Raw genomic sequence first — 144,179 nt, 5'->3', positions numbered from 1 at the left:
AAAACTTCAGAGAACTTCAAAGGATATAGTATTCTACAAGACAATTGGCTCAGATTCTTAAAATGTCAGTGTAACCTAAAAGAAAAGGAATGGAAATGTTCTAGATTAAAACAGACTACGGAGACAATGCAAAAAATGTAACTCATGAAGTTTGACTGAATACTGACTCAAGGGAAATGAACATTATAAAGACTATAAGTGGAATAGTTGCTAAATTGTGAATATGAAATGGATATTACACAATATTGTATAATTATTTTAAATGATTTTAGGTGTGAAAATAACATGGTTAGTGCATAGGAGAGTACTCTTAGTCATAGAGGGTGCACACTGAGATATTTAGGGGTGAGCTATCATGATTTGTCTAACCTAATTTTGAATAGTTCAGGAAAACAGAGAGGCAAAACAAATATGGGAAATAATAACAATTGTTGAATCTTTTCATTATAGTGATCATATAGTATTCATTTTACTATTTTTTATTACAAGTACCTGTGTTTTTGAAAAAATGGGAAAAATATCCATACCTCTAAAATCAATATCTGAATAATAAATTGTGCATTGTTAATCCATAAGTATGGACTCATGGAAACAGTTAGGACTGTAGTAATCAGTAAACTAATAACATTGTAAACCATGGGATGGATGAGGTAATTTAAGGAAAAATGATTGAGACTAAAACTGCTCATTCTTACATTCCTGACATTTATTTATTCCTGACATTTAGGAGAGGATGAGAAGTATCTCAGAAAAATCGGAGGAGAAGCAGAAAGTGAGTTAGAAGGACGTGGTGGTGGCATGTGAGACAAGAGAATAAAGTAAGGTCAAAGAACAGTAAAAGGAAATAAATTGTAGGATTTTGGAAAAGTATCCTACAAGTATAGCAGTTAAACATACAGTTAATAATTATCAACAAAATTATGAAGATCTTCTGATTTACTGGGTTTAGTTTAAAGCTTCAGAAGCTATGTGTTACACAAAATCTGCAAGTAATTCATATCTTCAGGGATATTCGGGAGGTGCTTTTTCTAAGACAAGATTTTTTGAAGTAGTGGATTTCTAAACCAGAAACAGCAATATAAAATAGAAACTGTTAGAAATATATGTTCTTGGTCCCAGCCCACTCAATCAAAGATTCCGGAAGTTGGGCCCAATAGTCTCCAGATCTGTGGAGATTATTATTATAAAATCTGTGCTTTTATAAGTCTGAGAGGCAATTTTCACGGATGCTGAAATTTGAGTAAAATTAGTCCAAGATTTTTCAATTAAAAAGTATAAAAAGGTAGAATTTCAATTAACTTTTACAGACAGGAATTATTTAAATGTGAAGCAAAAGAAAAATGTGCATGTCTGCAATAATTGGCCAGAATTCCAGATGCCAAATTAGAAAACACACTGATTAGATAAATCCCATTCATCCCAGCTCAGTTTAATCTTTACATTTTCCAAAGTACTAAATAACGTGTAGTTTGCATTACATTTCTTGCATATAGTCTGTATTCCATCTGCCTGCACTGCCCTCATACCAACTCTCAAACACACACACACACACACACACACACACACACACACACACACACACTTTGTGAAACCTGTGGTAGTGTGCTGTCCTTCGTCCCTAACAGCATCTAGAAGCAAACATTTTAATTGATAATGGCTCCATAAGCCTATGAGCTATTTCAGGGTTATGATATATCTTGTTCTCCAATGCCATCCTAGTACATAGCAGAAAGCCTAACACATAATGATGTTCAATACATCCATGACGAAAGAATGGAAACCACATAATTCAACAATAAAAAGTACGCTGACATGAATGATAATTGTTTTTCATATCCATTAATTCATGCTCTCCAATGATTTCTGCATAAACTGAGGACTTTTAATTAGATGGAAGCTAAGTAACAATAACTTTATGTATTTCCTCAGCTGTCTATTTACCAAGGAAGTGTATAGGTAGACTGAAAGCTTTCAGCCTTTGATTGAACCTCAGTCAAATATAGCATAGCTTACACAGACTAAGAAAATTATTTAAGGAAACTGCAAGCATCAGCTTATCAAAGTTTGCGTTGTCCCTTAATTACCAGGTTTCAGAGTCATGTGGTTGGCTCTGACTGGTGTCAAATAGTTTAGAGGCAGGAGAAAAGCTCATGCTACAGCAGTAGGACAAGGAAAGAGAGGATCAAATAAATATTCACTTTGTAAGTTGATCCCTTCTTATCTTTTCTGGGACCATTATTATATTTAAATAACAGGGATGGGTGTTGGTAGTGGGAGAGAGCTTGGAACGGAGAAGAGTTTTAGGGGTAACATGTTCGTTTTAGTGACTTGAAGGGACCAATTAATGACTCATTGATTCCAAAGAGAAAACTAAAATTTCTAGGACAGTAGGGCACCTTTCAAAATCTAATTTAAATTCATGTAGTTGAATTAATCTATTAAAGCAGTTTGTTCAGTTTGGAGAAGACTTGGAATCTTCACATTAAAGACTTGAATGACTTATATGGGAAGTGCCAGCTTTAAAATCTTATGCAATGATGAGACCAAACTCCTTGAATGACAGTGAACAAAGAGTAATGTACAAAATAGTTTGACCTTCCTATCCTATTACTTTCGCACATGTGTAAAGGATTTTTTTCCCCACTGACAAGGACTTCCTCCTTAACCAAACTTCAGTCAATCTCCTCCGACCCCTTTTTTGTTCTAGCCGTTCATTGTCCTTAGCCTGCTGAGTTTTGTTTCAGCAGTTATCCTTCTAGGCGAGTTTAGGAGAATCCCTGCTACCTTTGATTGTTTTTTCTGCCCCTCACACTTGCATCTAATCAAGTTCCTCTTAGTAATTTGCCATCCACTGATGCTTTCATGCTATAATTCTCTACACATCCCCCACTATCCCTGTGGTATTCAGTGTTGTGCATCTTCTATACTGAAGTCTCTCTCCTCCACAGCAGTAGCTCAAATAACCTGTCTTGCTGTGTTTTCACAGGTGTCCAGTGCAATTTCTCTTTATACCACTTATTTTGCTTTACACAATTTACTTTTTCTTTTTTAATCCACACAGATGAAATACCCTAGAAATATTTTATTTTAAATATCTGTTAATTTTAAGCTTTAAAGAGATTAATAAAATTGTTCCAGAATAAAGTTTAAGCAGGAAAGCATAGTTCCATGGTCCAGCTAGAGAGAATGAAGGGGTCTGTCAGTTACTCTCTCTAATTAATCTGGAAAGACATGGTGAAGAAAGTGCAGTAACAGGAGTCTTTTCAAGAGAGAGAAGAAAGACTGCATGAAATAGAGCAGATGGATACAGTGACTTAAAGTAACAGAACATTGCACATTGTTCTCTAAGATGGCCCCTACAGAAATGTCACAGTTACCCTGATCCAAAGCACGATTATCATTTGTAATTGGTTTTATGTATAAAAGAAAGTATTTTACTAATTCACCTCAACAGAAGAAATAAATTCAAAATTATTGATAAACTTGATTTTTAAATTGCTATGGCATAATTTTCAAATAAACTGAATAACTTGTATACCATGTTAAGGATAAAAAAATCTTTTAAATTGTTTGCTTTACAATAAATTTCTTATCCCTTTCTGTTTTCTATTCTATTTTGGTTCTTCATTAACATATTTAGCTTTTCTCTCTGTTCAGTTCTTTTTACTTTATAATTTTTCTTCTCAGTGCACCTGCCTCTCTACTTCCTTTTGTTAAAGAAAACTTCAAACCACAAAAGAAGCTGCGGAAATGCAAATGGATATAATGTTCCAGGCAGGTGTTTTTATTTATCCTTCTAACTGAATTGAACATCCGAGAAGGGGAAAATAAATACCATCTTGTATCCTGCATACAGTGAAGTTAGGTAATGTGTAATGTTATTTGTAATTTGAAAGAAATTGCCCAGCTATTTATGTAGAAAGTACTTTTGAAATTGTGGTAATTATGAAGCATGGGAGATTTCACTAACCAGTACTTCATTACATAAGGCAGATTTACTACAGTATATTTAAATAAATTGTCAGAAATGTATCTGTGTAGTCATACTTACCCTCATGAGATAATAATGATAACTGAAAATGTTTACATTAGTGTTGCTGTCTAATTTCTCTATAGTTAGATGTCAATCTTCAGAACGTTGTGCTAAAGAACTTGATGTATGTGAGGATATGGTTAAAGTATTAGAAATATTATATTTTTTAAATTATAAATTCAGATAATGTCAAAACTCATAAACACAAATCAAGATCAACTTCTATAATTAAAATTATTAAGAATTAGGACAAAAATGTCTTATAGTATATTTCTTCACATACTATTATATTCTCCCTTCTGTCAGTGCATGCTGACCTGTTTGGTTGACTTTTTGTCTATTCTCACCGCAAACATGGTACACTCTCTGAACAGTCATGGGCCTCCATTTCTATTCTTTCTTTATGTCTTATGCAGTCACCTTTATTTGTTTTATTGACCTAATTTACCATGCAATTGATTATTACTCCAGAATTTTAATCTCTGGCTCAAGCTTCTCCTTTCAGCTTTGATAATGTATATTCCATTTCATTCTTGATATATCCTCTCAGAAATTTTGCAAACATCTCATCTTAACATATTCAAAACAAAATGTTTTGATACAATGTTTTCCGATAATCCTCTTCCTCTTCTATGTTTCCTGTCTCAGAAAAAAGAAGGGCATTAACTATTGATGGGTACAAAGTAGATGGATACATCATAAGTATCTATTGAGGGGATGAATTAATGCATCGGATCTGATTCTTACTATATCCAAAAGCTAATTAACATGAAATCATTCCTAAAGAAAATGGTTTTATTGTTGCTAGGTAAGAGGAAAGAAACATATTTTCTAGAGTCAGGTTGGTTTTTAGTTTCTATTTGTCCACATAAAGTAAACTCCTATGAGATACATCATTTAAAATGTTGAAGAATATTTATACTCTTTCTGTATGGTTTAATGCTTGTGTCTAAATCTTCTGGTTGCAGCATAAAATTTTAGGGAATGTTGTATGTTAGAAAACACTGATGAGAAATGATTTCCTATTAAGCCTTAGTGGAAAACGTATAGGTTTAGAATCAAATTAATCTTGCTTTGAATTTGTATTCACATTAGTAACCTTGTTATTGTGGACAAGTAACTGTGCTTCTATACATCACTTTTCCTACTTCATAGATTGAAATAATAACTTCTATCTTATAGTTTAATTGGGAGATACCACAAACTTCAGTAAATAATTTTATAATATAAATATTATAATATTGCAATAAAATATAACAGAAGAGAGTATTTTTGGCAATGCAAATAGATGAACAACAACAACAACAATAATTTAAGGATAGAGAATCTCTAAGAATAACTGTCCTTTGCCATTAAAATTTGTTTCAAACTTTCTATTGACTTTACACTTTGAGTTACTAATGTAAATTGTGAAAATAATGTACCACATTCAACAGGACACTATTTATAAGAAGCACAACATAGAGTGAGTCAAAATAATTCTAAAACATTTTTTAAAGTCATAATGGAAAGTGGAAAAGCAGAGTGGCTCTCTACCTCCAGTGACTGAGTGAGCAGCAGGGCCTTAGATTTAAGATTTACTCATAGCACATTTCATAGTCTGCTCCTCCTCCAGAAACTTTCACCACGCAGATTGATTGAGAGACATGTAAATCATTTATGCAAACTACACAGGTAATCAGAATGTATCACACTAGTGTCACTGCACCCCTGCTGTTATGCTTAAGAAAAGAAAATCCTATAGACTCCAATGGACTGACTTACACAAAGTTTCTCTGTTAAGGAAAAAAAAAGACATTTTAAATTTTATTTTGAGTTTTTAATTGCTTTGCTTTTGTTTTAATTTTAATTTTAATTTATCAATCTCTCTCTCTCTTTCTCTATCTCTTTCCTCTCTCTTTCCCTCTCTGTAAACTTGCTATCTGTATGACCATTTTCCATGCAAAGTATTTAAAAAAATAGACTACATTTCAAAACTGTCATGACCAGAAATATTATCCAGGAGAACGGAGTGAGAGATTTCCTTTTTAAACAAAACAAAACCCTGTGGGCAGCCCCAGGTATGTAACCAATTATTTATCCACTTGTCCATATATCTTTTGTTATATAAATATTTTTCACAGTTTGAATATCTTTTAGGCTCACAAATATATTTTCAGCAGATCGTCAAATATCTGTTCCATTGAAAAAAGAGGTGATAGCTTCTTATAATAGGGACACTGCAGTCTCAGTGACTATGCAGGAACTACTTTGCAGTACAAAAAGAGAAAAGCAAAGATTGACACCAATTATTATGCCTTAGGTATAAAAAACTTCAGGACAATTTGGAGAGTGCATGCATAGAGTGTATCTGAGGTTTCACATTTTAGCCATGTGTGCTGTAAACTGAGCAGGAAGGCACCAAAAAGTGTTTACTTACACTCCTGGAGAAAAAAATCTTGTAACGAAAGGAGCAGAGAAAACAAGAAAGCATCATTGTGTCTGTTTCTTCAATCAATATAAGTGATTCCTTTTCATCTTGTTTGCACTCAAATCTTCTTTAAATCTAGTTGTCTAAAATCTGTACTAGTTCACACAGGCTCGGCCAGAGATAACGTTTTAGGTCGATATTTTCATGTACATTTTTTCTCTCATAGATTCTCCCTTTCTCTTTTCCCCCCAAGCCCCCCACCCACAACGTGCACACACACACACACACACACACACACACACACACACAACCTTAGGTACACAGTCACACAAAGATATTGGACATGCTGGCAAAATCTCATCTAGTTTTAATGACTACAGAGAAATTCAGCTTTAAAAGTATGACTATGAGGTCTTCAGAGTCCCCTGCATAGATTGGGCCCTACTTCTCATATTCTGCTCTAGTCATTTATTTTAATAGATTTGGGATTTTAAAAAATAATAATGACATCAATGGAGCATTTCTCAACAGCTTAATAGAATCACATTTCCTCCATTTCACTTTTTTAGCAAATAGCTTAGACCTCATACCCATTTCTTGGGTTTTACCTGTTACTCATCCTAAGATATGCAAATAATTCTTTCTCCAAAAGCGGCTTTTCTGATTATGCTGCATTGCCAAAGGCAAAATAAAAAGAAAGGGCTAAAGAAGTTAAAAGAAATTTAAACTAATTCTGGAAGTTTTGCTCAGGTTGAAGTTTTTCAGTTTTCTCAAATTATTGAGATAGCTTAATTCTTTTCTCATGGGGGAAATGATTCAAGGAAGAATATTCTTAAAGAACTTAACTTTGGAATCAAAAAGTCTGGTAATGAGTACCTTTCCTAGGTTTTGACTCCAGGTTATGGGCTGCTCTAAAGCCTCAAAGATGGAGTGGAGTGAAATGTCAAACTCAAGAAGATTTTCAAAATCTCTACTCCGTTGAATTTTACTTTTTTTTCTTGTGATATAAATATACATACTGTATAATTTGTCATTTAACCATTTTGAGTGCATAGTTCTGTGGAATTGAGTATATTTCCACTACTGTGCAATTATCACCAGCAGCCATTTTCAGAACTTTTTCATCTTCACAAAGTGAAACTCTGTACCTATTGAAAACTAAAACCCCATTCCATTCATCCCAGCCTCTGGCAACAGCCATTCTACTTTCTCTGTATATAAATTTCACTACTAGGTACCTTGTGTAAGTGAAGTGTGTCCTTCTGTGCCTGGCTTGTGTCTTTTCGTGCCTGGCTTATTTCATTTAGCACTTATTTCACTTAGCATAATGTTTTCAAGTTCCATCCACATTGTAGCACATGTCAAAATTTCTTTACTTTTAAGGCTGAATAATATTCCATTGTATGCGTATAGCCCAGTTTATTTCTCCTTTCATTTGCTCATGAATATTCATTTGATTTTTAATCTAATGTTGGAATTCTAAACTTGAAACCTTGCAAAATGTGTAGCCCTCCATTCTTCTACATGAGTTACATGCATATTGCATCAACTCTGAAGCATTTCTACCATTTAAAGGTCCAATGTTTGTAAGGATATAAGTAGATTACTAGAAATGCCTAGCTACCTTGATTTGTAATATGGATAATCAGAAATGTTATATACAAATCAATATGATTCACATGGCAGCAAATAATGTTTATTAAATAAAAACCTGCTTCTTAATATTATTTGGCAAATTATATTGACTTATCTCTCTTCCGCAGGGATTTCCAATTTCCATATTGCACCTACACTTACACACTCTATTAAACTGTGTAAAAATTTCTAATAGATGATATGAGCTGCCTCATGAGTCAATCCAGGAGAACGGAGCACGAGAGTGGATATAAGCTAGTCTGGTAATTTCAGACCAACCTTAATAATTTGCTTAGTCTTTTTAAATGATACTTTCCTTTTAATCATAATAATCATTATTAATTGTTATTATTTATTATAAATAATAATATGATTAATATTATTAATGGCTATCATGAAAAGACAAAAAATAAATGCTGGTGAGGTGTTGTAGAAAAGGGAATGCTTGCATACTTTTGGTGGGAATATAAATCAGTTCAGCCTCTGTGTAAAGCAGTTTGGAGGTTTTTTTATTTTTAATTTTTGTAGGTACATATTAGAGATATACATTTATAAGATGTATGGGATATTTTGATACAGGCCTACAATGTATAATAATTACATCAGGGTAAGTGTAACAATCAATCCCCTCAAATATTTATTCTTTGTGTTACATACAATGTAATTATGCTCTTTTAGTTACTTTAAAAAGTACAATTAAGTTATTATACACTATAGTCACCCTGTTGTGCCATCAAATACCAGCTCTTATTTATTCCTTCTGACTATTTTTTATACTCATTAACCATCTCAGCTCCAACCCCCAAAACCCCACCTCCACTCCCCTACCATACTTCAAAGCCTCTGGTAACCAACATTCTACTCTTTTTTCTTTTCTTTTCTTTTCTTTTATATTTTAAGTTCTGGGGTACATGTGCAGAATGTACACTTTTGTTACATAGGTATACATGTGCCATGGTGGTTTGCTGCACCCATCAACTCGTCACCTATATTAGGTATTTCTCCTAATGCTATCCCTCCCCTAGCACCCCATCCCCCTACAGGCCCTAGTGTGTGATGTTCCCCTCCCTGTGTCCATGTGTTCTCATTGTTCAACTCCCACTTATGAGTGAGAACATGCAGTGTTTGGTTTTCTGTTCTTGTGATAGTTTGCTGAAAATCATGGTTTTCAGCTTCATCCAAGTCCCTGAAAAGGACATGAACTCATCCTTTTTTATGGCTGCATAGTATTCCATGGTGTATATGTGCCTAATTTTCTTTATTCAGTTTGTGATTGGTGGACATTTGGGTTGGTTTCAAGTCTTTGCTATTGTGAATAGTGCCGCAATAAACATACATGTATCTGTGTCTTTATAGTAGAGTAACTTATAATCCCTTGGGTATATTACCCATTAATGGGATTGCTGGGTCAAATGGTATTTCCAGTTTTAGATCCTTGAGGAATCCCCACACTGTCTTCCACAATGGTTGAACTAATTTACACTCCCACCAACAGTGTAAAAGCGTTCCTATTTCTCCACATCCTCTCCAGCATCTGTCGTTTCCTGACTTTTTAATGATCAGCATTCTAACTGGCGTGAGACGGTATCTCACTGTGGTTTTGATTTGCATTCCTCTAATGACCAGTGATGACGAGCATTTTTTCATATGATTGTTGGCTGCATAAATGTCTTCTTTTGAAAAGTGCTAGTTCTTCTCCTTTGCCCACTTTTTGATAGGTTTTTTTTTTTTTGTAAATTTGTTTAAGTTATTCGTAGATTCTGGATATTAGCCCTTTGTCAGACGGATATATTGCAAATTATTTTTCCATTCGGTAGGTTGCTTGTTCATTCTGATGATAGTTTCTTTTGCTGTGCAGAAGCTCTTTAGTTTAATTCTATCCCATTTGTCAATTTTGGCTTTTATTTCCATTGCTTTTGTTGTTTTAGACATGAAGTCTTTGCACATGTCTATGTCCTGAATGGCATTGTTTAGGTTTTCTTCTAGGATTTTTATGGTTTAAGTATTATGTTTAAGTCTTTAATCCACCTTGAGTTGATTTTTGTATAAGATATAAGGAAGTGGTCCAGTTTCAGTTTTCTGCATATGGCTAGCCAGTTTTCCCAACACCATTTATTAAATAGGGAACCCTTTCCCCATTGCTTGTTTTTGTCAGGTTTATCAAAGATCAGATGGTTGCAGATGTGTGTCATTATTTCCGAGGCTTCTGTTTTGTTCCATTGATCTATATATCTGTTTTGGTACCAGCACCATGCCGTTTTGGTTGCTGTAGCCTTGTAGTATAGTCTGAGGTTAGCTAGCCTGATGCTTCCAGCTTTGTTCTTTTTGTTTAGGATTGTCTTGGCTATGCGGGCTCTTTTTTGGTTCCATATGAAGTTTAAAGTAGTTTTTTCTTCCAATTCTGTGATGAAAGTCAATGGTAGCTTGATGGGGATAGCATTGAATCTACTAATAACTTTGGGCAGTATGGCCATTTTCATGATATTTATTCTTCCTATCCATGAGCATGGAATGTTTTTCCATTTGTTTGTGTCCTCTCTTATTTCCTTGAACAGTGGTTTGTATTCAAATTGGAAGAGAGGAAGTCAAATTGTCTCTGTTTGCAGATGACATGATCGCATATTTAGAAAACCCCATCATCTCAGCCCCAAATCTCCTTTAGCTGATAAGCAACTTCAGCAACGTCTCAGGATACAAAATCAATGTGCAAAAATCACAAGCATTCCTATACACCAATAACAGACAGAGAGCCAAATAATGAGTGAACTCCCATTCCCAAATGCTACTAAGAGAATAAAATACCTAGGAATACAACTTACAAGGGATGTGAAGGAACTCTTCAGGGAGAACTACAAACCACCATTCTCTTCTTCATCTTCATCTGTTCAATTGTTTGAAATTTTCGCTCCCACAAATAAGTAAGACTATGCAAAATGTGTCTTTCTGTGCCTGGCTTATTTCTTTTAACATAATGGCTTCCAGTTTCATCCATGTTGTTGCAAATAACAGGATCTCACTTTTAATGGCTGAATAGTATTCCATTATGTACATGTACCACATTTTCGTTATCCATTTTTTTGTTGATGGACACTTAGGTTGCTTCCAAATCTTGACTATTGTGAGTAGTGTTGCAAAAAAAAAATGGAGTGCAGATACCTTTTGATAAAATGATTTCCTTTCTTTTTGGTGTATACCTGGTAGTGGGATTACTGGAGCTTATGGTAACTCTAATTTTAGTTTTTTGTGAAACTGCTGAACTGTTCTCCGTAGTGGTTTTATTAACTTATATTTCCACCAACTGTGTACATGTGTTTCCTTTTCTCCACATTCTCACCAGTATTTGTTATTGCCTGTTTTTTTTTTTTTTTGGAGAAAAGCCATTTTAACTGCTGTGAGATGATATCTCACTGTATGTTAATTTATATTTTTCTTATGATCAATGATGTTGAGGACATTGTCACTTATATGTCATCTTTTGAGAAATGTCAATCCAGATCCTTTTCTTATTTTTTAATCAGATTATTAGTTTTGTTTTCCTACAGAGTTGTTTGAGTTCCTTATATGTTCTGATTATTAATACCTTTTTAGATAAACAGTTTGCAAATATTTTCTCCCAATCTATGGGTTGTCTCTTCACTTTGTTGAATATTTCCTATGCTGTGCAGATGTTTATTACCTTGAGGCGATCCCATGTGTTCATTTCTGCTTTGATTGCCTGTGCTTGTGGAGTTTTATGCAAAAAATCTTCGTCCACTTCAATGTCCTGGAGAGTTTCCCCAATGTTTTCTCTTAGTAATTTCATAATTCGCGATTTTATATTTAAGTCTTTAACCCATTTTGATTTGGTTTTTGTATATATTAAGAGATAGGGATCTAGTTTCATTCTTCTGCATATGGATATCCATTTTTCCCAGGTCCATTTATTGAGGAGACTATGTTTTGCCCAGTGTATTTTCTTGGTGACTTTGTAAACAATGAGTTCACTGTAGGTTTGTGGATTTGTTTCTGGGTTCTCTATTTTTGTTCCATTGGTCTATGTGTCTATGTGTCTCTTTTTATGCCAGTATTCTGCTGTTTTAGTTACTATAGCTCTATAGTACAATATGAAATCAGATAATGTGATTTCCAGTTTTGTTCTTTTTGCTTAGAATAGCTTTGCTATTATTGGTCTTTTGTCATTCCATATGAATTCTAGAACATTTTTTATTTCTATGAAAAATGTCATTAGTATTTTGATAGAGATTACAATGAACTTATAGATTGCTTTGGGTATTATGCACATTTTAACCACATTGATGCTTCCAATCCATGAACATGGAATATCTTTCCATTTTCTTGTGTCTCCTCTTCAATTTCTTTCATCTGTGTTTCATAGTTTTCATTGAAGAGATCTTTCACTTCTTTGGTTAATTTCTAGGTATTTATTTTTATTTGTGGCTATTATAAATGGGATTACCTTTTTATTTCTTTTTCAGATTGTTAATTTTTGTAGATACATATAATATTATATATAATGTGTGTGTGTGTATATATATATATATATATATGACGTATGGGATATTTTGATACAGGCCTACAATGTATAATAATCACATTAGCGTAAATGAGGTACCCATCCTCTGAAGTATTTATTCTTTGTGTTACTGTTCGCATGTAGAAATACTACTCATTTTTGTATGCTGATCTTGTACTCTGCAACTTCATTGAATTTGTTTTATTAGTTCTAATAGTTCTTTTGGTGGCTTTTGGTGGAGTCTTTAGTATTTTCCCAATATAAGGTTATATAGTTATCATCTGGAATAAAAGGATAATTTGACTAATTTCTTTTAAAATTAGATGCCCTTGATTTATTTCTCTCATCTGATTTATCTGGCTAAAACTTTGAATATAATATTGAATAAGAGTGTTGAAAGTGGACATCCTTGTCATTTCCCAATATTAAAGGATAGGGTTTTAGTTTTTCCCCATTCAGTGTGATACTAGCTATGGGTCTGTCATATATGGTTTCTATTATGTTCAGTTATGTTCCTTCTATACTCAGTTTTTTTGCAGGTTTATATCATGAAAGTGTGTTGAATTTTATCAAATGCTTTTCAGCATCAATTTAAATCATCATGAGGTTTTGGCCCTTCATCCTGTTGATATGATATATAATATTGATTGATTTATGTATATTGAGCCATCTGTGTATTTCTGTGATAAATCCCATTTGGTCATGATGAATGATATTTTTAATGTACTGTTGAATTCAGCTTGCTAGTATTTTGTTAAAGGTATTTGCATCAACGTTTATCAGAGATATTGGCCTACTGTTTTCTCTTTTTATTGATGTGTCTTTGTCTTGTTTAGTATCACGGTAATACTGGCCTTGTAGAATGAGTTTGGAAGTATTTCCTCTGCTTGTCTTTTTTGAAATAGTTTGAGTGGGCTTGTTATTAGTTCTTTCTTAAGTGTTGGATAAAATTCAACAATAAAGCTATCGGGGCCTGGACTTTTCTTTACTGGGAGATGTTTTACTACAGCTTCAATTACATTACTTGTTATTTGTCTGTTCAGGTTGTGAATTTCCTCATGGCTCTATCTTGTTAGGTTTTAAGTGTCTATGAATGTATAGATTTCTTCCAGATTTTCCAAATTTGTGGCGTACAGTTGCTCATAATATCCTCTAACGAGCCTTAAAATTTCTGCAATATTGCTTATAATGTCTCCTTTTTTGTCTCTGATTTTATTGATTTTAGTTTTTTTCTCAGTGTGGCTAAAGGTTTGTCAGTTTTGTTCATATTTTCAAAACACCAATTTTTCATTTTGTTGGTCTTTTGTATTGTTTTCTTTATTTCAATTTCATTTATTTTTGCTCTGCTGTTTATTATTTATTGCCTTCTACTATTTTGGGGTTTGGTTTGCTCTTGCTTCTCTAATTCTTTAAGATGAATCATTAGGTTGTTTATTTGAATTTTTAAATTTTGTTTGTTGATGTAGGCATTTGTAGCTATAAACTTTCCTCTTGATACTGCTATATTTATACTATGAACTTTCCTCCTGTTACAAAACATATCCCATATGTTTTGATATGTTTCCTTAGCATTTGTTTCAAGAATGTTTTCGATTTCCTTCTCAGTCTCTTAATTGAACCACTGGTCATTTCACAGAAGAGTGTTTGATTTCCATGTATTTGTACAGTTTTCAAAATTCCTCTTATTGATTTCTAGTTTTATTCCATTGTGGTCAGAGAAGATACTGATATTTTAATTGTTTTGAATGTTTTCAGACTTGTTTTGTGGTTTAACATACAATCTATCCATGAGAAAGACTCGTATGCTAAGGAGAATAATGTGTATTCTGCAGCCGTTTGATAAAATGTTCTGTAAATATCCATTAGGTCCATTTGGCCTAAACTGCAGATTAAATCTGATGCTTTCTTGTTGATTTTTCTATCTGGATGATATGTCCAGTACTGAAAGTGGGATGTTGGAGTCTCCAGTTATTATTGTATTGCGGTATATCTCTGGATGGAATCAGCGTAGATGCCCATCAATAGTGGACTGGATACAGAAAATGCGGTACATATACACTATGGAATACCATGCAACTGATAGAAAGAATGAAATCAAGTCCTTGGCAGCAACATGGATGCAGCCAGAAGTCATTATCCTAAGTAACTTAAAGGAGGAACAGTAAACCCAATACCACATGTTCTCACTTATAAGTAGGAGCTAAATACTGGGTACGTAGAGACATAAAGATGAGAACAAGAGACTCTGGGAACTATTATAGGGGACACAGTAGGAGGGAGACAAAGGCTGAAAAACTATGTTTTGGATACTATGCTTATTTCCTGGGTGACAAGATTATTTGTACCCTAACCTCAGCATCATGCAATATACCTAGGTAACAAACCTGCACATGTACCCCCTGAATCTAAAATAAAAGTTGAAATTATTCCTAAAATCATGGGAAAATAAATAAATAGAATATTGTCTTTTGAGTTCAAATTGTACCTTTTGTATTTCCCTCTTTTCCGTTCTCTCCTTTCCAGATGTTGACAGAGTATCAAACAGCTGAAGCAATTCCTATGGCAGTAGGGAAGATTCTTTAGTGATCCAAATAGAAAAGTAGGCAAAGGAATCCAATTAACCTATTTATCAATCTTTAAGCTATAGAAAGGATATCAAGATACATACTGCTCTTTATTTGTTCATCCAAATTACTTAACTCTTCCATCCCACACTTTCTGGTTGGAAGAAATGTAAGGTTTTCGTTTCAGAAAATGATATAGTTTTATCAAAAATTATCCCCAGTACCATTTAAAGTAAGTTATATTAATATTAATAGGCTATTCAAATACATATAAAGGTAAGTATACACCAGACCAGGTAGTAACATGGAAACAAATCTGCGTGGTGACATATTTGCAAATTTTAAGGATAATGCTTATCTGACCCTATTAAGACTGTAACGTTGAAATTTTAAAAGCAAATAGATACAATCTGTGTTTAGACATTTTAAATTGCAGGAGTGAATTACAGAAGTAAAGTATTATAATACTCATATTTTTCTACAATCTAAACAAAGCACATAGCCTTTTTTATAAATTGCTATTTGTTACTAGAAAGTAAACATCCTGTATCTTAAAAATAAATAAAACAAAATCAGGCAAATTGTGATATATTTTGACACCTAAGATGCCTCTAACAGTTAATTATTTATTTAACCTAAGAAATTATATTTGGATAGATCTAACACTTCTCTGAGGATAAAAGCCATCATCATCCAACTAGGCTTCAGGATAAAGGAGATTTATGTTCTCAAATGTAATGAATTACATTAGAAAAATGGAGGAAAAAACTATAACCATACATTTTAAATGATTCTTGTCTTAAGAAGATACAATGATTAAACACAAAATTTTTTTTTTCAAAATCTTTCTAAACAAATAAAACCTTTTTGTAATTCAAGCCAAGACTACTTGTTTTATTTGAATTTTCCATTGCAGGCACCACAAGTGAAATCCAAAATGTATATAAAATATAGATAACTGGCAATCACCTTGAATTTTTCAAGTCAGATAACTATTTTTTTAATTTGATGGCATTTTTACTTAATTGTTCTGAGTACAGAAAACCCAATACCACATTTTCTCACTTATAAGTGGGAGCTAAACATTGCCCTTAAAGCAAACTAGATTTACTTAATTGGATTGAGTTGTATCTTTTTTTTTTTTTTGCTTTTGTTCAACACTTAATGTTTAAAGAATATTCTAAGCTACTCATGTAACTCATCTTCTAATTCATTTGTTAAAATGAATTTTATAAAGATGTGCTCCACACTGTACCTAGAGGCAGCTACAATGGACTTTTGCTGTATATAATCTTTAAAAGAAAGAGCTTCAAGCATATTGCTGATGGGATAACATTCCTATTATCACAAATGAGCAATACTGAATTAAAGAAGCCCTTCATTACAGACACTTTAAGAAAAAATGAACACACAAACAAACAAAACACATTCCCTTGCAGATATTTTAAAGGAAGAATATGCCAGCATTCAAATTTGTATGGTAGTATCCCACTTTTGCACTTTTCAGAAGAAAAAAAAGTCTAAAGGCTATGAAATTTATTTTTTCTTTAAGTGAAGCTTTCTGCTAGATAGAATTAACTTCAATTGAAATAAATACAGATTACAGAAGATATGTGGTAGCTCAAAACATAAAATTATTATGTGTTAGCTTGCCTTATTAAAATATATTGCTATAAATTAAAAATCTCCTCTGTGTTCCAAATTCATTCAATGAATACTTAATATCTGCTGAAATTAATAAGTTACCCTCCTTCTAAGTATTTTAAATCATTAGCCTATATCTGTCTGGTAACTTGAGTAGACACTGATGATACTACATGTTATGGTGGAATATGTAGGATTTGCCCAAGTGTAACAAGTATTGATTTTTTTAACCTGGGAAGTGCCTCAATATACACATTTACAAGTCCTAGTTGCAATCCCAAACCTGAGATGATCATGTATTAGAAAAGGGTTTAAATTGGAAAAAGGCAAAGAAAGAAAATTTGTCTTGGACAGCAGGTCATTAGGCAATACTAGGTAGGATATTAAAATAAATACAAAATGAATATAGATGTTGATTATTTTGTTTATTTATTTACAAATTTACCTGTTTCAGAAATACTCGTATGTGGTAACTTATTCAATAATCTCAGTTCTCACAAGTGAGTGAGTGGAAAGGTGAGAGCTTGTAGTTTGCAAGTCAATTTGTTGATGTTTTTCACCTCTTCAGAAGTGGCTGATCCTTGTAGATACAGCTTTTCCAACAGCTTTCTCAGGTAAAGGGCATTATTTTTAAATACACTTTGTGTGTTAGGCTTAGATGATTATTTCAGTGACGTCACGGCTACCCAGTGACATTTCCAGATAATCTTCTGCTCTCTTTTTCCAGTAGCTTTGTTCAAGTGCAACTCTTACATGATTTCTATCATCTACTCTTTCATGCTGTCAATTACTGATACCCCTTCATTAATTGAGGACACTAGAATATGATTCCATTTCTCTTTTTCTGTTCCTATATCTGTCATCCTTTGCCGATTTTGCACTAGTTTCTGGTTTCTCCATCTATAATAAGGGATTGCAGATTATTTTTAGCTTTCAATTTATGTTGAAGATTGAGGCATTGCTGGGACCTTGTTGACTGGTGTGCTATGTGGTAGTCCGGTCAGAAATGATATTCCCATTTTTTATAAAGAGATATTAATATTCCATACCTTTTCTTTGGGGCCTTTCTGTTTTCAGGCTAACAATCCCTCATTTGTGTGGGCTTAATTTATTTGTCTGTCAATATATTAGCAATCAAGTAGAGAAAATAAATCGGAAGTCCCAGCTTCCAACATGCAATTTTTATTTCATCTTATGAGTTTCACATCTGATCTGGGTTCCCTGAGCTTTCTTATTCAAGAAATTATCTGGATTTATCTTTCAGGAAACTGCTCCAAGTTTTCTTTCAGAGGATGGGGAGCTTTAATTATGTGTTTTCACAGGTTGCAAGACAGAAATCATCATTGTAATTATTTCACATTTAGATTTTTATTAAAATCTCTATTTCAGCCTTATGGGTCATCCCCATTTTCTGTGATAATTGGTTACTTCAGCCTTTTCTGGGACCTATGGGGTGAATTCACACACTTCTTACATCAGTACAGACCTGATGTTTTACTTCTTCTGCTCTTCCAGTTGGTGACTACTTCTTGGCTTTCCTTCTTTGAAATATTTTCTGTTGCCATTAACCAAGCCCCCTTTTATTCATGTGTGTTGACAGAAATTTTATTTATCCATTATTTATTTAGTGCATACTGGGAAATGAGAATGATATTTGTGAGCAGTCTGACATATTTGAGAATCTACTATGGTTGGTTTGCCAATGATTCAGTAAATATTTTATTTAAGAAAATATAATAGTTTTACTTTCCAGCATATTATATATACCACTTGAAAAGTCCAATTATCAGGAACAATTTATGAAAATATTGATGTATTTATAATGCCATTATTAATGGAAATTTTACCATATTAGTAATTCTTGGAATATTTAATATACAATTTAATTACATGTAAATTTTTAGAGTCTTTCTGCTATTGGTTGATAATTTTTCTAAAAATTAAGATGCATTTATTTTAATATCATTTTTCTGCTTCAAAAAGAAAATGTTTTCTATGAAATTAGAGGTATTTTATTCTTGTAAAATGTAATAAAGTTTATTTCTTCACCATTTATTTTATATTCACACCATTGTTGACAGTAAAAACAGCAGTTTTCAATTATTTTAAAGCACATTACAAATAAAAAGTGACATTTTAACCCCATGAGGAGAGAAAAAGCACTTTTACTTTGAATTATATTAATGAATAAATATTATTCGGTTTATCACTGACATAATGTAACTGGTAACTTAAATATCACTAATTAAGGATTAATTTGTTACTATAAAGCGTGACTCAGCTCTTATCCTTTAAAATATCCTCTATCAAATGAAGCATTAAGTCACATATTTGTCAATTCCAGACGATAAAGATGCCACTTGTACTGAAAAAAAACAAAAACTTTATTTTCCTGATCATCATTGTGCCATTGAATAAAATAAGCACCATCTGAAACCTAAGGCTACTTGCATATTTTACAAAGGATCTTATAAAGTACATTTTATTTATTCAAACAATCTCTAGGTTATTTTCTTATCACACACTTCTCATTAAAATAATTTAAATGTAAAGTGTACTACATAAAATATATTAGGATTATTGCATGTTAAATATTTACAAAACAAGAAAGTAAAATTTTCTAAATATATGTTCTTAAGGATTATACTTCTGTGTTTTTGTTCTCAGGTCCCCTTGACATTTAGCTCTAGGATCTATAATTTTATAGCCAAAAGCCAACCTTGGCAATGAATCAGGTTTAAAATCCAGCAGTCTTGAAAACAATTCCAAATGACAGCTTCATCAGAAAGAAAAGATCGAGATATGGTTTTGCTACAGCCATTGGGAACAAGAGACATGCAAGTTCTTTAGCCCAGAAGAGAGATAAAGCAACATATTTGCCATGGATTCTTTTAGTTTCCCTTAAGAAAGAATAACTACTCTAAGCTACCCCTTTCTGGTAAGTTTTTATGGGTAGAAGTACAAATAGACTATGTCCAAGAAAGGCCTGTGTAAAGTGACAGAAATTGAACTTATGTTACACTTAGGGCACTCTCATTCCTCACTTAGGGCACTTCAGTGAAAAACTGACAGGTGAGAGCATGTCTTCGTTAGGGTATAAAAATCCAATGTAATGACAAAAAAGAAACTCACAGTATTTTCCTTACTTCAAGGCAGAAATTTCTGAACGTGAAAGGACAAAATTTCTAGCTAAGACCTGGATTCATGACTATTCTCAGAGACTCTAAAATGTGACATAAATTTATTTTTTGCAGTGTCTAACGTAATGATTTACAGAGTTTCTAATAAAAGTTTAAGGAATGTAAACTATATACCCATAATTATTAATAATCTCCAAGATGTTTGTATAGATAGTAATCTAATTTTTAATAACATCAGGAAATTTAACAAAAGAATTGATATTCACTGAAAAAATTAACTAGGCTAACTGTCCTCTTAGGTTATAATTACAAGAGACAACCAGAGAGCATATATCTTCTAGGGAATTTATCCCATAGGTTTCATGGGCAGTGTGTGTGAGCAGGCAAGACAAATACTTAGTTGTGGATACAGGTAAGGAGGAGAGGCCAGAGAGGACAGAGTTAGATACAGATATAATTATGTAGATATACATAGATCGATATATTTTAGTCAAAATCTTGTGCCTTAGTTGAAAAGTATCCCAGGCCAATATAGTTAATCCATTGACGAAATCGATTTTCTGTCTAGTAGGAATTCATATAGTAGAAAACAGGACATTACTGTTCACATTTATATGAACCCAAACTGTTGATTCTCCACAGACCGTTTAAAAAAAGGTCAAATTTTTACCATAAATGATATTCATAACATTTTTATTTCTATGGCAAAACAGCTCCCTTAATTGGGAATGATTTTGTAAGTAAAGGGATTTCTTACTTGAGCATGTTAGCAAAGGTATCCTAAGAATTTATTATTTTTTATAAAATTTTAAAAAAATACAGGATAGAGATATTCATAATTTGCCTTAACAATAAATTGATGATAAAGACAATGCTATTATGATTAAATTCAATGAATATTTACCCATTTGCAATAAAAGCTAAAGTAAAACAAAGCCCTTAGAAGCATAATGACACATGTTTTCTGGAGATAATCAGGCATTATTTAAAGTCTAAATAATGAAATAGCAAAAGTAGAAATATTATTTAATTCTATAAATTTATGTTTTAAAAATAAACTTAAATCTTTTTATGTCCTTCATCTTAAACAAATGTGGTATAACTACAGTTGCATGGTAGTTTAAATTTTGGTCTACATGGTTTAAAGTGCAGCATGACCATAAAGAAAATTCCCACTAGCTGATGTGAAATTACCAAAATAACACTTCTTTCAAAATATATTTAGAATCATCACATGAAGCAACCTTCATATGTTGAAAAAGTAAATTACTCTCCTGCATGTTATTTAGCCTACTGCAGTGCAGTATTCAATAATTATATAATAAAACTAACTCTGTGTATGTATACACATGTACTTTTCCCAATTTCACAGATTACATTTAAAGTTAGATAAACATATGAATGACACATTTCTCTAACTGATTTTCTGGTAATATACAGCTTTGTGAATCAAAAAAGGTGACAGTTTTACAGTCAGATAATTTGCATATGAATGCATTATCTTTATTCAATTCCTATTGGTTCCTGTACATTTTTCTCTACATCTTTCTATATATTTATTCAAGCCTCTGGGGACCCAGCCTGAGGCAAAAGGAAGCCAGGTTTTTCTATCCTTCATTAAGCTCCTTATTTGTCAGTATTATTTCCTAAATTTGGCTCAGTCTTGGTCAGGTCTCTTACACTTAGTGAGGAACTCTGTGCCTACTTTCTCCATCTCTGAGGGAAAGAGGCGTTTCTACCATTGTTGGGGGAAACAATTCACAACACAGAAGGCAAAATCCCTGGGAAAAGGCCAAAGTGACTTTCAAAAGGCCAGCAGAAGTTTATTTTGCTCCTATTTCAAACTATAGGAAAATTAAGATGCAATTTGTATCGGAAAAATAAATTTAGGCCTTATGACAGCATTTAAAATATGACAGAACGATAAAACACTTTTGAGGATCCCGGACATTTTAATGTCCAGCACTTAGAAGCTGTGAATACATTATTTCTTTCTATTGTATTGGTTTACTCAATGATATGGAAAATAAAAGCAAAAAAAGGAAATAGCCTTATTTACTGTAGGGCAGCACTTTTGGTGCTCAGAACTGCCATCAATGACACCAACTTTCCTAAACTAATACTTTTGTACACTAGTAATTTTTCTATACCAGTAATTAATATGTGTAGAGGAAACACACTATAGAATTGGCAGAAGGCTCTAATTCTACATTATAAAATGTTAACTAACTAAATTCTCCCATAGGTTTATCCCGATTATTCGTATTCTGAAAAATATGTTTGGAGGTAATTGTAAGCATTTGGAGAGTGGCATGGATTTAACGGCCTGTGCGCCACATGGCTCTGGTTGCAGCCACGAGTTCACTGTGATTTCTATTCTGATCTGCGATCCCGTACATGCTATCTACAACCTAAGGAAAAGTGAATCCATTTCAGTTATTCCTAAAGCCTGAAATGTCAATGGGTGAAAAAAATTCAAGTTTAAATTAATATCAAGTGTTTTTCATTTTCTGAATATTACAGTGCTCATCCAAGGCACGTGCTTCTAATATCCTTTTCAAATACAACATTTATACAAAAGTTATGTATATTATTGCTATAATATTTTATATTTGCATAGAATATATTGCAAGCAGTAATTATCACAAATATCTAAGACTAACTTTTTGTATTAAAATTAGTTTGAATTGTATTTATTATGATTTTAAGTAAAAAAAAATTGAGGAAGGGAAAATATTGTTGAATGTCTGATATGTGCCTGACACTTGACATACATCAACTTATATAATCTTCACAACGGAATATTGAGCTGCGTATTATTATTTTTTCTTTTGCATATCAAAAAATAGAGGTTCATAGATATTAAGCAATATATCTGCACAGAGATTACATGGGGATCTTGGAATTCACAGCAATACCACTGTGTTACAACCACCATGTTGAACTGAGCTGGTTACACCATTTTCCTTACACAATCATGTTATTAAACCTTTCTTCTCTCAAGTGGCTGGGAATATTCCTGCAGAAGCTGGGAAATATTTTTCTTGGTTGAAATTAAAAGTCAATTTATTAGTTGTGAATTACTATGTTGGTCTAGACATTGTCATATTGATACTAAGACAGAAACATGAAGGGATTTTATTCAAATGATTTAGGGTTTGTTGAGAGCAGCCTCTAAATCTCAATGCATTTTTACATGATTGCCAATCTGAGGACTGGTCATGAAAATATGCATTTTATATACTGCTACTGTCGCTTCCTCTTTTGCCATTCTCCTTGAATATGTGTTCTTGTGCCTTTGGGGTCTCCTCTCTATGTGTTTTTCTCATCTAACACACTTTAACTCAATGCCTGCACTAAAGATTTTTAAGCTTTTCATAGACGGACTTCTCTGTCCTTCAACTGGGTTTACAGTGTATTTATTTCACATCACAGATATAATACAATCTTTACATTGAACTATGTTAAGTCTTTTTAGAAAATTTCTCTATCTAGTAATAAACTCTAATTTCAACTTTACCATACCAGCCTTATATACGACATGCTCACCTAAGGACTATGTTCTTTCTTCCATTTAATTTGGTGAGTTAAATGATTTCAGTCAGTTATTTTCTTTTTCCTTTGTTTGGTGATATCTGTGCCACTGAGAGTATCAGCAGGGAAGATGGTAGACTCCATAGGATAGCAAGAGAAAGTTTAGCAAAATAACTATTTATCAAGTGGTGAAGATAATTTATCAACTGATAAGGGAATGGGGAAGCAGGCAGGAACTAGCATCAGTGAGATGGAGAGCTGTTGCTAACCCTAGGCTGAAGGGGGAATGGGAAGCAATGGTGTTATCAAATCCTTGGAAGAGTTTTAACTGTAACCACCCAATGGGTTCTTGCCCACTGCTCAGATAGCACAAATTTATCAAGACGAGGGAATTGCAATAGAGAAAGAATTTAATACATGCAGAGCTGGCTAAATGGGAGATCAGAGTTTAATTTTTACTCAAATCTGCCTCGCTGAAAATTTGAAGGCTAGGGTGTTTTTTTGTTGTTTTTTTTTTTAACTTTTAAGTTCATGTGCAGGTTTGTTACACAAGAAGGGGTAACACTGACAGGGGTACATGTGCAGATTTGTTACACAGGTAAACTTGTGTCATGGGATTTCTTGTACAGATTATTTCATCATCCAGATATTAAGCCTAGTACCCTTTCATTATTTTTCCTGATTCTCACACTCCTTCCACCCTCCACCCTCCAATAGGACCCAGTCTGGGTTATTCCCCTCTACATGTCCATGTGTTCTCATCATTTAGCTCCAACTTATGAATAAGAACATGTGGTATTTGTTTTTCTCTTCCTGCATTAGGTTGCTAAGGAAGATGGCCTCCAGCCCCATCCGTGTCCCTGCAAAGGACATGATCTCATTCCTTTTTATGGCTGCATAGTATTCCATGGTATACATGTACCACATTTTCTTTATCCAGTCTATCACTGATAGACATTTAGGTTGATTCCATGTCTTTGCTACTGTGAATAGTGCAGCAGTGAACATACACATGCATATATCTTTATAATAAAATGATTTATATTGCTTTGGGTATATACCCAGTAATGGGATTGCTGGGTCAAATGGTATTTCTGTCTTGAGGTCTTTGAGGAATTGCCACACTGTCTTCCAGAGTGGTTGAACTAATTTAGGGTTTTAAAAATATAATTTGGCAGGCAGGGGCTAGGAAATGGATAATGCTGATTTGTTGGGTTGGGGATGCATTTATTGGGAGTTGAAGCTGTTCTCTTGTGCTGAGTCAAATCCCGCATGGGAACAACAAGACCATGTGAGCCAGTTTACTGGTCTGGGTGGTGCCATGTAGTTTTTTGCATGCAGGGTCTGAAAAAGACCTGAAACACCAATCTTATGTCTTACAATGGTAATGTTATTCATAGGAGCAAACAGTGAAGCTAGGAATCTTGTAGCCTCTGGTTGAATGACTGCTGAGCCATAATTTCTATTCTTGTGGCTAATCTGTTAGTTTTAAAAAGGAGGGGGAGTTTTACAAATCCCAAGCAAGGAGGGGATTTACTTCTGGGAGGGGCACTTATGATCTTTGTTTTAAAGTTAAACTATAAACTAAATTCCTCCCAAAGTTAGTTCAGCCTATGCCTAGGAAGGCCCAAGGGAAGGTTGAAGAGTAAAGGCAAGATGGAGGTTCTTAGGTTAAATCTCTCAGTATCATTATTTTCTCACTGTTATACTTTTTGCAAAGGTGGTTTCATAACTACAGAAGAGGAGAAACCCAAAAGGAACATTGGCAATGAAGGCTTGGAAGTCAACTTGAGAGTCATGTTCAAGCTCTCTGACATTTGGAAAATTGTTACTTTCCATTGGTTGAAGAAAGCTTGGAATCAGAGGGTAAAGAAACCCAGAACATGTTTTCTATAAATGTTGTCTCCCGTGATATAGATTATGACAATAAAAATGAGAATGTATATGGGGGGAAGAGGACATAAATATCGAATAACCAACAAATGCTCAAATGTGAACCTCCAACACAGACACTTCTCTTAATCCCAGGCTTCTGTATTTAATAGTTTACTTGATGTCTCCACTCAGATACAAAATAAGTGTGTTGTAAGAAATTCTAAGATGATCCCCAAGATTTCCAGTCCCCAGTGTATACACCATAAATAGTTCTCTCCCTATGACTGTTTAGGTACCTGTGAGCATAATAGAATGACTTCTCTCTTGATTAGGTTATGTTATGTTATCAAGGTGCTAGGGTAGTCACTTCATGATTATGTTACTTTATAGAAGATTCCTTGGTAGCTGACTAGGGGGAGTCTCCTGCTGGCCTTGAACAAAGAACTGTTATGTTATAGAGAGGAACACCTGCGTGGAACAACAGCATGTGGCCTACAGGAGCTGCGAACAATCTCTGATTAACAGCCAGCAAGAAAGCATGAACTCATTTCTCCAACTTCAAGGAACAGAATCCTGCCAACAACCTGGATAAACTTTTAAAAAGACACTGAGCTCCATATGAGACCTCAGTGTGGGTGGCTCCTTGATTTCTGCCCTGTGAGACCCTGAGCAGAGATTCCTGCTAAGTCAAGCCCGGACTTCTGACTTACCCAAACTGTGAGGTAATGAATGGTTGGTGTTCTAAGTTGTCAGCAATTTTTTACACAGCAATAAAAATGTAATAATATTTTACACATTGAAATTAAACTCCTGACCCTTCACCCCTCAATCTACTCTACCCCCAATTTTTCTAAGGAAATGGTAGCTACATATTTCAGCATACTCAGATTTCAAAACCTTTATTCATCTTTAATTTTACTCCATATTTTCTATCTTAAAAAAAGGTCATCTGTAAATTCCGTTGACTTTATCTTCAATGTTTGTCTAGAATTTCAACATTTCTTACCTCTTTGACCACTACCTGAGTTAATGCTTCCATCATTCTTTCTTTGGATTATTTTGATAACTTCCTTGCTGGTTTGACTGCTTGCATATCTGCCCGCTGTGATTTATTCTCTACAAAGTAGAATATTACTCATAAAATGTAAACTTAAAAACGTCACTGGAAGTCTTACAGTGGCTTCCAGTCTCATTCAGTTAAAAAAAAAAAAAAGAAAAAAGAAAAGTCCTTTAAATGGTCCATAGATATCAGAGCAATTCAGAATGGGATTCCTGGACCAAGGCTGGTCCAGAAACTGTTCTTTCCTGTCCATGCCACTTTCATAAACAAAATATGGTTGCTGTAGATATTTTCTTCTATCATATATTTGTTCTGCTTGTATTCATAAAAATTTAATTTTGTAATTGGACTCATATTTAAATGTTGTTTCCATTTTGTAAGTCTTCTGTGTTTGTTTTAAATTTGTGTTTGTAGTAAGCCATTTTAATTGTATTTTACAAGTTTCTGCTTAAGACAAAATATATAATAAAAACTTACCCTCTGTTTTACTACAGACAAAGTGAGAACCTCTCAGATTTTCTTTCCTACCACGCTGTGTTTTGCTTACTCTGCTCCAGGCTCTCTTGCTTCTGGCTGTTTCTCCCTCATCTCAAATCCATCCGCCTGAAATGTCCTTGTCCCAGATCCACTCAAGCCTTACCCTTTACCTTCAGTCAAGATGATACTCAAATCTCACCTTGCCAAAGAACATTTTAAAACCACCTTTCTTTTTATTGTTACTCTTTAAAAAAATAGCAATTCCTTCCCATTGGCAATCCCTATTTCCTTTATCTAACTATATATTTTCCAAGAGACAGTAAGGTATATTTATTGACATTATGTGTTTGAATGTGTGTGTATATATATATAGATATTTATATATGGGAATATCCCCTTGATACTATAATGACCACAAACGCAGTGACTTAAAATGATAGTTATTATAATGTGTTAATATGTTAGTATATTATATCAGTACTTTGGTTACAAATATTTTTGGTGGGCCTTTGCATTGTCTACTATAATATGTACATATAAATGAGATTATTATTTATTTTTCACCTAAAAGAGTATGAGTTTATTATAACTGGAAAATTGAATTATGAAGATCTGTAGAATTTTCTGGCATGTTTTATTAGTGTATAAAATTAGAGCAACCTGTATAAATGGTCACAGATTTGATGAAACTTATTTTACCTAGTTAACTATATATGTCTATGTCTATCTATATGTATATATTCCAAATAAAATGAATTACAAAAGCTTAAATGTAAGTAAACTCAAATGTACACATTTCTCTTGATTTATCACTGTACATTGATTCTAAACATTTATTTTAATTTTGCATATATATTTCATAATAAATAAGAGGTCAGCTAATAAGATAATTTAATATATTCTCAGATGTCTCATTATGTTCAGAGGATTAATTGGCTTCTAATTTTAAACCAATTATGTAGAAATAGTCCTTATGCTAACTAATCAATCTTAACTTTTATGATGATGTCAAAAATGAATAGCCACACAATAATTTCAAAGGCATGCTATAAGGTGTTGACATAGAGAGCTCACCTTCTTTTTTTGCACTGCTAGTAATTTACTCTCAAGAAGGATAAGCAGTTATATCATTACCAGATAGGTTAGTAGGTTACACCAGTCAAGCTAATTAATAATGTCTTCTTTTCACACAGTTACCTAAGTTATCACTATTTAGTTAGGCAAAAAAGGGAGAATTTTACTTAGTACCAACATATTTGAAATGTGTTTTTCTCTTTCTCTTGAAATCCCATCATTTAAGCGTCTTCTTTAAGTATTAAAACATTATTGCTATTGATAATTATTTGGAATTCTAATAAAATGCACACGGTACTGTGTAAGTAATCCCTGAAAAAATAATACCTCAAGCTTAATACAGGGAATCTTTAAGCATAGATTTCAGATATAGCCTCTGTACAGAGGAAAGGAGGAAGTTCATTCATTTGTTCAAAAAGGGCTGACACTGAGGAACAGCCATGAATCAAACAGACAAACACTTTGTTCTTATGAAGCGTATGCCTAACTGGGGGCATACACCATAAACAGGAAATAGGCCTTCTGCCAAGTGGGAGAGCTGCGCTGAAGAAAAGCAAATGAAGGCAAAGGAGCAGAAAGTGATGATGATAGGAGAGTTTCCTATTCTGTAAAAGGGAAAGTGAGATGCAAGCAGAGGTCACAAAGAAGAGATTCATAGGTTTGCGCAAATAGCTTCTCAGGCAAAAGAAGATAAAAGGGTGGTGGAAGAGTAATAAAGATAATTTTCCACAATCATGTTTTGCTCCTTGGAGAAGTACTTCTTTTATGAATAAGGACAGGGAGCTTTGTGGAGATACATAATGAGAATACTAGGATGAATTTTATGGAATATGTGCCCCATATCAAGTTGCAATGGGAATGACGATTTTGGGCAAAAATCAACCTCCACTGAGGAGCCGCTAAGACTAGCCTGAGGAAATTCAGAGAACTTGGGAACATTCTCAGAATGTTTTCCTAAGAGTACAGATGGGGGAACACAATAGCTGCATTAGTATAGGCCCAAACAGATCATAGGCCCCCTGTGGTAACCCTTGCCCTCTCTCTGAGGAATGCACCCCCAATTCTGGACAGGATTCTTGCTGACATACATTCCTTAAAAATGTTACTTAAAACAATTATTTTCTCCTTATGCCATGTCAGAAAGTCTAATTACTCATACCCAATCATTACCTTACTTAGCAAGCCAAGTTTGTTCAATCGGACTCATTCTCCTGTGATAGGTCATGCTACTTAGGACAAAGCTCTCTCAAATGTAATAAATATTTCACACTTAAGTCTTCTTAATTCTTCTAGATTTCCATTTGTCTTTTCTTTTTTCTGAAGAAAAAAACATAAAAATATCCAATAGAAAAATCCCCAGTTTGATGACTGACACATCTTTCATCCTGTCTCCCTCGTTTCGTATAAAACTCTTAGAGTTATATTAACTGTAACAGAATTAATTTTATCTTCAGACTACATTTCAATGTGCTCAGTAACTTGTCTGAAAACCAACAAATGTGTATTGACATGTCTTTAATGCATCATTCAATACACTTTGGTGGGTACATACTCTAAATCATGTATCATACAACAGTGCTTCTGAAGATTTTATTCTGCTTGACTCTGAACATTGAAAGTCAAACAAAATCTTTTGCCTGCCTGCTTTTGGGGTTGAAAGAAAAATGCGTAGACATTTAACATCTAGTGTGACATGTGGTTTTCAGTGTTACAAGAATTTGGACTTGAAGGCACACTTGGGTGTTGGTCATAGGATTCTGGACTTTAAATAGTTCTGGTATTGTGGACATCAATATTATTATTGAATGACAACTCTGAGGGTACTTGAGAAATGGGTGAAGGTATTTTGTATGTGGGAAAAAAGAGAGATGTGACTAAATGTGACAAATGGAGAAGGCACTGGAAAATAAAATTATTGACCCCAAGTCTTTGTCTCTCATTTATCTATATACTCTTTGCCAGAGTTTATCATTTCTCTCATTAGAAGACGGCACTTCCCTATCTTTGACTTTAGTGATAGTCATATAACTTTATTTGGCAGGTGTGTAATCAGTGGACTTTGACATAAATACAGACTTTGGAATAAGATGAACTCAAGGACATTCAATACGAACTGTACTCAAGAAATTTTTCTTCTCACTCAGCCAACCATACAATGTTAATATTAAAATACGTATACAGGCGGGCAGATCACGAGGTCAGGAGATCGAGACCATCGTGGCTAAAACGGTGAAACCCCGTCTCTACTAAAAATACAAAAAATTAGCTGGGCGTGGTGGCGGGCGCCTGTAGTCCCAGCTACTCGGGAAGCTGAAGCAGGAGAATGGCACAAACGCAGGAGGCAGAGCTTGCAGTGAGCCGAGATGGCACCACTGCACTCCAGCCTGGGTGACAGAGCAAGACTCTGTCTCAAAAAAAAAAATATATATATACACACACACACACACACACACGTACATAACATATGTAATATATGTTTACGTAATATGCCAATATGTTCTTTAAGTGGTGACTTGATGTCTATATGCAAGATTTGGCTTATCATCTTGAGCTTGTTTCATCACTTGGGAAGGACCGAGAGCTGCCCTCACCAGCCTGTTTGTCCAAGAAACATGACAGACATGTGGAGACCCGGACTCAAGCTGCAGGTTAGACTGACCTCAGACAAACCCAGCCAGAACGTGCCAACTGTACAGACTACACATGCATGAATGGGAGCAATCTATTCCTCTTTTTTTTTTAACCCCTAGAGTTTTGAGATGATGAATTAATCCCAATTATTGGGGTAATAAACTGATACAAACATACAGAAAGAATTTAAAACTGCGGAAATGCAGCAAATGCTTCTTTCTTTTTACTATACTAGATGATTTGCTTATGCAAAGTTATCTAATTACAACAATATGATGTAAATGGGAAAATGAAATATTCTCTGAGAATCATAACAATGAGTGAGACAAATTTGGATTCCTAGCTATTCTGTAAACTACATTTATCTTTCCCCTAAATATGTATCATATACATGTTATCTATAGATTATTTTATTCTTGAGTAACTGAGGTTTTAAAAAATATAAAGTGATTTTTATATAAATAATATTGCATGGTAGGGTAACGAAAAAAAATCTCTTGAGTGTACTTTTTTCCCATGTGACTTAGTCCAAAGGTCTTTTTTTGTCATCAAAGTCTTCAGTGAGTAACATTTACCCTTTAAGACACCATAGATAATTTTAGAAACCTGCTCATTTATTTAACTCAATTAAATATTTATTGAAATCTTACTATGTCTAAAATATTACATAAGGTTTATATTTATATATGTATTTATTTATTATTTATATTATGTATCATTCTGGTAAAGATTCTGAGGTATCTACCAGAGACACACCTACAGAAATACATTCAGAAAGTCAATGTGGGCCAGGCGCGGCAGCTCACACCTGTAATCCCAGTACTTTGGGAGGCTGAGGCTGGCGAATCACCTGAGGTCAGGAGTTCCAGACCAGGCTGGCCAACATGCGAAACCCCGTCTATACTAAAAATACAAAAATTAGCTGGGCATGGTGGCCCGCACCTCTAGTCCCCAGCTACTCAGTAGGCTGAGGCAGGAGAATTGCTTGAACCCGAACCCAGGAGGCAGAGGTTGCAGTGAGCCGAGATTGCACCACTACACTCCAGCCTGGGCAACAGAGCGAGACTGGCAAAAAAAAAAAAAAAAAAAAAAAAAAAAAAAAAAGTGTAAGCCATGTGATTAGTTTGTTAAACATGCATACCTTAAGTATTGTATCATTGAAATAACGCACACATTTGTCCTTGAGCTTCTTGCTGGCCAGAATGAAGATAATATTATGGAATGTTATATGGTTGACCATAAGATTCACAATATCTATCCATTTGATTGGAATAAACATGCCTTTTCTGGTATTAAAGAGTGATGAAGGCTTCTATTCCTGTTCCTTATAAATATTTCATCCTGCACCTACATGTAATTTTCTCCAAATTATTCTTACTACAAATGTAATGGTGATTTCTTATGCCTGAATGCTGTAATAACACTGAGTACAAATTCAAGGAATGATGCAAAAGTCATAGTCAATATATTTGATATTGCAAAAACACATTTGACTTAAATATGAGAAATCTTCATTTCTGGATATATCAAATTATAAAATTCAGTAAAGATGGACTGTGCAGATTTCAGACCATCATCCATGGATACCATTTTTCATGATTTTAATTTTATTGAATATTTACATGCAAAAATTTAATTGATGTTAATGCTTTGTGCAAATCTTAGTGAAGAAACTATGTATTGCTGATGTATTAATTAGGCACATATTTATTGAATATTATATTAAAGCCTTTTGAAAACAAATACTTGTCTTTTAATGTGCTGCCGTTATGGCACTAATGTGTGTATTTAGTTGCTTTTAGTCTGTTCTGGCTCATATAACAAGATACCATATACTGGACAGCTTTGAAACAACAGAAATTTATTTTTAACAGTTCTGGGGGCTGTGAAGTCCAGGATCAAGGTACAGACGGATTCAATGTCTGTTGAAAACCTGTTTCTTGGTTCATAGATGGTGTGTTCTCATTGCATCTATCACTTGGATGTTCAGATTTCAACATATGAAATTTTGGGGACAAACATTAAATCATAGCAGTTACTATAGTATTAAAGTACAAAATAATATTTTATGTTCAACCTAAGTACCCTGGCCACTTATCACAAACATTCACATTTATAATATATGCATTTCATGTGATAATTACTTTTCTTCCACACATATGCACTCACAAAATGTGTTTTTTTAATCTTTCAGAAGTATTTACTTTGTATATGTAACAAATATCAACAGCAAGAAAAATAATGACATCTTCCCATTTCTAGCATGTAGGCAAGTGTATGTGTTTAATTGTGTTTTTTAGCCCATCTACCAGAAACAGAGCCAGGCTGTTAGTCACGGAAGATTGCTTAATACCAGTTTTGTCCCCAGCAGGGTTCTCAAAAGACTGTGTTGCCAGGAAACACAGAGCCAAGAGTACCATGACAAGCACGGAATGAGTATAGTTGTTTTCAGTGGAACTCTCCACATCCTTAATTGCTCCAAGAAGTCAGTGTTACATGTTTGTCTATTCCCATCTCTGCAGACTTTGCTTGTTTTCTCTTTATCTTCATAGCAACATGATGTATTTTACTGCTCTACTGGGTATTCTATAATCAATTCTATTATTCTTGTCTTATACTTTTAATTCACACATTGCAGTCAATTAATCTGCATCCTACTAATATCTCTTAAAATAAAACTTTCCCTCACGTTGAATTTTGTTTTCTTTAATATTTTATATAGAGTGATTGTATACATTCTAAACTAATTTAAAGTTCTGAGTCTGAATAAACAGATCTCCCTTGACCAAAACTTATCTTCTGCGATCATTGAAATACTGTATAGTAGTGTCATCCACAGATTTATTTTGACAGCTAGAGTATATTTGCAGATGGTAGATTGTTGCCATTCCCTTTAAAATCTGGTTTTCTAATGATGATAATTAAGAATCGTTTTTCTAGCTTTAAATAGGGTGTATATAGTAACTTCAAGTTAGTCAAGAAGATGGATAGCAGAGAAAAGGTAAGAAGGACAAGCTGGTATCTATAAGACAGTGACAAAAAATATTACCCTGTAGCAATAATAATATCATGCTAACTGAGTTTTTTATTTAAAAAATTCTGACTCAGATGTATATTTGAGAATGAGAAAGTCTGTCTTTTTTTGTGTTCAAGTAAATAATTTATTAGAACGCTAAACCTTCAAAACTACTATTTCAACAACGTAAGCCACATTATATATTAGAAACTGTGCTATAAACATAGAACACTTTCAAAACTTTTTGTGACCTGATGATTATTGTACTTAAGAAAATTGAAGTTATAATGAAAAGTGCCATAATTAAACTTCAAAATGTTCATTTATTTTTCTCTACCACTATAAATTTTATACTAATATAATTAGATATAATAATAAATCTAAAAAACTTTTAGTGTCACAAATTAAAATTCAAATTTTATTAATAAATTATAGTTTTATAGCCTGAAGATTAAATTATCTGGCTACTACCATTACATTTATCTGAATTAAGAACCGTATTATACAAAAATAAAAGATAACATCTATTTAGAAATGATTATTAAATATGACATGGCATTTATCTTACACAATCTGTTAGTTACTATAGAAAAATGCAGTAAAGAGGTCTCAGAAGTAAAATATTTATACTTTTGATTTACTTTGCAAGATAACGACCAGGAAGTTGTCCTTCTTTTAAGTAAAAGCCTTAAATTACTACATGCCTACATTTGTAATATATCTCTGTCAATCAAATCATATGAACTTAAGAAATACTTATTTTTATTGCATTATTTTTATAAAGTGAGCTAATTTGATTAACCTCCTGGGAAACTGTCATATACTGAGTTGATATGGAAACCATGGTAATTCTTGAAAAGATGTAATGGATTTTGAAAGACAATGGGATTATATCTTTTCTACCAAAGAGAAAATTTTTACGTTTCCAGTAAATAAATGGATGTGTTACTAAGGAAATGCAAATATGCCTAATATATAATAGATTAGTATATGAAGCACAATAAATAAGCAGCTTTAGATGAGAAGTTCAAGTTATTTAGAAAAATAACATTACTTGTCTGCCATTAGAAAAAAAATAAATCTTGGATGATCAGAGCTGAATCTAAGTAAGCTTTTGCTGTTGTTGGTACACAAGCAGGCCTTCACAAGAACTGCACGGATAGTTAAATGATGCCCTTGCACATTAAAGAAATAAACACACATGCACAAAGAACCAGACCATCTAAAAAAAAATCTATCAAAAAGAGGCACAGAAAGTTGAACCATGTGGCATGCCATCTGTTCTGCTGGAAGAGCCTCTTTCCATGAAAGCCAATGGATGATATACATCAATCTTTGCTCTGAGCCTAGTGTGTGTTACCTTGTTGGCCCAGGCCCAATAATGAGTCACACGGGCCTCAGAAATCAAAAGTGTCATCAAAATATTCAACTATGTTTAAACCTATTAAGTCTTATGTTCTTACAACCTATTTTCCACAATAGCAAATGGATCTTTGCGGCTGGGAAATCTGGTAAAGATGCCTAATACATGTGTCTTTTGGCTGCATAAATGTATTAGGTATCTTTACCAGATTTCCCAACCACAAAGATCCATTTGCTAATGCAAATCAAAACCGCAATGAGATACCATCTCACACCAGTTAGAAAGGCGATCATTAAAAAGTCAGGAAACAACAAGTGCTGGAGAGGATGTGGAGAAATAGGAACACTTTGAAACTGTTGGTGGGACTATAAACTAGTTCAACCATTGTGGAAGACAGTGTGGTGATTCCTCAGTGATCTAGAACTAGAAATACCATTTGACCCAGCCATTCCATTACTGGGTATATATCCAAAGGATTATAAATCATGCTGCTATAAAGACATATGCACACGTATGTTTATTGCGGCACTATTCACAATAGCAAAGACTTGGAACCAACCCAAATGTCCAACAATGATAGACTGGATTAAGAAAATGTGGCACATATACACCATGGAATGCTATGCAGCCATAGAAAATGATGAGTTCATGTCCTTTGTAGGCACATGGTTGAAGCTGGAAACCATCATTCTCAGCAAACTATTGCAAGGACAAAAAACCAAACACCGCATGTTCTCACTCATAGGTGGGAAATTAACAATGAGAACACATGGACATAGGAAGGGGAACATCACACACTGGGGCCTGTTGTGGGGTGGGGGGAGGGGGGAGGGATAGCATTAGGAGATACACCTAATGTTAAATGACAAGTTAATGGGTGCAGCACACCAACATGGGACATGTATGCATATGTAACTAACCTGCACATTGTGCACATGTACCCTAAAACTTAAAGTATAAAAAAAAAAAGATACCCAATACATTTCCAAAGTGTGGCTGGATAGTGTGCCTAGTTTATGTAGACTAGATTATTGACTGGGAAGACAAGGTTACACTTCACTGTACAGAAAGCACCTCGCTGTCACTTTTATTGAACAACAAGGTTATTTATGCTTTAACAGCCTGATATGTACTTTGATTTTTAGTAATTTAATACAGATTTTCTTCTGATATTATGTCTCAAGCTTCTCCATGTTTTCTAGTTATTTTGTTATTTTCTTAGGCCACAAGTTCTTATGTGTGAAATATTCATACAATTCTGCAGTTTCATGAGATGTGGGGGTTGTCATTCAGTAAGATAATCTTCTTTATCCTCTTGGCTTCTGCTAGAAAAACAGATGGGTTAGAATTAGAAGAAAATAAATAAAAGAGATGCAAAAGTAGACACAAATGTTAACTAGTTTTTGAAATTCTGACCTTTTAAGAAGGCCTGCTGTCAAGCTCTTGACTCGCTAAACCATGGTCTGTACACTATTAGGGTAGAAATCCCAAATTTAAATGATTCTGGCTAAATGTACAGCTGCTCAGTTTAGGAAAGCAATCAAATAAAGTTCTGTACTTCTCTGTTCTACTCTTTTGTACTATTGTCTCATGCTGCAGTTCTCAAGCATTGTGTTAAATTAATTGAACACAGCAAAATTGGACTAATTGAAACTCATGCTAATGAGTAAAATACAAAGGAGTTCTATAAAACCTTCAATTACTTTAGTTTCTAAGAGAGGCAAAGAGGGTGTTGATGAAAGAAGATTTAGAGAAATTTAGAATCATACATAGGTATTCCTTAAGTGGTAAAATTGATATACATGACTCAATATGGTTAGGTTCTGTTAGGCCAAATCCCATGTTGAATTGTAATCATGGTTAGGCCATCATGGTTAGGCCAAATCTCATGTTGAATTGTAATCCCCAGTGCTGGGGGAGGGACCTAGTGGGAGGTGACTGGATCGTGGGGGTGGATTTCCCCCTTGCTGTTCTTGTGGTAGTGGGTGAGTTCTTATGAGACCTGATTTTTGAAATTTTATAGAACTTCCTCCTTTGTTCTCTCTCTCTCTCCTGTCACCATATGAAGATGGGCTTGCTTCGCCTTCACCTTCAGCTATGACTGTAAGTTTCCTGAGGCTTTCCCAGCCTTGCTTTCTGTACAGGCTGTGAAGCTGTGAGCCAATTTTTTTAAATAAATTACCCAGTGTCAGGTAGTTCTTTATACCAATGTAAAAACGGACTAGTATAGCCCTCAACCTAAAATATTGAATACATAGCCATTAACTTTTTTTTATATTATACTTTAAGTTCTACCATGCATATGCACAACGTGCAGGTTTGTTACATATGTATACATGTGCCATGTTGGTGTGCTGCACCCATTAGCTCGTCATTTAACATTAGGTATATCTCCAAATGCTATCCCTCCCCCCTTCCCCCACCCCACAACAGGCCCCAGTGTGTGATGTTCCCCTTCCTGTGTCCAAGTGTTCTCATTGTTCAATTCCCACCTATGAGTGAGAGCATGCGGTGTTTGGTTTTTTGTCCTTGCCATAGTTTGCTGAGAATGATGGTTTCCAGCTTCATCCATGTGCCTACAAAGGACATGAACTCATCATTTTCTATGGCTGCATAGTATTCCATGGTGTATATGTGCCACATTTTCTTAATCCAGTCTATCATTGATGGACATTTGGATTGGTTCCAAGTCTTTGCTAGTGTGAATAGTGATAGCCATTAATTTGACCTGGTGCATTTATGAAATGTTTCAATTGGAAGTAGAGTGAAACAGATTTGGATAAAATGTTGTGATTTATTGTAATGCTACTAGAAAATACAGAAGCTTAGAGCACTCCAGTAAGATGAGGAAAAAGGTACCACATTATTTAAATATGCCAAAATGCCAGAAAATCTTCAGACATAGTCTGCTGGGAATTAAGGCATAATGGCCTCTGGTGAAAAAAGAGGTAAGAGCAGAAGGAGATCAAGTTTTGAAAGAGCTGCAAAGCCAGGGAAAGTCATTGATCTTGATCCCATTGCAGCCAGCGGGAATTTCCACATTTGCCATGTCAAATTTCAGGTTGATTAATTGGCTTTGCTTTTCAGATGTTGCGGTCTGCAGATGTATCAAATGGGTATCTTTTTCTACTTAAAATATTGCACCAAGAATTGTATACCTAGAAAGTTAACAATAAATCATCAAGGGTTTTCCCTTCCTTGCATAGTCTCTGACACAGGAAACTTCAGTAAATCCAAATCTTGTGAATTAGTTCAACTTTCTTTTACTCTCATCTGGATGAAATTTTAAAATATTCGTGGATAGTTACTCATGCTATCTATCTGTATGTTCTTTTAAACCCATGGCTTTCCTCTGAGCAGTAATATATAAGGCTATAATTCCCTCTAAAATAAGTTTTTCACTAAATCACAAAATTAATGCATTCTAGACTTTAAGATAAAACCCATAGCCTAAAAGTAAGACAAAGAGAGCTGAATAGAATATCTTATTAGGAAAAGCCAGTTCTCCCTCCCCCATTCCATTTTGCTTAAAACTCTTGTCTGCCTTTCCATTCGAGACAGTGACCTACTGAACTGGAAGTAGATGTTAGAATGGGTTTTTAAAAAGTGTTTCTTACCTTACCCATACACCAAATATTACGTTAGATCCAAAGGTGTGAGAATATTAAACATTTGGACACAATTAGTAATTTGAGAGTAATACAATCTGTTATGAACTTCTCATCTAGTACTTTGAGCCGTGTTTTCTCCCTGAGTTTCCCACATCAGAATGTCATAGAAACAATAGAATAGCCATAGGTGAGTAGTACTTTACGGCACAGCAGTCATGCTTCTCATGGCCCTAGAATGGTTTTTCAAGATATGAGAGAGACAGGAAAGACAGACGATTCGAAAATGATCTTACATTTGTGGTTAGGGTAAAATTCTGAATTGTCAGTTTAAATCTGAAATGACTAAGGAAACAAGAAATCAGGTAATAATGAAATCTTCTTCCAAAATACAGAAAACAGCGCAGAATAAGTTCAAAACCCAAAATTAATTATAGAAAATAAATAAAATTAATTCACATCTGAATATATAATTTGAAATTTTATACAGTAATTTTATTCTATTGCATTTTGATGCAGGTGCTCATGTTAAATGACTCTTCTTCTACTCTGTATTTTATCCGTTGTTAATTGTTTATATTTCCACAGGAAATATAAAGAAGCAGTATCAGAAATAGTTAAGACAATGTCACATCCTCAAACAAAGGAGACTGGAAATCTTTCTTTTCCCGTTTAAGTATGCATTTTAAAGGTTATCTTCTATCCAACTTTAGCTATATTATTTAATCAAAGCCTTCATTTTCAAGGAAACAATATTATACAAATTTTTCAATATTCCTCTTCTATTAACTCTGGAGAACCAGAGGTCAAACTATTTTCTCAGGATAAAAGTAAAAGTGATCCTAGAGAGAGTTCAGGGAAATCAAAGGAAAAATGTAATTATGTTTATAAAATAGTTTATAGATTCTACAGAAAATAAAGTAAAATTTTTCTTCTATGTACATAATCATATTATATTACCTAATTTCCTCAAACTACAAATTAAATAAACTACATGTGTAAATTTATGAATAGAAGGTCCTCCAGTGTAAATTGAAAATAATAGAAAATATATTTTTGAATATCCCTTTAAGTATTTGAGTTATTTTAACTGTATGACAAATAGAACTTTTTTGAACTGTCTCCATAATAATTACAATAAAAATGCTTACTTTGCTTTCAAATACAATAAAAAGGACAGACACATCAACTGATATTTCATTGATAGTTTTCAGACTTTTGCTGAGATTGAGAAAGTGATTACTTTGAGTTTAGAAATATGATATATTTTCTTAATTTACTATTCCTTTTTGATCCACAATGTTACCTTCTACATCAAGCAGCACAATATCAATGTTGACATGATACTAAAATTATAAATTATTAGAAAATATTAGATAGTATTAGCAGATAATGAAATAATTATCAGCCTTTGTGTATATCTTCCCAATAACCTTGCAAAATGAATTCAAGGGTGAATTCAAGAATTTCATCTTCAAGTTCAATGCTACCTAAAGTTTTGTGTGGATTTTAGTAAGCCCATAATCCTTTATTGGAAGCCAATGTGCTAAGTTTTAGAAACAAAAAGATAAATGAAGTGAGAAAATGCCCCTTTCAAGTTCTTGAGGGCAGTGGCTTTATTTTTGTTGTTGTTGTTCTTCACTGTTACATCTGCTCTTCCTAGCAAAGGACCTGGTACAGTTTAGATATTCAATAAAACATTTTTGAATTGAAACTAAGACTGTATTTAACAAATTATGGCTGTATATTTTTATTTAATATTTTGACAACTGAAATCACTGACAGGTAATAGTAAAGACATACTCGTCATTGTGTATGCATTTGGAATGCAGATCAGTGGCTTGGAAGTTTACAGTGAAGACAATAGTTTGGGATATCTTAAAAAATTGTTGTATCACCCATCACCTTGAAGGTACAGAGCACAACTTAAACTAACGATAAACAGTGACAACTCTGAGCAGATAAGTGATTTCAGAGACTAGGCTCTAATTTTTAAAAGGATGAGGTATGCTCAAACCTATTTATTTTGTTTAAATTATCATTCACAGGTATGCATGTATATAATTTAAACATCTATAAAAATATGTCTAAAAGTTATTCTTCAATAACAATGAAACCAAAAGTTCAAAATGAAAAACAAGTTAAGGCAGGCCTTTTACTCTCAAAAAAGTAGTTTCTTAAGTCTTTACTAAGGAATGATAAATAATTGTACTACCTTGTAAAATATAACAAAGTATCCAAAAGAGATGACAGCTGCAGCAGAATTAAAATAAGAAAGAAAAGGTAAATGAACAACACGACATTAAATTGAATATCTTTCCACCAACAGCATTAATATTGTGGATAAATTAAGAATTCCATTCCTAAAACAGTGAGCAGGGCCTCAGAAAGGGAGTACTGAGACAGCGTTTCTGTGTCTAACTCTTGGAGAAAATAAACCAGAGATCATCACTTGGCACTGAGTGCTCCAGAGCCCATTCTCTTTTTTCTTTCTGTATGTACTTAGATATGAAGATTTTCATATTCTAAATGACAAGAAGATGTAGTTAGGGGGAAAGGAACTAATATTTTATAATGATTTAGAGGGGATAAATAAATGAATACTATTTTAAAATTCGTATAAAATGCATGAAATCAACTTTGATGAGTGAAAATGTATACTATCAAACAAAAGCAACCACTAAAGTAACAAAAAAAGTGCTGGAGCTAATAAATTCATAAGGGAGATAAAATTGAATAACAAACTGTAAATTAACCCAAAAAAGCTAGAAAACTAAGGAATAGGAACAAATGATGGGTGGAATTAAGAGAAAGTAAATAAAAATATTTAAGATTTAAACAGAACCATGTCATGTAGTACTTTAGGGCACAGAAGTCATGCTTCTCATGGCCCTAGAATAATTCTTAAAGGTATGAGAGAGATATGAAAGACAAACGATTCAAAAATAAAAGAAATGTAACTTGTGTTTAAAATCCTTCTCATGAAGAAAACTCCAGACTTGCATGGATTCACTATTTAATTCTACCAAATATTTAAGCTAGTAATAGTATCAATCCTACACAAACTCTTTTAGACAGGGAAAAGTCTCAGTCATTCCATGAGGCTCTTATGAACCGCATATCTAAATTAGAAAAATACATGACAAGAGAATAAACTACAGAGCAATTTCACTTATGAACATAGATACAAAAATTTTTAACACAACTTACAAATACAATTTTCTAGAATTTAGAAAATATAACAGAACATAATGACAAAATAAGTTTTATTGCAGGAATATAAGTTTGGCTTAATGTAAAATAGTTAATGCAGTTAAGCATATGAGCCAATCAAAAAACATCAAGTTATGGCAAGGATATAGTGGAACCGGAAATCTCATATGCTGTTTGCAGCAAAATAACAGTAAAGCCGCTTTGGAAAATAAATTTTGACAATTTCTAAGAAAAAAATGTACTGCTGGTATACACAACAGTGTGTTGAATCTCAAAAGAATTACACTGGGCGAAAGAAACCAGACCAAAAACAAAAGTAAAATAATAAAAGATTACCTATTATATAATTTTATTTATATAACATTTTAGCTTATACAATATGATATGTAGGAACAGAAAGTAGATTAATTGGTTGCCTGGAGATGAAGATACAGAGAGGGTTAGCTGAGAGGAAAGATATATATATATGTGTGTATATATATATATATAACATTTTGTACATTGAATATATAAAGTTTATTGTATGTTAATTAAAGCTCAATAAAGCTATTAAAATATTATTTTAGTTAGAGTATTCACAGATATTAATCAATCTTATTACAATATTTCAGAGAATGATGGCAAATTTCTGGATCTGGCATTGGAAATGGGTGGATCACTTAGAGAAGCTTTGATATCAGGAGACTTTGAAGGAAATATTATAATTAGGCCATTGCTATGAGTACTAAAGTTATATAAAGTGATTGCGGGACTTTAGTAAAAAGGGGGAACATGTTGCTAAAATCTTTAATGAATATGCTGTTGAGAAATAAAGAGGGTACCATGCTATGGCTGTCACAAAAAGAGAAGAGAGTTGTTTAAAATTTCATGAAGTTTAAGTAAAGAAAAATGGACATCAAATTAGACAAGCAATTATCTGGAAGTGGTAATAGGGAAAAAAGATATGAATAAAATGTTGTGGCATGTATGGGGTAGAGTAGAATGGGAAGCCCCTATTTCAGAGGATATCAACTGAAGTAACAATTTTGTTAGAGATAAGGAAACAAAAAGTACATTTTGAAGATATTTGAGAATACAGAATTCCCTTATGTCTAGCCCCCTATCTAGTTATAACTGTGAGCAAGTTGTACTCCCACACCTGAGACTTGCAGGCTCACTAATAACTTCTAATTTAACAAGAAAGTCTTTCTTGTTGTTGTTGTGTCTTTCCCATTCTAAATCTGCTTTGATCCTGTTAAGACTGGTAGCCTTCCTAGCTTTCATTTGTTCTCTTTCTCAGTACAGCAAGCTTTCCCTGAAAAATGCCTATTTGGGCAAATCACCTAGACTTCTCTCTAATCTGTCCCATCCACCTGGATACAAGCAGAATATAAAAGAAGTCTGCTTTACCAGTTCAGACACTACCTGGGTGGCCCAGCTCTTCTGTCTTATTCTAGTTCATGTGGCTCAGTCAGTGTTCCCTAGAAGTTTTGTGCCCTTGACCTTAAGGCTCTAGTGATCTCCATTAATTTTTTTCTAACATCCACTTCCTTTAAATGAGATCGTTAAGATAAAAAAAATCCTGAAAATAGTTTTCAAGGTTTTGTTTTGTTTTCTATCCAATCTTCTTTCTTTGTTATTAGAGCAATGTAGACTCTTGAAGACTTAATTTATCCTGAAGGTCATTGAGGAAAAGGAAATAATAAACATTAAAAATAATATATAAGTTAGCAGAAGATATTTTAAAGCTTTAAATGAATGCCATTTTTTTAATGTGAGAAAAGTCAGTGTAATTTCCGTTGAACAAGAAAATGATAAAACCGACAGAGTTAAGAAATGTAGAAAGGCTTTTTTGTTTGGTTGTTGGTTTTTTAATACGCAGCAAAACCAAAATCATGGAAAGGATAATTTGCAACTCATTTGCACACAGTGAATTAGTGGTAAAGCAGACAATTGTGCATGGGTTTCTGATTCCTACTGTGTCTGTGAACAAGTTTACAAAATTCCTATTTCACAGCATGAGTAGAGTTGAGTATCAATGCACAAGTTTACTTAAGAGCAGAATGCTGCTAATCCTATATTTCCTGTTTCTTAGACCTTCTCACACCGTTGATTTCAAGCCTATAGTTAGGTTAAAAATGGCTTATATCTTCAGATAAATTCAGAGTAGTGTGAAGGCTTAGACCTCAAATCAGGATTAATGTCCTCAAAAGGAAGAATATTAAGGAGGTTTAGGGTCCAAGAATATGTTGAGAAAAAGTTAACTAAAATATACATGTCTCAGCTCATAGTCATCTTATTTCTGCTGTCTCGTTAAACATCATTTGTGTGGAGGTTGAGTGACATATGTTCTTTCATTTAATCTTCAATTATCTGGTGAAGTAATTTTTACACCCTCAATTTTAATAATTAGAAAACTGAGACTCAGCCTGAAGATTAAATTTCAGAGTTTCTAATGTGAATCGCTATTATACCAGAGACCATATTCATCACATTACAACTGCTATACCTAACACATACCTTAAATAATAAAAGAAATATACCCACTTATTGATATTCGTCCATTTAGTTATGGTATAATTTATCACCTTAGTTATGTTAAGATGGTCTTTAAGCTAATTCTAATTACATTAGAATTTGAGGAGGGGTCAAACTCTAAAGGGTCATTTAGAAAGATCTAGACTCTTATTTCAGCTCTGCAATTTTTTATATGTAACTATGATCAAGTTTCTTAACGTCTTAGAACCTCAGGTATGTGCCTGAAAAATAGAAATTAAAACAAGTAATGTTTAACACACGCACACACCAGGCTTTTAGAGGTAAATAATAATAATTAACTTCCTTTACTCAGTCTTTCATTATCTCTAATGTGTCAATGCCTGTATCTTTGTAGACATTGATAAATATTGTTAATCATAATTCTAGTAATAATTTTACAATCCTGATCCAGGTACTAAATTAAAGCATTGTAATATAATAAGAAGAATCTCCTTTCCAGATGGCTGTTCTCTCAGGGAGTAAAGACCTGTCTACAAATTTAGCGAGGCTGACAATTTCTCTTTTCTTTGAACTCAATTAATACAGTCTTGTTCCAACTTACTTTAAAAGATAAAAAGTCTCCCAAATATTTCTCTTCCATTACTCCTCAATCCACAAAGACAATTCATACTAAATTAGATTCTTTCATTTCATGGTAAGAATAAGTCAGCTTATTTGCTCATTTCAGTTTTATAGCTACAGCCTCAATAGCTTTGATCTCTTGAAATATACAAAATCCAATACACACTTCCTTTCCCCTTGATCGTCATATCCTGTGGCATCATAGACACAAAGACATGTTGAAACTTCTACTTGATGGCCAGAATTCTTGGAAATGAATTTGTCTAATACGTTAATGCCCTTCCTGTTAACAAAGGTCATTTCTTCTGCATGATTGTACAGCGAATGTAAACCAAAGGTCCCATAGTAGTAGCACATATTACATAAACATATTTTCATAATTTTACAGTAAATATTTTAGTGGATAATTAGTATTTTCTCTGTAAAAGTTAAATTTTTGAAATACAGAAAAAATACAATAATTAATAAGCCAAATAGATGTTTGGACATCATTTATAATTGTTAGCTTTTCTACTACTTACTCTATACATATGTAATAAAATATTCACTTAAATTTAAAGTGTGTTTTGTCACTCATCCTAGATCCATTACCAAATCCATCTACAAATCTCAGGCAACTGAGATCGTACTTATTTTACACATACACATATTTTAATTAAGCGCTTTAAAAATTTACACAAATAGTATGGTTTTATGCATGATTCAGAAACTGCCTTTTAGTAGGCTTTGTACTATTAAGATGTTTTTATGTTCATCAAGATGGATGGATGGACAGATAGATAGATAGATGATAGATAGATAGATAGATAGATAGATAGATAGATAGATAGATAGATAGATTTACGCTATACCTTTTATCACTGATGTGGTATAGTGTTATAGGAATACATTTAAATGTAAAACAAATAGAAAAATAGCATTTCTGTTATCCATTCATTGAGAGATGGATGTCATTTTTAATATAGTTTTTTAAACGGCTAATACAAATTCTCTCTGTAAATTCTTAGACCTCCTCAGTCATTTGACAAGTCTTTGTTGCACATCCATTTTGTGTTAGGTACCAGCTAAGTAATGGGGCACAAAGATGAAAAACAAACAAACGTGTGGTTTCTGCCCTGATGGAGTTGACAAACCAATGTGACAGCCAGACATCGATCATATAATCTCAAAGACTTTTGTTTAATTTTTAACTTTGTATAGTATGTATTTTTTGGCTAAGCAAGTACTATAAAGATCAGTTGCAAATATTTGAGTCCTCTCATGTACTTTAATATGGATTTTTTGAAAATATGTATAAATATGTTATTCAGAAAAAATTCTAGATGTAAAAATTTTATTAGATTTTGTTTTGAGGCAAGAGAAAGGCATTTTATCTTCTGGTAAAATTCCATTGCATCTTATATGCAATGAATAACAGTGGTGATGCAATTAATAATGAAAGCAACAACAAAAAGCAATGACCCATAATCTGCCTTTTAAAACCACTCTGTTGAGATATGACTAACATACAAAAAGCTTCACATATTTAATGTACACAATTTGGTGCACTTGGAGATAAATGTGAAATGAGGAAACCAAGAAATGTGCCATAAACATATCCATCACCTCCAAAAGTTTCCTCCTGCTCTCTTATATTTATTATTGTTATTTTTGTGATAAAAACTCTTAGCATAAGATCTACTCTTGTAGCAAATTTTAAAGTATACAATACAGTATCATTAACTATAGTCACTATGCTATATGGTAGAGCTCTAGAACTTACTCATCTTACATAACTGAAACTTTGTACTCTTTAACTAATCTCTCCCTGGTACCCACCACACCCCATCTCCCCTGCCCCACAGGCCCTGGCAACCACCTTTCCACTGTCAGCTTCCAGGAGCTTGACTTTCTTAGATTCCTCCAGTAAATGATATTCTTTACTATTTTTCCTTAGTGTATGGCTTATATTTCTTAGAATACTGTTCTCCAGGTTTGCCCATGTTGTCACAAATGGCAGATTTTTCTTTCTTTTTCAAGTCTTAAATAATATTCTGTTACATGTATACATCACAAATTATTTATTCATTCATTTGTTGATGGACATATAGATTGTTTCCAGGTCTTGATCCCATACTCCGTAAATATGCTCCAATTCAGCAAGAATCAAGTTGGGAAGAGTATTTGGCTGTCTTTTGGATTTATTATTTTGAGATTCATTCATTCTTCTCAAATAACATAATAATCCCATGAAAAACTTCAGGTTTGATATATGTGGAAAGATTAGTGCATTGCCTGCTAGGTGGACATTCAGTAGGTTCCCGATATCAATGCAGTTATCAGTATTTCCTCCTGCATGTCAGCTGTATTTGATTTGCATAACTGGATTACTAATATTTGTATGTGACCAGTATTTCAAAATGGCTGAGAATAAAAGTACCTTATACTCTAAAAATGTAATTGTAGATATGTGAAATAATCGTTCTTTATTTTGATAACAATTTATATAAAAATCTTCTTTACAATTGATGATACTTACCAAAAAGTAAAGTTGCAATGGTAATGCTGTGGTATTCTCGAATCTTATGCTATATTTCTCCTTGTGGTTATGAAGGAAGATATTTCCCAGCATCACTTGCACTAAGGTTGAGGTTATACTGCAGGGTTCTGGCACTAAGATTGGAGAAAGTTACAACATGTCACTCTCAGGCTTCCCCATGAAAACCATATACAAAATTGCCCATAGCATGTTGTTTACAAGGTAAGTGTCACAATATAAAACCCAATACTTAGAGAGTCAATACTTAGCATCTTGACCCACATCTGATTTTGATATGCTAGAAAAATAAATTTTACATGAATAAAATGAAATATTACCACAATAATAGTGTCCTAGTTCATTGTGACTAATCAAAATTTGAAGCTTATTAGCCTTTATTGCTAATGTTAATTATCTAAAGATTCATTTTATTGTGTGATTGAGGGGTAAAAAGCTTTCTCAGCTACAAGTATCAGTTGCTAATTTTTAGCAATGTTTAACAAGCTTGGCCTAAGAATTTTTAATTGAACATAACATCAACATTTCTTATTTGTAGCAAAATATGTTTTTAATACCTTTAGAGTTGAAGGAATTAAATGTCAAACATTTCTTATAAAATAAACAAATATATTTGTAAATATGAGAACTTGTATTTTTATTTATCTTTCTAATGAACAGGATAACTCTTTACTGAAAGTAGAAACTATATCATAATGCAATGGCTACTAGTCTCGGGTCCGGAATGAGACATATTGGGTTTCTTTCTCTGTTCAGTAACTTACAAAATGCATAATTTTTGGAAATTTACTTGAAATCTACAAGACTCAGTTAATCTTTATGATTATTTCAATAGTTTTATCTACCCCATTATAACTTTGTCTTTGTTGGAACAGAAATAAGGTATGGTTTTGCTCACTGTTTTAGTGCTACCATAAATACAGGGTCTGGACCATAAGAAGCACACTTTGTATTCTTCAAATACTCCATAGGGCTTTATGAAATTGAAGAATGAAATATCTTTAACGGTGTTTCTGGTATATAATATTAAATTAAAAACACATGGTATGTAAGTAAACTACAGATAAGTTATAACTCTGGTTAAATAAATACTGCAAGTGGAGAATCACACATATATACTTGCTGATATATGTGGCTACTGCTCTTCAAAATCCAAATCACTTGCATGAGTGCCTGTTCTGTGACAGCCCAACTTGAATTTATAGGAGTTTCTTGAGATTTTCCATTTCTGAGATACTATAGTCTGAACAAATTGTCATTAATATGCCATATGCAGTTAATCCAGTGCCATAAATATGTCCATCATTAATATTAAACTGACAGAGGTCATTTGCATATCAATTTTTAGCTTAGAGGAGTATACACTATCACGGTGTAAAAAGTCTAAGGATAGAACATGAGTATTTTTGTCCAGATTTGTTAGTGATCTTACGTCTTACAACACTTTATCTCTCTGTGCTATGCTTTTGATAAAGAAAAATGCTGCCAGTAAAGAGCTGAGAGTAGTTATGAATGGATTTCTCACATCCAGTTGACCTCTTTTATTTGTGCTTGGCACAGAATTTTCTATGAAAGTTACAGCTGCGCTGCATCTGATCGCCAAGTAGAATTGGCCTACGATACCCTAATCACGCTGATCCTGCCTCCCAGTACTGCTTCCCATATGATGTTAGCGCAAATATGTTGAAAAATGTGCACTCGCTTCCGTAAACTTCATTATTTTACTCTGTTTCGTAGTTTTCTTGAGCATTCGAACAAACAGTCTTTTTCATTTTGTCAAGTAATACTAACACAAAAAATTCTCAATGCCAGAAATCTTTAAATATAAATAATAAAAAACCTGCATTTTTCATAAAGTAAGTAGAATTATTTTAATTAATTGATATAAAAAGGGCAAGACATATCTTCTTCCCTAATAAATAAAGCAATACTTAAAGTAATATGTAATAGAATTAATTTGTAATTTGTTAGTTTTCTTCCCCACACAGCTGAAGAAGAGGTACAGCAATAATTAAGGAGGAATGTAAGAATTAAAAGAAATTTAATAAGAAATAAATGTAATCAACTTTAACCAACTTTAAGCTTTACTCTCAAGCTTGGTGGAACCTGTTCCCTTCAGTGTTCAACTTGACACAGGCACTATATACTAAAGACAAGGAAGGAGTTTCACCACCCATGTATCATTTTTACAGTCCAATATTTCTGTCGAGTGCCTAACTTCCATAGTGAGAGGCACTGCAGAGAAACATAGATCAGTGCCACAGACAGGAATATGACCCAAGAAGACCAGCCAGATTAGCTCTGGTTTGCTGTTTTGTTTTGTTTTTATAATTTTTACCTGACTAAAGCAATACTTTTTTCTACAAAATATTATTTCTTTAATTTATTTTTATTGAATACGATTTGCTTATTACAAGATGTAATTCATGGATTTTGTGCATGATGAAAATTGAATCTATGAAATACAAATAAAAAGAACCAAAATTTGACAAGTAACACATTGTTTATATTTTTGTCATTGTTGCTTATCACAACAAAGAAACCACAAAAAGAATTACCAATTATGGACCTGATAAAAATGTCCAGTAGGAAAGATGCCTATCGAGCTTGAAAATCATTCCTTCTGCATATAGCACAAAAGGAAAAGAAAAAAATACCAGGTTAACAAAATGAAATATAGAAATAAACTGGCAGGAGAGTTAATGATAAAATAGTTACTGATATATTATGTGAGGCAAGAAATTAACAAATCTGACTCCCTAATATTCTGTTTTTCCTCTCACTATCTGCTGAGGAAATAATCCTAATTTTGGAGGCCTGTTAGATTCGAAGTGGTGAGATGGTTATTTCTAAGTTCCCATCTATTTTGAAAAAATGTTGACACAGTTAATATTGCACTTTTATTTAAACTTTCTCAACACTTGATGCCCAGGGAAATATTTTATCAATAGCTTGAGTTCTTAGAACACTTCTAAGTCTCCTCTACTTTTTATTCCACATCTCTCTGACCACTGAATTTTGGAGTTTGTAAGGACTCTGTCCTGTGCATTTTCTCCACACACACTCATTGACATGATGGTCTTTATAAATTCCAGGGTCTAAATGTACTCAATAAAATAGTTTTTTTTTCCCAAAGTGCATTTCCCTTTGTGTTAGTGGATTACATAATTGGTTTTATAAATTAAGACAAACATATTTTATTAAAGTAACATAAATTACTAAAAAAAACACAAGAATAGTTTAATTGAATAATTGTACTTCATCAAAGTTATTTTTTTCTTGCTTTGAAGTAAAAAAAAAAATAGTTGACAACATAAAAGACAATGTTTGAAAATCATAAATCTGATAAAGGCTTAGTTTCCAAAATACATAAAACATCTTTACATTACAACAAAAAACGTCCAGTGACCTAATTAAAATGGGGAAAAAATTTCAATGAACATTTTTCTTTGAAAAAAAAGATATATAAGTGGCAAATGAGCACGTGAAAACTTGCTCAACATTATTAGTCATTAAAGTATGCAAATTAAAGCGACAACGAGATACCACTTTATTCCCACTAATAGGACTATAATTAAAAAGATGAAAAATAACAAGTATTGATAAGCATGTGGGAATTGGAACCTACATACATTGATGGTAGGAATGTAAAATGATGCCATTGTTGTGTACAACAGTTGCACAGCTCCTGAAAAGACAAACAGACGTACTATATACCCCAGCAATTCTACTCAAATTAAAAAATAAATTTAAAAAATAAATTAAAAAATAAATTCACGCAAAAACATGTACACAAATGTTTATAGCAGTTTTATTCATAATAGCCAAAAAGTGAAAATGATGTTCTTCGATTGATGATTGAATAAACAATGTGGTATATCCATATAATAGAATATTATTTAGACACAAAAGGAATAAATACCTGCTGTAAAACAGATACATCTGGAAAACAATATGTTAGGTGAAAGAAGCTGATAGAAGAGACCTGTATGATCCCATTAATATGAAATGCTCAAAATAAGCAAATCCACAGAGATACATCATAGATTAATGGTACACAGAGGCTGTGGAAAGAGTGGAATGGACAGTGATTACAAATATTGTCTGGGTCTGTCTATTAAGCTGATAAAAGTGTTCTAAGATTATATAGCGCTGGTGGTCAAACAACTTTTTGGATACAGGCACACCTCGTTTTATTGTACTTTGGAGATATTGCATTTTTTACAAATGGAAGGTTTTGGCAACCCTGCACTGAGCAAGTCTTTGGACCCTAACTGTTTTTTCAACAGCATGTACTCACTTCAGTTCTCTATGTGACATTTTGGTAATTCTCGTAATATTTCAAACTTTGTCATTATTATGATATCTTTTATGGTGATACGTGATCAGTGATTTCTGATGCTACTGTCATAGTTGCTTTGGGGTGCCACAAGTGTGCCCACATAAGACAGTGAACTTAATATGCAGCCATTCCTTGTCTCTCCCTTCTTTGGTTTCCCTACTCCCTAAGACACAACACTATTAAAATTATGCTGATTAATAGCTCCACAATGGATTCTAAGTGTTCAAGTAAAAGGAAGAATCACATATATCTCACTTTAAATCAAAAGCTAGAAATGATTAAGCTTAGTAAGTAGGGCATATTTAAACTGGAGATAGAGCAAAAGCTAGGTTTCTTGTGCCAAACAGCAAGTCATTCTGTGTTTGCAAAGGAAAAGTTCTTGAAGGAAATTAAAAGGGCTACTCTAGTGAATACAGAAATGAAACAAAAGCGACACTTACTGCTGAGATGTAAAAGTTTCAGTGGTGTGTATACAAAATCAAATCAGATACAGCCTTACCTTAAGCCAAAGCTGAATCCAGAGCAAGGCTTTAACTCTCTTCAATTCTATGAAGGCTCAGAGAGGTGAATAAACTGCAGAAGATTGGAAGTAGCAGAGATTGCTTTGTGAAGTTTGAAAAGAAGCCCTTTTCGATCTTTAAAAAGTCAGGAATCAACAGGTGCTGGAGAGGATGTGGAGAAATAGGAATGCTTTTACACTGTTGGTGGGACTGTAAACTAGTTCAACCATTGTGGAAGTCAGTGTGGTGATTCCTCAGGGATCTAGAACTAGAAATGCCATTTGACCCAGCCATCCCATTACTGGATATATACCCAAACGATTATAAAACATGCTGCTATAAAGACACATGCACACGTATGTTTATTGTGGCACTATTCACAATAGCAAAGACTTGGAACCAACCCAAATGTCCATCAATGAAAGACTGGATTAAGAAAATGTGTCACATATACACAATGGAATACTATGAAGCCATAAAAAATGATGAGTTTATGTCCTTTGTAGGGACATGGATGAAGCTGGAAACCATCATTCTCAGCAAACTATCACAAGGACAAAAAACCAAACACTGCATGCTCTCACTCATAGGTGGGAATTGAACAATGAGAACACATGGACACAGGAAGGGGAACATCACACACTGGGGCCTATTGCGAGGTGGGGGGGGGGGGAGGGATAGCATTAGGAGATATACCTAATGTTAAATGACCAGTTAATGGGTGCAGCACACCAACATGGCACATGTATACATATGTAACAAACCTGCATGTTGTGCATATGTACCCTAAAACTTAAAATATAATTAAAAAATAAAAATAAATAAATAAATAATAAACAGAAGCCATTTTTATAACATAAATGTGCAGGATGTAACAGCACATGCTGATATAGAAGTGGGTGCAAGTTATGTAGAAGATCTAGCTAAGGTAATTGAAGAAGGTGGCTACAATAGATTTTCAATGTAAACAGAACAGCTTTGTATTTGAAGAAGATGCCATCAAAAACTCTTATAGCTAGAGACAAAAAGTCAATTCCTGGCTTCAAAGCTTCAAATAACAGGCTGACCTTTCTTATTAGGTGCTAATGCAGCTGGTCACTGTAAGTGAAGCCAATGCTCTTTCACTATTTTGAAATTCCTAAGGATTTTAAAAATTATGCTAAATCTGCTTTGATTGTGCTCTATAAATGGAAGAAAAAAGTCTGGATGAGAGCACATCTGCTTACAGCATGGTTTACTGAACATTTTAAACCTACTGTTGAGACCTACCATTCAGGAAAAAGATTCCTTTCAAAATATGACTGCTTATTGACAATGTACCATTTCATTCAAAAGTTCTAATGGATATTTATAAGGAAATTAATGTTGTTTTCATGCCTGCTAACACATTTCTTCTATAACCCAGGGAACAAGAAGTAATTTCAACCTTCAAGTATTATTGTTCACGAAGTACATTTCATAAGGCCATTGCTGACACAGAGGATAGTGATTCCTAGTATATGTCTGAGCAAAGTAAATTGAAAACCTTCTGGAAAAGATGCGCCACTCTAGGTGCCATTAAGAACATTTGCGGTTCATGGGAGGAGGTCAAAATATCAATATTAAGAGGAATTTGGAAGAAGTTGAATTCAATCATCATGGATAACTATGGAATTCAAGACTTTTAGTGGGAGGAATCAATGCAGATGTGATGGAAATAGCATAAGGACTGGATTTAGAAGTGGAGCCTGAAATCCTGCAATCTCATGAGAAAACTTTATGGAAAAGCAATTGTTTCTTATGGACGATCAAAGAAAGTGGCTTCTTGAAACGGAACTTATTCCTGGCAAATATGCTGTGAATATTGTGGAAATGACAACAAACATCCAGAAAATTACGTAAAGGTAGTTAAAGCAGCAGCAGGCTTTTAGATAATTGACTCCAGAAGTTCCACAATGGGTAAAACGTTATCCAATAACATCACAAGCTAAAGAAAAATCTTTCTTGAAAAGAAGTCAATCAATGCAGCAAACTTCATTGTGTTCTTAATTGAAAAAATTGCCATAGCTACCCCAATCTTCAGCAACCATTACCCTGATCAGTCATAACCATCAACATCGAGGCAACATCCTCCACCAGCAAAATATTTTGATGCACTAAATTGTTAGATGATCCTTAACATTTTTTAGCAATAAAGTTTTTCAATTAAGGTATGTATACTTTTTTTGACGTAATGCTATCGCACACTTAGTAGACCATCTTATAGTGCAAACACAACTTTTATATGTGTTAGGAAACCAAAAAATGTATGTGACTTGCTTTACTGAGATACTCAGTTTGTTGTGATGATCTGGAATCAAACCAGCAATATCTTCAACGTATGCCTGTATACTAAAAACTACTGAATTGCACATTTAAAAAGATGATGTTGGTCATATTATATGAATTATATCTAAATTAAAAATTAATAGATGACAAAAATAAATTATCAATCTCACCTACTTGTCAATCAACTTGATTTATAGACACTTCAAATTTACTTTCTGAATCCTACTTCATTCATTTCTATACATAAGAAAGTCAACAACAACATAATACTCCTCACAGTCTTTCTGAACTTAGAAAATGACAACTCTATTTTACCAGTTGTTAGGACAAAATGGTGGAGTGATTTCTTGCTTCTATCTCTATCACATCTTGTAGCAATTCTTAGAAATTAACTTTTAAATATACCCACTTTTACAATTGACATGTAATTCACATATTATAATAGATATCCTTTCAAAGTATACAATTTAGTGATTTTTAGTATATTCACAAAGTTGGGCAATCATCACCACTATCTAATTGACGAACATTTTGATCTGAAAAATCAGCAAAAACAAAAGCCAGTACTACAGAGGACATGCTTGCCTTCTTCCCTACCTGAAAGGCAAAGGTTTCAGTTTTGCACCATTAAATGTACGTTAGCTATGGGTTTTTCATAGATGCCCTTCACCAGGTTAAGAAAGTTTTCTTTTATTTCTAGTATGTTGGATTTTTTTTTTAAAAGAAAGTGTTGGCTTTTGTAAAATATTTTTTTTTCTGTTGAGATAGTCATGTGGTTTTTGCCCAATGTATCTGTATTCTAAGTATTTCTCATCAACTCCAAAATTTCTACCTTTTTCAAACTATTATTATCTCTACATGGAATGTGATAATAGCCTTCTAAATAAACTTCTTTTATTATTTTGCCCCACTACAATGCATTCCTCAAATCATATCCAATATTCTTCTAAAACATAAATCACGGCCGGGCGCAGTGGCTCACGCCTGAAATCCCAGCACTTTGGGAGGCTGAGGCGGCCGGATCACGAGGTCGGGAAATCGAGACCATCCTGCCCAGCATAGTGAAACCCCGTCTCTACTAAAATTACAAAAAAAAATTAGCCCGGCATGGTGGCGGACGCCTGTAGTCCCAGCTACTCAGGAGGCTGAGGCAGGAGAATGGCGTGAACCCGGGAGGCGGAGCTTGCAGTGAGCCCAGATCGCGCCACTGCTCTCCAGCCTGGGCGACAGAGCGAGACTCCGTCTCAAAAAAAAAAAAAAAAAAAAAAAAAAAATTCCATAAATCACATTGTGTGACTTTTTGGATACCATCTTCCAATGGCTTTCCAGGTCCCCTAGAGTAAAATCCAAAGCACTTATAATGACCAAAAACGCCTCACATAGCCTGCCTTTTTCATTCTGACATGTCATTTCCTCTAACTGTTCACCTATGAAACAGTGTTTTTCAAACATATTGATTATTATTCAGGAATAATTTATTGAATAATTTAATTAGACATTAATGGATGCAGAAGTCCGTGAAAACTATTATAAAGGATATAAAAGTTAAGAGGTTTCAGACTCTAAGATTAATGTGTTTAGCTTTTTAAAGAAAGATACTAGGTATACGAATAAATGTAATTCGAAGTAAAAATTAAAATGCTATAAACAAGGCAAAGATAAAATAATACAAAAGCTCCATATAGTGAGAGATTTTTCTAACAGGGAAAATCAAAGAAATATTGATGGATAAGAAAAAAATTATAGTTGGCATTGAAGAATAAGTTGAATAAAGAAAAGAGGACATCCCAAATGAAGGGAAAAAGGAGAATTTTTTCTCAAATTATTTTTGTTCTTTAGAAATCCTTGGGCTACAAGAAATATTATATGCATAATTTTAATTAATTTTTCAACTATGAAGACATTTTATATGCTTTAAAAAAATCATCTAAATGAGTGAGATAAATTTGACAGAAATATAGAACATATAGTAATGCTCAGAATATGTGATTTGTTATTGTGATTGTCCCACATGGCCAGTACAGAAGCTATTTACAAATAAAATATGAAAAATAAAACAACAAGAAAACACACCTGCATAAAATTATTTAATTATTATTTAAGAGACAATTCGAAGACATTGATTATGTTATGCAAATGGCCACTCTATGTGTCATATGGGATAAGAAAAGAATTTTAATTCAATGATGAAATAAATGCAATGATGTATATTGTACTTAAGGAGCTGTATTTTACTATTTAGAAAATATTAATGTTTTGGTTTGGTAAAATATAATGGGCAGAGTTTTAGTGACAGCATAAATGAAAGAGCACATTCATCTGTTCATAGCAGCTACACTAATTTTGGCTAATTTGAATATTACTTAAGCTGAATTATAATGTGGAATGACATTTATCATCTGATCTCATTGAGAAAATGACTGTAATGAACCATTAGTAAGGAATTTTGAATAAGACAGTCAAAAGAAATTGGCCAAATAAAAGTTGTGAGGTTTACACAAAGTACCCATGGCCAACAAGAAGTATCATCCTTAACATTACATATAGAGTTAGGGGAGGATTATCAGGATAATGGAAATGGATTTTGTGTGACTAAAGTTTTTGCTTATTTGCATATGCATTGGCTCTTTTCTGGACATGACTTGGCAAAACAAAATTGATTCCTACCAATAAATGAGGCTATGGGGCAAGTCCAGGTCATAGGGTTTACAGAATGCAGATGGGCACTGCCATGTTGATGAACAATGAAAGGTTGACTACATCAGTATCATTACAATGATCTCCTCTACAGCCATCTGATGTTGTTTTTCAGGTTACCTCTGAGGACTCATCAGAGCCTCAAAGCAGTAACTATCTTCTTACTATTCCAACTACTGTAACAGAATCTGCTGTTATTTCTACACTAACAGGTTTTAGAAAGTTTTATTTTAATAGTGAAAAAGCATATTATGTTTTCAGAGATTGATGTGGGTCACTTCAGCTATTTTACTTTTCCCCCTTAATTCTCACTGTAATATTTGTGGGATCATACCGATGAAACAGAAAGACTGGTAATAAAGAAGTTACCTAGTTAGGGTGTGAGAAAATGTACAGGTTTGTGTGCGTGTGTATGCATACCAATTTACAAGTATACACACATTATATATCACATTTGTAGAGCAGTAGAAATAATATTAGGGATTTTCTTTGTTAGAAGTAATTCAGTTGGTCCTTGAGGAGGAGAATATTCCGATTACTATCTTTACAACTCCATAAAATATTAGTAATGTTATATAATTTTCTAAACAGCTGATTTTAAAAGCCACTGTCATTCAAATTAAATGAAGTTTAAAATAATAAAATACAAGTACCCTCTATGAAAAGCAACATGATAATCTTGTAAGTCTGAAATTAAATTTTAATCATATATCTTAAAAAGCATATTTCAAAATGAGTTGGTAAGATTTTTAGAGAAAATTGCTTTTGAGATATTCAACAGTACTTTGAGAAATACTAAATTTACTAGCTGTCAAGGTATCAAAATGCAAAGAAATCAATATAATATTGCCTGGGTTTAGCCCTGAAGAGTCTGTGTCTTCTTGGCTATTACATGTGAGATTGACAACTCTTTCAATGAAAGATAATGATAAGAATAAGTTACTTAAACAACTATGGAGTTATCTAGTTTAAAATATCTTGCAGCAGAAAATACACTGTTAGGTTTTATACATAAATATAAACACAATGTATGCACATAAAGAATTAGAAGAAAACAACTCTGAAATGAAGACCATTGAAGCTGTTTGAAAAAAGCTTGGAAAGAAAATAGCTTAGACTTTTAGACTATATCAATATCATCTAGAATGAAAAGTATATTTAGTTTTCTGTTTAGTATTTGAAAGAGAAATAAAGATAAATAAAACAGAGAGGAAAGGGCAATCATTTTCTCATGAAAGAAGGGATATGAAGGGAGCTATTTTCAAAAGTGACCACAGCATCCAAACAGAAAAAATATATGTACAAGACAATTGCACTGAGGGTGACAAAAGTTTTAATTAAAATTCCAAAGTAATATGTTGTGATCAATTAATGATCGTGTCACAAATAAATAATGATTGAATTCATAACTGAAAAATAGTTTCCTTCATTTAAGATTTTGGAATGCTTTAAAATTCCATTGAAATTATTTAGGAACATGGGCAAACCTAAAATAATGCATATCTTTTGCTTTGAAAAGTAATACAAAATGCTATTTTGAAAGGAAGTATAAGCTTGAGTTCTAAGTTTAATTATAACAAATTGTTTTAATAAGGCACTATTTGGGCATAGTCTATGAACCCATCAGTAATGACTCTTGTCAGTTTCAAGTACAGTATATGCTACATAACAAAGTTTAAGACAACGTTGGACTGCATATACAATGGTGCTTCCATAAATGATAATAAAGCTGAAAAAACTCTATTGCCTCGTGACACGGTAGCCTTTGTAATGTTGAAGTGAAACACAGTACTCACATTTTTGGGGCAATGCTGGTGTAAACAAACTTACTGTGCTTCCTGATGGATAAAAGTATAGCACATATAATTATATATAGTACATGATACTTGATAATCATGATAAGCTGACTTACTGACTTGTGTATTTTGTGTACTAAATTTTAAATCAAAATTTTAAAGTATACTCTACTTATATAAAAAAAATTAAGTCGGGGCAACACAGTGATACCCTGTCTCTACCAAAATTAAAAAAAAATTAGCTGGGTGTCATGGCATGGGCCTGTAGTCTCAGCTACCCAGAATGCTTAAGTGGGAGGACAAGAAGGTTGAGGCTGAAGTGAACTGATCATGCCACTACTCTCTGACCTAGGCAACAGAGTGAGACACTGTCTAAAACAAATGAACAAACAAAAAACCCAACAAACCAACCAAACAAACAAAAAACTATAGAATAGCCTCAGGCAGGTGTTTCCAGAGATATTCCAGAGGAAGGCATTACTATATAGGAGATGACAGCTCTGTGTGTGTTGACATATGACAACTATGTGTGTTCTTGTTCCTGAAGATCTCCCAGTGGTACAAAATGTAGAGGTGGAAGTCACTGATATTGACAATTCTGACACTTTGTAGGCCTAGGCTAATGTGTGTGTTTGCACCTTACTTTTTAAAAAAAATTTTACCAAGTAAAAAAAAAAGTAAATAAAATATTTAAAAATGTAAAAAGCTTATAGGATAAGGATATAAGGAAAGAAAAATTTTTTACAGCTCTACAATGTGTTTGTTTTAATAAGTGTTATAACAAAAGAGTGGCCTAAAATTTTTTTTTAGGTTTAAAAGTAAAAATGTTACTGTAGGCTAAGTGTAATTTACTATTCATGAAATAAAATAATACTTAAAAAATTTATTGTACTTTGTGAACAATGTTACTAAAATGTACAATAGTGAATAGAAATATTTCAGGCCTTAATATTCACTCATCACTCACTAACTCACGCTCTCATTCAGAACAACTTTCAGCCCGGCAAGCTTTATTCATGGTAAGTTTCCTAGACAGGTGTATCTTTTTTTTGTCTCTGTACCATATTTTAACTGTACCTTTTCAATGATTAGATATGTCTAGATACACAAATGTCATTGTGTTACAATTGCCTACAGTATTTAGTACAGTAATATGCTGTACAGGTTTATAGCCTATGAGCAGGAGGCTATACCATGTAACCTAGGTGTGTAGTAGGCTGTCCCATGTAGGTTTGTTTAACTATACTCTATGACAAATAACCACACAATGACAAAATTACCAAATGACACATTTGTCAGAATTTATTCCCACTGTTAAGCAATGCATGACTGTAGTTTACAGACTGTATGCCTGTCTTTCAATTCAAGTAACTGAAACAACACTCAATTTCCCAGGGAAGAGAATTGACAATGTAATAAAATGGGCAATAAAGTAATAAAAATATCATCCATACCTACATATACTTCCAACATATTAATACATAGATTTTCTTTTTCTCTGTGGGTTTGAGTCTTCTTTTCTTTTTTTTTTTTTTTTTTTTTTTTTTTTTTGAGACTGAGTTTCACTCTTTTCACCCAGGCTGGAGTGCAATGGCACGATCTTGGTTCACTGCAACCTCCGCCTCCCTGGTTCAAGTGATTCTCCTGCCTCAGCCTCCTGAGTAGCTGGGATTACAGGTTTGCACCACCATGCCTGGCTAATTTTTTTTTTTTCAGTAGAGACAGGGTTTCATTTGGCCAGGCTAGTCTCAAACTTGTGACCTCAGGTGATCCGCCCATCTGAGCCTCCCAAAGTGCTGGGATTACAGGCGTGAGCTACCGTGCCCGGCCTTGAGTCTTCTTTTCATATGTAACTAGATGTACAGAGAGGACAAAAAGACTAAAAGAAAGTTATGTGCAGGTTTATTTCCGGCTTTTTAAATTTAATAACACGTAAGGAGTAACTTGCCATGTCTCTAAATATATTATCCATTATTTAGTCTATTTCCATTTTTCCATGTATATTGAGAAATTACTTTTCTAAGATAAATTGAAATATGACATGTTTATATTTTATAAAATAAAATGATTTTGAACTAGAATTTGAAGAAAAGGAAAATGGATTACAAAAATAAGGGTACAACAAAAAACTTTCACTTTGTAAAAAGAGAAGTGTTTTTATAAGAAAATGTCTCTACATTTTCTTATAATAGTTAATAGGGGATCCTCTGCTAAGGAATAATAGGAAAAATAATTAGTTCACATAGTAAGACTAAATTAGCAATGAAATCCAGAGTAAGTTATAGTATATTATACAGAAAACTGTCAGTAAATGTATCTCTACATATTTATATAAACTAGGGTGCCCTAGCTATAAGAATAATTGATTAAAGTTGCTATGAGGGATGGTTCTAAATTCTAAAAGAGCAAGCAATAGCTTTCTAGGTTTTGGTTTTCTGGAAATGAAGATAAAATAATAGAATTTTGGCAATGTGTGTAAAAAGAGAATTTGTAGCTATGTAACCACAAATTCAGCATTAGACACCAAACCATGCCAGTAACAAAAATTTCAGGAATTAGCAATTTTGAGTGGTGGAAAATTGTACCTACATTCTCAATAACAATAAATACAAGAGTGATAATTGTCCCCCAGATATCTGTTATTGGACCTGAGTTACCATAAATTCAGCCTACTCTAGGAAGGAGACAAGAAAAGTCATAAACTTTATTATAACCCTGTGTGCAGAAACAAATAACAAATGAGAAGCCATCATGAACCTTATTAGAAAGCAGGTGGTATGGGGCTAAGACAAAAATGAAATACTTGAGCTTAAGAAGAACTGGGATATGATTCAGCTTGAGCTGAAAAATTTAGAGAAATCTCATTAATACCTAGAAATATGACATCTTAGAGTAAGAACCTCAAACAGTAAGGCATAATCTAACCTTAACTAACAAATTGAAAGAAGAAAAAGTCTTGGCAAGATCTTCATGGGAGATAAAGTTCAGAGTTTAAAATCCTGGTAGGTTAGAGTAGTTCATAAATGTCATGTTCATGTTACAGATGTAATCTACCTAACCATATAACTAAGAGTTCTCAAGTCCAAGATATGTAGCCAGTGACTAAGTTTCCTATAGATCCAAACTCACAAACAAAAATACCTCACTCCTCAGGAGAAGATTATAGGACCCAGAGTCTCTATATCATTCATAATGTCCCATATGTAATACAAAAATTACTAGAAACAAAGACAAGGAAAAGAACAATGTGACCAGTGGTCAAGAGAAAAATCAGACGAAATAATCAGACCCTAAAATGTATACAAAATTAGATTAAGCAGCCAATAATTTTAATCATATTTTCTTAAATATGTAAAGAAATTAAATGATATAAAATCTTAGTGAGTAAATGGTTATGAGCTCTCAGTTGAGGGGAAAAAACAGAAAAATCCGGTAAAAACTGAAATGTAAAATAAAAGATATAGTCAATTCACTTCAGTAGCCTAACAGCAGATTAAAAACGGTAGAAGACATACAGGTCCAGTGAACATGAAGACAGACCAGTAGAAACTACTCAAAATAAAAGAAAGAGAGCTAAAAGCATAAAAAAGGGAAAACAATGAGACTCATTGACCTGTAGGAATATATCCAACCCTGTGTTTATTTGGAGTCACAGAAGAGGAGAGATAAAATTGGGTAGAAAAATAAATTAGAAAAAATAATAGTCAAAATAACACTTAACAACTTTTCAAATTGTTGAAAATCATAACATTAAAGATATAGGCAGTTCAGTTAACACCAAAGAAATAAAATACCAAAGAAAACTATATCCAAAAACATTACAGCCAAACTGCTTATAAAACAAAGGAAAATAAAAAACCTTGAAAGAAGCAAGAGGAAAAAGAAATTGTAACTTACAGGGAACAATGTTGCAAACTACATTTGTCCTCATGAGATGCAATGGTGTCCAGGAAAAAAAACTCATAATATATTTAAAGATTTAAATAAATAAAATCAACAGAGAGTATTATATTAGAAAAAAATACTCTTTAAAAGTTAGGGTAAAATAATGTAATTTTAAGATTAAACAAAAGCTGAATTAATCTATCACCACCTGAACTAAACTAGAAGCCATCCAACAACTTTGGAATATGTGTTCTTTTCAAGCACATGTGAAATCTTCACCAAAACAGACCATATCTGGGAACAGAGTAATGCATCACAACAAATTTTAAGACTGAAATTTTGCAGTATATGTTATCTGACCACATGCAATTCAATTAAATGTGTTCTAATTCAATTAGATATGAATTCAATTCAATCAATAACAATAAGTTATTTAGAGAAGCTCTCAAAATTTGGAAATTTTCTCTAAGTATACTTCTAAATAACGCAAGGTCAAGGAATAAATCACAGTAGACTAATGTAAATTGAATGGTATTTTGTATTACATATCAAAATTTGTGAGACAATTAAACCATGGAGGCCTAATTTATATCTTTTAATGCTCATATTGTAAACAATAGTTTGAAAACAAAAACCTCACTTCAAGTTCTGGCAATGTTGGTTTAAATTCTAGCAGTAATTTTCTCCCAACATAAATGCTAAAAAATAGAATGAGATATATGAAACTGTTATTTTTCCACATTGGACAATGGTAGTATGGGAATTTGGTCAATTAAATAAGGGATATCAGTAAGGTGAACCCTCAGATTGCTCCAGTGTTCCACCTTATGTCACTTTCCAGACTTAATCACAGGAGAGATGAACCCAAGAGGAGCAGAGTGGTCCTGCTTAGTTGATAACAAAGGGAACAGATTCTGTTGAGGCTTAGTTAGATGGGATTGGTGGAATGGAGTATTCAAAGAGAAAGAAATTATGCAGGAAAATAGCTCCACAAATAGAAATTAAGTGTCTTTTAGCTTTTACTAAATACTGACTTCATTTGGTTATCATTGAGCCTTTCCTGAATTTGAGCATGAGTGTAGAAAAACTCCACAAAGCTACGCAATAATCCATCAGAAAGTTGTAAATTGAGCAATTTTCAGATCTTGTATGTTGCTATCAGACTTCAAGTTCTAACTAGTCAGAGTCAAGAGACCTCATGTTTAGTTTCAAAAATTACTCAACATACCAAGACACAGAAAAATCTTACTCAGTGCCATTAAAAATATCTGTCATTAGGAACAAGCTAGAAATTATAGCAAAGATTAATTTAACTCACAAAGGCTCTTAAAATAGCTATTATTCATAGCTTAAGGCTTTAAAAAGACAATCTAAGAGAAATGTGTAGAGAATTGGAAGATACACAAATAAACTTCTAGAGGTAAAAATGGAACATGTGCTATTTCACAAAAAAGTAATTACATGGGCCTAACAGCAGATTAAACACTATACAAAATATGAATGAATCATACAAACTGAAGTCTTCCAAAAAAGAAAATGACTGATAAAAAAAAAAGCTGCAGTGGCCCTTGAAGAGTACATGCAATTTGATTGTCAGAAATGGGAAGTAAGAAATTATGTGAATGAACAACGGCCAACATTTTTTCTCAGTTTCATAGAAACTATGAACTCATAGATCCAGGAAGCTCAATGCAGCCCAAGTAGGAAGACAAGAAAAATGACACCAGGTAATATAATAATAAAGTGACTGGAGGACAGTGACTGACAGAAAAACAAATCTTGAAAACAGCAGAGTGAAGAGAGTGTACATAATATGAGAGAAACAAAAGACAAAAATAAGACGAGATTTCTCATTAGAAATAATGCAGCCCAGAAGATATCAAAAATTTTGAAAAACATCAATAAACACATATAAGTTACAAACATTGGGAAGTGAAACTTGGGGAAGATGAGGTGAAAAAGAAGGTTAAATGCTCGTTTTTTTACTTTATAAAGAGAGGTAATACATTCATTCATTTGGAAGTTTAAAGTTTGAAGCTGCAATATAAAATACACTATGTGATGTTTGCATAATTACTTTTAAATATTAAATGGTTTTTAATGATTATTTCAAAAATATTATTTACAGTTCTTCAAAGTAATTATAATTTTATTGATATTAATTAAAGTTAAATTGCATTTATTTTTATGTTACCTAGGATGTGTGCATGGGTGTCTGTGGACAGCATTCTTATGAAACTCTTCTCTCTGTTTACCCATCTGTCCATTCCTGTCTACCTCTATCTATCTACTCACAAATTTATTTATGTCTCTATTTTTGTACATTTTTTCATCAAGTCTTCCAGCTACATATCCATTCAACTATAAAAAAGAAAATATATGTATATGTATATATATATATATGTATATATATATACACACACACACACACATATGCGGTGTTTTTTTGCTGATAAAATTCTTATGGCTGTTTGGTGATATTCTGGAGAATTTTTGTTTACATAATACTTTTTTACCTATGTCTTTATTGCTGTAACTTGAGTAGATGCTAGTCTTATTAAAATTATAGTGTTAATAAAATTGTTACTTATTAAATCACAAAAATATTTATTTTCAAAACATAAGTTTTACTTTTATTGGTGCATTCCTCGCAGAGAAGGGTGACTTCCTGCTTAGTAAGTAAAACACAGTGTGTCAGTGCTCCTGTTATGCACATAGTAATTCCTTGCTAAATGGGAAATGTGTTTTTAGAAAATGTCGCTCAGAGGAAAAATGCAGTAAGCAAACACAGTAAGAGGGTAGAAGAAATAGCTGCAATGAGATCCTGCTTCAGAATATTTTTGCAATCACTCTTTATATGCTTAGCATCCCATGCTGTTCAACAACTTGGCTTTAGAAGGTACTTTGTTTTTATCTGCTCTGGAACTACATACAAAGGCACTTATTCAGCTGCCTGAAATAAATTACTTTATATTCTGGGAAGCTTTAATTCTATATTAAAGCGAAAAAGTAGAAGACATGGCCCATGAATATGCCTCATGCTTAGTATTTATTGATATCTAAGCTGAATTTGGTGAGAAAAAAAGAAGAAAACTCTGAGGAATTAGTAAAATGTTTTAACAGTTTCCACCTTAGTAAAACGTGTAAAGTATGCTATTCACAAGAAACTAGCAGTGTGCTGCTGTTTCTCGTTATTATATTTTGACGAAGCAACTTTTAACTTATAAGAGGGTTGTATATACAAACATTTAGGCTAATAGCTCCATTTGGTTTCCTGAGATATTTCTAATACTGTAAATGGGGTGAAAGGTTATAGCATATGTCAAGGTCTTCAACATAATTTGCCAATGGCTGTAGGCTTTATGCAGGAAGTTTTGATGAAGACCCTATGAGGCAGGATTTTTTCGGTTGTCGCTTTGCCACCCGGAAATCTGTGGCTGGCGGCAACTTCTACTTGAGTATTATTCACACCTGCTGGGCTCATTCCCCCCACTCGGCCTGGCAGGCTGTGTTTGGCTTGCACTACCAGCCCAGATCCCATGCGGGCCAAAGATGAGCCAGGCCCCAAGGGGCAAAAGGTGTGTGAGTGAGCGCAGGGTCACGCCATTGCACACGGCCAGGCGTGTTGGATGCTGTGGTCGGGCAGGCAGCTCCAAATGCAGGCACAGTCGCTGGCTCCGTGCAAGGCTGCGGCTAGACCATGAGTACCACAAGCAGCTTCTGCTGAGGGCACCAGTGTCTGGATGAGGGGAACTCAGTGGCACCGGAAAGCTCGGAGAAGTCAGAAACTGCAGAGTCCCAAAGAGGGTGTCACAGCCCTGTCTCTAGGAGCCCCTGAGTCTGGGCTCCCAGAAGGACTGCAGCTCTTCTCTCCTTCTGTCCCACAGCACAGTGAGCAAGGGGGTGGTTTTGGAGGGGTGGGGGGAGGTTGGTGCCAGCCTGTTTGTGTTACAGCTCTTTCATCCCCACTGCCCACCTGGGCGGGCGGCTCCTGGGCTGGAACGCGGGGCCTCTGCTTCTGGTTGTGTGGGGTGGCTGCGCAGGCTGGCAGAGGTCTATAGTGTTGCAGCAGCTCTGGTTTGAGGAATCCTGATGTCTAGGCCACCAGAAGGGTCGCCACTCTTCGCTCCCGCAAACTGGGAGCTTGTCACCACTCACAGCTCAAGTGAGCCAGCCAGGAAGGTGTTACAGCTCCTTTTGCTCCTGCCAGTCAGCAGGTCTCGAGCTCTTGTTTCACATCCAGAAAGAATGCGGTTATGCAGAAAACTGGAGGGTGAGCAAGGCAGAGCGGAGCTTTATTGAGTGACAGAACAGCTCTCAGGGGACCCGAAGTGGGTAGGTCCTTTCTACAGGCACTTCATCCCAAAAAGTGTCTGAGTCTTTCCTAGTCTGAAGTTGTTCTGTGCTCAGAATGGATGAAGTGCATGCTGATTGATCCACGGGCAGCAATGGGCGGGCCTGGAAAAAGCATCATTCAGTTAGCCGAAAGGCATCAATGAAATTCTCACTCCAGGTGGCAGATTCCACCCAGAGCTGGCAGCCGGGTCCCCAGGCTTCAGGCCATCCCTGACTTGAAGGTGGGGTTTCACCCGGGACCTCCCCTTCCCGCGAGGAACTTGTCTGTCTCCTGCCACCATCAACATACTGTTCATGGAGCCCAGGCCGTCCCCTGAGGGCGCCTGCAGGCCAGGTCCGAGCCACCCGCAGCACCCCAAGACCAGGGTGGAGGGTTGGGGGGCTGCGTGTCAGCACTGTCCCGAGTATGCACACTTCCTGCTGGGTTGCAACAGTGCCCTGGCTTGGTGACAGCTTTGCTGCACAGCAGAGCGGGTGCCAGGAGCAGGGAGAGAGGCCAGGGAGCAGGAGCAGGCACTTCCAATACTGTAGGGACAGAGGGCTTCCCGGGCCCCTGAGAGCGCTGGGATGCCCGGGTCCCCGAGATGCGGCTGGGCAGCGGCAGCTGTGTCCAGGAGAGTGTTTCCGCCACACCCACTCGGTAGGGCCTGGGGCTCCCACTGGGATCACCTGTTCTCATCCCTGGCTGGCTCCGCAGAATGCGCGGCACTGGTCACGCCTGCACCGCTGCAGTGCTGCAGCTGGCAATCCTCACAGCAGCTACTCCAGAAGAACTGCCGCCACCATCACCTATATACTGTCTTTACAAAAGACTTTAGTTAAAAATTCTTACAGCGTTCTCCAGATGACTGGCATTGTGCTTATTTTCATCTAACTGCAGCAATTGTCAGCTCAGAACTAGTTATTTTCGGTGTGTGCTTTGCCTGGAATTGTTATTTGGGACAATGAGTTTATATTTTAAATTTATTTCTGCGGCAAAGACATGGTGGAAAAAATGCCTCATCTACAGTTCCAGGAAGAAAACGTACATAAAGCATCCCAAGCAGCTTACTAATGGAGACTAGAAAACATAACTAGATATTTCTTACCTCTGAGCGTGTTACTCATGATTAGTATCAATATCAAGTTTTGTTATTGTATAAATAAAGTGAGCTTGCCATTAATTTTTTATTCAGATTTAAGAAGCACCATTTCAATGTAGTTTAATAAATGCAGGCATTGGAGTTGAACTAAATGACTTGGAATCTGACTCCACCTTTACATTCTTTTGTGGATTGAGGCTCCTAACTTCACCTCTTTGTGATTCAGTTTCCTCATCTATAAAGTTGCGGTAAATTTTTGAAGTTTGGGGTATGTGATGCAGTAATCAAGGTATATTCATTCGTTTTAGACTTCCTATGCCTTTATATCTCTGTATTAAATAACTGTTACTGATGGATTTTTATGGCACTTATGTTTACCAAAATTGCTATTCTATGCTAGAAATTACAACGCTAAACCAAGATTTCATTTCCTGTAATCAAATAAATGGTTATTATTTATAACCCAAGTCTAGTTTCTCTTTGATAATTCTATGGGAATACATAGAAATAAATTTATTTTATGATACATGACAGGCATGAAACAATGAAAAATGTCTCTTTAGAGCTCACTGAAAATTATTTGAACTAGTAAAGATGACCTTACTATATTATTTTAATACCTACTAGTATAACTCAGGTATCTTTGAATAATGATACTCTGCATTTAAATAGATGGAGGAAATAAAGAAATATTGTATTTTATTCATCAAAGCTTTTGTTTTTTCAACTTTTGAAGCTCTATAACTGAGTGGCTGCAATAATGTACAAACTTTGTTTTAATACGTGAATGTATCAGAAAGTCTAACAATCTTCAATATGTTTGTGAACTCTCAATAAAAATGGCATTTAACACTTGAAAAATGTAGTCATTTTTGAGAAATTTGAAGAAAATATTGAACATCTTCATGCTGATTTTATTGAAATTTATAGTAATTAAATAATTACAATGAAAAATGTATTTATATGAACAACTCATAAAGCTTTACTAATTTAGTTTAATCAACCCTTTAGTTACCATCCCAAGATTCTTTGTTAAGTAGGATTATCAAAATACATTTTGTAAACATCTCATTTCCAAATATTTTAATCTCAACACACTGCCTCTGCAAAATGATTTTCAGTGCACTCTTTTGAGTATCACATTTAATAAATGGTAAACATCTTGAATTTTAAATTTTAATTAATTACAATTTATTGACTATATTAAAGCTTTATGGTGCAGTTAGTAGTGATCATACATAACTATACATTATGTTTTAACCAATTGTTCAGACTAAATATTTTATTTTAAATATCTTAATGTGACATGATTTGAGCTGAAAGTCAGTTAAAACAGAGAATCATGGCAAATGGTACATGCTCACCTTAAGCTTAATTTTACCTAAAAAGTGTTAATTCATTAGACATTGTTTTAATATTGGAGAAAGGACACTTTGTTGAATGTAGATGCTCTAATTATATTTTATTTTGTCATATTTGTCATGTATAGACACGTGCAGTGGCAAAGTACAGACATATCTACTGCAGGTTTCTTTAAGGTAGTGAAAAACACAGAAAATTGTAGATTTTCTCCATTTTTTAAATATTTAATTATCACAGTATATTAAATCAGATTCCTAATGATATTTTCTTAGTAATTTTTCTAATTTTTGTAAAATGAGAAACCTAAATATAGTCACACATACTTCACTGTCTTATATATCATAAATTACATAATGACAATAATAATTACATCAGGAATTAAAAGATTTAAAATAAACACAAATACATTGTGTTGTACTTACAATTTCAGTAGTGAGATTCAAAGCAAAAGGGTGTAATAGTCTACCAACTCTAATCATTCATCCTCACATGGATATCAGCACACTTAATTTTTAATTTTAATACAATGACTTAGTTAATCTGGTATGCCCTTCATGTGGAAAATAAAAGCTTTTACAATTATATTAAAATATAGATATTTTGAAATAAGTTTTATATTTCTTATTATATGTAAATATTTTTACCTGTGGAATATTTGTTTTATATTTTCATAATTGTTTAAAGATAAATCAGTTATTATAGATATATTAGACACTTATAAATAAAAATTATTTTTTATTACCCAGCCATAGATTTTGAAAACTACAAATATTTAACTTTGATCACAATTGGACATATACAAACTGTTCTATGATGTTAAAATATAACAATACATTTTTTGTGCAGCTTAAACTATCAAATATAACCACAATTTGTATAATTTAGTATACTTGGCATAAAAGTATCTATCTGACTTCTATAATAAATAAAATTAAATAATAATATTCAATGTATGTTGCATATTTGATATGGTTTGGCTGTGTCCCCACCCAAATCTCATCCTAAATTGTAGCTCTCATAATTCCTATGTGTTGTGGGAGGGACCCATTGATATACAATTGAATCAGGTGGGAGGGTCTTTTCTGTGCTATTCTCCTGATCACGAAAAAGTCTCTGAGATCTGATGGTTTTATAAAGGGAAGTTTCCCTCCACAAGCTCTCTTCTCTTGTCTGCTGCCATGTGAAACTTGCCTTTCACCTTTCACCATGATTGTAGGCTCTCCCCAGCCACATGGAACCATGGGTACATTTAACCTCTTTCTTTCATAAATTGCCCAGTCTCTGTTATGTCTTTATCTGCAGTATGAAAACAGACTAATACAATATTTGATCTAAAAATCACCTAAATCTGGATTTAAATATTGGTTCATATAGTCTTAATATATGATGATTACATTCCAGGAGACAGTTTTTTATTTAAATGTTTTTAAAAATGTTACACTCAATACTGAATTTTTTTGTCATCACAAGATATTTTATAGAGAAAGAAATTGCTATCTATTTTTTCCTCTTGCTATTCTACAGATAATTTTTTAGCAAGGCATATTTTTTATTGTATCATAGCATATCTCCATAAAACAAACTGATTTTCTACTAACTTATAAAAGATTCTGGATCAAAGTCAATGCTAGCACTTTAAATAGATTATGTATAATCTCTGAAGTCACTATCCAAGAGAGCTATCATTCCCACTTTATGCATGAGGAAATAGAAAGTTTAAACAATATGTTTAGGGGAATGTCTATTGAGTAGCTGGAAGAGAGGAATTTAGAGCCTGAGTTGTGGAAATCCTAAGACATATCCTTTTTAGTAAAATAATGTATGTAATGAATTTAATGAATAATATATGTGTTCATGTATACAGTCTACTCCAGTAATTATCTGAACTATACCCCTTTTGGAATTTTAACAATAATTTGTCTTAGATAATAAAATTATATCCCTGACCGTTATATACTATTTATTTATCTATCTGTTTTCCCTTGGAATCTACATTGAAATTTATTATTTTTGTTATGTTTAACTTTGTATAATACCTGACCTTTTATTTTAAACTATTTCATTAATATTTCTTTTAATAATGTTTTAATTAACAAATAGTAATTTATGCACTTATCTGGTACAACGTGATGTTTTGATATAGGTGTACAATATGGAATTATTAAATCAATTTAATTAACATATTAATCACCTAACATACCTATCTATATGCAGAAGAATAAAATAGAAACATTATCTCACACCATACAAAAAGATTAATTCAAAATGTGTTAAAGGCTTAAATATATAATCAGAAGTCATACAACTATTAGAAAAAAATATAAGGGGAAAAGTTCTGTGACATTTATTTGGGCAATGGCTTTTTGAAATATGACCCCAAAAGCACAAGTAACAAAAGCGAAAATATACAATGGGATAGCGTCGAACAAAAAAGGTTCTATGCAGCAAAACAAAAACAACAACAATTAACAAAATGAAGAGATAATCTTCAAAATGAGAGAAAATATTTGTAAATTATAACTCTAATAAGGGTTAATATTCAAAATATATTTTAATAAATCAGGCAACTAGCATTTTAAAAATTACCCAATTAAATATTGGCAAAGGACCTGAACAGACATTTTTCAAAAGAAAACATACAAATGGCCAACAGGTACCTGAAAAAATGCTTAGCTTCACTGATCATTATGGAAATGCAAATTAAAACCACAATGAGATACTACCTCACATTCATTAGAAGGGATTTATTAAAAAGAAGAAAGATAACTGTTGGTAAGGATGCGACAAATGGGGGCTCCTGTACATTGCTGGTAGGAATGTAAATTCCTACAACATTTATGGAAAAGGCTATGAAAGCTCCTCAAAAACCTAAAAATGAAAATACTGTTTGATCCAGTAATTCCATTCCAGGAATATTTCCAAGGGAATTAAAATCAATGTTTTTAAGCAATATCTGCCCTTCCATGCTCATTGAAGTATTATTCACAATTAGCCAAGTTTTATGGTTTGGCTGTGTCCCCACCCAAATCTCACTTTAAATTGTAATAATCCCCATGTGTCAAGGGTGGGACTAGGTGGAGATAATTGAATCATGGTGGGCCGTTTCTGCCATTCTGTTCTCCCGGAAGTGATATAGTCTCACAAGACCTGCTGGTTTTATAAATGGGAGTTCCGCTGCTCAGCTCTCTTGCCTGACACCATACAAGACATGCTTGTACTTCTCCTTTTCCTTCCACCATGATTGTAAGGTCTCCCCAGCCATGTGGAACTGTAAGTCCTTTAATCCTCTTTCCTTTGTAGATTACTCAGTCTTTGGTATGTCTTTATTAGCAGCATGAGAACAGACTAATACACCAAGATATGGAACTAACATATATTGAAAACGAGTTGACTAAATAAGTGTAGATCTCTTTCTGGGTCCTGTTCATATCTGAGTCTAATGAATCTATATTTTTTTCCTTATACCAAAACACACTTCTTGACTGCTTTAGCTTTATGTTAAGTCATCCTAAGTTGTTCTTATTTTTGTAATTTTTTCAGTTACTATAGTTCTATAGCATACTGTGTACAGTTGAAAATAAGCTCATACGTTTCTTCAGAAAAGCCTGTTAGGATTTAATTTGAATTGACTTGATCTATAGAACAATTTTGAGAAGATTGTTAAATATTGAGTCTTCCAATCCTTGACCACGCCCCTCTCAGGTTATTTTAGCTTCATTTAATGGATATGGCATTGTTTTGCCACTTCTAGTACACACCTTTCTTCAAATTTATTCTAATTATATTTTTATAGTACTACTATGAATGGAGTTTTGTTTTAATTATATTTTCTATTTTTGCAAGAGAAGATATAGGATACAATTAATTGTTGCATATTAATATTGCTTTCTGCAACCTTGCTAAATTTATTAGGTTTTGTGATTTTTATTTTTGTGAATTTTCTTAGGATTTTTCTATGCTGTCAAATAAAAATGTTTCCTTTCTTTAATTCAAATTTGTGTAATCTCACTTTGTTTTTCTTGCCTTATTGCATAGCCTAGGACTTCTGATATAAGGATAAATTAACGTGGTAAGAGAATATTCTTGCCTTTATCCTGATCCTAGGCAATAAGCATTAAGCCTCTCACCATTAATCTGAAGTAGCTTTTGACTCGTAATAGGTTGCATTAATCAAGTTAAGGAAGATGTCTTCTATTTCTAGTTGACTGAGAGCTATTACCATAAAAGGATATACATTTTGTCAAATTACATTCTGTAGTTCTTGAAATTATTTTGTGTTTTTCTCCTTTCCTTTACTATTACACATTGCACCTATGGATTTACAAATATTGATATGCCATGCCTTCCTGAGATAAACTACTGTTGGTCGTAATGTATTATCATTTTTATATGTTGTTGGATTCTATTTTTTATGTATGTTTGTAAAAAATATTAGACTGTGGTTTTCTTTTAGTGATGACTGTCCAGTTTCACAATTAGAGTAACACAAATGTTTCTATTTCCTGAAAACTGTATAACAGATTATATTTCTGTAAAATGAAAAACTACTTTTAAAGACTTCTGGGCCTAGAGTTTTCTTTGTGGAAAAGTTCTTGTTATGGAATTGCTTTTTGTTTCTGCTAGAGAAAGGATTGGTAATATATGTCTTAATTTTTATTTTTTTTTACTTCAATTGCTTTTGAGGTACAAGTGGTTTTTGGTTCCATGGATGAATTCCATAGTGGTGAATTCTGAGGTTTGGTGTACTCAATATGTAGTTTTTTATCCCTGTCTCCTTCCTTTCCTCTCCATTCTGAGTTTTCCCAGTCCAGCATGTCACTCTCTATGTCTCTGTATCCTCATAGCTTAGCTCCCACTTATAAATGGAAGCATATGATATTTGGTTTTCTATTCCTGAGTTACTTCACTTAGAACAATGGCCTCCAGTTCCATCGAAATTGCTGAAAATGACATTATTTTTTCCTTTTTATGTCAGAGTAGTACTTCATCGTGTGTATACACATTTTCTATAGGCAGTGATTGATCAATGGGCACTTAGGTTGGTTCTATATGTTTGCAATTGTGAATTGTGCTGCTATAAACATATATACATGTTCAAGTGTCTTTTTCATACAATGACTTCTTTTCCCTTGAGTTGATATCCAGGGTGGAATTGCTGGATTGAATGTTACATCCACTTTCAGTCCTTTAAGAAATCTCTTTCTAAAAATGTTCTGTTTTACCCAGGTTGCAAAAGCATTGGCTTAAAATATTTTATAATTGTCTCATTATTATTTTATTTTCTGAAGGATTTTGACTGAAGTTCTCTATGTAATTTTTAGTATGGGTAATTTTTTTCTCACTTTTCTTAATAAGCTTCATAAGAAACTTCTGAATTCTAATGACTTTGTTTTAAAAAACAGCTTTTGGCTTCATTTTACTTTTTCTATTGACTTTCTGTTTCTATTTAATTTATTTCTGCTCTTTGCATCTTTCCTTCCTTCTGTTTATTTTCTATTAAATATGCTCTTTTTCTAACTTAGATTGTTAGACTAGAAACTTATTAAGAAATGTTTCTCTGTTTCCAATATAGGCAATTAAAACTATAAATTTACCTTTAAACATGCCTATGCCTGATTCTCACAAATTTTATAACTCAGTTCAAAACATGCTCATCATTCTGATTTCACTTGTCATTTCTCTCTTCCCATCCAATATGTTATAATTACTTATAATGTATCTCTCTACATTGTAAGCCACACAGGACCATAGTTGTAAAATAATTATATTGTTCATAAATATAAGTTAAAGTTAATAAATATAAGTTCATAAATATAAGTTAAAGTTAACTATATTGTTCATAAATATAAGTTAAAGGGGGAAAAGCAAAAAAAATTTGCATTTTTACATAAATACAGATATGTATCATTTATGATATTCATTCTTTTCTGAGGATATAATAAGTTTTCATTTGGCATTACATTTTAAGGTAAAAAAATGCCATGCATTTCTTTTCAAACAAGTCATCTCTTGAAAAATTTTCTTAGATTTCTTTTTATCTATTTACATTCATTCTTGAATAAAATTTCTCGTGTATGCGGAATTCTGAGTTAACAGTTTTACTTGGTTGTTTGTTTAAAGTATTTGTCCCACTTTCTTCTGTCTTCCATGGTTATTGATGCATCATTGTTATCCTGAATCTATATGTTATTTTTTTCTCGCATCTTTCAACCTTTGCTATATAATTTTGACTTTAAGCAGTTTAAATATGATGTGTCTCAGAATGAGCTTATTTGTACTTATCCTGCCTGGTGTTCATCTTGTGCCAGAAAATTTCTTTCAACAAATTTGGGAAAATATGTCAACTCTTTCCTGAATGTTTTTGCCCATTCTTAATCTTTACATGTTTGTTACTGCAAGTATAAATATACCTGATCCCTTAATATAGTCTGTTCAAACTTTTCAATATTTTTTCTCTATATTCTTTCCTTGGATTATGACTATTGATACATAATTAGTTTATGCTTTCCTTTGCCATATCCATTTCATTAAATTTACCTGATGAATTTTTTTCAAACTTGTAATTTTTGATTTTAGAATTTTTGATTATTTTTATTGTTTCTATTCTTTGTTGAGATTTTCTTCTTTACTACTAAGATTTTAGGTACTAAAAATATGTGTTGTGTTAGTTAATTTATTTGCTTATAATAATCACAGAAACTTCTTCTCTCTTGGTTCTAATGGCTGATTCTTCTCAGGGCCAGTCAACTGTTTTTCTTTTTATTTTATCATGTGCTCCATATTTGTGATTCATCGTAATTGAGTAATTGTGCATTTCATTCTGAACTTTATGAGACCTTATGAATGACTATTATTTATTTTTACTTTTAAAGTTAATATTATAATTAAATTTGAAAAATATATAATAATAAAATAAAAATTTATATAATTACAAAATTATATTATATGAATATCATAGCTCTCTCCTGAAGAAGGAAGAGTTCTTCCTAAAAATCTTAGTGTTATATGAAGAAACATAACCTGTATCTTGTGTATATATATATATATTTGCATTTTGGGAATCCATTCTATAGTCTGTTAACCTTAAGTAATTGAAATCCAGCTCATGTGGTCTTAATGTGTACAAAATTAACAAATAATATATTCACACCATAAAAAATATAAAATGGCCATAAGAGAAAAGAAAAAAATGGTTATTAAAAATCATTACACTTGGAAGCAACTACTTCTGAGATCTTTGATATATAATTCTTCCTTCTAGTTTTCTTATGGATTATGTCATGTTTTCTATATAGTGTAATAACATTTTAATAATATTTATATACTATATTCCTATTTGTATCTAAATTTTAACAATATGAAACTTATGCTGAAGTGTCACTGCTAATTTAAATGGCAATACAGGGCTACATTTACCATAAATACGTGTGCGCACACATATGTTTCATAAGATATGCAGAAATGACAAATTTCCATCTTTGACTTTAAATGCTCCAACTGATTAGCGTGAAATTTGTTGTGCTAAATAGCCTCAGAAGAGGGGAGCATAAAATTGACTTGACATACTAATATCATATTTTACAGTGGGTCACATTATAATTAAATGGAAATCTTATTGTAGCTACACATGGTGACTTTGCCTTCAAAAAATGCTCCTACTCTGAACAATTCTTTGGGAATATTATTAGTCTCATAAGGAGACATGCTTGTTTAAAAACTGCTAAAGTTTCTGAAGTTTGTGCATATTTAAAGTTATAGAAGAGCCTTGGTGTTTAAGTATTCATAGTGTGAATTTAAGACCAAAGAATAAGCAAACCAGGAGATAAACAGTATTTGCAACTTGTAAGTGCAACTATATTTCTTATCTATACCTGGTAAATAAGTTATGCCTAATCCAAGAAGGTTATTTTTGTCAAAATAAATTCTAATGTAGTATCTTAAGTCAATGGCCAAACTGAAGCAACTATCCGCTGATAGAAGAATATAATTATTTGTGCCATTTTAACAATGAGATTACGTATAGTTTTCAAAAAATATTACCTGTATATTTTTGCTTCCTCTCTCTAAATCTTAATCAGCACCTTAAAGTATATTTAAGAATTAGGTTTATTGCATCATTGTATCGTACTATATTACAGACATGATTTTTTTTAATATGTGAATTGGACAATGATGTTTGGTTACAGTTTGTATAATAAAAAGGGTTACATCTATTACAGTAATTCCTCTGCTCATAATTAGAACCATACAAATAATGTTGACAGCTGGGTTTAATGACTTTTTATTTAATTTTAATGGGTTCATCCCTAAGAACAAAGTGAAGATCAAAAAAAGTTATAATTTTTTCAAGGTCACAAATTGATTTCCACATGGTTTTGATGCCAAGGATAAGTCCAATCTCAACTTTTTTTTTTTTTTTTATTTGAACAATGAGAACTTTTCTTTTTTACTTCTCCTCAAACACTTAAAAGTTTCTATTTGTGACTGTACGCAATAAAATAACATGACGTCTTCATGTAAATGACAAATTAGAATAATATATTTTAAAATGAATATTTTCAAGACAATTTATAACAACCACAAAATCAATATAAACAAATAGTAGCTGCATATTTTTGTTTTCACAACATCATTTAAAGGCTTGTTCCTTGAGGAAGAGCAGGATAATGTAATGGTTAGAACATGATTTTTTGAGCAGAGCTATTTAAATTTCAAACCTGATTCTGCAAATTACCAGCAGTTTGACATCAGGCAAGTTACTCTTTGCTCAATTTCTCTATCTGTAAAATGAACATAATAATAATTTAGATACCTCAAAAGGTTATGTCAGTTTAGATTGAATTAATATTTACCAAACACATAGAGAGTTCCTCATTGTATTCCTATTATTGAGGAAAACATTGCAAAACAAATGTAAAAATAATCTTGGCTGTCTTGTTTTCTTTTGAACTCTTGCATATGGCCAATGTATTACAAAATCTCCAATGAGCAAATTATTATTTACATTAACTTAATGTTATTTGCTTAAATGACACAGCCCTAGCTAAGCATTTGATGATCCTATTCTGTTTTTATATCCAAAACACTTTGTTCCCTGGTGTGCGCCTGTGTGTTTTCCATAAATAACATACTTAAATCTGATAGGAAAAGTAACTTAATTCAGTAGGTTCTAAATAATAGAAATCAAAAATTGAAAATCTCATAACAAAGAAATGTGAGATAAAAGGGATTACCTTTTAACACCATCAGATAAAACCCTGTGTAGATTTTGTGTATATGGGTGTGTGGAAAGTTAGTCAATACTTCTGCATTCATTCAGGAACTCAGGCACTATAACAACTGTGTGCCAGGATAGCAACGCCTGTGAACAGGTGGGGCCTAATGCTTCAGGGCTACATGTGGTTAGCAATAAATTGAATTCACCGCAGACAAAACAGAGCAAATTAAAAAAAGAGCTTCTTTTGCAAAGGGCACAATATTAAGCCACACGAAGGTCAGTTGAAAGTATAGCTAAGACAGACTGCTAAATTCATGAAAATATTTTGTGCATATTTTCTTTGACTTCTTGTCCAAGTGGTTAAAACTAGTCATTCAGCATTTTTGAAAACCTGCAGAGTCAAAAATTACAAAACTTGATTTAAAACAGCTGCTTGAAAAATGGCATACTGAGCAAAACCTGGAGAATACACATTTATATTTCTTGATTAAAGAAACCCACTATTGAATATCATTCATAAAATGGAGACTGATATGTAGTGTAAACATGAATTTGATCATTAAAGATACTTGTCTCTCAGTGACAACAAATAATTGCTGTTTTGATGGAAGATCTATGTAATTAATAAAATAATGCTGCTGACTTTATACTTTTTAAGACACTTGAGAGGCTGATTAAAATTTATGTTGAAAGTTTTAAAGTTATAACTATAAATTTAAAATAGGCTTTTAAATGTGTTATTATATTTAGTTTTTTAGGATCTACAATCTTAGTATTTTTTAAATTATTAAATGATTTTTCCTGTAGATGAAAATCTTTGGAAATCTACATTTTGGGAATCAATTAATTAAATTTATCCAATTAATATTTTGAGCAACTTCTGTATGTGGTTTATTGTTGTCACATCAGAGATAAACAGAAAGTTTCTGATCCTGTTCTGTGGAGCTTGCCATATACAACACTTGGAGGGAGTATTATAGTGTGAACAAATGCTTGATCTATATGTTTTTAAAATTCTAAATGTATTATTTTAAAAGGTGAGTCAAGATTTATTTTTTCTGCATCTAAGTTTTTTTCACTTTAAATTCAAACTACTTTCTGATTGTAATATTGTAGAAATTACAAAATGATATCTATTTAGAAAGGTGGTAAATTCACTTATGCCAATAAGAATTAATATCTGGGAGTCCTAGAGATACTATTTAAATAAACAGAAATGACCACTAACCTATCTTTCAAGCTAGAAAAAAAAACAATTACGCCTGGAAAGAAACATGTCCAAGATGGGAGATCAAGTCAGTGAAGCTAAGGTATAAATGGAAAACGTTAGAGAATCAGGAATAAAAAGGGCAAGGAGAAGAACCTTGAATAATTCCTCATTCACTTATTTACATATTCATTCAGCAAACATTTCTAAGGAGGTATTGCATGTCAAGAACTTCGTTAGGCAAATAAAATTTATTATTATCACATAAATAAATAGTTTTGCTATATTGGATTGACTCTTAGTAAGTCTAGAGTTAATTATGAGAAATAACTTTCTATGACTGTATAGCATGTATTTTTTACATATAAATGCTCATGCTTCATCTTACTAGCGATTTTTTCTTATTCTTAATCCCACTGTTAACATTTTACATCAGTGTAGTCATCACAATTAATGAGAAATTAATTATGTATTATTCATTTATAAAATGCATAGATTTTTGATAATTTCATAGTTCTTATCTACTATCCTTATATGTTTCAGAGTCCCATGCAGGATACCACATTGCATTGGTATTATCTCTTTACACTCCTCCTGGCTGTGGTAGTTTTTCAGACTATCCTTGTTTTGATGTTTTTGACAGTTTTAAGATGCATTGTTCAGATATTTTGGAGAATGTCCCTTAATTTCAGTTTATCTCATGTTTCTTCATGATTAGACTAAGATTATTAGTTTGTATCAAGGCAACAGAGGTAAAGTGCCATTCTCATATTATCCTATCAAAGGTACATGGGGCCAACATGCATTATTACTGTTGATGTTAAATCTGATCAACTGGCTGAGGTAGTATTTATTAGGCTTCACCTGTTTCATTCTCCCCCACTTTCCCCCAAACACACCTGGAAACCCCCAGTCTGTCTAATATCTCTATAATTCTGCTTTTTCCAGAATGGCATATAATGAGATTCACACAATATATAGGTTTTTCAGACTTGTCACTTAGCAATACGCATTTTAGTTTTATCTGTATCATTTTGTGGTATAATAGCTTATTTCTTTTCAATATTTATTATTTTACTGTATAAATGTAAGATAGTTTATTTATCCATTCACATATTGAAGGAAATTTTGTTTGCTTCAAGTTTTTGGCAATTGTGAATAAAGCTACTGTGAACATTTTTGTAAAGCTTTTGTAAAAACAGGCTTATCATTTCTGATATGTTAGGTAAAAAATTTAAAGTGTAATATTTATGGTAAGACTATGCTTATTTTTCTAAGAAACTGCCAAATTGCCTTCTAACATAACAGTTGTATGTTGTATTCCCACCAGCAGTCAATGGGACTTCCTTAACAATAAATGGCATTCTCAGATAGTTTTGGATTGCAGTAATTGTAATAGGTGTGTAGTGATATCTTGTTGTGTTTTAATAGTCATTTTCTTAATGGCGAATTATGTAGAGCATATTTCCATTGCTTATCTGTCATCTGAATTTCTCTTTTCGTAAGTTGTCTGTTCAGATAATTGAGTCATTTCCTCATTGTTCAGTTTTAAGAGATCTTTATATATTTCGAAGAGAATTCCTTTATTACATACGTACCTTAGCTTGTATTTCCTTCTAGATTCTCTCTTAAATTCTGAGTGTCTTGTGCAGAGTGGACATTTTTAATTTTAATAAAGTCTAGTTTTTCAATTTTGTTACTTTTATGTAATGTTTTTGGTGCTGTATCAAATACTTCATCACCAACTAATAGAATCACATAGTTACTCTTTTCTGTTTTCTTCTGGAAATTGTATCTGTTTGCAGTTACAGTTAGGTCTACCATCTAATTCAAGTTATTTTTTTCATAGATGTAAGGTCTGTGTCTAGATTAAGAAAATTTAAATGTGGACATCCATTTGTTTCAGCTTTGACAGTACTACCTCGATTGAATTGTCTATACATCTTTGTCAAAAAAATTGGTTAAAAAATCAGTGGACTCTATTTGTAAATGTCTTTTCTGGGCTCTCTAATTTCTTTCACTGACCTCTGTGTCTGTTTTTTCACCAATATCATGTTCTCTTCATTAATGCAGCTTTACAGTAAAATTTGAAAATGGGGTTGCTGTTCCAACTTTATTATTTTCAATGTTTATTGGCTATTTTGGGTCTTCTATCTTTCCATATAAATGTTAGAATCAGTTTGTCGATAGCTATAAATAACCCCCTGGGATTTTATTTGGGATTAAATTGAATCAATAAGTCATGTTTGAAGAATTGCTATCTTAACAATATTAAGAATTCCTTAAAACCTGCCCTTCTTTGGGCTGCAGTTGGTTAATCTAATAAACCATGCCTGTTAATATAGTAGTTTGTAAAATAATGCTTTAACCTAGTGAACTACTTTCTTTTTTTTTATTATACTTTAAGTTTTAGGGTACATGTGCACATTGTGCAGGTTAGTTACATATGTATACATGTGCCATGCTGGTGCGCTGCACCCACTAACTCGTCATCTAGCATTAGGTATATCTCCCAATGCTATCCCTCCCCCCTCCCCCCACCCCACCACAGTTCCCAGAGTGTGATATTCCCATGTGATCTCATCGTTCAATTCCCACCCATGAGTGAGAATATGCGGTGTTTGGTCTTTTGTTCCTGCGATAGTTTACTGAGAACAATGATTTCCAATTTCATCCATGTCCCTACAAAGGACATGAACCCATCACTTTCCATGGCTGCACAGTATTCCATGGTGTATATGTGCCACACTTTCCCAGTCCAGTCTATCATTGTTGGACATCTGGGCTGGCTCCAAGTCCTTGCCACTGTGAATAATGCCGCAATAAACATACGCGTGCATGCGTCTTCATAGCAGCATGATCCATAGTCATTTGGGTATATACCCAGCAATGGGATGGCTGGGTCAAATGGTATCTCTAGTTCCAGATCCCCGAGGAATCGCCACACTGACCTCCACAATGGTCGAACCAGTTCACAGTCCCACCAACAGTGTAAAAGTGTTCCTATTTCTCCACATCCTCTCCAGCACCTGTTGTTTCCTGACTTTTTAATGATCGCCATTCTAACTGGTGCGAGATGGTATCCCATAGTGGTTTTGATTTGCATTTCTCTGATGGCTAGTGATGATGAGCATTTTTTCATGTGTTTTTTGGCTGCATAAATGTCTTCTTTTGAGAAGTGTCTGTTCATGTCCTTCGCCCACTTTTTGATGGGGTTGTTTGTTTTTTTCTTGTAAATTTGTTTGAGTTCATTGTAGATTCTGGATATTAGCCCTTTGTCAGATGAGTAGGTTGCGAAAATTTTCTCCCATTTTGCAGGTTTTAAGACAAGATAAATGAATTAGGAAATATAGTATTTGTTATTTATTTTTCTTAACATAAAAAGTAGTACAGCTTATTGTGGAAAACTTGGAAAGTAGGGGGGAAAAGCTCATAATCCCACTGCCTAGAAATACTTAACTTTTATCATGATTATTTTGTATATTCCTCTATTCTTTTATCTAGAGATATGTGTTATGTATACATATTTTCTTTTAGAACAATGGGATCATACTGTTGGTGAGCTGCTTTGAAATGTTCTAATATACTATGAAAATATTTTGTGTCATTAAGTACTCTTTTATCACATGCTTTTTAAAAAACTGTTTATTTTAAGTTCAAGGGTACAAGTGCATGTTTGTGGTTTCTGTTAAAGTTGTGTCACGGGGGTTTGTTATACAGATTATGTCATCACCCAGGTATTAAACCTAGTACCCATTAGTTATTTTGCCTGATCCTCTCCCTTCTCTCACCCTTCACCCTCTGAAAGGACCCCCTGTGTGTTGTTCCCCTCTGTGTCCATGTGTTCTCATCGTTTAGCTCTCACTTATAAGTGAGAATATGCAGTGTTTGGTTTTCTGCTCCTGTGTTAGTTTTCTGGGGATGATGGCCTCCGGCTCCATCTGTGTCCCTGCAGAGGACATGATCTCATTATTTTTTATGGCTGCGTAGTGTTTCATGGTGTGTATGTGCCACATTTTCTTTATCCAGTCTGTCACTAGTGGACATTTGGGTTGATTCCCTGTCTTTGCTATTGTAATAGTGCTGCAGTGAACCTACGCGTGCATGTGTCTTTATAATAGAATGATTTATATTCCTTTGGGCATATGCCCAGTGATGGGATTGCTGGGTGGAATGGTATTTCTGTCTTTAGGTCTGTGGGGAGTTGCCGCACTGTCTTCCACAATGGCTGAACTGGTTTGCACTGCCACCAACAGTGTATGGGCAGTCCTTTTTCCCCACAACCTCATCAGCATCTTTTAGGTTTTCTTTTTAATTATTGCCACTCTGACTGGTGTTAGACGATGTCTCATTGTATCACATAGTTTTTAATAGCTGCATAGTATTCCACCATATGGTTGTATTATAATTCGTTGAATCAAACATGAATTCAGGTTGTTTCCAAATTATTTCTGTTGCCAATGATATAGAGAATGAGGTCTTAACTGAATCTTCGAACATAATTCCTGGAAGTGTAAATGATGAATCAAAACATTTGTATATTTTAAGACCTTTTATATGAATTGCTAAATTGGTTTCTAAAATGATTGTATCACCTTACACAGCAGCAGTATATGAAAGTACACTTTTCTAACATTGAGTTGTTTTCTTAAAAGAATTTTGTCAATTTGATAGGCAAATGGTCCTTTCTTTAACTCATGTTTTTTTTAATTACCAATAGATGAAACATATTTTCATGTTTATTGTTTCTGTGTGTGTGTGCGTGTGTGTGTGTGTGCATATGTATGTAAATTATGTCCTTTGTCCAAGTTGTTTTGGCATGTTAAAAATTTTGTATATTTTACAATGCAGATATTTTTTCCAGTTAAAAAAAAAAAAAAGAATTCCTATCCATCAACATGGACTATCTCTTCACTTATGTAGACCTAATTTTAAAATTTCTATAATGTTTTGCTATGTTCTTCATCCAGATTCTATACATTATTTGTTATATTTATAGCTACATATTTTGGTATTGTAAATGGTATTGGTTTATTACTTTTTAATTTCTGTCCTTTATCATTCAAATACAGGACTTTAGAATTAGATACGTTGTTACAACATTTTTAGTTCCAGGAATTATTTTTGTAGATTTGTTATACCGTCTGCATAAACAATTACGTCATCTTTGTTTAAAGACATTTTTGTTTTCTTCTTCAATTTCTGTATCTTTAAATTCTTTTCATATTAAGAATAGTTGCAGAGTAAAGTTTTAATTATAATTTTGTGTTTCTCTAATTCTTATTTTGATTCTATTAATTGTTCCCTTATGTGTTTTTGTGCTCTGTTGTTAGGTGCATACTTGTTTAAGATTATTACATATCTTTAAATAATTGGCTCTTTTATCCTTATTTAATATCCTTTTATCCCTGCTAATCTTTCTTTTTCTTAATTCTGCATTGTCTAAAATTAGTATTGTAACTTCAGCCTTTTTTGGATTAGTGTTAGCATGGGACATCTTTTAACGTTTTTTAACATGTACCCTATCTGTATCTTTTCATTTAAAACAGGAATCTTGTAGACGATATATAGTGGAACTTTTATTTGTTGTATAAAGGTGGTTCATATTTACAGTGATTATTGATATAGTTGAATTGATATCTACTATGCTTATAATTATTTTCCATTTGTGAAATTACTGTTCCCTCTTTTTCTGCCTTGACTTCAAGTGCATATTTTACATGAAGTTATTTTATCTCCTTTTATAGCATTCCAATATAATTATTTGAAATATTTTACACTGGCTTCACAAGAATTTTCCACTTGCAAATTTAACTAATATAATTCCACTTTCAGATATTATTCTATGTCTAGGTCAGAGCCTTCTAAAAGAGTATTAACCATTCCTCTCCCCCATCCCTTTTGACATTGCTGTCATTCATTTCACTTATCCACTATAATATTATTTTCTGCTTTTAATAAAACTTTACCTTTATATCAAATACAAGTTGATATAAGTTACAAATTAAAAAACATAAAATATATTTTGCTTCAATTTAGTTTTCCGTGGTGTTCCTTCTCTCTCTATGTACATACAAGTTGTTAACCTCTATCATTTACCTTCTCTCTAAATATATTATATTTTAACACTTCTTGCAAGATATAACTACTGGCAATGAATTGACTCAGTTTTCTGATTGTCTGAGGATACCTTTATTCCTTCTTCGCTTTCAAAGAATAATTTTGCTGGGCATACAATGTTAATTTAGCGGGTTTTATTTTTCAGCACTAATTTTTTCACTGCACTCTCTTCTTGCTGACCTGATTTATTACAAGACGTCCTTTGCCATTCTTATCTTTGTTTTATACATAAGTTTTTCCATCCACACCCCTCAACCCTGGCCCTGGCTTATCTCAAAATTTTTGCTTTATCTATGGTTCTCTGCAATTTCAAAATGATATGCTTAGGAGTGTGTGTGTGTGTGTGTATCATTTGTTTTGGAAATTATTCTGCTTGAAGTTATCTGAGCTACCTAGATCTGTGAATTGATGACAATCAATCTTAGAAAGTTATTAGCTATTATTATTTTTAATGTGTTATGCTCTTCAAATATTATTGTCTTATTCATTTTTCTCATATTCCAACTACATGTATGTTACATATTTAATATTTCCCAATGTTATTTTTTATAAAACAGTCCTTTTATTGATGCATAACAGATGTACATAGTTTCAAGGAACATACGATAATTAAATATATTCATATAATTTATAAAGATCAAGTGTAGCTGTGATTTTCTTCACCTTAATTCTTTGTCTTTTTTATGCTAGAAATATTCAAATTGTTCTTTACACTATATTGAAATGTGCAGTAGAGTATTATAAACTATAATCATCCGACTGATGTATTAAACATAAATCTAACTATATCTATCAAACAATATATTTGTACCTATCAATTATCTTTATTATCCCTGCCCCCTGCCCTTCCCAGCCTCTGGAAACCACCAATCTACTTTCTATCTTTATGGGATACACTCTTTTAGCTCTCACATAAAAGACAGAAATATTCAATATTTATATTCCTATGCTTGGTTTATTTCACTTAAAAGATATTCCATGCTCATGGATTGGAAGAATTGATATTGTTTAGCTGGTATACCACTCAAAACAATTTACATATTTAATGCAATCCTTATTAAAATGCCAATGACATTATTTACAGAAACAGAAAATTATTCTAAAATGTAGATGAAATTGCTAAAGCTTCTGAATAGCCAGAGCAATTCTGAGCAAGAAAACAAACCTAGAAGGATAACAAAGTGTGGCTTCAAAATTTACTACAAAACTATAGTAGCCAGAAATACAGTCCAATGGAACAGAGTATATAACTCATATATAAATTCACCCATTTATAGCCAACTCATCTTTGGCAAGGGGCCAAGAACATACAATGGAGAAAGAGCAATATCTTCAATAAATGATGCTGAGAAATATGAATATTCATATGCAGAAAAATGAAACTAGACACCTATTTTTCACTATGTGCAAAAATAAAATGAAAGTGAATTAAAGACTTAAATCTAGGACCTGACATTATGAAAACTACTGAAGGAAACATGGGGGAAATGCTCCAGGCCATTGGTCTGGGCAAAGCCTTTTTGCATGAAATTTCTGAAGCACAGACGACCAAAGCACAAATGAACAAATGGGATGACATCAAAAAGCATAAAAACTTCTGATCAGCAGAAGAAACAATCAACAAGATAGACAACCCACAGAACAGGAGAAAATATTTACAACTATCCATCTGACAAGGGACTAATCAGCAGAATATACAAGGATCCCAATAACCAAAGAAAAGCACAATTAAAAAATGGGCCAAAAGTCTATCCAGACATTTCTCAAAAGAAGACAAACAAATGACCAACAGATATATGAGAAAATGTTGAGCATCACTAACCAAGGAAACACACAACAAAACCACTATGAGCTATCATCTCACCCCAGTTAAAATTGCTTTTATCAAAAAGACAGGCCATAGCAGATGTTAGTGCAGATACGGAGAAAGGGGAACCCTCGTACTCTGTTGGTGGGAATGTACATTAGTACAGCCACTAAGGAAAACTGTATGGCGGTTCCTCATAAAACTAAAAATAATATGCCATGTGATCCTGCAATTCTGCTCCTGAAAAATATATCCAAAAGAAATAAAATCTGTTTATCAAAGAGATATCTGTACTCCCACCATTCACAATAGCTAAAATATGTAAACTTTTGAATTCTTACACATAATCACTTTTTTCTTTAATGTGTCAACTCTAACAGTGTTATAGATATCTGATGTATTGAAACTATTATGTTTTTCTCTAGTTCTTTTATCTTCTCCTTAGCCAGGTTAGATTAGCATCATTTTGCTGAAAACATCCTCAATAGTCCTGACCTCACCAGCTGCATCATACTTGTCTGACAAAACAGAGCCATAGTTTGCAATCTATCACACTATGGGGGAGAAAGTACAATAGAAATGCAGGCAAAAAAGAAGATAATTTTATAATATATTTTCTGAATAGGTGAAAGGGGGTGAAATGTAGCACATTAATAAGTAGAGAGGATGTCCTTAGCAACATAGATAGTTCATACGTGGTAACAGGAGGGGAAGAAAAATATATGAACACAGATTCAGAGACCACAGAAAAAGAGAAATAGTGAATATCCTTTGTGAGAAATGTTATTGGAGATAAACTTATAATGTTTAGAATTACTGTGAGATTAAAGTTACATGGTGAAACTAATTGGCATTATCTATAATGTTTGGTGGCCTGGGAGGTTAAAATCCAAAATAAATTGTTGTGGCTACCCAGGTTTTTTGGAATAGAAGGAAAAAATATGACTGGAGTTATAAATGTAAATAACTGTAGAGTGTTGAAAACACTCCACAACAAACTCTGTTGATCCATGAAATCCAATTTTAATTGGTAAAAAATAAAACAAGTCATTGCTGTTGTTGACAAATATAATAATAATAAATATTAATAGCGTTCAGAATACTAAAGGTCAAAAAGAGTATATTCTTGTAATTAATAAATTCTTTCTCCACCACTCACTATATTCTTACATTTAACTAAGCTCTGCGGTGAAATCTTTTTTTCTTTTATCACTTGGAGCTTATAGTCTTAACCAATGATTTTCAAGATAAATTTCAGTCCGTTTTCTTCATGTCTAGTTACCTGGTTTTATAAACCATTCCTTGAATGGAGATCCTATTTTATATGACTCTGCAAATAACTCATAATACTCTCTTTCTAGTAATATTGTGACACTATCAAAATAAAATCACACGGTTCATGCGTTGACACACATTATATCAAATGTTTACATATAATACAAACCCAGTTCTAGAATTGGAAGAAAAGCATAATTCATCAATATACCTTACTTAATAAATGGAGCCTTTTTGAATATCACATGTATTCAATATTATAATGTCATTAATACATGTGCTGTCATTTTCGTTATGAACCTAGTTGAATTCACAGTTCTTATTTCCCTTAGCATATTTAGTTTAAAAAGAATCTCAAAGAGAAAGACGAGAACTCGCAGAGGCCCTCACAAAACTTTAAAAAATGAACATATTTTCTAATTAGTTAACTTTTTTTACCTTGACTATGCTCGAAAAATTAGCACACTGAAATGTGGGCTTCATAGAAGGCAAATCTGATTTACATTTTCCTAAATTTCAGGGGTAATTATTAGAGATGGGTTATTTAACTGGCCTGTAATTAGAATACCAATGAGCCAGTTCCCCTAAAAAATCTCCCTATTGTAGACAGACAATTCTCTTCCGCTTGAATATCTTAGCCATAAAAATTTGCTCTCTGTATAACACATATTTTTTTCCAGCTTGAAAAGGAAAATGCATATGCAGGCCATCCTTAATAGCCCCGAAGGAAAAATTCTCACCGTATTTCAATGCATTTATTCAGTCATTACATAGAATTGATACCCAGGGCATACATGGTTGATGGACCTAATGTTTCTAAGCAAAGTATAAAGAATTTGATTTTAAGGGGTGAGGAAAAGGCAGGTTATGAAATATTGTATTATTTTCCTTTGGGAGTTAGGCTGTAGGGTAGCTACTATCATGAAATGGCAGTTTTGTGGGATTGGTGGGAAATGGAATTTGGCAAACAATAATTGAAGAAGTGTCTACCTTGGAAATCAATTTCAGAAATACTCAAGTGAAATATCAATAAATGTATATTTTGTAAAATGCTTAGCACTTTAAAGATATATTGTGAGTTCTTGAAGAATGACATGTCAAGGGACTGTATATATGTGTGTATGTGTGTTTATATATATATGCTTATTATATATGTATGTGTATACATACACGTACATAGAGAGCTAGCACAGGATGACTTCTCAAAATAACAGATTTTAGATTAATTTTGTTAAACACCCCACACAATGTGTGTGCATGTGTGTGTATGTGTGTGTATGTGTGTGTGTATGTTTATCTCTGTCATTTTATTCTCCAATAGTTAGTGAAACAGGGTCAGACGAAAATGGCTAGAGTTTATTTATTCTAGAGGCGACCTTTAATTCAACTTATGTAGACTGTAGAGGGAGTGGCCTGGTTAATGTCAGGTAAAAATCTAGGTTTCAGACTGCCATTTTGTCTTCTAACTTTATAAACCATCAACGTCATCAGCAGCAGCATCTTCAAATAGATTGCCCCTTTACTTGAGTAAATTGAAGTCATCTTTTTTTCCATTCTAATAACCAAAAACAGACATACCTAGGAGATATTGCTGATTTGGTTCTAGACCACCACAGTAAAGGAAGTATCACAAAAAACGTGATCAAACAAACTTTATGGCTTCTCAGTATGTATAAAAGTTATGTTTACATTACACTGCAGCCTCTTAAATGTGCAATAACATCATGTCTAAAAAAAGTACATACCTTAATTTGAAAAATACATTATTTTAAAAAATGCTAACAAACTTTTAAGCCTATAGCAAGTCCAATCTTTTCTTCTGATGGAGAGCCTTGCCATGATTTGGATGGCGGCTGACTAGTCAAGGGGGTGGTTGGTGACTTGTGGCGTAGCTGTGACTCTCCTAAAACAAAAAAACAATGAAATTTGCCACATTCATTGATTCTGTCTGTCATGAAAGATTTCTCTGTAGCATGTGATGCTGTTTGATAGCATTTTGTTCGCTGCACACCTTCTTTCAATATTGCAATCAATCCTTTCAAGACCTGCCACTGCTTTATCAACTAAGTTTAGGTAATATTCTAAATCTTTTGTTGGCATTTCAACAATGTTTACAACATATTCACCAGGAGTACATTATGTCACAAGAAACCACTCTCTTTGCTCATCCATAAGGAAAAACTCTCACTCATTCAGACTGAGTGAGTGTGTAATATATATATGTAATATATAATATATATAAAATATATATTATATATTTTATATATAATATATATTATATAATTATATATATAATATATTATATATATAATTATATAATATATATTTTATATATAATATATATTTTATATATTATATATATTATACATAATATATATTATATATAATATATATAATATTACATTATATTATATATACATTATATAATTTTTGAGACTGTCTCAAAAAATATATATAATATATTTATATAATATATATTATATAAAATATATTTATATATTATATAATATATAAATATATTTAATATAATATGTATAATATATATAATATATATAATATATTTTATAATTTTATATAAATTATATAATATAATTTATATAATTATATTATATAAATATAAATATATATTATATTATATTTTATATATATATTATACATATATATTTTTTGAGAGAGAGTCTCACTCTGTCACCCAGTCTGGAGTACAGTGGTGTGATCTCAGCTCACTGCAAACTTTGCTTCCCAGGTTAAAGTGATTCTCCTGCCTCAGCCTCCTGAGAATCTGGGATTACAGGCGAGTGCCACCAAACCTGGCTATATCTTTATATTTTTTAGTAGAGATGGGTTTCACCATGTTAGCCAGGCTGGTCTCGAACTCCTGACCTCTAGTGATCCACCCACCTCAGCTTCCCAAAGTGCTGGGATTACAGGTATGAGCCACTGTGCCCAGCCTTCCTTCTCTAAATTTTAAGAACCAACTTTTACTAGCTTCAAACTTTTCTTCTGAGGCTTTCTCACCTCTCTAAACCTTCACACAATTGAAGAGAGTTAGGGGCCTGCTTGCATTCTTTTGGTTTGAGCGAATGTTGTGCCTGGTTTGCTCTTCTATCTAGAACTTTCTCCATATCAGCACTAAAGCAGTTTCACATTCTTATCATTTGTGTGTTCACTGGAGCAGCACTTTTACTTTCTTTTTTATTTTATTTTATTTTATTATTATTATACTTCAAGTTTTAGGGTACATGTGCACAATGTGCAGGTTAGTTACATATGTATACATGTGTCATGCTGGTGTGCTGCACCCATTAACTCATCATTTAGCATTAGATATATCTCCTAATGCTATCCCTCCCCCCTCCCCCAACCCCACAACAGTCCGTAGAATGTGATGTTCCCCTTCCTGTGTCCATGTGATCTCATTGTTCAATTGCCACCTATGAGTGAGAATATGTGGTGTTTGGTTTTTTGTTCTTGGGATAGTTTACTGAGAATGATGATTTCCAATTTCATCCATGTCCCTACAAAGGACATGAACTCATCATTTTTTATGGCTGCATAGTATTCCATGGTGTATATGTGCCACATTTTCTTAATCCAGTCTATCATTGTTGGACATTTGGGTTGGTTCCAAGTCTTTGCTATTGTGAATAGAGCCGCAATAAACATACGTGTGCATGTGTCTTTATAGCAGCATGATTTATCCCATTACTGGGTATATACCCAGAGCACTTTTACTTTCATTTGGGAACTTTTCCTTTGCATTCACAATAGGCTGTGTGGTGCAAGAGGCCTAGCTTTTAGCTTCTCTGGGCTGTCAACATGCCTTCCTTACTAAGTTTAATTATACCTAACATTTGCTTTAAAGCAAGAGAGGTGAGACTCTCACTTAAACACTTAGAGGCCATTGTAAGGTTATTAATTGACCTGATTTCAATATTACTGTGCCTTAGGAAATAAGAAGGCCTGAGGAGGGGGAGACAGATGGTGGAAAGCTAGCCCATGGAGCAGTCAGAACACACACAAAACTTATCAATTGTGTGTTTCTTCCTATATGGGTTTGGTTTGTGGTGCCCCAAAACCATGACAATAGTAACATCAAATATCACTCTTCTCAGATCACTATAAGAAATATAATAATAATGAAAAGTTTGAAATATTGTGAGAATTACCAAAATGTGACAGAGACATGAAATCATCCCCTGCTGCTGAAAAAAAAAATGGTGCCAAAAGACTTGCTTGACACAATATTGCCACAGCCTTCCAGTTGTAAAACAAATACAATATCTGAAAAGTACAATAAAGTAAAGCACATTAAAATGAGGTACGCCTCTCCAGGCGCGGTGGCTCACGCCTGTAATCCCAGCACTTTCGGAGGCCGAGGCGGGTGGGTCACGAGGTCAGGAGATCGAGACCATCCTGGCTAACACGGTGAAATCCTGTCTCTACTAAAAATACAAAAAATTAGCCGGGTGTGGTGGCGGGCGCCTGTAGTCCCAGCTACTCGGGAGGCTGAGGCAGGAGAATGGTGTGAACCCAGGAGGTGGAGCTTGCCGTGAGCCGAGATTGCGCCACTGCACTCCAGCCTGGGTGACAGAGCGAGACTCCGTCTCAAAAAAATAAAATAGAATAAAATAAATATATAAATAAATAAAATGAGGTACGCCTGTAGATTAAGTGAAACGGATCTGTGACTGGTTGGTTATATTTTTTAATAACACGCACAATGAATACAATATGCAAAATGTGTCCACCTTTAGGGCATGAGTTGAGATGAATATTTTCACAATAAATATTTCTGTAATTTTGATTGCTATAGATAGGATGTGGCATTACATAGTACAAGAGTAGGTTGCGTAACATAATCAATATCTCATTTTCATTATGTTCTAACATTATTGTGGTCACTCAGTTTATTTGGTATGAATAATATAACATTTGCTACTCCATGTGTTTTAGAATTTATCACTGCCTTTAAAAACTGACGACCAGGATAGTTTTATTTACTCCAAATTACTTCCAATACAAAATATATATTTCTACATAAAGAGATACAAGCTTTTCTAATTGAAAGAGGTGAAAAATATATTATTTTAAAGTAGTTACAGAAATCAGAAAGTCCAAAAATTCTCCAGCTCTATCAACTAGAGCAGCAGCTTTATAAACTGCTAAATAAAAAGGGCAGATTAATAAAGATGTATTCCTAGTAAAATCCTGCTTAATTATAACCAATTCCAATGTGTTTTTTAGACTTTTTCCTCAAGGACAATTTTGCCAGAGTGTATAAAGCCAGAAAAGGCACTCTTTCTGCCTGTCTACTACCTAAGTTCTTCTCAGAAAATGTAACTGTAAGGAATCTTTTGCCAAGTACTCTGCATTTAAAAGTCTTACTTTATCAAAGTCAGATCCCTTAAGGTGAATGTCAGGCAAAGCTCTCGTTGTGTCTCCAGTAGGAGGAAAGCTTCTATATTTTTTCAAGAACAGTTATATATTTCAGTGGTTATAAGGGCACTTGTGTCGGGAATCAGAATTCTACCTATATCTCATGTTATCTTTGTAATTTGTGTAATCTGTTTCATCTATTGAAGACCCCATTTCTCACAGGTAAGGCAAATATATTAAAGTCACCTACTATATCTAGAAACATTTTTATGATCAATTTGATATTATCTAGGTAAAATTATCAGCCCATTGCCTGGCTTTAGTATGTATTCAATAAGGTTTTACTGTTAACTAATTGGATTTCTATATCTTGTTTCCAAAACAGATGGATTAATATATTTTTATTATCATACAAAAATTATATTTCTTGAGAAGACATTCTAAGTAAAATGTTTTACTCTTTCAAAAACAAATATTTTATTCTACCGAGTGGCAGACACAGTAAGATCTAACAAAATTTCATACAGGGAGAATAGATTATGAGTGAAAATGTCTAATATCGTATTGTCTGCTGTATGACAGTTTAGAAGAGTATTTTTTTCTTCAACTTTTAAGTTCAGGGGTACATGGGCAGCATGTGCAGGTTTGTTATATAGGTAAACGTGTGCCATCGTGGTTTGCTGTGCATATCATCCCATTGCCTAGATATTAAGCTCAACACCCGTTAGCTAGAAGAGCATTTTTAAATATTTATTAAGCCATACTCTTTTTTAATTCTCAAATATGTGGAAGTAGATTTCAAAGAGATAGTAATTGAACAAGAGTGGCATAAATTTCTAACCCAATATTCTCTTCTAAACCAAAGGACATTATATGTTTTAGCCACTATAACACCACAAAACCTTTGGAATACAAAGACCTCTGGTGCGTGAAATGATTGATGATGATACTTCTGATGTTGTAAAGTTGTAATCTGTCTCTTTTTCAAATGGGATGTCAAGACAATGAATAAATTTCCCAACACTAGAGAGAAACGCTGTGGCATGAAAAGAATCAGTGGGAAGAGAATAGATTCCTTTTCTGGGCTTGCCCAAGCACACGTCCGGAATTTCTTATTTATAAAGTGTTTGTCATAGGTTTGCTGCAATTTCATTTGGCAGCTAAACCTGATATGAATGATGGAAGAGTATTATAGTTTTTATTCTATAGTCCTTGTAGTGAATATTCATACTGATATTTTTGATTAGCATGTGCTGCCATAGACCCTATCAGAGTGTTATGCAATATGCAGTCTATGTAATGCATCACCTTTAAAAAGTGAAAATGCCAAATTCTGAAATAACTCTCGACTTAAATTTCTAGATAAGTAATTGTGGACTCGTTTTGAGAAATGAAAATTATTTTTCTTCTCCAAATTTTTGTTTTCCCATTTTTGAAAGTCACAATGTGTATGTGAGTGTTCTAAATATATAAATATAAAACATATAAATATATGTTTAAATATAAATATAAAACATAAAAATATAAAACAAACATGATTAGAACATTCACATATATGTATATTGTATATAGCATTATATGTTTAAAACATAAATATTAACATATCTTTAACAATTTTCTCTTACATAAAATAAATATGAGACAATCAGATTTTTGAAATTTAAATTGAATTTACATTGTATATACTTCTCATGTACAACACTTTTGGAAATATGTATATAGCATAGAAAGGGTAAATTGTGCTTATATTTGAAATCTAAAAAAATTGAGCTCATAGACTTTGAGAATGAAATAGTGGTTACTAGGGACTGGGAGGGTAAAGTGGGGAGATGTTGGCCAGAGGATACAAAACTTTAGTTAGATTAGGGGAATAAACTCAAGAGATCTATTGCATAATATAATGACTATAGTTAAGAACAATATATTGCAGTCTTCAAAATTCCAAAGAGAGTAGATTTTAAGTGTTCTTACCATAAAAAATAAGTATGTAAGGAAATATATACAAATAATTTTATAATTCATAAAACACAAAAACGAACTGCTACTCAAAAATATACGTCCTTCTTTATTTTATTTTGGTTGTTATAAATAGAAATTATACATTTTAAATTTTTTTTATAGTATTTAAAGTAGAAATACTTTAACACCCTGATAAATGTGTCTTGTCACTTGTGATTCATTTACTCATGTAATTAGCCCTTTCTAAAAAGAGAATTTTGTGCCCACTGATTTATCAAAAGCTCTTTGTATTTAAGATTGAGACATTTCAAATGCTTATTATTTTGTAGATATTTTATCAATATCAATTAATTTTTTCATTATCATTTTAATATGTTTGAATACACATATTTACTGCAAGTATTTTAAAAAATACTTTTAAAAGATACTACGTATTTTGTCTTTAAGGTTACCTCTTAGAATTCCTAAACAAACTTCAGTTATATATCAGCAATACATTTTTTCTTTTATATGGTAAAAACTATAAATTTTAGCTATTTTAACTTTATTATGATTTGCTCCTGTATAAAATGTGAAGTGACAGAATTAATTTTTTCGCAAATCATTAATTTCTGAGGAGTCTTTACTTAGTGTTCATTTAGAGTATGGTTTATTTTACTAAATCTCTATATTTATTAAATTAGGACAGACAATGCTAATAAGTCTTTATCTTGAGTGCCAATTTTAATCAGAAGGCAATGGCTGTGAATAAGCAGTATGATGAAAGCAATTGGAGTTCATGTTAGGACTTAGAAGGAAGACATGCCAAGATGGATTATCCAAATTTCTCATTGATGAAGAAGAGAAAATTGCTGGCATATTTACCTATATTTAACTATATGAGTTCAAGGGTTTTATTTCTGTTTATTTTTTCTGAACCTTTGATTAATTTCAAATCTCATGCCAGTGGTACCATACTGATTGTTAAATGTTTCTGTTTTATTTTACTATTATTAAATTTATTTCACCATTCTGCCCTTTTTCTCAACATTTTGTTTCAGTTCTCACATTTTATACTTTTAATTAAACCTTAGAATGATAACATTTATAATAAATAATTTGATTGAATTTTTTTTTTTTTTTTGAGATGGATTTCACTCTTGTCACTCGGGCTGGAGTGCAAAGGTGCAATCTCAGCTCACTGCAACTTCTGCCTCCGGGGTTGAAGCAATTCTCCTGCCTCAGCCTCCCGAGTAACTGGGATTACAGACATGCACCACCATGCCCAGCTAATTTTGTATTTTTAAAGTAGAGATGAGGTTGCACCATGTTGGCCAGTCTGGTCTCAAACTCCTGACCTAAGGTGATCTCCCTGCCTCGGCCTCCCAAGGGGATGGGATTACAGGCATGAGCCATCGTGCCTGATGGAAATGTCTTTAAATATATAAATTAATTCACAGAAAACTGACATCCATACAAGGTTTAGTATACAAATATTCATTTTGTCTTTCAGGAAATATTAATAGGTGCTTTACAAATGTTATTAATTTTATTCCATATTTTGTTCTTCCCATAGTAAATAAGATTTTATTATTATCTTTTTAACTAATTAACATAAAGAAGTTATTTTTAAAATTTTTCCCACTGGTGTTTATAGGAAATCTACAAAATCTTTTGTTTCTTCATTTTAAATTCTAGTCAGTTTTCTAAGTACTTCATATTTCAGTTGAGTATATTTGGTCTTCTAGGTAAATAATTAGATTTCTTGTCAAATGCCACATTGTCATTTTCTGTTCTATAGCTACTTATTTTATTTTGTTTCATATACCTGATAAAGGAAGTAAAACTTCCCTAATTATTTTTGTTAATTAGATAACAATAATAGTAGACACATTTATGTTCACCCTGACATAAATTGAAAAGACTGAAATGACCTATAGCAAAATATATTAAGCTTAATGACATAATATTTTATTTTACTAAAAAAATTTCATAGAGAAAGTTTAGTAGACTCTGTCAAAAGAGTGTCAGGATTACACATCATGATACCACTTCTTTCCCCTTTAGCTTAGTATCTTAGTGTTCTTGCTACAACTACTACTCTTTTTTTTTATTAGACTTTAAGTTCTAGGGGACATGTGCACAACGGGCAGGTTTATTACATATGTATACATGTGCAGGTTTGTTACATATGTATACATATGTAACAGGTTTGTTACATATGTATACATATGTATACATGTGCCATGTATACATGTGCCATGTTGGTGTGTTGCACCCATCAACTCATCATTTACATTAGGTATATCTCCTAATGATATCCCTACTCCCTCCCCCCACCCCATGACAGGCCCCAGAGTGGGATGTTCCCCACCCTGTGTCCAGGTGTTCTCATTGTTCAATTCCCACCTATGAGTGAGAACTTGCAGTGTTTGCTTTTTTGTCGTTGCGATAGTTTGCTCAGAATCATGGTTTCCTGCTTCATCCAGGTCCCTATAAAGGATATGAACTCATCCTTCTTTATGGCTGCATAGTATTCCATTGTGTATATGTGCCGCATTTTCTCAGTCCAGTCTATCATTGATGGACACTTGGGTTGGTTCCAAGTCTTTGCTATTGTGAATACTGCCGCAACAAATATATGTGTGCATGTGTCTTTATAGTAGCATGATTTATAATTCTTTGGGAATATGCCCAGCAATGGGATGGCTGGATCAAATGGTATTTCTAGTTCTAGATCCTTGAGGAATCGCCACACTGTCTTCCACAATGGTTGAACTAGTTTACAGTCCCACCAACAGTGTCAAAGTGTTCCTATTTCTCCACATCCTCTCCAGCACCTGTTGTTTCCTGACTTAAATGATTGCCATTCTAACTGGTGTGAGATGGTATCTCATTGTGGTTTTGATTTGCATTTCTCTGATGGCTAGTGATGATGAGCATTTTTTCATGTGTCTGCTGGCTGTATAAATGTCTTCTTTTGAGAAGTGCCTGCTCATATCCTTTGCCCACTTTTTAATGGGGTTGTTTGATTTTTTCTTGTAAATTTGTTTAAGTTCTTTGTAGATTCTGGATATTAGCCCTTTGTCAGATGGGTAGATTGCAAAAATTTTATCCCATTCTATAGGTTGCCTGTTCACTCTGATGGTAGTTTCTTTTGCTGCGCAGAAACTCTTCATTTTAATTAGATCCCATTTGTCAATTTTGGCTTTTGTTGCCATTGCTTTTGGTGTTTTAGTCATGAAGTCCTTGCCCATGCCTATGTCCTGAATGGTATTGCCTAGGTTTTCTTCCAGGGTTTTTATGGTTTAAGTCTAACATTTAAGTCTTTAATCCATCTTGAATTAATTTTTTGTGAGGTATAAGGAAGGGGATCCTCCCTAATTCATTTTATGAGGCCAAAATCGTCCTGATACCAAAGCCTGGCAGAGACACAACAAAAAAAGAGAATTTCAGGCCAATATCCCTGATGAACATCGATGCAAAAATCCTCGATAAAATACTGGCAAACCGAATCCAATAGCACATCCAAAAGATTATCCAGCACAATCAGTTGGCTTCATCACTGGGATGCAAGGCTGGTTCAACATACACAAATCAATAAACATAATCCATCATATAAACAGAACCAAAGACAAAAACCACATGATTATCTCAATAGATGCAGAAAAGGTCTTTGACAAAATTCAACAGCCCTTCATGCTAAAAATTCTCAATAAACTAGGTATTGATGGGACATATCTCAAAATAACAAGAGCTATTTATGACGAACCCACAGCCAATGTCATACTGAATGGGCAAAAACTGGAAGCATTCCACTTGAAAACTGGCACAAGACAGGGATGCCCTCTCTCACCATTCCTATTCAACATAGTGTTGGAAGTTCTGGCCAGGGCAATCAGGCAAGAGAAACAAATAAAGGGTATTCAATTAGAAAAAGAGGAAGTCAAATTGCCCCTGTTTGCAGATGACATGGTTGTATATTTAGAAAACCCCATCATCTCAGCCCAACATCTCCTTAAGCTGATAAGCAACTTCAGCAAAGTCTCAGGATACAAAATCAATGTGCAAAAATCACAAGCATTCCTATACACCAATAACAGACAAACAGAGAGCCAAATCATGAGTGAACTCCCATTCACAATTGCTTCAAAGAGAATAAAATACCTAGGAATCCAACTTACAAGGGATGTGAAGGACCTCTTCAAGAAGAACTACAAACCACTGGTCAACGAAATAAAAGAGGACACAAACAAATGGAAGAACATTCCGTGCTCATGGATAGGAAGCATCAATATTGTGATAATGGCCATACTGCCCAAGGTAATTTACAGATTCAATGCCATCCCCATCAAGCTACCAATGACTTTCTTCACAGAATTGGAAAAAACTACTTTAAAGTTCATATGGAACTAAAAAAAGAGCCTGCATTGCCAAGACAATCCTAAGCCAAAAGAACAAAGCTGGAGGCATCATGCTACCTGACTTCAAACTATACTGCAAGGCTGCAGTAACCAAAACAGTATGGTACTGGTACCAAAACAGAGATATAGACCAATGGAACAGAATAGAGCCCTCGGAAATAATACCGCACATCTACAACCATCTGATCTTTGACAAACTTGACAAAAACAAGAAATGGGGAAAGGATTCCCCATTTAATAAATGGTGCTGGGAAGACTGACCAGCCATATGTAGAAAAATACTACTCTTTAAACATACAAAAAAGTAGTCATATAGTCAAGGTAAATAAATACACATGCACACACACACACACACACACACACACACACACACACACACACAGAGTTCTGCTTTTATATTGGCCTAATCTTCCTGCCATGCTCTGTCAGAGTTGAAACAGTATGTGTTCCATAACTCTTCAGAGGAACTGAACATTGTTTGAAATTCAATTCTCTAAATTGAATGGTGGCCATAGATTTTTGAAGGGTCCAAGTAAAGTTAAAATTTGGAAGTTATTGGATTTTTCTAACTGTTAGATGCAATATTGTAATTTTCTGTGTTTGAAGTAAAAGCAATATTTCACACATTATGGTAGGTTATATTTAATTATAATTTACTACAAAATGTTATCTAATGTTATCAGGAATTTTTCTTGACCTATGCAAATTCTCTCTCTGTCTCTCTCTCTCTCACCCTTTCTCTCTCTCTCTCTCTCTCTATATATATATATGTATAAAAAAACAAAACCAATACTGTAAGTATTATATATAATATATATAAAAAATCAAAACCAAAACTTTATTTTATATATATATATATAATATCTATATCTATATCTATCTGTCTATATCTATTTCTATATCTATAGAGAGAGAGAGAGAAAATTTTCCTGGCTTAACTCTCCTGTATTTTCAGTCCTTTTATATGTGTTAAGACTACTTTTCTATTAGTATATGGTAAAATTTTGTAATTGTTTTGTGTGTATTTATTCAATTGTTCATTCTATATATATGTGTGAACACACACACACACATATATATGCACAATTACACAAAAGGGGGAGAAAAAGGCAGAGAAAGAGAAATATAGAAGAGAGGGAGGGAGGAAGAGAGGGAGAGGAGAAGAGATTGTCACCATAATCCAACAATCAAGTAAACTTTTGTATGTCAATGATCACCGTTTTTGCTTGGTTTTGTTTTGCAGAAACAAGATCTGTATGGCATGTAATTTAGTGAGTTAAACTATCAAATTGCTTTTTAAAATACATGAGCACATTTAATAGTGGGTAAAACTATGGCATGACTATGATTTGTAAGAGATTTCACAAAAGTTAAAGAAAAAACCGTAACAATTAATGACAGAATTTTGGTTTGTACTTGGAACACATGAATTAAAAATAGTATAATATGGAAAAGCCCTTGATACCAGCTGTGCTCCTCAATTTCTGTATTTCAGATTTAAGAGCCAAGAAATCTTCTTTTTCCTAAGCTAATTCATATTGAGTTTATCTGATTTGCAACCAAACAGCTTCTTATTCAAGTCGCAATACAGTATGTGAGCATACCTTTGTAATTAAGAGAGCTGTGTAATTTATCACCCAGCTGGGTATTGTGAGAATGAAAGGGCATACTATTAATAATTTGTACTTGAAAATGGGCATGAATCAAGGCTGTTCAGGGAAAACTGGAATGTCTGTTTACTCTATGTGTAGTCAACTTACAATCAGCTTTAATATTTGGCAATGACATATTTTGCCACCAGCTCTAACCCTGAATGTATTAACCACAGGTATGTACAAGTTGAAGTTGTATAATTTAATAAGACTCGAATCAAATGAACTCACAAATAAAACACTTGTCTTTTCTGCTTTCTATTTCCTCCTCCACCATATTTAAAATTCAAGTCAGTGTTATTTCCAGTAAATTCCCCTATTGTTAAAAATCAAAACCAAGACTGCAGCTATAATATTGTTCAAGTATATTCTTGCTTTGTATGGAGGTAGAATACTCTTAAGATTTGCTTCAATTCTGAGAATGCTTTAACAAATTTTATGGGGTTGGACAATAGTTACTCTGAAATCGCAATAATGGAAACTAAATTATGGAATCAATAATGTGATACATATATGCATGACATATAATTATATGACAATATATCTTGAAAAATGAAGTAGCATCATAATGGAATACTTAAAAGTTTAGGCCAGGAATGGTGGCTCACACCCATAATCCCAGGACATTGGGAGGTTGAGGCAGGCAGATAACCTGAGGTCAAGAGTTCGAGACCAGCCTGGCCAACATGGTGAAACTTCATCTCTACTAAACATACAAAAATTAGCTAGGCCCGGTGGCATGCACCTCTAGTCTCAGCTACTCAGGAGGCTGAGACAGGAGAATTGCTTGAGCCCCTGGGAGGTGGAGGTTGCAGTGAGCTGAGATTGCACCACTGAACACCAGATTGGGCAACAGAGCAAGACTCCATCTCAAAAAAAAAAAAAAAAAAGTTTAGGGAATCCTTTCCCCATTTCTTGTTTTTGTCAGGTTTGTCAAAGATCAGATGTTTATAGATGTGTGGTATTATTTCTGAAGGCTCTGTTCTATTCCATTGGTCTATATCTCTGTTTTGGTACCAGTACCATGTTGTTTTGGTTACTGTAGCCTTGTAGTATTGTTCAAAGTCGGTTAGTGTGATGCCTCCAGCTTTGTTCTTTTGGCTTAGGATTGTCTTGGCGATGCAGGCTCTTTTTTGGTTCCATATGAACTTTAAATAAATTTTTTCCAATTCTGTGAAGAAAGTCATTGGTAGCTTGATGGGGATGGCATTGTATCTATAAATTACCTTGGGCAGTATGGTCATTTTCACAATATTGATGCTTCCTATCCATGAATATGGAATGTTCTTCCATTTGTTTGTGTCCTGTTTTGTTTCGTTGATCAGTGGTTTGTAGTTCTCCTTAAAGAGGTCCTTCACATCCCTTGTAAGTTGAATTCCTAAGTATTTTATTCTCTTTGAAGCAATTGTGAATGGGAGTTCACTCACGATTTGGTTCTCTGTTTGTCTGTTATTGGTGTATAGGAATGCTTGTGATTTTTGCACATTGATTTTGTATCCTGAGACTTTGCTGAAGTTCCTTATCAGCTTAAAGAGATGTTGGGCTGAGACATTGGGGTTTTCTAAATATACAATCATGTCATCTGCAAACAAGGATAATCTGATTCCCTATTTAATAAATGGTGCTGGGAAAACTGGCTAGCCATATGTAGAAAGCTGAAACTGGATCCCTTCTTTACATCTTATACAAGAATTAATTCAAGATGGATTAAAGACTTAAATGTCAGACCTAAAACCATAAAAACCCTAGAAGAAAACCTAGGCATTACCGTTCAGGACAAAGACATGGGCAAGGACTTCATGTCTAAAACACCAACAGCAATGGCAACAAGAGCCAAAATTGACAAATGGGATCTAATTAAAACGAAGAGCTTCTGCGCAGCAAAAGAAACTACCATCAGAGTGAACAGGCAACCTACAGAATGGGATAAAATTTTTGCAATCTACCCATCTGACAAAGGGCTAATATCCAGAATCTACAAAGAACTTAAACAAATTTACAAGAAAAAATCAAACAACCCCATTAAAAAGTGGGCAAAACTTATGAACAGACACTTCTCAAAAGAAGACATTTATACAGCCAGCAGACACATGAAAAAATGCTCATCATCACTAGCCATCAGAGAAATGCAAATCAAAACCACAATGAGATACCATCTCACACCAGTTAGAATGGCGATCATTAAAAAGTCAGGAAACAACAGGTGCTGGAGAGGATGTGGAGAAATAGGAACACTTTGACACTGTTGGTGGGACTGTAAACTAGTTCAACCATTGTGGAAGTCAGTGTGGCGATTCCTCAAGAATTTTGAACTAGAAATATCATTTGACCCAGCCATGCCATTACTGGGCATATACCCAAAGGATTATAAATCATGCTGCCATAAAGACACAGGCACACGTATGTTTATTGTGACACCATTCATGATAGCAAAGACTTGGAATCTCCATCAATGATAGACTGCATTAAGAAAATGTGGTACATATACACCATGGAATACTATGCAGCCATAAAAAGGATGAGTTCATGTCCTTTGTAGGGACATGGATGAAGCTGGAAACCATCATTCTCAGCAAACTATCGCAAGGACAGAAAAGCAAACACCGCATGTCCTCACTTATAGGTGGGCATTGAACAATGAGAACACTTGGACACAGGGTGGAGAATATCACACACCAGGGCCTGTCATGCGGTGGGAGGAGGGGGCAGGGATAGCATTAGGAGATACACCTAATGTAAATGATGAGTTGATGGGTGCAGCACACCAACATGGCACATGTATACATATGTAACAAACCTGCCCATTGTGCACATGTACCCTGGAACTTAAAGTATAATAAAAAAATTATTATATTGTAAAAATTTATGTATAACCCATTTCATCTCAGGATCACCTTGTTTTTAAACTACACAACAAATACCCAACAATGGGATTTCTGGATTATGTGGTAGTTCTATTTTTAGTTTTTTGAGGACCCTTCATACAGCTTACAGCAAATCGAGGGATCTGGAAGATACTGTATTCAGTAAAATAAGCCAAGGACAGAAACACAAGGATTGTATGTTCTTATTTATATGTGGGAGCTACCATATAAATGAAGCTAGTGAGTAGAATGGGGGTTACGAGAGGCTGGGAAATGGAGCAAGGATGGAAAAAGATCAAAAAATACAATGAGATAAAAGCAATAAGTCTCAATGCATGGTAGCATTGTAGGGAAACTATAGTCAACAAGAACTTATGGTATATTTATTTTAAAAAATATATTTTAGAAGACAAGAGAGAGAAGACTTGAAATGTTCCTAACACAAAGAGAATGATAAATATTTGAGGTGATGTATAACCTGCTTACCCAGGTTTGATCATTACACATTGTATGCATGTACCAAAATTCACATGTACCCCTTTTTTATATGCAAATATTATGCCTCAATAAAAAATAAAATAAAACAACTCTAAGCACATTATTTTTAAAAAAAGCTGCAGGGGGAACAATTCTCACAGATACACATGAATGGTGCCTCGAAAGCTGCACAATCCTGTGGTCTTATTTAAGTCTTCCTAAAAATCCTACATGATGTTACTCTTGTTCCCATTTTACAGATAAGTACAATACAAAGCTTTGATGTAACCTATTCCAAGTAGTTGAGATAGTGAGAGGGGAGGCTGGTTTCAAACTTACACTTGTAAACACATTCATTCACACAACGACTATTTTTTAGAATGGCCTCTGATCAAGGCACTTTACTAAATACTAGGATTATGATTAAGATTTGTTGTTAGAAGTGGTTGTTGAAATATAAATATATATATATTTCATTCTAATATAATATCATATAATATACAAAATAGCACTATATCTACATCACAATTGGATATATGAACATACATATTACTTATATAATTAATTCATTTTATAGACACACTTCTCTCTATATCTCTAGATAGACTGGTAAAGGTAAATATTTATATAAAAACATATTTAACTGAAATGGTGATATTTGATTCATTCAAAAAGAAATTAGAAACTAATATAAGGAAATTTCCAAGTTAGGGTGGCTGTGGGAGAGAAGTTTGCATTCTTTGTCAAATGAAAGTTGAGAAGGAACTGTATAGATTAAATGTGTTTGTAATTGTGTATTTGGAGCTGGGAGAGAGTGGATTGGGACATGGAAAATAATGACAGAATTTTCCAAGTGGTTGGAGCACAGTGCGAAGTCTGGGATAAAGCTGACAATACATTCAGAGTTCCAATCAAGATTAACCTGTTTTGGGTTTGTGTTTTGTAATTTGTAGTTTCCCATCCATCACAGCCTACCTATCTAGTTATTGCTTCATTAGTGGTGAGAAGCAATGCATAGATGTGCCGATATGATCTTAAACCAGAGTACATCCATTTAGATAAAAGTTGGACATCATTAAACTTTTTATTTTGATCACCTAAACTCTACATCAAATTCAGCGGTCTGGAATTAGAAACCAAAAGAGTGTTCCTCGTGTATAAGTTAATACACAGCCATTTTTGTTCTCTTCTTCCAAGGAAGATTTTCTCCAGCAGTTTGTTGTTGATATACAAAAGAGATTTTCTTGAGTATATTTAATAATCTGACATAATAAATTATCTGTACTAAATTCTCAACTTCGATTCAAAATACAAAGACGGTATTTAAGTATTTTGAGTAGGAAGGATATAGAAATAAAAACATGTGAGAGATCTTTTGTATATTTTTTAAAATTCTGACATTAATTTAATTAATTTTATGTATGCTTTAATATACAACGTTAAATAGTACTAAAAGGAAGAAAAGTCCATCCTGTGAAATAGGCTTGTAATTAAGGGAGCAGAAAATAATGCATGTAAACTTACTTGGTTTGAACTTGAGTTTTAGGACTTGATAATGCCATTATCTGACTGTGAAGTGGAATTTCAAGATTATGTATTTAGTGAGAAAAAATGTCACACTAATTATTGTTTTGCTTAAATAATACACTGAAAAAATTTCTTGAATTTGTAATTTGAACAAATCAATTACTTCTAGGTAATTAATAGTTCAAGGAAATAACTGCTAAATATTTCCACTACAATTTGCCATATTGTTAATTTTTAAATAATTTTTTAATGTATATGGTGTTTTTTTCTATAAAAATATGGAAGAGCAAAGTCTTTTTGTTTCTTTATAATAATTGTAATGCAGTTTTGGTATTTTTTGAGATAGGGTAATACAAAACCTCAGGTAAATGACATTATCGTTTTCTTCCTCATAAAACTTCACAAAATCAGAATTTATTCCACACTAAAAAATGCAATAAGTTGCCTGAACTAACACGCTTCCTTATCATTCATTTTGGAAAATCTTCCTCTAAAATGTATAAAGGTTTTGTTCTGCTTTTTAAGTATGTATTATTAACTTTTGTATGATCCATGCTTCAAAGCTTGTTAGCCACAATACACACTGACTGCAATTCATTTTTAAATACATTCATTGACTCATCTCATTTTTCTTTTCTAATACAAATTAGAAACAGGTTATTAGCAATTTCCAATTATTGCACTTTGTCGAATCCCTCATTGACTATAATTTGTTAAGTTTTTGCTTTAGACTTAGGCAGACAGAGTAGGGCTAGAGAAAATACACCAGCAGTTATTCCTCAGGAAAATTATGAATAAAATATGTTCTATAGATATCCAGTGGCCTGATAGCTTAAATTATTATATAGAAAATGCTGCTTGAGGTAATTTATTAAATGTTAATTTGGAAAAAACTACTAGATGTGTAATGTATAAATTATACTGTTATAATGTTTTAAAATATTATCAATAATGTATTCAGCATTTTAAAATATATTTTTCTTGGAGATATATAAATATCCCAATGCTTCCACAAATAGTTCTTATTATTTCTATACAAGGTGAATGATTATATTGTCTATGGTGTGCTTACCTGTCTTATTTTTTTTAAATGCCACTTTAAAAGATTGAATTAGGTTCATAATGAGTGCCTGTAACAGTTTTATTGAGTGTCAAGATAGTGGGACCTTAGTAAATATATGCAAAATTGAATTGAATTGAATCGAATCAAATTGAATTATGCATGTTTTAACATTCTACCTTTCATTTTCTAGAGCAAAAATGTTAATAGTATTTTGACAGCCCAAACATTAATTAATTCAGTTATTCATTCTTCTATTATGGAATATATACTTACAGAATCCCTATTATCTATAGAGAAATCATACAGAAATTTGGGGAATTGTGGAAATATACAGAATAATATTCTTGCTCAAAGGGAACAAATACCTTTAAAAGAGGAAGAAAATACATAAAACATAAAAAGAAAAATGGCAACAAAAGAAAATATGCTTGAAATATTCACTTTCTGCGAGCGTATGGGCCATTGAGGATTACAGTTAAAGTAATTTTAATTAAACAGAAAGACATTAGTTAAATCTGTTTTATAAAAATAATTATAGTTGACAAAAGGTAGGTACTAGTCATTCAACATTCAACAAATATTTATCAATTACCTAATGTAAATTTATATTCTCTAGTCTATGTTACCAATTTGTTCGATTAATTCTACTTAAACAGCCAAACACAGTTTAGTGATTCTATTTACTCTACTATTAACAAAGATACTACTTCTTTTTTTCCTTTTAAGTAAATGTTCTTGGTTTAGGTTAATTTGGCTTCTTAATTATTGAACAGATTGAGGTAACGTTTCTGCAATCTATCGATAGCATTAGTCTAACGTTTAAAATTTCTACACATTTAATTCTTAAATAATCTGCAAAACATAAAATTATTGTTAGAAAATAAACTTAAATTTATGTTAAGTTGGTTTATTATTTCACCTGATTTATTTTCTACCTCTGGACTCAATGTCCGAATATATATGTATATATATAAATGAAGCTAGCAACCTTGCAGATTCTAATATAGTGCTGCAATTTCGTTAGTGTAAGAGCATTAAAAATTCTTAGATCATCAACACATTCAGTGAATAATATAATTGGCTAATTTTTAAATAGTCATCGTCTCCATGGATGATTTAATCTCAAATCTCAAAGTCTCTGTGGAAGTTCCCGGGCATATTGCATAAACTAATCGGTCTCTTGTTAATTTCTCTTGTAAATTTCCTTTCTCATTTTCCTTCCTTATTTTGAGATATTTCCCCTTTGAAAGTATTTAAGGCCACTTAAGATAAATGCTTCCTCTATTCTCTACTCTGTCCTCTTACAATTGCTTTTGAACTGCACATACCTAGTCCAGTGTTTGAATCTTAGGTATTCATTCAGGACTCAAGCATGAAATAAATCCAAGAAGAAGAGAAATCGATAGAATCCAAAAAACCTAATGGTTCTAGAGACCCAGACCGAGCCATAGGACTAAAGGAAAAGCACCCCAAAATATAAAAAAGCACAACTTATCCCAGAATAGAGAAGTGTAGAGATCAAGGACATGAAAGAAGGAGAGGGCAATTGCAAATAATATTGGTTAACATGCAAATAATGTTCAGACTCTTCCAATAAACCCTAGTTACTCACTAACCATTTTCTTCCCTTCTTCCATAAAATCATCGTCATAGTAAGATTTTTAACTTACTGGACAAATCTACCAAAGACTTAATTATTGTGCAATATAATAACTTTAAAATATCTCAATAGTGCTATGGTCCAATCTCATTTTCTATGGGTTACCAAGCAATAAAAAACTTACTTAAAAACCTGTTGTTGGACTGAACCACTTCTACTTGCATGTTCAAACTATTAATTTTTAGTAGGAAAGATTGCCTAGACCACAAAATATGAAATAATATAAAGTTCTTTAAGCCTTTAAAAAGACAGACATTACAAATGTATATTGTTCGTGGCTACAGTTTTCATTAGGTCTTTAATTACAATATGGTTATTAAAGCCTGTAATATAAACCCCGACTTTCAAATATTACACCAAAATTATCAGATAAATAAAATAAGAGAAAAATGTGCTACATGTGTACATGAGAAGAGAAACCCAAATTTGTTTTTGAAAAACATTCTAAGAATTAGAACTCGTGATATTGGAAAGAAGAAAAGCAAATGAGTGTTGATCTGCTTGTGATTTGACATAGCCTAAAGAAGGCCCACGTGGGACCAAAGAAAGGATTCGAATGCATGAAAGATTAAAAATATATTTTGTTGGGGGAAGGAGAGAAAGAGACGGAGGACAGAGAGAGAGAGACAAAGAGAGAGTAGAGAGAGGGAGACAGAGAGAGGTCTCCTTAATTTTGAAACACTTCAGAATAAAATTGCTGAAATTGAAACATGCCTAATTACATATGTGCTAGTGACCTGGTGACAATATTTTTCAGATGTCAGTTGCATCTAGACAATACATATATACATACATGACAATGGACCTCATTTATTACACAATCTAAAAAGCCTCTAACTTTTTTTTTTTTTTGAGATGATGTTTCACTCTTGTTGTCCAGGCTGGAGTGCAGTGGTGCAATCTGGGCTCACTGCAACCTCTGCCTCCCAGGTTCAAGCGATTCTCCTGCCTCAGCCTCCTGAGTAGCTGGGATTACAGGTGCTCGCCACCACACTCGGCTAATTTTGTATTTTTAGTAGAGACAGGATTTCTCCATGTTGGTCAGGCTGGTCTCGAACTCCCGACCTCAGGTGATCCACCCACCTCGGCCTCCCAAAGTGCTAGGATACAGGCGTGAGCCACTGCTCCCAGACAGGCTTCTATCTTTAATGCAACACAGAGACCAAAGAAAGTAACTGAGGCAGAGTATCCAGCTACCTTACTTATAAAGCTACATTTCTTAAACATCAAAACCTACATCTCACTTTCTCAAATTTAGGCAATTCAGAGCCAATAGAAACATTACAGGAAAACAAAATTAACAATAAATGTTTAATATATATTGTCTGTTACCAAGGACACTACAATCAAATTAGGGAGAGCCTCAAGGTGAATGCAGTTACCTCCCAGTGCAAAGGGGAGTCTCTTCACCATGATCCCTCCTGGATAACCTAACTTTCTCCTTCCCTTATTGGTAATTGCAGTCTCAGCAGTTACAAAAATACGAAAATACAGTCCTCGCTCTTCTTTATATTGTACAACTAGATAGATGCGTTTACTAAACAATATATCTTAGTTTCATCTCTTTTTATCTTACAGGAATGAAATTGTTATTTGTCTACTCTTTGGTCATTTGCTTCTTTTGCACAACATTATGTAGTGAAATGTATCTGTGTAGATGAACATGTGACTTATTTATTTTCTATGTAGTACTGCATTCTAGTGAGAGAATATGCCACAATTTATTTTCCATTCTTATATAGTTGGACTGTTACTATTTCAATGCTATTACAAACTTTGTTCTGATGGCTATTCTCATATACGTATGTGCATATGTGAGAATAGTTGTTCTGTTAGATAATCACACACACACACATATGCATACACCAATCAGGGCCTTTCAGAACTTGCAGAGGTCATGCATTTTTTTGGGTCCCAGCATATTAAAAATTAAAAAGAAAGGAAGACTTCAGAAACTGGGATGCTTCTCCATTGAGAGAGAAGGCCTAGGTTCCTTCTGCTTAAACCATGGTGGGATGTATAACTTAAGAAACAGTATGTATTGAAAGAAATAGAAGGTGATATAAATTCCACCTGGCTAACTCTCAGGAAACACATTTGGTAACTCTGAGCCTCTGTCTATGCTAAACCTCCAGTGCTGGCTAGATCACAATGGAGAGTCTTCGAAAAGGTAGAGATTCCTGAAGAGCCTCAGAGGTTTCAGGCCTGAGCTGTTTCTGTCTTATCATCCCAGTTACAAAATACGTAAATGTAAAAGACTTTGAGATAACTCCAATCTCAGACATTATTATACTGCAACCTCATAATCAACCCTGAGCCAGAATGGCCCAGATGAGACACTCTAATTCTTGACCTGCAATATTATAAAAGAGAATATATAATTACTGTTGTTCTAGGTCACTAAATTTTAGGGTGATGCTCAACAAATACAGATAACTGATAGAGAAATGTCTAATGTTTAAAGTTATCTTGAATATTCATTTTTAAACATTATTTTAGATATAACATCGTACATTTAATCAAAGTTTAAAACTGATATTTTCATTCTTCTTTCACACAAATCTTATGGCAACTTGATTCCATTTATTTATTTCTGGCATACACACAAACACATACCTACTCCTACATATTTATAATTTTATGCAGCCAAAAATCAGTGCAATTGTTTTAAAATACCAAAGTTAGTTAACATTTATTCATACATTAATGTTTGGTGGGGGACTAATCTTAGCCATTATTGCTTCTATTGTTGCCTATGCTAAATTCTCAACCTGTGTCTCCATATATCTCTGTCTCTTTCTTTCTCTCTGTCTGTCTCTCTTAATCTTCGGTACCCACAAAATATATTGCCTAAAACATGTATATCTTTCTTCCTTATCTGTTAACTTCTCTTTTATGTATTTCAACTTGTGTGTTTCTCTTTGTTGAATTCTGCATAATGTCTTTTAATATTTATATCAGTTGATTAATTTTCTCTCAACTATGTCCAAACTATTGATAAAAAGATTCATTTCTTTCTTGCATTTTACAATTCTGTAAGTTCTATTTGATTCTTTTTGTTTTTATATCTGCTATGACACTTTTCCGAATATTCTGATATCTGTAGGTATTTTCAATGCTTTTAGAAAAATATTTTTAGACTTAATGATCATAGTTGCTTACAGTCTTTCAGATAGTTTCATTATTTGAAATATTCAAGGACCAATCTGACATCTGTTTTATTTTTTTGTTTACATTTCTGTTTTCTCACTTGTGGTGCCTTTTTTCCCTTGTGCTTAGTTTTGTTATTCTGTGTTCTGTTCATTGTCATGTCCTACTGCTTGTAGGAATTCCCTAAATCCTAGTTTGAAAGTGTAAAGCTGTCTTCTTAAATAAAGAATTTGCATTTGTTTCTGCCAAACACCTGGAGCACTACAAATGCAGAATCAGATTTAAAAATCCATGAGTATAATTTGAGCATTTTGTCAATATTATATAGTGCATATAATTTTTATTTCCATTTCAACTACTTAATGATTTAATAGATAAAAGGTACCTATCAGTATACTTATATCTCTTTTTTTATATACGGATTCTCTAAATTCAGCCTTCTTATACAATTTTTTATACTTTTGATACACTTGAGCTTCTTGGCTTTTGCCTCTATGCTATCCTGTCCATTTTTTTTTTTCTAAAAGTATAGATTTTATAGAATAGTTCTGTCACTTCACTAATCAGCACTTTCAAAAAATGTTGGAAATGTTTCCATGTGCATACCACTATATGGAAATTGAAGTAATTTCTTGTATATTAGAATTTAGTTTGATCTGTGTGGTTAATTTTTAAAAGTATGTTCTATCTGTTACTGTTTGGCTCATGTTTTGTCAGTTACAAGCAGCTATTTATCTTTATTAACTATCTTTTCAACAGTCATTAATCTGATTATGTTCATGATATATTGTTGTAAAGAATTATGTTAAATATTTCTTGATGTTGAATTATCCTTATACTGATGGAATTAATTGGACTTGGTCTTTATATTTTTCTTCTCTCTGACATTTCTAGCTCTATTACCTGACTCTTTTGTAGAATATTTTGTCTAATTTCTTGATATAAATTTAGTCATTGCTTCATTGTATTTTGTTTTCCTAACATTTTGGTTTTAGTGCATGCTTATATCATGAAAGTCAAATTTTTCCATCTCAGTAACTCTATGCCTTCTCATTCACTTCATTTTATAGAAAATATTGATTGCCTCTTTCTCTTAAAATATATATCATATTTACCTGTCACAGTAAATTTTGCTCATTTATTACACATTTAAACATTTTTCTTCTCTCACTGTAGCTTATACTTTCACTTAAATATTGATGTTTAGATTCTTCCACTCTAGTATTAATTTCCTGAGGATTAAGTGTATTTTTATTTGTTTTTGAATATGTTTATACTCATTCTTATGTGTAAGTATAACAAAGATTTATTGGGCACTTCACATGTATTTGACACTTTGTTGAGACTTGTGGATACAGTGATTTAAAAAAACTTTTTCCTTTGCTAATGTTCACAAGACAAAAGTAAGACCCATATCAAATGTTCTATGTTAGAACCATATAAAATGTTATGACCATATAAAAATGACATTGTTATCAAAAGTATTTAACATATTTCCTGCTTCAGTATTCTGTTTTATGAATTAACAGAATGTCTTAATGCATATAATAGCTCAATCTAAAACTATTGAAATATATAATTTAAAACTTCCCCCAAATTTTTATTATAAATATAATGATCTACACACATTTAAATAACATTATATAAAGGATCAAAATCAATATTTGTATGTATTTATAGAACCTAAGATGCGTAACTGTCTTATTTAATAAAAATAACATAAGCTGAGTTTTTACCATTCAACAGATGCTACATTTGGCAGCGGGTAATAAGGATAAATAATACTGTGTAATTGCCCTCAAATAGTTTGCAATATTGCAAAAGGCAACTGGTAACAGATTTATTTACTTGCAATGATAAATTTCATAAGCCCTGAACTCTACCTGATAAGTACTAAACTTCGCATCTGAGCATTTCCTCTAAAACAGGTAGTAAATGCCTCGTGGTAAATGCAGCTAGATTCATGCATAGCCCAATTTTGTCAATAATTTTGAGTAACAAATAAGTTTCAAGATATATATTCTTAACTATAAAGATATTAGATTCAATTAATTATAAACTGCGTTTTGGGGCATGTGTTTATGTTCTTGTTCACTTCTGTGAGCTGCTTAGATTTAATATATTTGATAAAAACATTGGGTTGATTACTCTTCATGGTTGCGATGATTGATTTTGGGTGTCAACTTGATTGGATTAAGGGCTACTCAGATAGCTGGTAAAGCATTAATTACTCTCAATGCTTCGGTTGGCACTGAGCATGTCTCTCTTCTGCTGAAGGGAAAGCCAGGTGGTTCTGGTTTTGATTAAAATAATTGGGCTGCCCCAGGGATGTCTGTGAGGGTGTTTCCAGAGGAGACTGGCTTTTGAGTCAGTGGAATGAGTGGGGAAAATTCACACTCATTGTGGCCAGGCACCTTTCAATCAGTGAGGGCTGGATGGAACAAAAAGGTGGAGAAAGAACAAATTTACTATCTTTGCTGGATTTCTGATACCCCTTTTCTCCTGCCGTTGTACACAGAGCTCCAGGTTCTCTGGCCTTTGTACTCCGGTGCTCACATAAGCAGCGCCTGCTCCTGCCTCTTAGGCATCAGTCTTGGATTGAGAATTACTCCATCAGGTTCCCTGTGTCTGAGGCTTGGATTGAGCGAGACTACCAGATTTCCTTATTTGGCAGGTTAAAGATGGCCTATTGTGGGACTTCTGAGTGTCTGTATTCAAGTGAACCAATTCTCATAATAGATTTACTTTTCATCTCTCTCTGTATATATCCTATTGGTTCTCCCTGGAGAAAGCTGACCAAAACAATGGTCCAGTGAGTTTCGTTGTCCACGTATTAGATATTTGGGTTAAAAAAAGAATTAATGCTAACAGAGGCAGTATGCAACATGTAATTCTATATGTAGCTAGATTAATAAAACCAGCAAATGAGAGACTAGTGCTCAGGACACCCAAGGGAGTATGGGGCATATGGTAGCTGTTGCTCAGGAGAGCTGAGAAAAGGGTTATAGTTGTTAAAAATGAGGCTTTCACTGCCCTGTCCCCCAGATGTCGATGGAAAGATTGACACTATGTCCCAGGTGAGGTGGTCACTTAACTACTCTCACCCTTTTGATCCAAGTGTGGCAGATAATTTTTCAATAGTGGCAAAATATTGAAATTAATATCCTCTCTTTCGTGTTTGGTTTTAGGCACACACACACCCACACACACACACACACACACATATATATACATTTTTCTTTTTTTTTAAACTGTATTTTACATGTTTTCTGCAGAAGTTGCTGTCTCCTTAAAACATTCTCGGAAAACAAAAACTTTAAGAGATTTTCCTAAGTTTTATAAATCAGAATATAACATTGAGAGGAATAGATTACGTCAAGGTAAAATGAATGGAAGGATAACCATTAGAAGCAGTGAACCAGAGGGAAGAGAAGGCCGAAATTAAATTTATGTTTGGAATATGTTCCAAATGACCATGTTTAGAAATTTTAATGTAATATTATAAAATACTCTCATATATCTCTAAGAATCCTGAGGAAGCTAAAACATCATGATCTCATTTAAAATAACTGCCTCCCAATTTTCCCCTAGTGGTCCACAATCTAAGTTTTGATTTTGCAGGCATAATTTTATCAAGCTGATAGACACAGCCTCAAATCCACCTATTTTAGATTAGCCACTAGGCAATTAATTCTTTAATATGTATTTCTTCACTCAGTGAAAATTTTCTTTATCCTCATCAAACATAGTCAGCACATATTCATGTGTCCTAAAGTGTAATATATTCTGCTTTATTGCCGCCAAGATCATGCACATATTTTTCGGTGGTATAGTGTTGGAGAAAATTAAATCTCTCTTAATAAAATTCATTGTATAGTTGTAAGCTTAGTCATGAAGTATCAAGTGATTTTGATCTATATATTTTTAAAATCATAATGTCCCTGGGTTTTTAGCAATTAACCATATGTTAATTAAAACAATAACAATAATTTTTAAATGTTTAAGCAAACATGGTTTCTTAAAGTGACATTTTCAAGGCTGAATAAATAGTCAAAAATGACATGGTCATATTGTTAGTATCAGGAATAACCAGTGCAAATTTTGAGAAAGCAATATAAAAATCTGTATCCAAAGAATAATATTTGTGCTAATTTCTAGTAATTTGTCATTAGGTAATAATGGAACATATCAATAGGTATTTATATATTTGTGAGATTTTTTAGGATAATATATATATTAATCTCAAAATATGAGCTTTTAAAATTGTTATAATATATTCATTTAATTTTACATAATTTCTTCAAGTATAATAATATGGTAAGTGGGAAAGTAGGGGAAATAGTCTATAAATATTCATTGATATTTAAACTCAAACTAGAAAGCATGGGTAAAATAGATGTTACTGTGTTATAATTTTTGTAATGTTTTCTTAATTATCAAATGTCTTGAATAATAAAATATTGAATTGTGAGCTATTTAAAATATCCCAAATTTTTAATTAAATAAATTTTATATGATGAATATAAAGATGTTACACACTGGATTAATTTGCTAAGTACTACAATAACAAGGTACCTCAGAGTGAGTGATTTATACAACAGAAATGTATTGTCTCAAAATTTCACAAGCCAGAAGCCCGAAATCAAGGTATCAGCCATGTTGGTTTCTTCTAAAAACTGTGAGGCAAGAATCTGTTCCAAGCCTCTCTTCTTGTCTTGTAGACAGCTTTCTCCGCATCTTCACGTTGTCTCTCTTTTCTTTATGTCTGTCTGTGCACTCCAATTTCCCTACTTATAATAACACCAGTCATATTGAATGGGGACCCACTCTAATAACATCATTTTAACTTAACCAATTACATTTGCAATGACCCTAACTCCAAATACGATCACATTTGGAAATACTGGAGTTTAGGACTTTAGCATGTAAGTGTTGGAGGTGCTATGATTTGAGTGTGTTCCCCCAACATTGTAGGTTGGAAACTTAATCCCCAATGCAGTGTGTTCCCCCAAAATTATAGGTTGGAAACTTAATCCCCAATGGGAGGTGAGGACTAATGAGAGAGGGTTAGGCCATGAGGGTAGAGTAAATGGATTAATATCATTATCACAGCAGTGGGTTCATTATATAAAAGGGAATTTGCCACCCTTTATTCTTCTTGTCCTCACTTTGCCCTTCCACCTTCCACCGCAAGATGACACAGCAAGAAGGCCCTCATCAGCACTAGTGTCTTGATCTTGGATTTCCCAATCTCCAGACCTGTGATAAATAAATTTATGTCCATTATAAATTGCCCAGTCTCTGTTATTCTATTTTAGCAACACAAAAGTAAACATAGGGAAACACCATGCAACCCATAACACCACTCCCTTTTCCCTTAAAATATATACATCCTTCTCACATGCAAAATGGATTCACCCTATTTCAACATCCTGAAAAGTCATAGCTGATTCTATATCAACTCTAAATCCAATAATCTCATTTAAATATCATCTATTTAAGGTGTGAGTAAGACTCAAGATATGATTCATCCTGAAGCTAAATTTCTTTCCAGCTGAAAATCTGTGAATCCAGACACATTATCTACTTAAAAATACAATCATAAGACAGGCATTGGATGATGTTCCAATTCCAAAAGGGAGAAATTGAAAGGAAGAAAGGGGTCATGGGCATCAAGCAAATCTAAAACCTAGCAGGACAAATTCTTTTAGATATTAAGACTTTTGAACAACCCTCTTGGGACTGATGTTCTGTTCTCCATGCCCAACCAGGTGGTAGCCTCATCTTCTGGGCCCACTAGGGCTACTCAGCCATGGGAAGTAACCTGGCCCCTTGGAATTTAGGAAGATATGGTCCTATCCTTTGAGTCTGTATTCTCCAGGCCTTTGAATGCATTAGCAACCCCTCACACCCCAGACTCTGAACCATCTTTGGCGTCATCCTTTTCTTTTCTGGAAGGATAACATGTGCTTGTGACCGAATAGCCATGTATGCCTATTTCCCGCCTGTAGATTTTCAGAAATCTGATAGCCCTCCTTCATGTCCTCCCCTCTCTGTCCATCCTTTTCAGTCCCAAACTTCAGCATTTCTACTTAGATGATCGATTATCCATGCTCACACAACAAATCCCTTTAGCAAAATGTTGTCCAGCCATACCTTTGGTATTATCTCTAAAGCATAACTTTACTTTTTGCAAGATAATAGGCTGAGAATGGTTAACTCTTCAAGTTCTTGTTTCTTTTTGCTTAAAAATTCTTTCTTCACTGCATCCCTTTTCAGGAGTTCAGCTACAATATACAAGAAGAAACCAGGCTTTGCTTTCAACCCTTTTATTAAAATATACTTCAGCTAAACATCCAGGTTCGTCCCTTACATATATTACTTTTCAACCAACAGAATATAGTTCCACAAAGTTGTCAGTTTATAATAGGGATGACCTTTTGCCAAGATTCAAAAACATATTCCTGGCCTGGCACGGTGGCTCACGCCTGTGATCCCAGCCCTTTGGGAGGCCGAGGTGGGCGGATCACAAGGTCAGGAGTTCAAGACTAGCCTGGGCAACATAATGAAACCCTGTCTCTACTAAAAATACAAAAACTTAGCTGGGTGTGGTGGCGCATGCCTGTAATCCCAGCTACACAGGAAGCTGAGGCAGGAGAATCGCTTGAACGCGGGAGGCGGAGGTTGCAGTGAGCCAAGATCGTGCCATTGCACTCCAGCCCGGGCGACAGTGTGATACTCCGTCTCAAAAAAAAAAAAAAAAAATCCTCATTTTGTTCATTTTGATATGTTACTCTGGCCTACTTCCTGAGTTACCCAAAAAGCTGCTAGTATTGCGTGAGACCCAGCACAAAAGAAGACTCTGCAATAGATCTTGGCTTTCATAAATACTGCTCTGCCACTTTGGCAATATGGTCCAGCAGATCAATGGATTCTTGAAATTTTAACGGCAGACAGAGATGCTGTTTGGAGTTTTTGGCAGGCAGCTATAAGTGAACCACAAGGTATTCCCTTAGAATATTGAAGCATATCCCTGCTTTCCTGTGCAGAAAACTCTTTCTCTTTTGAGAACAGCTTTTTCCTCACTACTATGATTTAGTAGAGACTGAACCCTTAACCATGGACCATCAAGTTATCATGTGAGCTGAGCTGCCCATTATTAACTGTGTGTTGTCTGACCCAACAAGTCACTAAGTTGGGTGTGCACAGCAGCACTCTATCATTGAATGCAAAAGGTAAATATGAGATCAGGTTTGAGCAGGCCCCGAAGGCACAAGCAAGTTACATGAAGTAGTCCAAATGTGTATGGCTCTCACTCCTGCTACACTGATGTTTTTCTCCTAGCCTGTCCCTGCAACATTAAGGGAAGTTCCCTACTATCAGCTGACAGAGGAAGATAAACTCACGCCTAGTTCACAGAAGGTTCTGTGCAAAATGTAGGTACTACAAGAAAGGGCAAGTTGTAGAATTGGGTGTTTTTCTGCACAACCCTAAAAATTGGTAAATGTACCTGGTTGTTTATTTTGCTTGGAAAGAAAAATAGCCACATATGTGATTATATAGCAGTACAAGGGCTGTGGCCAATGGTTTACCGAAAGACCAGGAATTTGTAAGGAAAATAGTTAGAAAATCAATGAAAACAAAAACAAACAAAACAAAAAAGGTCCTCGGAAGATGTATGTCAAATGGCTTTCTTTTTTTTTTTTTTTTGAGATGGAGTTTCACTCTTGTTGCCCAGGCTGGAGTGAAATGGCACAATCTCAGCTCAATGCAACCTCCGCCTTCTGGGTTCAAGTGATTCTCTTGCCTCAGCCTGCTGAGAGCTGGGATTACAGGCACCTGCCACCACGCCCGGCTAATTTTTGTGTTTTTAGTACAGACAGGGTTTCATCATGTTGGCCAGGCTGGTCACAAACTCCTGACTTCAGGTGATCCGCCTCCCTCAGCCTCCCAAAGTGCTGGAATTACAGGTGGAGCCACTGCACCCGGCCTCAAATGGCCTTTTGAAGACTAAGTTACCACACAAGGTAGGTGACAGTAACTTTCAGGGATGAAACAGTTATCTATCATTTATCTACACTCTAAATAAGTATTCAGTGTGTGGTGCTGTTTCTCCCATAGCCGGAACTTATGGTCCAAGAATCAAGTACTGGAAATGGGAGTTGTAACACTTGCTATTACCTCTGGAGATCCTATAGCAAAATTCTTGCTTTCTGTTCCTACGAAGTATTTCTCCTTTTAGAACCAAGTCCTCTAGGCCAGCAGAGGACTGGCCTAGAAACATAGTTCTAAAAGAAGAAATACTTTCATCAAAAGATGCAACAATGATTACATTGAATTAGAAGTTAAGATTGCTGCTAGCCACTTTGGGCTCCTCATTAAAAAAACATAAGGAGGTGCTGTACTAGTTGTAGTACCAAGGGGAAGTGAATTGCTGGTTCACAATGAAGATAAGGAAGAGTATGTCTGAATACGGGGATCCCTAATAGTATCTCTGGGTACTATGAAGCCCCATGATTAAAATTAATGGAAAACTGTAACAGTCCAAGATAGGACAACTAATAGCACAGATTCTTCAAGAGTGAAGGTTTGGGTCACCCCATCAGGTAAAAAGTCATGACCAGCCAAGGTGCTTGCTGAAGGCAAAAGGATTACAAAATGGGTAGTAGAAGAAGGTAGTTATACATACTAGCTATGACCACATGACCAGTCACAGAAACAAGGACTGCAATAGTCATGAGTATTTTCTCCCAATTTTGTTATGAATATGTTTGTGTATATATAGGCATATATTAAGCAAATGTATCTGGTTTCATTCATCTCTTATTTTTTGTCATGTGATATGAGAAATATTGGCATTATGTTAGTATTTAAGTATTGTTAATTTTACATCATAGTATTTAAGTTGTAAGATATCAGAAGAAGTATAAACCTCACAATTCTATGATTAGGAGGAGAGAGGGAAGAAATCAAAGATATTTTCTTTCTATATACATTCATCTTCACACTAGATTGCTGTTTGACCATATATTGGGGTCCATAGTCTAACAAAGTTGACGTATAAAATTAACAAATATAATCTACACAAGTCTGAAGTCTTCCCGGTAGGTGACAGGCTGGAAATTCTGTCAGGAGTTAATGTTGCAGTCTTGAGTTGTAGGCTTTTGGGAAGGGATTAGTGTGTTTTCAATCACTCTGCCAGATAAAGAACCAGGAGCAGCTAAGGTACTTGCTGAGGGCAAAGAGAATATAGAATGTGTACTGGAAGAAGATAAAGAAGGTAGCTACAAATACCAGCTATGGCCACAATGACCAGTTGCAGAAACAAGGACTATGATTGTTATTAGCATTTCTTCCTTATGATGGATGTTTTACCCAAGAACTTTGCATCTTCTTTTGGGAAATGGGATAGTGTGTTTTCAGTTGTACACAGGATAATTGTATCATGTTAGGTTGAGGGTAACCTTGTCCTTAATTGTCTTTACTTTGAGATGAAATATGGTTTAAGGAGATATGTATGGGTACCAAGTTCACAAAGGGTACACTGTGTTGGTTAATTTTATGTGTCAATTTTGTTAGACCTTGGTCCCCAGTTTCTGGTCAAATGGCAATCTAGGTTTTGCTGTGGAGATAATTTTTAGATGTGATTCATATTTAATCATATAATATGAGTGAACTTCATCCAAACAATTGAGGCCTTAAGAGAAAAGACACATCCCTCAAGAGGGAAATAATTTTGTCTCTACACTTCAACACAGAAATTCTACATGGACTTCTTGGCCTTCAACTCAAGACTACAACATCAACTCTTGCCAGAATTTCCAGCCTACCACCTATTGGGAAGATTTCAGACCTAGTCCTCACAATCACATGAGCCAACAAATCGCTTAACGTAAGTCTCTCTCTGTCTCTCTCTCTCTCTCTTTCTCTCCCCACCCCGCCAACACTCCTCTGACACCCAACCACAAATACATGTGTATATCCTGTTTCTCTGTTCTGTTTCTCTTAAAAACTCATAACTAATGCAGTTATCATATTTTAAAGATCATCTTATTCCATATACACAAGTGCCCAAAAATTCATTTTCTATCTCTCATATCCCAAATTAACAGCATATAAAAAATCAGTTTTCTTTTTTTACATTTTAGAAGTTATGAGTATAGTGTTACTTATTTGGTCGATAAAGTTGAAAGAATCAAGTTAAATACAAAGTAAGATGAAAAGAAACCAGCATCTGGTATGTAAGTAAAAAGAGCCAAAGAGTTATTCATGAAGTAGATATGCAACAATATTCCTGATTGTTGACAAGCAGCAAACCTAAAAGGAACCCTTTGCTATTGGTTTTACTGGTTGTACTCAGCAAAATTTCCCTTGATACATCTGAGAGTGAGATCAAAATCAGATTTAAAAATCAAAAGGATGTTAATTTACAATGTAGCTGATTTTCTCCTTTATGAAAAGTAACACATCATGTAATAGACATTTTCTTTAATATATTTTTTCTTTTTCTTTGATAATACCACTCACACAAAAATGACAAAAAAATACATTTTCTTAGTATGCCAAAAGTAAAATTAAGACATAAAAAGATTTCTTCAAAGTAAAGATTCTACAATTAACATAAGATGTCTCCTCATGTTTTGCAAACAAGTCACAATAAAATTATATTTAAGGTATTTTACTTCTGAAAATAGTTACTTCAAACTGGGGTCCAATTAGGTATTCTCAAGTTTCAAGATAATTCTTTTCTTTTTAAGTGTAGTCTAAAATAAACATTTATTTGCTCAATTATGTAGGAAACTATATTAAAATCAAATGCTTCTATAAAATGTAGATGCCCAAAAATGTTTTCTGAATTACTGTTTTATTCATGCAGCGACTACTCTAAACTGACATCCATTAACATTCAACAAGCTGGTAAGCATGCCCAACAGCGTTTAGGAAGTCATAGCCTTTGTCAGAAGGACAACCATAGGTCATCTGCCACTAGGCTTCTGGTGAATGCTTTTGTGAGTTATAAAGAAATCCTCCTCTTGTGCAGTGATTACTTTCACTTAAGAGATATTTCAGTAGAAGACACAATTTTCTTAATTTGTTTTTAATTGACAATTTGATTTGACCTCAGGAAAATTATATGTTGAGAAGAATTAGGACGAAATAACAAGTGGATTTAGAGAATAAATAACTTTGTTTGTTTGTTTGTTTGTTTATTTATTTATTTTTGAGATGGAGTCTTGCTCTATCACCCAGTCTGGAGTATAGTGGTATGATCTCAGTTCACTGCAACCTTCAGCTCTCAGGTTCAAATTATTCTCCTGCCTCAGCCTCCTCAGTAGCTGGGATTACAGGCACCTGAGACCACGCCCAGCTAATTTTTGTATTTTTAGTAGAGAAGGGGTTTCATCATGTTGGCCAGGCTGGTCTCAAACTCCTGACCTCAAGTGATCTGCCCGCCTTGGCCTCCCAAATTGCTGGGATTACATATGTGAGCCACTGTGCCAGGCCATAAATCATGTATTTTAAGGGTCAAATACTTTTTTGGAGTGTTGATAAAAATCATACTGTTGATTGCACAAGTTATGTGAGTCCATGTAGTAGTCAGTCCTATATTTGCACTGCAAATACATGAATTATTTACTAATGTCAGCTATCAGTGTGTATAAATATACTAGGCAACAATGTCTTTAATGTTCGTTGTTTCCCTCACGCATTGAACTATAAGTCTCATGAGATAATGGGACTTCTCAATTTGGTTCTTTCAAGAAGAAATAATGATGTTGAATGTTTTTCAAGAAGAAATAATGATGTCAATATACAGAAGGCATTAATTAGGTTATATTGTTAAATTATAAATGAATCTGTCTTTAAATCTATTTCAAAATTGTCATGATACTTCCTAACATTTATGTCATTATGCCATTGTAAATATATAATGAAGAAAATTGGAATATCTATATTATACTTAAATGCAAATATATACATAATTTTTTTATAATTTGGCATACTAGTTGCAAAATAGATCAAGATTTATAATATATGTTTTAAGGTGGGAAAGTAATAGTAACCTAAAAAAATAGAGACCCAAGAGATGGTTTCTCATGATAGTTAAAAACATAAAAACTAATTAAAAATAAAAGTGTAAATGCATATATTTATTATTATGAAATAATGATTCAGACAGGTGATTCCGTTAATAGTCATATAAAATTTAAATGATAAAATTCATTAACATTTAATTATTTGTGGTCAAAAATTTCTATCAATTTTATGATCTCTTTATTATATAAGAGTTATAAGCCTAAATAGGATATAATGATTATAGTTTTTTTCACATTTAAGTAATGTCAGAATGAAAACAATTTCAATCCACAATGATATTAATATTTTTAAATGGTAAATTATCTTCTATATAGAAAAGTGGAAATTTCCTGACTTTTCTCTTGAAATTGCACAACTAACATAATTATTTTTCATATAAAATAAAGTTTATCACAAGTTTTAATAAAATTACTCTAAAACTGAATTATTATATAAATGAATTTTACATTTTCCTCATTGGCATATTTAAATTACCAAGTGAATCGTTATTTAGAAGAATAAACTAGCCATAGTTGCCTGGTATTTTTTCTTATCCATTTCCATTTGATGTACTCAACAGCATGGTTATGTATAAAGCTGGAGAAGGTGAGCAACTGCCCCTACGACAGGGTATCATGTTCATTACAAAACCAAATTTCAGAACAATTTTTGCAAATCATGCATGTATTTTTAAAAATCTTATTTCCAAGGAAGGTACACAACAGCTCATACAATATAGTTTGTGTGTTTCTTAAAGCCCCCAATGTCTCACCTTTTAAGTGCTCTAAATACATCTGGCATGAAAGGGTTTCCCAAGGAAAAAGCACTGATAGAGCAGACACAAGGGACTACTGATCCCATAGATATCACTAAGAAACAAGAAGTACTTCAAATGAAAGGCCATACTGAACACAAGACCACTGAGGAAGTAAAGCTTGCTGAGCCACGGTGGTAGCCAAAAGTAACAAAAATTAAATCATAATTAGAATGTAAAACTTGGAGGCCATTCTGAAAGATAAAGGTTATCGGCTTGGCTAGATTCTTATTTCACATTTGTAAAAATTTGTATCACCTCAAAAACGTTCTGGCCAACCAATCCGCATATTATGAAAACTCTTCATTTCAACAATGATTAGTCATTTATAATATTGATAATAATAAGCCATTAATTTTAATTATACCAATACTCACACATTACATTCACTAAGCTAATTAACAAATCATCTCATGTTAATCAAAATTAAAGAAAGCTGAAATGCTTGTAGTACTAACTGCTAAACTGTGGCCTTCCTCATAAATTCTATATGACATTCTCCAATGCTCAAATACTGCTTCTTGAGAAAGCTGATTGCACAAGGATATAATTTCAAGTAACATATGTATACACAAAATATTACACTGTATGAATTATGGGGTTTTACAGTAAATTATTACCATAAAAACACAAATGAAACCCATATTATTTTGAATAATAACATGAGTAGGTGATATTGGGGAAGAAAAGTATTGAAAGGGGTACATTGTACTTTTATGAAATGGAACATGACAACAAAATACTTGACAAGACAATCTAAAATAGATTATAAAAGATTATTTAAAAGATCAATTATTGGTATTATTTATTATTTGTTATATTATTAATATAAATACATATTTATATTCCCTAAGCTAAAATTTGATAGCTAGCTATAAAATACATTTTTATAACTCTATGATCCAATCCCTTTATTACTTAGTTTTGATAGACCCTTTTTTTTGTATGGCAGTAAGGAAATCAGCTATTTTGAGAAGATAGTACAACCTTCCACCTGCTACATTTCCTTATATATTGTTTTCTATAAAGTTAAATCTTTCCTTCTAAAGGTGAGGATAGCTTAATCCTGAGACAGTGATCACCTTCAAACTATTTTTCAAAGTTTAAAGAGTATCATGTTTCAAATCAATGGTTCTCTAAATATGGGTGCCCTTTTGTCTACAGTCCCAAGGCTGCAGTTTGTAGTATTTGAAGTTATTTTGCTGAAAGCAAGGTCCTTATTAATAATGTCCACTGTATCTGTTGTTCTATTTTTGGTTTGTTATTTGATTCTCCATCATGAAAATGAACATTATATCTATAGATAAAATACGTTTCTAAACAATTTGTGTAAATGTCTATTCAGTAAAGATTTAATAATTCCTTTAGGGGAGCTGAAAATGTGTGGAATATTTCAATGGAGGAAAAAATTTCTGGAAATTAACCTATGTATTTATAGATTATTGTATAAAACTTTCAAAAAATAGAAGAGATATCTAAAATGATTAAATATATTTCTTACAAAATCACTATAAGACAAGCTTTATACGTTTATAGCTAATAATTATAAGATGACTAGAATCTACTAGCACATTAACACACATTCATATTACTTAACTTTAATGAAACAGTAGAGATGGAATTTGATTTTTAGCTAGAATTTTTACAGCTACAGAAGCTATTATAGATACGTATTAATAAATCCTAAAATATGGACAACAATATTACCAAATTGCTTTGTGGTAGCCAAGATCACAGTGTTATTTGTGAACCTGTGCATGCTTTCTAATAACAAATGTAGGGTTTATTCTTTAAAAATGTTACATTGTGTAAATATTTTTATCTTAAGTTCTACAACTACTAGGTTCAACTATACTTTTTACTGCATATGTCTATAATAGAGTTCTGGGCATCCATTTAACTTTGACAAGCTTAAGAGTATTTTGGAAAAATGTTATGGCCTATCTCTTTCTCTATCTATGATATATTTATTCATCTATTTATTGATTATCTATCCTTGGTTATTATTTATGGCTAGAATTTTAAGTATACAAAGGAGTAGAGTCAAATTAAACTAAATTACTTCTGATCTTTCTTTGAAAACTAAGACATTAAGAATATTAGCTATGGCTATTAGATTCTTTATTTAACAGTAGTTAAATTAGTCAGCTTAGCATACTTAAAAAACCATCTATAAAATTCAATATTCATATCATTATTTGAAAGCATTTTTTTAAAATTAAAATAGTAATATTTAAATGTTTATTTAAATATTATTTGATATTAAGATAACAATGTGAGAATATTCTGATAGTGCTTTGGAATTCTCTTGGGAGATTTCAGTGTATGCTGGTTTACATTAGCCTAATCTTTTAGTACATTACTTTAGTCATATTCACATCCAATACTGCCTGAGGATTGGAAAAAAATCTCTAGATGACAGTTTTTTTTTTAATTACAAGTAACCTATTGGTAATATAATCTCCATTTACATTCCTTGGGCCTTGAGATGGAGAAATTAAAACCTCCTGAGAGTAATTCAGTTAGCTACATTTCTAAAAAAAAAAAAAAAGGCATACCTTTTCTGGGACTATGTAAAGTTTTACCCTTTTGATATATATTTACCAAAAACAGTAGATTGAGAGTTTTTTTAAGATAAAGAAATTATATAAAAAAGGAAGGAAGGAATGACAGAGGAAGGAAGGGCCTCCAATCAAGGTTCTCCTTATTAAAAGATATTCATTTGCTCACACAACATGTATTAATGATTTATTATGGATTTAATTCATGAGAATTAAAGAATACAAAAACCATTTTATTAGTGAAGTGGAGAATGTGTTACCACACTATATTATCTATAAATAATAAATTTTACAGAAAATGATAATACCTTAAAGGTATTTTTATAAAAAGCAATTTTCAATAATAAATGTTGAATTAATTCATCTAATGTAAGTTATTTTACATGGGCACGTGAGACATTTTATCAATATACTCAACATTAAGTTACCTACTTTACAAATACAAATAAACATCTTTTCAGATCATATTATCAAGACCATTTTGCACATAAGCAAAACCTTTAGCCATTTATTCAGTCATTTGGGGGCTGTAGGGAATTAAGTAGTTTACCCACAAAGGTTGAGAGCTAGCATTGCTCTGCCTCTTTACTAGGCCAGACACTAAATGTCTAAAATGTTGGTCCCCATCCCGAACACTTTGGTTTGGATTTGCCCACTGAAGTTGTTTTCAACAAGAACATTTAGTTACTCACATGTTGATTACTCAACTGACAAAGTCAGAGATATTTTTTCAGTTTATAAATTACTTGATCTCATTGTTGAGTTTTGATACTGTTGACCACTTTCTCTCCCTTAAGGGAAAATAACCCCTCTGATTTTTCTGACACACCTTCTTGCTTTTTAAACTGATGTTTCTGCTTAGTCTTTTTGGTGAACTACATTCTTTAATGTCAAGTGCTTAAGTGCTCAGCATTCCTTACTGTTCTCTTCTCAGTTCTAGCACTTGTTCAGCCATGCAATACTCTAAGCTGGACTTCAATTAATGTTCATATTATAATAATCCCTACTTATTTATAGTTATTCTGGATTATCTCACTGGATGCACATGAATCTGTCTTTTCTCTACATATTTAATAGATGGTGAAAAGTAAACTTGATTTCATATCCAAAATTGAATGTAACAATTTGTTCAGCTAATTATAAAGCCTCCTCTAACATGCTGAATTATATACTATCTACCAAATCCTAATCTAGAAAACTACTAATATGTCAAAACATTTACATGAAAGTTGAGTTAATGTTATTGCATGCATCTTTATTATGGCAGTTGTCATCCAGAAATTCTGAAACATCCCTATAACAGTTGCATAAATCTCAACCGTTCATTGTTATATTTATCTCTATATTTGGTATTATATACACCCTATAAAGAATTCAAATCGAGTTAGTGGGTGCAGCGCACCAACATGGCACATGTATACATATGTAACTAACCTGCACAATGTGCACATGTACCCTAAAACTTAAAAGTATAATAAAAAAAAAATAAAAATAAAAAAAGGAAAAAAAATGGCAGAGGGAAAAAAAAAGAATTCAAATGAAACTAAAAGTTAATGGAATTTTAAATTGAGAAATTTAAAATTTAGAGACTAAAAAACTGAGTTTGTAATATTACATTTGAAAAATAAGAATACATATATTGCTATTTTATATAAGTAAAACTATTCTATAGAACAGAATTCAGTAGTGATGGGTGAAAATCCATTCAAATTTTCTTGACCTTTGTACACTTTCACTTTCTACTTAAATTATAGTGAATCAAGAAATATGTCAAGTTGACATAATAGTCAGTTATTTATGAATGTGAATCTACTGTAAAAAGTCACTTTTCTGCCCCTGCACAGTCATATTTATTTGACGTGCTTGTTATTGCTGTTGTGAGAATTGCATTTCTTCAAAGAGTATCAAATACACAAAGTTTCAGTATAAATCTAGTTGTATATTTTTAAACCTAATTTAATTCAAATGGGTGGAAAAAGCAATCCCTGAAAAATAAATGCTTCTGAAATCATCCCTATAAACATTATGTAATTAATCACGGAAGACGGGAGGGAAGAGGGGAACAAAAATAAACCAAGCTTGCAGCATACTCAGCATTAATCATTAGGGCAGTTTGCTCTCTGATCCACTTTCTCGTAGTTTTTTGCTGCCTACTACCCGAGAGTCATGTAAACTCTGTTTAAAGGTTATGATTCCCCTAAACTCCTCAATAGATAACTTCACACTGTGAAATGTTGTTTTCTATATAAGATATTCTTTAGCCATGAAACTACTGATACCAGCTGGTCTGAAGGACCCCATGAGGAGCTGACTCACCACAGAATGCATTTTCCACATACTGATAATTACATCCCTCTGACACCAACCAATCAATAACTCCAATTTTCTATCCCCTCACACTCCATGACCTCCTTGAAAATCCCAGCCAGGAACTCCTTGAGGAGAAAGATTTGAAGGTCTCGTTCCATCTTGACACTGGGCCACCCTGCAATCTATAACTCTTTCTCTGCTACAAACCCTTCTGTCTCAGTGTATTGGTCTGTTACTATGCAGTAGGCATTCGCACGTGTTGGTCCTGTAACATTTCCTCATGGCTTTGAGCAGTTGATAAAAGGAAACTCTGCATATCTCAAATAAATGGACACAGAGAAAGAAACAAATTTAAAAATGATCAATCAAGGTATGAGGATGGGTTATATAAATTGCTGTTTAGAGAAGGCTATGTGTAGATATTAAATTATTAGGTTTGGGAAAAATTAGAAGTCATAGTTTGATGGCTGTTTATCCTGGGTGCCTCACATATTTTCTCATAGCCATAGCTTTAAGATAGCAGATTAGATGAAACTCATTACTATTCAACAAACTATTCAAGCTGTAAAACTAGCAGTGATTTTTGATACCTCACTTTTTCTAACCCTCCTTATCCAACCCATCAACAAGTTTTATTCACTGTACCTTCAAAGTAAACACAAAGGTGCTCACTTCTCATCAGCTTCACTACTTCCTTGGCAGGAGAGATGATTCTAAAGAATAAAGGACAAAGAAGGGACCTCTTTTACTATGGACTAAGTATGACACCTGAATTAAAATTCAAATTGTTAATCTATAAGACCACACTTGATATGGCCCTGCTCCATCTCTGAGAGCTCACCTCCTCTCATGTGTTTTATTGCTGACTTGCTCACAAAATCTGCAGGCCAGGAGTCTCAGCATGACTTAGCTGTGTAATTTGCTTAACTCTCACAAAGTGGCAATCAAGGTGTCAGCCAGACTGCATTTTTATTTAGAGGTGACAGTTCATGAGTTTTATAATATAGGCAGGCCGGTGGCAAGGAGCTGTGGGCAATTTGTAAAATCCAAAAATATTTCTAATCATGAACCGGCAAGGAGTTTAATTCTGCTAACAACCTGAATGGACTTGCAAGCAAATTCTTCCAAATTTGAGCCCCCAGATAGTAATGTAGTCTGGCCAACATCTTGATGGTAGCCTTGTGAGACCTTGAGTAAATGACTGAACTAAGAAGTCTCCAGAATCCTTACTCAAGAAATGTGAAATAATAAATTTGTTGTTTTAAGCTGCCAACTTAGTGGTAATTTATTATAAAGCAAGAGAAGACCACCATAGACTTAAACTACTTCTGTTTCTTTATTGTACTTTAATTCTTTACTTCTTTCATTACTTCATTCATTTTTTTCTTCTTCCAAAAAAATGATGTTAAGCATTGTCTGTGTTCCAGCCAGTGATTTAGGTCCTAGAGGTCCTCATATTTGGGCCAGACATTGACATTTTTTAACAAACTCAGGCTTAATAATATATTTATATTTCAACTAATTTTAGAAATAATTTAAGAAAAGTAACCATGGGAATGCATATTTAAAATGTGAGTGAAATAACTACAAAGAAAAAGAAAATAATAAATATATGAGGAATATTACTAAGAAGTATTATTCAGTATCTCTTATAGTCAGTAAGAGAGATTTCTTGAATAATTAGTATTGGTTTGAAAATTCTACAGTGATGTGAAATTTAGGCTTCCAAGACTTTGGACAGTTATCTCTTTACTCCTCTACAGTGATCTACTGGAAGCTTAAGGGTTTAACTAGTGTTTGTTTTCTGGTTTGATACTTAATTGCAAGCATTTTGATTTAAGAAGTTTTTAAAACTTTTCATCATTTTAGCCTTAAAACAAGCATTAGATTTTTTGTTTTCGTCAACTGTTAATCAATAACCCTCTTACTGAGTTTTATTTAAGTCAAAACAAATGATTCCGTTAGTCAACTGTGAATCAAAACCCCTCTTACTGGCCGGGCGCGGTGGCTCACGCCTGTAATCCCAGCACTTTGGGAGGCCGAGGCGGGCGGATCACGAGGTCAGGAGATCGAGACCATCCTGGCTAACACGGTGAAACCCCGTCTCTACTAAAAATACAAAAAATTAGCCGGGCGTGGTAGTGGGCGCCTGTAGTCCCAGCTACTCGGGAGGCTGAGGCAGGAGAATGGCGTGAACCCGGGAGGTGGAGCTTGCAGTGAGCCGAGATCGCGCCACTGCACTCCAGCCTGGGCGACAAAGCAAGACTCCGTCTCAAAAAAAAAAAAAACCCTCTTACTGAGTTTTATTTAAGTCAAAATAAATGATTCCTTTTAGGAATATTTTAATTCTTGTGTTATTATAAACTGAGCTTAAAATATGCTAAGCATATATAACTCATTCTAAGAAGCAGCATGAAATACTAAAAAGAATAAGGGCCCCACTACTAAATTATTTGCACTCTTTCCCAGTATCTGTCACTTATTAGCATGGAAACTTTTGGCAAGTATTTCAATTTACTACAGCCTTGGTTGCTTCCTGATGAAAGATATTAAATATAACAGATGCCAATAAAATTACTATTAGCTTGTATATAAATGCAAAATATAAGTAGTAAAATGCTGAACTAACTATATTACCTATAAATTAGAATTTTCTTCAAATATGCCTTCTAAATGCCACCAGATTAGTCATCTCCATAAAAGAGACTTAGCTTGAGTCTTACTTTGGCTACTTAAGAAATGCCAATAGTGATGAAATTAAGAAATGCTTGAAGCCTGGTGAACAGTGTACATCACAGAATATAGAAAAAAAGGAAGAGATTTTTTTTATTAATCACTCAGCATGGAATTCTGGGCTGACAATGAGATTAGGCTATTCATATATGAAGAGTGAATTCTTGAGAAATAATAGACCAAGAACTTGGGATTTGGTAGGGTTACTAGAAAAACAGATATGGCAATCCTCAAAGCTGCTAGCAATTTCAGTTGATTTTTCTGGTTGAAAAGCTCTAGCCGATGACCACAAATCAATTACAGTTAACTTATTTTTCCCCACTGTTCAAAGATTGGACTTGAACAGCAAGGGGCTTGTTTCTATGAACAGAGGGTATCACGAATAACTGAGAAAGTTATTCTCTCTGTAGGGAGCATTGGCAAATTGAAATAGTGCAGAAAAAAAATACTTTAAAAAACTTGGGGAAAATTCTAGACAGTTTATTTAAACAAATATCCAATTATTTATCTGAAAATGTTTAGATTCAATCTCAGTAAAAAAAATCAATCTCAATATTTATCTCTTTCTATATTTTTACACCTAAATTTATTACATGTAATAAAGCCAGATTATTTAAACTGTCATCACTGTAAGAAAATAGCTCATTTCCCAATATATTACTAAAATTAAATAGTCACAGTACATTTAGAATTTTAAGAGTACACAGAGTATTTGATAGTGCTGTGTGTACTTTTAAGTACAGAGTAAGTTATTAGCAAAATGTCATAAAGTGAAATACACAAAAATCAAAAACACACAGAGTAAATTTTTAGCAGAATGTCATAAAGTAAAATAATTGGAATTCATTTGATTTATTCCCATATTATTAGATGGTTTTCTAAAAAGGAAATATTCTGAATTCTGTTGAGATAGAAATTTAAATTGCTTACATTTATGTAGTACAGTTGGATGCAAATGGGGAGGAAGAGGAGATTTAAAATAGGAGGTTTATGTTGAATAAACACTCTTCCTCTTATTTAAATTTTGGCTTTGAGATGTGATGGTCATTTTACATTTCCCAGTCTCCACTGTTTTTGAGATAAAAATGCTGACAATTATTGTCCAATAAAATTACAACACAACAATGAAGTAATGGCAATGTAAGGTGATTGGTAACCGAAAAGCGTACTTTAAATACTAATCTCAAAATAGTTTATATGTTTTGTAAGCATTTATATAGGGTTGTATATATATCCCTTTAAGTTTTCTGAGTATGAGTAATTATAATTCTGTGTTTGAAGTATTTTTCTTCTTTAACATGTAATTTTATGATCATTTCATTGGTCATTACATCTTATATAATAATCAATATTTTTAAAAATGAAATCATGATTTCTAAGCCATTTGTATAACTTTAGTAACACCGGTCAAAATTTTTCATAAAAGGCTTGAGAATAGACAAACACTTTCATATAGTCTATATTTAGATCAATAACCTGTGTGATACTTTGTGACTATAAAGAAAAGTGACACTTTTTAATCATATTAGTTGACAAAATATAATATTAAAAATCTACTGCTAAGGAGCTAAAATAAACAATATTACTTGAGTGAATGCTCCTATAATATTTTTATGTGTAATTGGAACAAAATAAAAATTATATTTCAAATAAGGTGATTTTTTGTTGCTCAAAAAATGATTTTGCCATAGGCAGTATTTTCATAGAATAAATGGAGAGGCCTATTAAAGACTGTTTTCACAAATTGAATTTTAGAAAATAACATTTAGATATTTAATTGTGCCTAGATGTACTTTGGTATTACATCTTTATTTGTTAATGATTGGAGACATAAATGAACTGCAAACATAGATATTATCTCTATAGTATCACCAAAAGTAATGAGATAGTACTTTAAGTTAGTCTCATAAGTAAGAGTTAAAGTAGAGAAAAAAAAAGTTTTTCTCAAAATTGATCATTACTTCCCTACTGGTTATATATCATGATGCTTATAGTAGCAATTCTTAGTAGACAGTTTGTACAATATTACCATAGCAAAATGAACCTATAATATGTAATTTGAAAATGTTATTTATATAACATAATTATTATTAGCTAAATTTAAAAATTTAAATAATTACATTAAATGAATACACCTTATATTATTAATTATATTAAATGAATTAATATAACCATTAATTATATTGAATGAATACTGCCTTATATTCTCATCCATATCACCCTCACCTTTCAGCAAAATTCCATTGCAATAAGGCAATATAATTATTTAAAACTGATGCTAATCTCTACAACAAATTGTTCAAAATAGCCCATTCAGAAAAATACAGTATCATTTTAATTGCTAAACGTTTTTAATTCCAGGGAAACATAGATACAAATATAAATAAGAGAGAGCATTGACAGAGATAAAGACAGATGGAGAGAAGAGGGAGAGAGAGAGAGAAAGAGAATGTCTTGTTCCTCAGGCTTTTCTGTAATGTTAATCGATAAATCTGAACCAAGAAACATGGCCAGAATAGCCTCTAACTTATCACAGGCAAAACTAAACTATATATCAGAATATTTTCATTGCTGACATTTTGTAGAATTAATATATAATATTATGCATATGATTGGATAGAGGCTACCTTAAAAAGTCCTTCTATTGAATGGATTCCACCTGTAAAATAATGCCATAATTTGTGGTTTTAAATATGGCATCTTTTGGTGGCATATAGCCAGTCTGTAACTTATGATCATGGTGTTTTTGAGGTTGATCATGCAAAACACATATATTTGAACAGAACACTTCTATAATCTGCTACACTATTACTGATTCTCATCTAATAAAAATTAACATCATTTTTGAAAGTTTTTTCTCAATATTTATTTATTTATTCATTTCGAGACGGAGTTTTGCTCTTGTTGCCCAGGCTGGAGTGCAATGGCACTATCTCGACTCACTGCAACCTCCACCTCCGGGGTTCAAGCGATTCTACTGCCTCCGCCTCCTGAGTGGTTGGGATTACAGGCGTGCGCCACTACGTCTAGCTAATTTAGTATTTTTAGTAGAGATGGGGTTTCACCATGTGGGTCAGGCTGGTCTCGAACTCCTGACCTCAAGTGATCCACCCGCCTAGGACTCCCAATGTGCTGGGATTACAGGTGTGAGCCACCGCACCCGGCCTTCTCAATGTTGTTAAATAAATTAGTGATTAGTTTAATATTTAAGTTGCTGTCATTTTGTATTACAATAAAAATTTTTGAAAGATGTTATTTTTAACTAAAAAAAATAGTTGCACCTGGTAGACTTATTCAAGATGCATGACAGCTGGTATTAAACATTCAGGTCTCTGGTATTTTGATAACAAAAAATAATATGAACAATGGGCAGTGTTCTGTTCGAATGTCAAGGGTGAAGATAGTTAATTAGGCTGTTCAGATATCTGCAAAGCAGATGAAGCGAAACACAAATGAATGTAAGTAAACAATAAAACATTTCCTGGGAAGCAGTTCACGTGACTAAAATTCATAAATGCAGGCTAAGCGTAATATTTATCAATTATTTCTCTGGAGAATAATGTTAAAAAATGACACCATAGAAGTTTAAATAAACAAACATCTGCTTATTAAATCTATAGTAAAAAATCTCAAGAAATATTTATTGATGTGGTAAAAATAAATAAGAAATGTTTGATAATAACTTGATATTATCAAGTTATTGATAAAAAATGAAATATTGTAAACACATTTTCTTCTGCAGAAATCACTTAACATAATTACTATATGACATTTATTTAAGTATCATTAATTCCGAAGAAAGGATTTTAGAGACTAAAACATGTTAAAGGTGTTATGTGCATGTTTATTTTGTTCTTCTAATTCCTTGAGGAGTTAAGTTCAGTTATTGACTTGACCTCTTTTCTCTTTTTTAAGGTAAACATTTACCACCATAAACTTCTCTTTTAGTATCCCCTTGCTGCATCCCACAAGTTTTGGGATATTGTAGTTTTCTTATTATCTCAAGATATTTGCTAATTTTTCTTGTGACTTTTTCTTTGACACATTAAGTGTGTGTTGTTTCATTTTCACATATTTGTGAATTTTCCAGTTTTCCTGTTGCTACTGCTTTTTCATTTCATTTCATTGTGGTCATAAGAGATGCTTGGAATAATTTCAATTTTCTTCAGTTCATTAAGATTTGTTTTGCGATTCAACATGTGATCTATTCTGAATAATATTCTATGTTTGCTTGGGAAGAACGCCTATTTAGGTGTTGTTAGATGGAGTATGTTTATGTTTGTAAGGTCCAATTGGTTTATAGTGTTGTTCTTATTCTGTTTTTCCTTATTGATCCATCTGGTAGATCTGCCCATTATTGGAAGTGAAATATTAAAGCCTCTCCTAATATGATATTACTATTTCTCCCTTAGCTTCTGTCAATGTTTGCTTCAAAAATTTAGAAAGCTCCACTATTAAGTGCACATATATTTACAATTATTATATTTTCCAGGTGAATGTTCTTTTTTTATGTTTTGTGACAGTTTTTGATTTGATATATAATTTGTCTGAAATAGGTATGTCCACCCCTGCTCTCTTTTGCTTGGCATCTTCATATAATACTAGTTTCTCTATCTTTTCAGCCTAATTGTGTCTTGATAGCTAAAATGAGATCCTCAGAGACAGCTTAGAGTTGGATTTCTGTAATCCATTAAACTGCCTCTGTGTCTATCAATTGAGAAGTTTAATCTACTTACATCTAAAATAATTACTGACAAAAAATAATCTATTACCATGTTTTAATTGTTTTCTGTATGTCTTGAAGTTATTTTACCCTCTTTTTTTGTCTTGCTGGTTTTCTATTTATTTACTTATTTATTTATTTATGTTGGTGACATGCTTTGACTTCTTTCTCATTCTTTTGTGTATCTTCTGTAGATATTTCATGATTGACTTGGTGATTACATAAAATATAATTCTAACAATCTATTTTTAACTTACAACGACTTAACTTCAGTGGCATACAAAAACTGTAGTCCCTTATTTCTCTGACACACATATGTGTTATTGATTAACAAATTACCTCTTTTTAGATGTATTCCCTAAAATAGTTTCATAGTTATTTTTATATTTTTGTCTTTTATATTCTATACCTGAATTAAAAGCAACTTATGTACTGCATCACAGTATTATAGGATCTGTATTTGTAAATATATCTATCTCCACAAGACAGCTTTATATTTTCTTATGTTTTTAAGCTCTCTAGTGACCATTGGATTCAACTTGAAAGGCTTCCTTTAGAAATTCTAAGAAAGGTGTAATGAAAATGAATTTCCTCAGATTTTCTTTACTTGAGGTCTTTCTCTCTTATTTTTGAAGAACAATTTTGTGGTATTTAGTATTCATAGTTAGCAGTTCTGTTTTGTTTTCCTTTTAGCACTTTTCATTTATTATTCCTCTCTTCTGCACCGCAAGATTTCTAATGGGACATTTGCTTATGATCTTAAGGAAGTTTCTTTTTATCTCATGAGTCACTTTCCACTGGCTTTTAAGATTTTCTCCTTGTCTTTGACTTTTTAAAGTATGAATATAATGGGTCTGATATGGTTTGGCTGTGTCCTCACCTAAAATCTCATCCTGAATTGTAATAATCTCCACTTGTAAAGTGCCGGACCAGGTAGAGGTAATAGAATCATGAGGGCGGTTTTTCCCATGCTGTTCTCGTGATAGTGAGTGAGTTCTCACGAGATCTGATGGGTTAAAAGGCGCTTCTCCTTCGCTCAGCTCTTGTTCTCTCTTCTGCCTCCTTGTGATCTCGTGTGTGTGTGGGACAGGAGATCTAGGTCTTTCTATTTTACCTTTTTGGTGATACCACTTCACCTCACCACTAACTTTTTACAAGGTACAACATCAATTTAAGAGAGGAAAGGTGGGAAAGGTGACCTTTTAAATAAATGGTGCTGGGGAAGTTGAATATCTACCAAATAACAAACACACATTCAAGCATCAAACCTTATGCAAAAATACATCATGAACTTAAACATAAAACCAAAACTTTGAGAAAAAATATAGGAGAAATTCTTCCATATCAAGGGCCAGTAGATGAATTCCCAGACTTAACACCAAAACTATGGTCATAAAAGAAAAAAATTATAATTTGGATCTTTTCAGGATTTAAAAAAAGATGTTTCTATATTCATTACTCTTAAAAGCATAAAAATACAAGATAGGTCTGCAGCAAAATATTTTCAAACCACGTATCTGACAATGGAGGAGTGTATTAAATAGACCAGGACGTCTCAAATGTAGCAGTAAGAAAAGCAAACAATCCAACTAAATAATGTGCTAAAAATGCAAAGGGACTTTGTACCAAAGAAAATATATATACAGCAAAAGTCACGTGAAAATATTTCAATATCATTCATCACAAATGTAAAACAAAATTAGATAATACTTCACACTTAAAATGGCTTAAATAAAAAATAGTGACAACATGAAACTGGCAGGGATGCAAGAAAACATCTTTTATATATTGCTGATGAATATATAAAATGGTACAGCAACTCTAGCAAAGCATTTGGCAACTTATTACAACTATCATGTGACCCATCAATTGTACTCCTGGACGTTTATCCCAGAGAAGTATAATTTTTCCATTGACATAAAAACCACTATATCTATCTGTCTGTCTATCTATCTATCTATCTATCTATCTATCTATCTATCTATCTATAGATATATACACATACACACATATAATTTTAATGCAATTGTATTGTTATCTATAATTGAGCTGTTAAATAGAGTAGCCTTGTGGTTGTTTAAATTAATTTAAAAATTAAAAAATTTAAGACAACTCACTAGGCACATTTCAAGTGCTTAATAATCACTTGTAGCTAGTAGTTTCACATTGGACAGCATAGATGTAGAACACTTCCATTATTGAAGAAAGTTATATTGGATAACCCTGGCTAATAAAAACATTGTTTTTGATTTTTTAAATTTCTGTGTTGACTAAAACTTAAATATTTTTATAACTTTGATTCAAATGTTAATTGTTATGTGGAATACTATGATACCTATACATAAAATTAATAGTGTGGCATAAAAGGAGATATGTTGGAAATAATTCTAAAGAAAATGTGATTTAGTTTAAAAAATATGCCAGTGAAATAATGTTTTATTTAGAATAACAGTACTCATAGTTTTCAAAATTGCATACTTTATATTTTTCAGATGCAATGTTGTTTAGCATTGTCAATAGTCTACAATGCATTAATAAATGCTATTGTAAAATAAACCTAAATGAAAAGTGAGAGTTTTCAAATGATAATTTTTCAAAATGATTATTTTATATGTTCTTTCTTATAATTAATGCCACTAAAATAAATATTTTTTCCTAAAGAATTCCTCATTTTATAATATTTTAATTGTTTCCCAGGACTTAATTACTCATAGATTTGCAAAGGTGAAGTTGGATATGACTTCATCCTGTTAAATTCAGAAAGCATCTCAAAACGTCATTTGGGAAATCAACAGAGGACATAGAATATCTGAAAGTTTTGGATATACTAAGAATAACTGTAGCATTGATTTACCTTATAACCAGTTTAATGCAATTTAATAAAATAGTATTTTCTTAAATTTACCCTGTTCCATTATTCTGTAGTGTGTGTTGCTTTTTTTTTTTTTATTTTTGAGAAATAGTCTATTGTTGAAAATAACAAAATGTCCTTATTCATTCTCCTGGTGATGGATGTTTTAGTTGTTCAAGTGTTTGTGCGGACATACATTTTTATTTCTTTTGAATAAATACCTAGTAGTAAAATTACTCATGTTCTAGTAAGTATATGCAAAACTTTAAACCGCCCAACTGTTTTCCACTAGCAGTTTACAAGAATTCCAGTTATTGCACATTCTGTCCAACACTTGGTATTTTCAGTCTTCTTTAGTTTTAGCCAATCTAATGTGTGGGTCATAATTTCTCATAGTGGTTTTAATTTGCATTTCCCCAAAGGCTAATGAGCATTTTTTCATGTTTGCCATTCACATAATTAATGTTGCTCAAAACTTCTGCCTATTTGTTATTAGGTTGTTTGTCCCCTTATATATTGTATTGAGTTGTTCTGGATACAAGGGTTTTTTTGTGTCAAAAATGTGTATATCACAATGTGTATTACATATATTCACAAATATTATGTAAATATATTTCTTACTTTTTTGACTTACCTCTTCATATTATTAATGTTTTGCAAAAATCAAAATGATTTTTTAAATTCGATGAACATTTTTCTTTTTCTTTTCTTTTTTGTTTTGAGCTTTTTATGTGTTAAGAAATATTGACCTGTCCCATGGTTGCAAACATTTTCCCTCTGTTTTCTTCTAGGAACTTCATAGATTTGGCTTTTGCATTGCTGATACAATCCACTCTGACTTAAATTTTCTTATATGGTATGAGATAAGGTTGATATTAATCATTTACCATAGCACTGTACAATTGTTCCAGTACTGCTATTATAAACATCAATGTTTCCTCATGGAATTGTCTGGAACATGTGTTGAAAAAGCCATGGAATATATATGCATGTGTCTGTTTCTGTGACCTAAGGTTGATCTGTATGTGTATAGTATTGCTAATTACACCGTATGTCAAGTACTTAAAATTTAGAGTAAAATTTGAAATTGCATTGTATGTTTTTCTCCAACTTTGTTTTCCTTGAAACATTTTTCTATGTGAGTTTAGGTGGATTGTACTTGCACATAAATACTGACATTTTAATTGAAATTATAGTACTTCCACAGATCCATTTTGAATAACGAACATTATGATAACATTGACTCCTTCATTTTATTAATATGCTATATTTTTCTATTAAATATATTTAGTTTCACTTAGTATCATTTTGTAGCTTTCAATATACGAGAAATACTCCATTTTTAAATTTATTACTATGTTTCTATTTTTTGTATTCTAGTAAATGGAGTTATTTTTTATTTCTATTTTCAATTATACAACTACACATGTTGATCAATGAGCTTGTAACTTTCTAAGGTTTTTATAATTTTCTATACATTGAAATTACTATCCTGTGTCATTTCCCTTCACACAGAGAAAAATGGACTTTTGTGTAGGGCAGGCAGGTCTTTGGGCAATAAATTGTCCACATTTTTGTTTATGTAAAAATAACATTCTTTCGCCTTTATTTGTTATGGATAATTTTGACATAGCTATAAATTTTCTGCCATTGTCTAGCTGCCACAGTCCATCCTTTAATTTTTCAGCATTGTACTCCGTTGTCTGGCATCTTCGTTGATAAAGATAAAGATTTCTTCTGCTTATTTTGTCGTGGCGTTGGAGGTTAAGGCGAAGGCTCAGGCGAGGAAGACACACACTTGCAATTTTCATCCTTTCTAGTTGCAGATTTTTAAAGAATAAATCCTCCCCTAACTCTGTTCTCTTGAGTGCTTTGGAATTTGTTTCGTATTTTATTTACATGTGGAAAGGGTCAAACTATCAGGATTACTGGAAGTTCTCCTGATAGGTTTTTGTTTTTTGGAGTTGTTTTTTGTTTTTTGACAGAGTCTCCTTTGTTGCCCAGGCCGGAGTGCAGTGGCTCAATCTCAGCAAACTGCAACATCTGTCTCCCGCGTTCAAGTCATTCTCCTGCCTCAGCCTTCTGAGTAGCTGGGACTACAGGCACATGCCGTTATGCAAGGCTAATTTTTGTATTTTTTTTTTTTATAGAGACGAGGTTTCACCGTGTTGGCCAGTCTGCTCTATAACTCCTGACATCAAGTGATCTGCCAGCCTCAGTCTCCCAAAGTCCTGGGATTACAAGTGTGAGCCACTGTGTCTGGCCCTGATCTTTCTGATTCTGTTTGGCTTAACCTCAGGCCTCCCAAATTGTGGGATTATAGGCATAAGCCAACACGTCCAGCTGCCAGAGGTAAATTTTTATGACCAAAAAGATTTATTTTTAATTCTCGTATGCATTAATTCACTAAATACTGGAAGAATTTTTCTTATGGATAGTATTCTGAAAATCAAGAACCGGATGCATGAGTGTGTTTTAGGAGGTTTTATTTATTTATTTATTTATTTATTTATTTATTTTTATTTATTTATTTATTTATTTTTTTTGAGACGGAGTCTCGCTCTGTCGCCCAGGCTGGAGTGCAGTGGCGCGATCTC

The 144,179-nt window shown here is 33.2% G+C and overlaps 1 long non-coding RNA gene across 1 annotated transcript; it reads right to left on the bottom strand.

Moving 5' to 3' along the window:
* Positions 1-36,159: 36,159 nt before the first annotated feature.
* LOC115933953 (uncharacterized) lies at positions 36,160-139,697 on the bottom strand. Its single transcript, XR_010132692.1, has 4 exons — positions 139,612-139,697; positions 131,921-131,988; positions 47,408-47,541; positions 36,160-36,294 (listed from the first exon to the last, which is right to left on the bottom strand). It is a non-coding gene; the product is annotated as an uncharacterized lncRNA (long non-coding RNA).
* Between the last annotated feature and the right edge of the window lie 4,482 nt (positions 139,698-144,179).

Source organism: Gorilla gorilla, chromosome 2, assembly GCF_029281585.2.
Source record: "Gorilla gorilla gorilla isolate KB3781 chromosome 2, NHGRI_mGorGor1-v2.1_pri, whole genome shotgun sequence".
NCBI lineage: Eukaryota > Metazoa > Chordata > Mammalia > Primates > Hominidae > Gorilla > Gorilla gorilla.
Note: the sequence above shows the minus strand (reverse complement) of the source record. Positions and strands in the feature narration are given on the sequence as shown.